Genomic DNA, 144,179 nt, shown 5'->3' on the forward strand with positions numbered 1-144,179 from the left:
CCTGTCATAAGATATACTGCTGGCACCATAAATTAGACACAGGCGGAACTGGGCAATTTGGACAGAAAAACAAGAAAACTCATGACCATTCATCATTCCCTGCACCCTCGCAGTGATGTTGACCGGCTACATCTGCCTAGAAGATCAGGGGGCAGAGGACTCTTACAAGTAAAACAAGCAGTCCAAGAAGAAGAACATGTCCTGGCAGAATATGTAAAGCAAAGTGAAGAACCTGCTCTGATTGAAGTAAAAAATCAGAAACTCCTCAAAGCACAGCAGACAAAAAACCAGTACAAGAAAACCACACTACAAACTAGAGCTGACAGCTGGCACAACAAAACATTGCATGGAAATGTGTTGTCGAAGGCTTTCATGGCTGGGATCACAGGGTTGTTGTATGTCTTTCCGGCTGTGTGGCCATGTTCCAGAAGTATTCTCTCCTGACGTTTCGCCCACATCTATGGCAGGCATCCTCAGAGGTTGTGAGGTATGGAACCATTCTACAGCAGTGGTTCCCAATCTTTGGGCCAGGTGTTTTGGACTTCAGCTCCCACAGTTTCTAACAGTTGGTAAGATGGCTGGGATTTCTGGATGTTGAAGTCCAAAACACCTGGAGGCCCAAAGGTTGGGAACCTCTGTTCTACAGTGTAGGTGCACTCTCTGTAGTTGCCCAATAATTACCTTCTCTGCCCTGATCTGGATGCTTCAGACTACAGCTCTTCTCATCCACAGGCAGCCATTGTCTGTGGATGATGGGAATTATAGTCCAACACATTGACATGCCAGATTGAGGAAGATTGATTTGGAATATAGCTATTGGCAAATTAAACCTAAAAGAAGTCACCTTGGCTCAGACGATGGGTGACTTCTTTACGATCTATACTATCTATACTATCAAATTTGTCATGATTTGCAAAGGCACTGTGCCGTGTGTGTTAACTGGAAAATGAAATACATGAAGCCGATTGGCTGAGCCTGCAAAGACCTGGGGATTGATTTGATACTGTTCCTGTTCTGCTGCTGCAAAGCCAGTTTGGACAAGTTTTTCAGTGCTGATGGAATACTGCTGGTGGAGAGAGCAGTGAATACTCAGAGAGGCCTTGCTATTTTGAGGCCTGTTTGCTTCTGAGAAAAGAGGGTGAAGAACCAGGACTGTATTCTTCTCTGAAGCAGATTTGTGGACTGAGAAAGGAGTGTTTATGACTGTGGACTTCTGTAAGTGTAAATACCACTGTTTTTTTTATCTCTTGGAATTAGTCAATTTCCTGTATTTTTGTTCTGCAAAATTGAGTGGCATGTTATTGTTCTGCGGGTGAGTCCAGATCGCGGGCAGTGTAAAAGCTTCCATTTATCATCATCAATCTATAACAAAATTAATGCATTTGACCCAACATTAACTGTTGCAGCCCAATGTTTTGGAATTGTGAGATTTGTAGTTTAGTGAGGCACCAGCACCCTTGAGCAGAGAAAGCTAAACACCTTGTAAAACTACAAATCCCGGGATTGTTTGTAACCCACCACATTTGGCAACAAAGGGTCGTAATGCACCACTTTTGGAAGTTACCAGGCGCAAAGATTGATAATGGATTTGTTCTGGTATGCTGAAACTGGGAGTTTAGAGACATCCATATTTCTGGGTTGTATCTTTTTAAATCCTTCCGCACATATGACTGAGGATGCAAAGGGTTACAAATCAAATCTTGGCTCATCTGATTTACACACTTGTGGTTTGAAGGTGAAGATTTGGAACCAAAGCAAAGGCGATTTTGCAAAAGGCGGTTTCCTTCTTACTCAAGCTGTGCAATCTTATTGTGCTTCCAGAAATCAGGTTTCTCCTGGCCCTTCTCAGCACAAAAATATTCAGACTCCTGATTATTTGCACTTACAGGTGTAGCCTTCAATGCACAACAGCTGCGGCGCATAATCCTCCCTGTACTTGGCATGCCTTTTGCAGGGAGCAAAGCCTTCCCAGGGCTTCCCAAAGCCGTGCGGGGCCTTGGCTCCCGGCCATGCTCTTAATCCTCTCTCCTTTTGCAGATTATATTTCCCCATCTGCATTAACTTGCCCCTTTCCAAGAGGACTTAACATTTGACTGGCTCTTTAATCTTTAATCGAGTTGCTACAATGGCAAGCGAATGCGGGAGATCCATGCGCAGCTGCTGCCTTGTCAACCTGCCGTGACCTATGGCAGTCTAGCGGTGCATCTACACTATAAGATGCCATAGCATTAAGCCTTGGAGTTCAAGTGCTGGCAAACTGCATTAATTCTACAGTGTAGATGCATCCCCCAGTCCCCGGCGGTGAGCTCATAGTTCCATTGGAAGGCCAGGCATCTAACTTTAGATCCTTCTGCAACATTCCAGCAGGTCCGGTTTCCTGATTTAATTTTGGCTCATTGTGGATGGGATGAGTTTGTCTTCCACGACAGCGCATGGAATTAATTCGCTGTCACTGATGCGTCATGGAGCATACAATTTCGTCCCTCTCTTTCAAAGCCAAGGTCTAGATGGCTCCATTTCTTCCAGGATGATGACCCATAGTGGGAGTCATGTGAAAGGTCTGGAAAAAGGGAGCAATTGTAGGGCCGACAGTATCATCCGCGGAGAAGTGGTTAAGTTGGGACATTAGTTCAGAAGTGCATCTACACTTTGGAATCAATGTAGAGTGACATCACTTTAATTGCCATGGCTTCAATAAATAATAATAATAATAATAATAATAATAATAACAACAACAACAACAACAACAACAACAACAACAACAATAATAAAAATGCTTGGGAAGTGTTCGACTTGTGATTTTGTGATACAAAATCCAGCATATCTATCTTGTTTGCTGTGTCATAAAATAATAATAATAATAATAATTGCAAAAGTATTGGAAAATGAGCACGCAAAGATACTGTGGGACTTCCGAATCCAGACTGACAAAGTTCTGGAACACAACACACCAGACATCACAGTTGTGGAAAAGAAAAAGGTTTGGATCATTGATGTCACCATCCCAGGTGACAGTCGCATTGACGAAAAACAACAGGAAAAACTCAGCCGCTATCAGGACCTCAAGATTGAACTGCAAAGACTCTGGCAGAAACCAGTGCAGGTGGTCCCGGTGGTGATGGGCACACTGGGTGCCGTGCCAAAAGATCTCAGCCGGCATTTGGAAACAATAGACATTGACAAAATCACGATCTGCCAACTGCAAAAGGCCACCCTACTGGGATCTGCATGCATCATCCAAAAATACATCACACAGTCCTAGACACTTGGGAAGTGTCCGACTTGTGATTTTGTGATATGAAATCCAGCATGTCTATCTTGTATGCTGTGTCATACAATAAAATAATAATAATAATAATAATAATAATAATAATAATAATAATAATAATAATAATAATAACTTTATTTTTATACCCTGCCTCCATCTCACCAAAGGGACTCGGGGCGGCTTACATGGGGCCAAGCCCAATTAGTCACAAACATTGCAAAAGACATGACAATATAAAAGCAAATCTATAAAACATATTAAAATCGCAATGCTATAGGAACCTGGGAGTTGTATGAAGGTTGAATGAAAAGTAATACCTCCACCTTCATTACTTGCATTTGGATGGGAATATTTTAATAAATCAAACGCAGAAATAATCCTTCGAATGTGCTCTTTAACTACCACTATTCACTTTTCACATAATCACCAGACAATTGGATACATTTCTCCCAACGATGGAAGCCGTCACAGAAAAAGTCGACACTCTATTTCCGCAACTGGCATCTCGCAGTCCCCGTCGTACACAGATCTTCCGATAGCCAAGCAAAGCCATAATGTGACCCACACGTTCTTGTGAAATGCTGATGATGCTTGAAATTTCTCTCTGAGTGATACAACGATCGTCATGAATCAATCTGTTAAACTGCTTGTGAAACTCGGCGGTTGCTGTCACAGAACGTCCAACTCTTTGTTTGTCATGCAAGTCAGATGTTCCCACCTCAACATCTTTAAACTTACTCGCCCAATGATGCACAGTATTCACATCAACGCAATCCCCATAAACAGCTTGCATTCTTTGAGGAATCTCTTTTGGGGTGACACCTTCTGCTCTCAAGAATTCAATGGCTGCACGTTGCTTAAGTCGCATTGACCTACCGTCTGCGCAGGGTTCCATACTTCACACTTTAACAACACAACCGTTCAATGCTAAGGCTTCCCACCAAATGGAACTGTAGAGGAGAGTCTACTGAACAAGCCAGGACCTGCCGCAGACCAGGACTGCCATCTGTTGAGGAGTTACAGAGGTGGAGGCATTACTTTTCATTCAACCCTCGTAGTTTCCCAAGGTGTTTCGCCTTCCTGTCAAAGATTGCTCGAACCTCACCAAACTAAAACTTTCAGAAATCTCAGAGCCTGGAATCAACTTCAGGACCATTCCTGAGACGTCATCTCTTGTGATGTCACAAACCATTGAAGTTGGCCACATCAAGGAGATTTTTGGGTATAATTAAAAGACCCAAAATGCTTCTTTCTTGTGAAACTACCACCCTACATTGTTACAGTGCTATGCTCCATATCCCTTGGGATTCCAGGTCTTGTAGTTTGGTGAAACATTAGGGTTGTCTGTCTGAGGATTTTAAACTGCAAATCCTAAATGTCATAGGATGTTGCCATGGCAGTTAAGGTGAGACAAAGTCAGCCCTTGATGTCTGCTAAGGTTTGGTTCCAGAACTGTCTGTAGATACCAAAATCCATGGATGCTCAAGTCCCATTCCATACAATGGCAGAGTAAAATAGTGTCCCTTATATAAAATGGCAAAATCAAGGTTTGCTTTTTGGTGTGTGTATGTATGTGTGTATGTGTGTGTGTGTGTGTGTTTGTGTATGTGTGTGTGTGTGTGTGTGTGTGTGTGTGTGTGTGTATATGTATGTATGTATATATATATATATAGGCAAAGGTTTTCCCCTGACATTAAGTCCAGTCGAGTCTGACTCTGGGGGTTGGTGCTCATCTCCATTTGTAAGCCAAAGATCCAGCATTGTCCATAGACGTCTCCAAGGTCATGTGACCAGCATGACTGCATGGAGCACCGTTACCTTCCCACCAGAGCAGTACCTATTCATCTACTCACATTTGCATGTTTTGCACTGCTAGGTTGGAAGAAGCTGGGGCTAAGAGAGGAAGCTCACCCCGTTCCCCAGATTCGAACCGCTGATCTTTTGGTCAGCAAGTTCAGCAGCTCAGCAGTTTAACCCACTGCACCACCAGGGGCTCTCTCTCTCTATATATATATATATATGTGTGTGTGTGTGTGTAAAATTAGGTGCCTCGGCTTATATTCGGGTCGGCTTATACTCGAGTATATACGGTAGTTGTTCTATTCCAGAAACTTTGGTTGCCACAAACTAGATTGAATGGGTTGAGACTATGATGAGAGATTGCCTCTCCTGCAGAAACAAGGTTTTTTGCAGTTTAATAAACTTTCCCCATTTTTTTAAATGATAGAACCAATTAGGAAATGACAATTATATAACCCAGGGACATAAATCGTGTTACATAATCTTTAGCATTATAACAATATAGTGCAGACATAGGCAAACTTGGGCCCTCCAGGTGTTTTGGACTTGAACTCCCACCATTCCTAACAGCCTCAGGCCCTTTCCTTTTCACCCTCAGCCGCATAAGCGGCTGAGGGTGAAAAGGAAGGGGCCTGAGGCTGTTAGGAATGGTGGGAGTTCAAGTCCAAAACACCTGGAGGGCACAAGTTTGCCCATGCATAGTATGGATCCTTGTGAGCCAAGGCAGTCACTTTGACTTAGCATTGGGTGAGTTTCGCCTCAGGCAGCACAATGTCTTGGGTCTTAATCATGGCCATATAACTTTGATCACAGGTGCATTCAAGTCTTGTAGAAAATATCTTTTTATTTGAACTGCAAAAGGATTTTTATTGCACAGGTGAGGTGGTCTGCGGCTACGAGATTGCTCTACGGCTGGCAGTTTTCCTTTACTCGGCCTTTTCCTTGGCTTCTCTTTCTTCCTCTCGGATGGCCAGGATCCGTTCCCTCTCCTTGATCAGCTGCACACCGCAGTACGTGATGAACCAGATGGAGAGGGTGCTCAGAGGGAAACCTGAGATGGAAAAGGAAAATGCAATGAAATTGTTTCAGAAAAAGGCATTTCGTCACCGAACCCGGTTAGACAATAGGTGCATCTACACTGTAGAATTCGTGCAGTTTGAGCCACTTAACTTCCATTGCTCAAAGCTTTGAAATCCTGGGAGTTGTAATTCGGTGAGGCCCCAGCACTCTTTGACACAAAAGGCTGAAGACCTTGTGAAACAACGTCTTCCAACACAAATGGCTCACTTATATACAAAATAGAAAATAAATAAGTACAACGAATAATTTGACTGTTAAACTTATTATACTGTTAAAATTCACAGTAATCACAAACAATATTGTATGAGTTTTGCACCATCACTCCAAAATAATATTGACGCCGTGTGTTCTTATGCCGAGTTGAATATGAATCAGCCGACCACGACCGGTTTCGGCCTTACTCCAGGCCTTCTTCTGATGGTCTGAAATTATTATATTCATCAATATTTGCTACAGATATATCCATTGAACATCATATAGTAAAACACTTTTTAAGGTACTTACAATAGTTATAAACTTTACACTTGTTCTCCTTAGAGATGTAAATATATTTTACAGAATAAATGTGTACTCATGGGATACTCTGCTGTATGTTTGGTTCTAATGCCTATCTGTATTTTATAAGTGTTTTTATGAATGTCTGATGTAATTTAATAACTTTTTAATTGATTCACAATGTATTGTACAATTTTATATATGTGTTTTATTGTAAGCTGCTGTGATGACTCATGGGCCATGTAGTCCCGTGCCTAGCGCTGTGGTGACAGATGAAGAGGAAAACTTGGGTTTTCCACCGTTTCAGCCAGAATTAGAAGTTTCCCAGCCAGAATTGGAGCCCTTGCACCTGCAGGAGGTTTGTCTTCCAGAAATCGGCCAAACAAGCCCTGAGTCAAAATCTCCCCCATTTTCTCGCCGTAATTATTATCAACAACAAAAGGGAGTTCAGCAAGCTAATCGCAGAAGCCTGAGAATTGCAGCCCGGCATTCAGATGATTAAGCCTGCTTCCATGGGAAACTTTAGGGAGTCATGCATCTGGACACAGAGATTGACTTTCGGTTCTGGTTCCCCAGAGAAGTGTTCTTTGATGGGAAAACGAGACCCTATTTAGGTTCCTTGCCCTTTAGGAATCTTGCGGAGTCAATTCGTCAGCTACCGGAGTGGGTTGTGTGTGGACAGCGCTACTCCCGCTTCCAAGCCTTCGTTCACGTTTCCAGCCTTGTTTACCTCCACGGACCTTGCCTTGCTTCCTAGGACTCAGCCTTGCCTTCCAGGACCTTGCCAAGTATTTACCACGGATTTTGTCCCTGTTCCTCGTTCCTTGCTGCCTTGTATCAAGCCTTGTGTTCCAAGAATCAAGTTTACTTCCTAGCCTTGCCTCAAGTTCCTTGGACTAAGAACCTTGTCATCTCCCCTCACTTTGCTTGGCAAAGTGAGTGTTTCGGTTATTGGATTACAACTTTGGACCTTAATATTTCATATTGGACATTGTTTCTTTGGACTAATTTTGACCTTTCCTGAAAGGTCTACTCCTGAACTATTTCCTACACTTGCTTTTATTGACTTTATATATTTCCTCAATAAAGATATTAGATAGATTCTGGCCTCTGCGTATGGTTATTGGTGCTCTGCAGCCTGGGTCGTGACAGCTGCCCTGAGTCCCCTATTGGGTGAGAAGGGCGGGATATAAATATTGTAATAAAATAAATAAATAAATAAATTGCAAGTATGTTCAACTTGGCATAAGAACACACGTACAAAACTCATACAATATTGTTTGTGATTAACAGTATAATAAGTTTGACAGTCAAATTATTTGCTGTACTTATTTATTTTATATTTTGTATATAAGTGGGCCATTTGTGTTGAGCTTACTAACTCAGGTACCCATTCATAGTATACTTTTCAAAACAACATCTTCCATCATTCCATGGTTGAGTGGCATCAAACTGCATGAATTCTACAATGTAGGTGAAGCCAAATGCCTGTTCCTGGAAGAACTATAAGACTATCAACAACAGGACTTATTTCAGCCATAGAATGAAAACATTTTACAAAAGGGCAGTCCCTCCACATTTGCTGAGTTTGGGGGTGTAGGACCCCTGCAAAATGCCAATTAAAATGCTACTTTTTAACCTGCGAAAACACCTTCCTAAGAAACTTTAGGCCCACTATCATGACTCTCCCATCTGAATCTGACCATTGTGTCATGCTGGGGGACTTAGAGATTCCAACAGAGAAATCACAAGTCTGTGAATAATCAAATTTGTAAAAGTTACATCTTCAAATCTCAATCTAGATGATCTTGGGTTAATTGGTTTGTGAGCAAAACCATCCAACCACAGAATTTCCTTGGAAGAGACCCAGTGTGGCACAGTAAGGTCTGCGTGCTGGACTTCCACCCTGGAGACCAGGGTCCAAATCTCCACTTGACTATGCAAACCTTTGGGTCAATCACACTCTCTCAGCCTCAGAAAACCCAGTGATAGCTTTGCCTTAGGTCCATAATATGTTGGAAACGATTGAAAGGCACACAAGTAACAGCTGCTGGAATTGCCTCTTCTACGTGACTGTTAAAGGTAAAAGAAACAGTTTCTGCTTTTAATGCAGAAAGTTCTTTGTTAATCACTGAAAGTGTGCATTTTGCACAGAACAAATGCTCAATTATGGCCATTTTTGCTTTGTAATCACAATTTTCTGCACCGAAAATAGTATTTCTGTGCAGAAATACAATTTACTGTGCAGAAATTGCTGCTTTCAGCTGAAAAGCACAATAGGAGAAGTCTCGAACTGTGAAAATACTCTTCGGTCCAGGAATCTTCTCATCAGGATTTCCCAAAGCTCAATAGATGCATTTGCTTTTATTAGAATAAAATATTCCACAATATTCTCTATTTATTTACCTAATTGGAGGATTCTCCTGGAGACGAGAAGAGCAAAGTCTAGGCTGTTGAGGGCGAGGATGTTATAGAGGACGATGGCCCAGAAATTGGCCGCCCCAAAGAAGGCCCGGATCCGTCGGGACATTGCCTCGGACATCCCTCCCTGACAAGGAGAGGAAACACAAAGCATGAGCAAGGAAGAGAAATTAAGTAAGATCCAAAGCTCCCCAACATAAGTAGAGTAGCCTGTAGAGGTTCTGGAGTTAGACAAGTATTGTGGACCATCCACAATGACCCATCCTTGGATCAGAGGGCCTTACAAGGCTGATGATACATCAAAGTGAAGTGCCTTCATAGCATTATAGAGTTGGGTGAGACCCCAAGAGACATTCAGTTCACCCCCCCCCCCTTTTTGCCAGACAGGAAAATACAATCAAAGCACTCTCAACAGATGGTCATTCAGCCTCTGTTTAAAAACCTCCAGAGAAGAAGTTTCCACTGAATTCCCAGGCAGATTACTGAATTCCCAGGCACTCTTACCCTCAGGAGGTTCTTCCTAACGTTTAGAAGATATCTCTTTTCCTGCAACTTAAATCAATTGTTCCATTTCCTGGTCTCGAGTGCAGAGCTTTCCAAACTGTGTGTCACAACATGTTAGTGTGTCATCTGCAGTGTTTAGGTGTGCCGTGCAAATGTAACGAGAAACCTCTGGGTCTATGTGAAATAAGCAATTAAATCAGATATTTTCAAAAACATAAATGAAGGGTTTTCACAAGATGTGCTACATCCCCATACATTTCGTTATTACAATCTATGTATGTGTCTGAATCTCTTACAAGGGGTTGGTTTTGTCAGGGAACCAGCGCCCCTGACTGATTGATGAGCCAGGTCTCATCTCTGCTCACCCGTCAGACCACTTAGCAAACGGCGAAAGTGGCACTGACCAAGAACGACAACTTTGTTGATTTTATCTGCTGAATCCCAGTGGCACTGAAAGCTTTATTTACATTAATATTTACAGTGCTAATTACCAAAGCTATCTGGACACATCTTGCGGAGCTTCTCCGTCTCTCTCAGAGGCCGTTATCAGTACACTGTAGCACCTCCCTTGCATTGCACAGCCTGTAACATATCTTCCTGTCACATAGCACAAATGGAAGTCTTTGTCCTTTACCCTTCTAGCAATCAATCAGGGCTCGCTGTAATTAACCTCTTGACTGCTGGAATGCTTGCCGGAACGAAATACACACACTTCCACAGCAACAATAGAATAAACATTTCACCACATATTACAAAACACTAACAGGTTTAACATCTGGTTAGCTGATAAAACTGAATCACTATGTTGTGAAATGATGCATGTCTAAAAAAACTGGATCACCAACATGAAATATTTGGAAAGCTCTGCTCTAGAGCTCCTCAGTATCACCTCTTTTCAAATATTAACGCATGAATTTCATGTCCCCTCTCAGCCTTCTCTTCTTCAAGCTAAACATACCCAGTTCCTTAAGCCATTCCTCATTGGGATTCAAGACATTTATCCATTTTGGTTGCCCTTCTCTGGACACCTTCCAACTGATCCATGTCCTTCTTTAATTCTTTTGCCCAGAACTATACAATCTTATTCCAGGTAAGGTTGGACCAAAACAAATTAAAGTGAGACTATGACTTCCCTCAATTTCGGCACGGGACTAATATTGATGCAAATTAGATTTGCACTGGCTTTTTTTGCTGCCATCACACTGTTGCGTGGTCTACTAAGATACCTAGATGCTCACCTCCATGCTGGCAAATGGCTTCAGCTGAAAGAACTGCTGCACCCACAGCTCAAAATTGAGGCCAAAGCAATTGCAGATGGACCAGATGTAAACGATCTCGCAAGGGCCCAGCCAGAGGGTGGTGACCAGAAATGTAGATATGGTGGCCACCAGCTCCTTCAAGATGTTGTCATGGTTCCCTCCAAGGTAATCATAGACGTATCTGGGGAGCCACAAAAGAAATATGTTTACCATAATAGTATGGGATATCACAGACCCAAGGAATTGTGTAGAGTCAATGAATTGTTGCTATTTCCCCCTCATAGGTTCCCAATAATTTCCTTCAAGACATGGAAACCTCCTGGAGATCCTAAGACAAGAGAGATAAGGAAACTTACTTGCATAGCCAGTCATTAATTCCTCTGTCAAAGTGCCTGGGAAACAAAAACAAAGATTTTTAAGAATTAGATGCTTCCAATTAACTAGATTTTCCTAGATTTCTGCCCTTATTGTGCATTTCCAGAACATCGGTGGACATGTTTATAGTACCTAGGCCCATATGCATCCATGTGCATGTGTGTGTGTGTTAACTTGCTTATAAGGCCCCATCTAGACTTAGTCTATGAGTTTTCATTGACCAATGTAGATTGATATGATGCAGATTGAACTGCATTGAACGGGATTACAGGTCTACACTGACATATAACCCAGTTCAATCTGCATTATAATAGCAGTGTAGATGGGGCCTAAGCTTGCATTTAATTATTTTCTAACTCTCTTGCTCTTAAGAAGCCTTAAGTCTAAAAGCCAAGAGAGTGATGTCATGTCTATTTATTTATTTACAATATTTATATTCCGCCCTTATTTCTCATCCCGAAGGGGACTCAGGGTGGATCACATTGTATACATATAAGGCAAACATTCAATGCCATATAACATAGAACAGAGACAGAGACAGACGCAGAGGCAATTTAAACCACTTCCAGCTTCCAGCTTCCTGAGGGTATGTTTGATTTCGGCCACAGGGGGCGCAGCTGCTTCATCATCCACTGCAACTGCACTTCCTCATTCCAACGGTGGCTGCCCACATATAAGTGGTACCTAAATTTCCTACTTGATAGATGCAACTATCTTTCAGGTTGCATAGGTCAGCAACGAGCAGGGGCTATATATTTTTTTTAATTGTCAGATGCTCACCCTGACACAGGCTGGCCTCGAACTCATGACCTCTTGGTCAGAGTGATTTATTGCAGCTAGCTGCTAACCAGCCTGCGCCACAGCCCAGCCCCTTCTAGCAATGGAGACCCAAGTGCCATCTGATTCAGGTTGAGAACTTCTTATATAGAGTTTGAGCTTATGGGCTTTATTTCAATTTTCAAATGTAACCCAGTGCTATTCCAGCCCTTTCCCCTGAAGTAGTTGGCGGGATAAATGGAAGACAGTGTCTCTGGTGTAGCTGTCTCAGGGGTCACTCACGTTTCTGCAAAGACGTAAAGCATGGTGATGCACTTGGGGGGCTGAGGAGGGTCCAGGTGGTCCAGCCGGGCAATGGTGTTGATGACCCCAAACATCACGGCGGCTTTTACCCAGTCATACACCAAGTTGGAGTAAGCCAAGCCCGCTATGGAAGAGAAAAGGAAGAGAGAGGAGCTACACGTTGGAGTACAGAAAGCCAACAACAGAGAGCTATGGGTAGCACCCATCAGGGTTGTGTTTCTAAGAGCAATTGAGAGATTTATTTATTTATTTGCAGTATTTATATTCTGCCCTTCTTTCTCACCCCGAAGGGGACTCAGGGCGGATCACATTATATTCATATAGGGCAAACATTCAATGCCCATATACACATAGAACCGAGACAGAGACAGACGCAGAGGCAATTTAACCTTCTCCTGAGAGGATGTTCGATTCTGGATGTTCGATTTGAAACCTAATTTCAAAGAATTTAGACAGCAGAAAGATTGGGAAGCATAGTCTAAGAGGGATGGAAGCAGACAGAACTAGGGAATTGCTTGGTTGACTTCAAAGAAACAAAACGGGTTGGGATACTTGGTTTTCTTGAGCTTCTGAAGACACTTTGAGACCTGAGTCAAAAAGCAAAAGGGCACCTTTCCATTTCACTCCAAGTACAGATGCTGCTCAGGATTGATGTTTGAGTCTTCAAAACAGTTGATGTGCAGAGCTTGGAAATTGAGCACCCATTGTAGGTCTCATTCAGATAAGGATCCCAGCATTCACACCACCACGTTGCAACTACCACTCCTTTCCAACAATTTGCACATCTACATGGCCAAAACTGCCCTGATCTCCATTTAGTATCAGGCACCAGAATGTGACTTATTCTGTAGTGGAGTTGCTACAACAGCAGAGAAACTCTAGTGATGCCTAATAGCAAGGACTAGAGATTTGAAGAGTAGAAGTCAAGTGACGTTCTCAGATGAATCCTGTTTCATATCTCTGTAAAGTAAGCAATTTGGTATGTGCCAACGTGGGTTGTTTCTCTCCCCTTCCCCTACCAGATATCTCTTGTGAGCGCAACTTATGAGAATATGTTATGTTCCTAAGCATTTTAGGAAAATGAATCCAATGCAGCCACTCACCCAAGGCCCAGTCTGAGAGCCGGCTTACAAACTTCATGTCTGAAGGGAGGGTCAGAATGTAGAAGTAGTGGAAAAACATATCCACAGCCACAATGGCCAGAAGGTGGATGATGGCATTGAGTCGGATGTGCCACATCTCATAATCTTTACGCCGCAGCTCACTGACATGGACCTGTTGGGAGAGATCATGATTATGAATATGGGACTTGATTGCCTGTGAGGGCACTTCCAGGCAGCACCAAATCGCGAGTTTTAATGAGGGGCAAAAAATCCCAGGACTTCAGAAGAGGTCCACATACAGACCTGTTGGTCCCAGAATTTCTGCCTCCATCATCGACATTTGATGCTTCCTTGCGAGATTTAGAGGCTGTCAAGATAGCCACTGCAGGACATCCGCCGGAAACTTTGGCGGTTTTTAAGAAACAATTCAAAATGTGGATATGTGAATTGCTGCAAAAGTTCCATTCTTTGTCCTGGCCAGAGAAACTTTGCCCTTGACCTGTTTAATAAAGTTTCTGGCACACAAATAAAGTTTGTGGGGTTTATTTATTTATTTCGTGTCAAAAGCATTGGTACAGCAAATACATTTCAAATAATGGAAATAAAATAAAAAAGAAAAGAAATCACAAGCAACTAAATAGTTTTGGACCAAAAGCGGGCAACAGCAACCGCATTGTCTGTAGCTTTAGTTTGTGGGGTAGAACTGCCCAAGTCAGCACTACACAATGAAACAGGAACAGGCACTTTCAAGCCAGGAACAAACTTTGTCATTATTGACAATTTTTAGAGCCTGCCTGCCTGGATATCTGTCAAGACAGATTTGGTTGTGTACTTGTGGCATGGAACACAAGTACACAAGATTGCTGTTCCTAGCTTGAAAGTGTCTGTTCCTGTTTCATTGTGTATTACTTATTGTGAAAGTACTTGTTCCACCCCAGAAACTTGGTTTTTCTGCCACAAAATTCATTAAACAGGTGAAGAATAAAGTTCCTCTTGCTAGAACAAAGTTTTTGCTTCCTACTCTACTGTCACCTTCTTTTTAGGAACCAACCAATCAGGAACAAAGATCTAAAACCTGGGAACAAACTCAGATAAAAAGTCCTATGTTTTGTGATTGCAAGAACATACAAACATTCAAAGATGTGGATTTTCGTCTCAGATCCGGGATATTCTTGCACCTCAAAATCTTGGGTTTTTTGCCATTTTTAGCGCTTCCTTCTGCATTTTGAGGGAATGGCATCTGGCCACCCTTCATTTTGCTGCGGAAGCTCCTGAGATAAATCTACTGCTTGGACGGGCCCTGACTTACTATCATACAGAAAACAATGCAGGTGTTTATCTCCACAGATATATATTTTTTCCTTTCCTTGCCTAGTTTATCCATGCCTCACAGCCTCTGAGGATGCCTGCCATAGATGTGGGCGAAACGTCAGGAGATAATACTTCTGGAACATGGCCACACAGCCCGAAAGACATACAACAACCCTGTGATCCCGGCCATGAAAACCTTCGACAACACAATGTAGGTGGAATTTTCTGGTTATCTGGAAATGTGGACAGAACCTTTCCTGCTGGTTGTGTTCTAGATATCTTGGTGTCAGATTATGGAAGATACAAAATACATCACACAACACAGACAGTTCACCTAGATGGCAAAATACACTCTTTGACAGCCCTAGTTTTGTTCCTGCTCACAATTCATGTTGGTGATCCACAAGGCCTTTTTCTTCATCTGGAAGTATTTTGGGGGAGTTCTGGGACTTTTCATTCCTACTTCCAGGGTCACAATATTTTCAAGAGGGTTCCATAGCCTTAAGCCATGGCAGTTAAGATGGTGTCTGAATTCATTCTGCAGTGTGGATTTACCCCTGAATTGAGCCCATACTAGAGTAAACCCAATGAACCATTTACTCATTAGTAAGTCAACACTTACGTCAACTCCACTGTTTCAATGGTTCTATTGAATCAGCCCAATGGATCCAATAGATTGATGACTGGTCTACTGCTTCCAGCCTTCACATATGATAGCTTTTGCTCTATAATTCTCAAAATATAGATCTCTTTCTTTATAGATCCCAAAACATCATCTCAAATTTTAATTGGACATATTTGGAAGCTTTCTTGGATCATGTTACATTTTTCATTATATTTTTTGCATACTTTTAAAGCATTAAGAGTGATATAGACATGGAGATCAATTTTAGAGAAAACACGCTAAGGAGCAACAAGGCACCTATGGTAGAGTATCCCACCTGCTCATAGAATCGGTCGAAGGTCATGATGGGCCCAAAGAAGAAGAAAGGGAGGTAGAAATTGTATTTCAGCAAGGCAAAGATGGAGTAGTTGCCGTCTTTCCTCTCGCAGTTTTCCAGGGCGAAACTCATGCAGCGCATGATGCTGAAGCCACTCCCGCCATAGAAGAGAACATCTTGAAGATCAAAAGTTCCTGTTACAAACTCACTCTGTACAAAAGAGAACAGTTACCTCATATACTGAGGAAAATGGCTCATTGCAGAATCTGGTCAATTGCAGAAGAACCTCTGGGCATGGGCACTATTTCCTTCAGCCAGTTTGAATGTCATTTTAAGGGCAGAACACTACAAAACCCCTTCATATTGCAAATGTGAAGGACTGCCATAAGTTCTCATCCTGGCATTTTTTTCATAGAGGGCACCTGCATTATGTCAACATTATGTCAACCTGTCAACAAAAGGCAACCTCATAGATTTTGCTTAAGCAAGGAAAACTCAGTTCCTCCCTCTCAAATATAGTCTACAGCACCTCATATTCATTGGCAGTCTCCCATCCAAACACTAACCAGGTCTGATCCTTCTTAGCTTCCAAGATCAGATGGGATCTGGTGCCTTTACGATATTTAGGTAGGTTAGAGAGCACTGTGACCTGTCAAATTACTGCTTTAATATTTCCAGCCCTGTTTCCAATTGCTAGTTCCAACTTGAGTAGACCCAATGAATTAACAGGCTTTACCTACATGTTGACTTTCCATTCCACAACTGATTTAATGTGTCTCCTTAAACTGGGGAAGTCAATAGGATTTAGATCATAAACTGCAACTAAATTGCACATTTCTCCCATTTTGATGGGAAACATGCTCCATTCTGCTCATGCCAGTGAGGCTGGGCACAGCTGGGTTGATAGAGAAAGGGTAATTTTTTCCTTTAATTTAATTTAATTAAAATAATGAAATAATGAGAATATTAGCATTTTGAGATTTATTTTGTACAAAATTCGCTCATGGTTGTTTTGGTCCGCCCACCCAACAACATTTTTAATCGAGGAAATAGCATTTTCTGTGCAGAAAATAATGTCCAGTAGGTAAAGGTAATGTACCTTTACACAACCCATTGCTGGACTGTGTCCCACATCGCAATCTTTTAGGAAAGCTTAGCTTGTGTCTTTCTGCAAGGCAGAATTGGGTCTCTTCGAACTCTCTGATGCTATGGAAACATCTATACTGTAGAATTAATACAATTTGACACTACTTTAATTCAGTGCTATGGACTCCTGGGATCTGTAGTTTTACAAGTTCTTTAGCCTTCTTTTCCCAAGGGTGCCAGTGCCTCACCAAACTACAACTCCTAAGATTTCAAGTCATTACTTCTAGACCTGTGATTCTGAGAACTTCACGGAAATGAAATCTGGACTGCAGGCTCATAGACCATTCTAGCTTGAAGCATTCAGCAGAGCATACTGTAATGATGTATGAGTTTTGTATTCATGTTTGTTGTGTTTAACTATGTGCTTGTGGTTTGGTTGGGTAGGTGTGAGACGGCGGCAGCTATTTAGTGGCCCTCCTCTGAGGCAGTTGCCATGGAGATGTGGGCAGAATCATCTGCCAAGGGGAGGAGAAGTGAAGAGGTTTTTTAAAGTGAAGCCTCAGTCTGTGCTCTGATGAGGCACAGGAAAGATTGATTCCAGGTTGATGGGATCAAGGAGACTCAATTGTTCATTTTGAGTCGGTTTCAAACAAATTTGGTGATTTATTTAATGTAGTCTGTGTCCTGGAAAGGCACAGAGAATCTGTGATAGTATGTCACAGGGGTGACTGTGGTTTGAAGTCACTGGCTAGTCCAAGTTTCAGACTTTGGGAACCAATCCCAGCTGGACTCATAGAGATCCATTGAAGTAACAGTTTAAAAGGAGCAGAGGAAGAAGTTTTAACTACTCTAAGTAAAAGAAGTGATACTTTAGAGAGTTTGATTCATCTCATTCTAGTATTGTAACTGTTAATAAGAATACCTCTAAGTGAAACATCTTTTGTAACCACCAAGCTTGTGCCTGAATAAACTTGATATTGTTTTTTTTACATCAAAGCCTCTGTCATCTATAGACTCCCTCAGCACAATTGCGCTACCATTTTAACACCGAATAAAGTAAAAGGCTTCCTCTGAGCTATTGGGTGGTTGAGCACTTTTATAATCTAAAGGTGTCTCTCCACACAGTGGTGGTTGCATTTCCACTAATCAGTGGCAGTTATCTTATATTATTTGGGACATCTATTCGTTATTAATTGGGTCTTCTACACTACCCTCTTTTACACATACCTTCAGAAGAGCCAGGAAGGAGCAGCTGGACTTACCTGCCAGGTGCTAAAGGGCTCCACCTTGAACGAGGCCAGGCTGCAGAGGCCGGCGACAAAGCAAAGCCACTTCTGCTTAGTTATCGCAATGGTGTAGAGCACCAGGCAATGCGCGAGGATAATCGTTAAGTAGGTGGTGCCCATGGTGCCCAGCACAGTCAGCATCCCATAGACCATGTAGACCACAGACCTGTGCTGTGAGTAAATAGAGGAAGGAATGTTATAGGAACAGCATCCTAGTCCTAGTTTTCTCTGTGGCCCCCAAGGTCAATTTGTCCTCCATGTCATAGTTGTACCATCATGCCCACTTTTCAGAAGTGATCTCAGGTGGAAGCTTGGAAGAGTTTTTTGCCATATCATAGAATCATAGAATAGTAGAGTTGGAAGAGACCTCATGGGCCATCCAGTCCAACCCCCTGCCAAGAAGCAGGAAATCGCATTCAAAGCACCCCCCGACAGATGGCCATCCAGCCTCTGCTTAAAAGCCTCCAAAGAAGGAGCCTCCACCATGGCCCGGGGGAGAGAGTTCCACTGTCGAACAGCCCTCACAATGAGGAAGTTCTTCCTGATGTTCAGGTGGAATCTCCTTTCCTGTAGTTTGAAGCCATTGTTCCGTGTCCTAGTCTGCAGGGCAGCAGAAAACAAGCTCCCTCCCTCCTCCCTATGACTTCCCTTCACGTATTTGTACATGGCTATCATGTCTCCTCTCCGCCTTCTCTTCTGCAGGCTAAACATGCCCAGCTCTTTAAGCTGCTCCTCATAGGGCTTGTTCTCCAGACCCTTAATCATTTTAGTCGCCCTCCTCTGGACGCTTTCCAGCTTGTCAACAGCTCCCTTCAACTGTGGTGCCCAGAATTGGACACAGTATTCCAGGTGTGGTCTGACCAAGGCAGAATAGAAAGAGGGGGAGCAGGACTTCCCTGGATCTAGACACTATACCCCTATTGATGCAGGCCAGAATCCCGTTGGCTTTCTTAGCAGCCGCATCACATTGCTGGCTCATGTTTAACTTGTTGTCCACAAGGACTCCAAGGTCTTTTTCACATGTACTGCTGTCTAGCCAGGCGTCCCCCATTCTGTATCTTTGCATTCAATTTTTTCTGCATTATCTTTTCTGCAATTATCTTGCATTTGTCCCTGTTGAACTTCATTTTGTTAGTTTCGGCCCATCTCTCTAGTCTGTCAAGATCGTTTTGAATATTTCCCCAACAACAGAGTTCCATTAGGGGGAAGAAAAGCCCATCTGGGAATCTCATCATAATTTTATTCCAAAACAAGCATAGAAATGTGGGCACAATGGAGAATACAGGTTGAGTCTCCCTTCCCTGGAAATCCAAAATACACTTTTTGCCAATAGCAGCCCATTTTTGCCTTTGGGGAAAGGGGGTGAGGCACACATCCAGTACTTGCTGGGTTTTCCCCAAAGGAGCCCTGATAAGAAAACAGGGATGACATGGAGGACTTTTCTTATAAAAGGCCACTATAAATAGCAAAAGTGCCACACTTTTCCATGGTCATCTTTCACCTGATCCATGCTAGTGTGTGATGGGATGGGCATCTTGGAAACCCATTTACTATCACACTGTATCCAACCAGGAGGGAATGAAAGTCTCAAAGGAGTGGAGACAATCTTCCCCTCTTTTCCTGAGAGCTAAGAAAGAATCTGGGACGTTTACTTTCTCAAGGAACCTAAAGGGATTCTGTTTTGCCTGTCCTTGAGGGAAACCCAGCACACATTGGATGTGTGACTTGCCCCCTTTCCTCCCATACCTCATTAACTATGTATGTGCAAATACAGGTATTCCAAAATTGGAAAAAAAAACTTCAGATAAAGTGAATTCATCCTGTACTTTAATCCTATGCATCCTTTGCAGTATATAAAACTAGATGGTCTTCTTCACACTACACAGTAATTGCACTTTGATTCCATTTCAGTTGCAATAGTTAGCCACCTTGAGTCTCTATATCAGGAAAAAGGCAGGATAAAAGTAAACAAATAAAAAAGTAAATAATTGTTTCTATGTTTTAGAATCCGGGGATTTGTGAGCTCGTCAACCTATTAATCCCAGGATTCCTTAGTCAAAACGATCAAAAGTAGTATCGAAGTGAAATATTTGCATAATGTGAAAGAGACTTAAAACAGTTTTCAACTTGCAAATATATTTTTGCTACTAAATATTCTTTTACTGGAGAGCTCTGATGTGTTCCATGTACTGTTTATTACAAGTGTGATTAATCAGGTATATTTTTATCAGTATGGACTACTTATTTCATCTGAACAGACAATATTGCTTTGACATTAGCTGCCAAAGAACCCTTCTTTCGCATTGCTCTCCTGCCTTTTTACTGCAGCCTTTTCATCCCCCATTCTCCTCACCAATGTATGCTTCATATTTTTAAGCATAAATGAATGCAGATATTTGCAAATGAATGCAAACCTTTGGCTAGACACCCTGTTCCCAGTACTTTTCAGCCCTATTCCAAAGGGATCAAAGGACGTACAGCTTTGCCTGACTGATGCCTCATACATTTTCTGCATTATCCGTGACGTAATGATGCCAGCTTTATTTCGGAGAAGGAAAGTGATTAAGCCACCTCTTGCTTAGGAAACTCCTATGAATTTCATGAGATTGCCATGGGTCTACAGTCAATTTGAGGGCACATAATACACACTTTGCATAATGTTGTGCAATTCAAAAACCTGTCGATAGATGGTGGTGTTGCCCTTGTGTGCATGTGCCTCCAAGTTGACTCCAAATTACAGCAACCCCATAAATTTCTCAATGTTATTTTATGGAAGGAATATCCAAGGTGGGTTTCTCAGCTCCTTGCTATGAAATTTGGCCCACAGCACCTGGAATTCATTGCTGGTCTCCCATCCAGGTGCTAACCAGGGATGAGCCTGCTTAACTCTAGGGTAACTTTAGGGCAATGATGGGCAACCTTTTGCGCTTGGTGTGTCAAAATTCACCAAAAAACCTAGCATGACTTGGGTGGTGTGTCTCTTTGAGAAAAACAGCATAATTTCACAATGTGTATAGTTTAAATAACAAAAATGTATAATTATAATATATCAAAAACTATTTATTACCACTATTTCCATGTACAAAAACCTATGCTATCTCTTGCAGTTTCCACGCTGATTTCTTTCTATTCTAGTTTCAATGTAGTCATGAATAATGAATAATATAATAATAATATAATAGTAATAATATGATAATATACTACAATAGTAGAATAATATTATGGTTCTCATCCCCTTGATCAGGTCATGTAAGTGTTATTCATTTCTATAATTGTATGTTTACTTTGCTTAATAATGTGTTATTATGTTTGTTATGTAATGTTTGTGTTGTTTTTATGATTGGAAACTGCCCTGAGTCCCATCTGGGAAATAGGGCGGCATATAAATAAAGTATTATTATTATTATTGTTATTATTATTATTATTATTATTATTATTATTATTATTATTATTATTATTATTATTATAGAATGAGATTATATATAATTATATATAATGTGCATAATTCCCATGGAGTAAACAACAAAACCACTGGACCAAATCACACCAAATTTGGCCACAAAAGACATAGTCATCTAATCAATCTGCATGCAGCAGCGTGTCAGCAAAAATGGTTAGGCGTGTCAGTGCTGACACGCGTGTCATAGGTTGGCCATCACTGCTTTAGGGCATTGGTAGCATTTTCTTGAAGGTTTCATAGAGCTCCCTTACCTGGGGGACTGTCATGGAGCAGATCTTGGCAAAGAGGACATGCCCTGAAAGGGCAAAGATGATGAAGTTTCTGAACGAGGAGAACCACATGGCCCACTCAAAGTCAGCAGTGTCCTGGGAGAACAAAACCATGCCAGAGAAAGTGCAGAATATCAGAATATGTGCTGCTCACTGCATTATCTCGCGCAATATATTGTCAGGAGAACAGAAAGCAATTAAAGATCTATCCCTGTGTCTCCGGAGAGACATCAAAATGTGCAACGAAAATTATGGCTAGAGCTTCAAAAGCCGTTTTGTAATGCAAATGCATTCAGAATCTTACAAAAAATGTTTCATTTGTTTGTATAACATTTTGGTCAAGATCCTGCATGATCAGGCATAGTCACAAGAAAGCAATCAAAGGGATTGCTGGATGGACCCTTCAAATGGGATAAGGATGGCATGTTTCCTCTGAGGTCATGGCTGGATAAGGAAAAACAAATTGAAATTGAAACCAGACAAGACAGAGGTGCTTTCCATCAAGGGACCTCATCTGGAGATGGAGGTGTGTTAACCAGTCCTGGACAGACAGTGCATTTACAATATGGAATGAATGCCCTTGCACCCCACTTGCACCATGGCTCCATGTGACTGAGTCCTCTTGGGAGTCATAGTTTTCTAAGGTCCATACCCTTCTCTTGGTGCATTTACAATATGGAATGAATGCCCTTGCACCCCACTTCAAATGCCATGGCTCCATGCGATTGAGTCCTCTTGGGAGTCATAGTTTTCCAAGGTCCATATCCTACTCTGGGTGCATTTACACTGTGGAATGAATGCTCTTGGACCCCGCTTTAAATACCATAGCTCCATACTATGTGTTCCTAGGAGTTATAGCTTCCCAAGGTTTCAACACAGAGTCTAAATGAGATTTACTCTTCCACACACTTCCCTGCTTCGATGTAATGTAGTTTTCAGTGGTTCATTAGGCATCCCATGCCTTCTCTTTGGAGCAGCAAAAAAGCTTTAATGGTTGGATTAAAATCCAACCCCAGTTGCAGCAGCTGCTAGACTGTGATCCAAATGTTATAGGTCCTTTCCTAATGCAGAACTATTTAGGGGTGGCACTAGTGCTTTTAACGTTTAGACTGAAACTTAGAACCAACGTGAAATACATATCTTTGCTCTGGCTGCTGCTCTGTTGGTTTCTAGCAAAAATGGGTCAAAAGGCTGCCCAGTCTATTGAACCACTTACCATTTTCCTGCCGAAATAATGCCATCCTGGTTTTATATTATCTCGAAACGTCTTTCGGTTTATGCTCTCTGGAGAAAAACAAAGAAAAGAATATTCACGATGTTGATATGCTCCCTGGCAACACTGTAGGGAGCGCATTTGCAATGTATCAGCAGAAAAAGATAGACATCTATGATTCATTTCAGATAACGATTGCATTTTTGAGTATGGTTTTTTATGGCTAGTACATTGAGAGGTAAAGAGGCAATTGGTGCCAAACTATTTTTTTTGTTGCTAAAGCTCTTGGAACAGTTACTTTTAAAAAAACCTCTGAACCCGGCAGAAACATTCATTAACATTTGAAAAAAAAGGCCACGTTTGTTGAGGAATCCTGGAGTCCAAATGCCAAATATTTCCAAACTACTTATGACTGATTTAACCAATTCTACACAACCTTAAATGGGGGAACAAAGTTAAGGGTGTAATTGTTGTAAATCAGCAAGAGGCTGATAGCTTAACTGGGGATTTAGAGAGGATTATGGGCTTTCCTATGGCACAAAGAGATGGACTCTCAAGTCTGGGAACTTCAGGTCTAGGAAATTATGTTTCTCTCTGTGAGAAAACTGGTTTGGAAAGTACTTCAGGGCCTCATGGCCAGTTCGAGGAATCAATAGTAGATAAGGATTCGAGTGAAGAGCTGAGTGATAAGGAGGGTTTCCAGGAGAACCCACTTGTAGTTACGGAGATTAAGAAAAGTCACTATTTACAAATCGGAGCCAAAAATATATTGTGTCGTTCAGAAAGATTACGTGGGAAAGTTGGGGAGAAATTTCACGGGAAACGTAATGCTTTCATGGATGGCTATTAAAGAACAAGTTGTTTACTTTAAGGGCAGTTCAGGCAACACTGTGTAAGAGTGAAAAGCTAGCCTGAGTTCTTTTGTTCACGGTTCAAGTCAATCCTTGATTTTGGATTTAACATATCCTGGAAGTTTTCTGTGTTTCTGTTCATGTACTCCTACTCAAGTCTTATTAATTATATTTTCCTGCTTGTAGATTTATGCTGTATCTCATTCCTGGCTGTTCCTGGACTTTGTCATCTTTGGAACATTATGAGACATTTGGATTAGTATTTGGTTCTAACCTTTTGCTAAACCTTTTAGGATTATATATCTTCCTTCCTTATTCCTGATTTTTATATGCTTTTTATCTGTTTTTACAATGAACTGTTTGTTTATATTTCTGGACTCTTATGTCGGGTGCAGTCATAGGTGTTTCCAGACCTGGACTGCAACAGAAATCCTATTTGAGTTTTCCTTATTTGAAATATTTGGATTTCCATTTTTTCCAGATTTTGGAATATCTGTATTTGCACATACATAGTGAGTGAAGGAAAGGGGGCTAGTCAAACATCCAGCACTTGATGAATTTTTCATTAAAGGGCTCTGATGGAGAAAACAGAAGAATGGTAAGAAGGGAGCACTCTGTTTGCACAAGGCCCTTGAAAAACGCAGATGTCCCAAAATGCAACAGGGATGCAGTGATTGCATCCAGTTGGTGACATATAAGTACCTTCCAACTTTCCCAATTTGGAAGGGACAGTCTTGATTCATCTTTTTTGCCCCTCCTACTTTTTTCAGGTACAGGAGAGTCTCACTTACCCAAGGTTCTGGATTATCCAAGGCATTTTTGTAGTCAATGTTTTCAATACATTGTGATATTTTGGTGCTAAATTCGTAAATACAGTAATTACAACATAACATTACTGCGTATTGAACTACTTTTTCTGTCAAATTTGTTGTATAACATGATGTTTTGGTGCTTAATTTGTAAAATCATAACCTAATTTGATGTTTAATAGGCTTTTCCTTAATCTCTCCTTATTATCCAAGATATTCGCTTAACCAAGGTTCTGCCGGCCCGTTTAGCTTGGATAAGTGAGACTCTATTGTATGTCTTATGGTGCATCTACACTATAGAATGAATGCAGTTTGGCACTACTTTAATGGCCATGGTTCAATGCTTTGGAACCATGGGATGTCGTTCTACAAGCTCTTTAGCTTTCTCTGCAAAAAGAGTGCTGTTACCTCACAAAACTACAATTCCCATGACTTCATGGCATTTTTTTTCGTGTCAGGAGCGACTTGAGAAAGTTGATTCTGGCGTGAGAGAATTGGCCATCTGCAAGGACGTTGCCCAGGGGATGCCTGGACAGCCTGTGGGAGGCTTCTCTCATGTCCCTGCATGGGAAGCTGGAGCTGACAGATGGGAGCTCACCCTGCTCCCTGGATTTGAACTGCCAACCTTTTGATCAGCAGTCCTCCAACACAAGGGTTTAACCCATTGTGCCCCCCAGGGACTCCACTTCATATAATTGAGCAATGGCAAATTGGTGTCAAACTGCATTAATTGTACCGTGTGGATGCACCTCCAGTTTTTCTCTCCTCCTATTTCCCCCCTTTGTTCTCTGCTTGCTTAAATTGCTGCAAACAGAGTTCAATGTACTGAAGGAATTTGAACAAAGAGGGAAAGGAGAGAAATGGGTGAAACCTTGCCCTTCCCTGGATGTTCAGGCAAAAGCAAACTGCTGCAGCCTCTCTTAGTTTATCTCTTCTTCCCCAGTCAAAACCCTTTTACCTCTTGGCCACACTCTGATGTTGCAATTATCCCTGTTTTCTGAAATACTGAAGAGCATGTCATGCACAGGATAATTAATTCTCTTGCGTCATCCTCTTTCCCTGCACTTTCGTAAGGCTTGGTTTGAAAACGTGACACGTTACTAGCAAGAGTAATGACACTCACCAAGACCAAGCTCATCCGCCAAGCCTGTGGAGGGAAGCCAGAACCCACCATGAGCCAGGAATTCTTAATCCCAGTCCAGGAACTATTCCTCCATAAATAGAAACCCATTATGGATTCCATTCGGGTAGGTTGCGACTATAACATCTTGATTCAAATAGGATCTTCAAGATCAGGGCATAGGCAAACTTGGGCCCTCCAAGTGTTTTGGACTTCAACTCCCACAATTCCTAACAGCCTTCCGGCTGTTAGGAATTGTGGGAGTTGAAGTCCAAAACACCTGGAGGGCCCAAGTTTGCCCATGCCAAAACTAGATCCACAAAAGTGAAGTCTGCAATTCTGGAGGGCTGACTTTCTCAGGATCTTTATGAGAGTGGAAAAATTGTCACTATCTCTAGCACCTGGCCTCAAGCTTAACTCTTAACATTATTGATTGTAATTAACACATGCCAAAATAAACATATTTTGGCATGTGTTAGACCTCCATATTCACGGATCTTGCATCCACAAGTTCAATCATCCACAGCTTGAAAACATTCCAAAAAAGCAAACCTTGATTTTACCTCTCTATATAAGGGGTACTGTTTTATTACACCATTGTATGTAAGTGGACTTGAGCATCCATGGATGTTGACATCCTAGAACAGTAGTTCTCAACCTGGGGTCCCCAGATGTTTTTGGACTTAATCTCCCAGAAATCCTAACAGCTGTTAAAATGGCTGGGATTTCTCAGAGTTGTAGGCCAAAAACATCTGGGGACCCCAGGTTGAGAACCACTGTCCTAGAACCGAACCTCAGCAAACACTAAGGCCCACTGTACATATACTTCATGCATTTATCGCTAACTAAGCTTTACCTTTCCTAGTCTATGCAGGCTACCTGTGATTTTCTGCAGTAGTTGCAAAACTCCCCCAAAGATTTGCATTTAATTACACTATGTAACACATTTTTTCCTACGATATAAATGTCATTTCTTAATTTCTTAATTGGTTTGATCATAAAAACATGGGAAAAGTTTCTTAAACTGCAAAAAATTGGAATGTCTGGGCTGTGGCGCAGGCTGGTTAGTAGCCAGCTGCAATAAATCACTATGACCAAGAGGTTATGAGTAGGAAGCCAGCCTGGAATGAGCACCCGACTATTAAAATAAAAAATAGCCGTGCTTGTGTTGACCTAAGCAACCCGAAAGATAGTTGCATCTATCAAGTAGGAAAATTTAGGGACAGCTTATACGGGAAGGCTAACTTAACTGATTTACAACACTATAAATACATCCAGCAGCGTGCGTGCTGGATGAGGAAGTACTCCATCAAAAGGACCTGTCATCACAGTGGAAGATTAAGCAACTGCTCCTCCTGTGGCCGGAATCGAGCATACCCTCACAAAGCCAGAAGCTGGGAAGTTAAATAGCCTCTGTGTGTGTCTGTGTGTTGTTTGTCTAATGGCATTGAATGTTCGCCATATAGATGTGATCCACCCTGATCCGCCCTGAGTCCTCTTCGGGGTGAGCAGGGTGGAATATAAATACTGTAAATAAATAAAATAAAATATTTTTTGTGGGAGGGGCATCCTGTAGCACATTTTGCTTTAGTTTTTCAACGAATATCTGATAGAGTCTCAAACAATTCAACACACTTTGTGACAGCCACAAAAATGAAGTTTCTGGAGTCTAATAACTACTTTCAAAGTAAAGACTGAACAATTAAACAGGAAATAATAAATCAGGAACAGAAAATATTTCAAATTTTGTTACATAGTGACAAACCTGCGAATAATGTAATCAGCGGAAGTTAAACCCATGAAAGTGGAAGCTCTTTCCTTAAAAAGAACCCATTTCCAATAGTCTATATTGGAATGAAAATGTCTTTGCTAGTTGATAGAAGGATAGCAAAGATGGAACTGTTTCTTAGGGGTGAAGTTTCGAATTGTAGTGGCAACCACCAAGAAGTCCATATCTGATGTACTGCCAACCACAATTGTGAAAGTGGCGGGACTCAAAGAAGAACTTCTCCTGAGGAACTCAGGATCTAGGCAGACTCAAAAGGAGAGAGATGGTCCATCAGGCCAACGTAAGTCTTCTGGAAGAAGCAAAGACCACCAGCATTGAAGAGATGATCCTCCACCATCCACTTTACTGGTCTGGCCATGTTGTCCAAATGCCTGATCACCATCTCCCAAAAACAGTTGCTTTACTCTCAACTCAACGGAATGTTGGTGGACAGGAAAAGAGATGTAAAGATGGGCTTAACGCCAACCTTCAAATCTGTGGCATAGACACAGAGAGAGAGCTGGGAGGAGGTTAGCTGTTACCAACAGTGCTGTGGAATTTGAAGAGGCACGAATGGAGGGCAAAAGAAAGAAATGTGCTGAGAGGAAAAAGACATCTCAAGCAAACCCTTGTTGGGACCACCTTCCACCTGGAAATGTATGTCTTCGCTATGAAAGACTATGCAGATACAGAATAGATCTCTACAGTCACTTATGGACCCACCAACAAGACAATTAGACTTGGCCACCAGGGATTGCCTATACTAGTATAGGTCCATCAGATATCTCCAGAACTATCTTCATTTCACCTCTAGCCACTAGACCTACTCAAAGTACAGTTGTCCTCTACCTCAATGGAACTGGAGAAGTTACCTTGGGAGCTTTCGAAGATCTCCATCCCACTGTAAGCGATGGCACACGTCACGACCAAAAAGTAGAGCCCCAGCTCATAAGTAGGCAATGCCGTCTTAATGCCCATGTTGGAGGTTCAGTTCAAAGGTAATCCAGAACCGTGGAGAGACTTTAGAGAGAAAAACAAGAAATAAGAATTGTGTTAGTATTTTTATCACTGAAATTGTATTGGTCACATATGAATTTGAGTCATAATTCAAATTGTACACTCCATACAACCATGCCTCATTGTTGTCACACACACTTATGCACAAATAATATTGTTACAAGATTTTGGAGGCTTTCTCTGAACAGAACAATAAAACAAAACGGCAACTTTATTGGTCCAAATTAATAAAATGAATTTCAACAGGGAGAAATGTCAAGCACGATACTAAGGAAAAAATGAAATTCATGCATATGGGTGACAACTGGCTTGAAAAGGGTCCACATGAAAGGGATCTAAGAGTCTTAGTGGACCTCAAGCTGAACATACATGCAGTGTGATGTGGCAGCTAAAAAACTCTTGGCTGCATTAATATGAGTAATTCTAGGATGTGTTAATATGAGTATAGCTGCATCATGGAAGTTGTGGTTTTACTACATTGAAGCCATTTTTGTCAAAACACGTTGGCACCTCATTAAACTACATCACCCATAATTCCATAGCATTGAACCATGGATGTTTAAATGGTGTCAAACTGCATTAATTCTAGCGTCCAGATGCACCCCAAGAGAGCCTCCATTGGTTCTGCCACCTGGGAACTGCCACTGAGAAGGCTCTATCTCCCAGGTCTTCACCAACTGCTCCTATGATGATGGTAGGACAGAGAGAAAGCCCTCCCTTTAAGATCCTAAAACTCAACTTGGCTCATATAGGGATGATATATATTTCAAACAGACTAGACCCAAGTTTTGTGGGACCCTAAAGCTATAAGCAGGACTTTAGATTCTGCGAAGGACTCGAGTCACAACATTAAAAATTATCTGAAACATGTCCAGAACTACACCTTAATATTGCCCTTCTTCTCTATACTATTCTCTATTTGCCATCTAGTACATAATATCAGCTTCTATGTCTTTCACAGAAGACTAAAATGCAAAGACAACTAAAATGTTGACCATCTTAATATTGACAATAGGGAGCATTCTACCCACAATACAATAGAAACTCCAAGTATGGTGCATTGTTGGCTCACAGAGTCATAGAACTGTAGAGCTGAATGTTATCCCAAGGGTAATCTGATCTAACTGTTTCCTTATCTGTAGCATCCCAGAGAGACAAGCATCCAACGTATGCCTACAAATGCCCAATGAAGGAGGTCCTACCTACCACCTTCCAAGGTATTGCATTGTCCTACCAAACAGCTCTCGTTATCAAGAAGTTCTTGTTGTGTCCTCTGAACCTCTTTCCTTCTAATTTGAATCCATTTGTTCAGCTCCTATCATCCAGAGCAGCACCAAATAAGTTCAGTCTATATTGTACATGGTGATACTTCAGATATTTTCCAAATGATTGTTCTATCACCTCTTAGGGTGCATCTACACTTTAGAATTAATACAGTTAAACACCACTTCGACTGCTATGTCTCATTGCTATGGAATCCTGGGAGTTGTAGCATTACAAAGTCTTTAACCTTATCTGCCAAAGAGTCCTGGTGCCTCACCAAACTACAACTCCAATGGTTCCATAGCATTGAGACATGACAGCTAAAGCGGTGTCATCTGTGAAATGTTGGAAGATATGCAAAGAATTCGGCCAAGCCTTGATCCAAAAGACACCAGCTCACCTGTTCTGTCATTTCCACCAACTCTGTACAAAATGCCTTGTTCATCAGCTTGCAGAAACTATGGGGACAGTTATACAGAGGCAGTTTTTGTGATCTTTGCCTCTAACCAAAAGGAGAATATATTTTGCCTACAATAACATGTATCGCTCTTATCAGCCACGGACTCTTGACTATCAGCTGCCTGCAGAGGAACACATTTCCACAATGCTAACACAGTCTGGAGCCCAAACACCACATAGACACTGATAGCAACTGAAGACACAACTAAATGGATGCTACATATTTAAATTTCTGCTTAAAAAACCTCTAAATATCCTAAATATCCTGTCTTATCATGGAAACTATAGTAGGATCAGGTCTGGTTAATACTTGGAAAGAATACAGGCACCTTCTGCTTTTCAATGACTCATTTTTGGACCTTCTACTGTTTTGACAGATCTAAGTTATAGCTATGCAATTTCATCCTCTTAATTTTTTTTACCATTGCTGGGGTTTATTTTGGCACACTATTTGTCTTTTCTGTCCATTGACTCGGAACCATCAAGCTAGAATAACCTGGATTCTGCTTTTCAGCCACTTTCACTTTCTGACAGTGGTCCAATCTGGAGCAATTGGAGGCAGGGCACTGATTGATAAAGCCTTTATTTGATAACGTTAGGTTAAGGTAAATGTTTCCCCTTGACATTAAGTCTACTTGTGTTCATCATTTCTATGCCAAAGAGCCGGCGTTGTCCGTAGACACCTCCAAGGTCATGTGGCCACGGGCATGACTGCATGGAGAACCGTTACCTTGCTGCTGGAGCGGTACCTATTCATCTACTCACATTTGCATGTTTTCGAACTGCTAGACTGGCAGAAGCTGGGGCTAACAGCAGGAGCCCACCCCGTACCCCGAATTCGAACCACCAACCTTTCAGTCAGCAAGTTCAACAGCTCAGTGGTTTAACCCGCTGCACCATCGGAGGTTCCTTGGTAGTGTTAAGTGACTTCTAACCCATTTAAATGCCCTAATAGCACCAGATACTATCTGAACATGGAAGTTTAATCACTTCTTCGAAGCTAAACCACAAGTTCTGGACACTAAAGGTTGCAAAATACCTTCTGTGGGGCCTGGGTACAAAAACAAAATGTCCCCTGGGGCCAAAATATAGCCTGCAAATTACAATTTGCCTGTCCATTCTGTAGTATTTCTACCTGCCTGGTATGATAGCCTCAAATCATATTGATTACAACAAAATGTAGACAAGCCTTTTTCCCACTGAAATTAAAGCGTCATGGTTTAATCTTTGGCTGAATTGTACAATCAACCCTTTGTATCCACAGATTCTTAATCCAGGGACTCAACCATCCAAGGCTTGAAAATATTCCAGGAAGCAAACCTTGATTTGGCTCTTATACATAAAGGATGCCATTTCCTACACTATTGTCTATAGTGGGACTTGAGCATCCATTGAGGTCTTGGAATTAAGCCCTAGTGCAGTGATTCCCAAAGTGGTGCTACCGCCCCCTGGTGGGCGCTGCAGCAATCCAGGGGGGCGGTGATGGTCACAGGTGAATTTTGGGGCGGGGCCAGGGGAGGGGCGGGGCCTCTTCCCAAGTGCCAGAAACAGGGCTGAGCTCCTGAGGCGCCTGTTAGGCGCGAGGGCGGAGTTAGAGAAGTGGGCGTGGCTTCTTCCCAAGAGCCCAAGATAGGGCTGAGAATCTATATCTCTCCTGAGGCACTTGTTGGGACACAGAGGGTGGAGCTAGGGAAAGGGGCGGGGCCTCCTTCCAAGAGCCCGAGACAGGGCTGAGCCTCTATATCTCTCCTGAGAGGCCTTTTAGTACTCTTCCCAAGAGCGCGAGACAGGGCTGAGCTCCTATATCTCTCCTGAGAGGCCTTTTAGTACTCTTCCCAAGAGCACGAGACAGGGCTGAGCTCCTATCTCTCTCCTGAGAGGCCTTTTAGTACTCTTCCCAAGAGCGCGAGACAGGGCTGAGCCTCTGTAGACCCTCCTCTGAGGCGCTTGTTAGAACACGGGGGCGGGGTAAAGAGGTGCAGCCCCATCAGGCACTTCGGAAGAGGCCCCGCCCTCTCCTCTAGCCCCGCCCCCTGTGTCCTGGCAGGCGCTGCAGGACAGGGATAGAAGCTCAGCCCTGCTTCAGTGCTCATAACTGCACCCATCCCAATCCTGGCCGCCCATTTGTGGCCCAGCCCACCTCCCCTCGGAGCCCTGCATCTTGGACTAGGAGAGAGGCTCAGCCCCGCCCTCTTGAGCAGGAGCCACACCCACCCATCTAAGCCACACACCCCTTTTCCAGGGGGAGCTAAGTAATATTTTTTCTGGAAAGGCGGCGGCAGGCCAAATAAGTTTGGGAATCACTGCCCTAGTGGATACCGAGGGACACCATACTGCACTGTTATAGCACATATTCTGTATCCACAAGTTCAACTTTCCATAGCTGGAAAATACATATATATTAAAAACAAATTTTGATTTTGTCATTTTATATAAGGGACTTGAGTATCCACAGAATAACCATCAATCGGGGTCTGGAATCACTCCCAATGGATACCAAGGACGCGCTGTATCCCAGTTCTTTATAACTAAGCCAACCTTTTTTTTGTAGGTCAGCCTTTGTAGCCAAAATGTTGTGGAACACAAGACTGAAAGTAGTTGGTCATCAGGAATAATTACCTTTTGAGTTAATTCCTGCCTGGCTGCCAAGAACCCTTTTGGCCCCAGACAAGTGGTGCTTTTGACAGCTGTCAGGCAAACTCCTCCTCTGCTCTATGTTTACGGTTCTGAGCATTTTGAACGGATAGATGCTTCATTATCGATTTGTGGTGAGGGAGAGCGAGAGTTAATGGTCCAGGAGAGGACTGAAATAGCAGGAAGGCAGGCCTTGCTGAAGAGAGGCAGGAGCAGAGCGAGGGAGGGAGGAAAGTCTCGGGTCCCTTCCAATTTTAGCTTTGCAACTGTTCCCTCCGCAGCCTGCAATGTGATAGCGCAGGAGGGAGATCCTTTTTCCTGGGACAGAGCTGCTCACATCCAAGATGCCCTGAACAGGCTGAGAGCCGCAGTGGAAGTTCTTACGTGACCCTTTCAAGCAAGCTTCTTTCCCTGATCTCTGGGGATTTTTTTGGGGGGGGTGCAACGCACCTGCGCATGATGTACCGGAGTTGCGCTACTTCTGAACTGAGGACGAAATGCTGTATACACAGGGAGGCAGAGAAGCCTCACAGAGAAAAGCAAGGCATGCATTCATTTATGTCCCTTGTAGACTCAAAAGCAAAAAAGTTTTTAACCCTTCGTGTCCCCATAAAGCTGCCTCTTCCCAGCAAAAGCAATGACACCAGAGGCACTTCAATCATGCACTGGGACAATTTTGGCCCTGGTTGCTCTCGTGCCACACATCCCATCCTGATACCATGCTTTCCCTTTCACTGACCTTGAGATATAGTTTGCAGATTGTCGGAACCACAGTCACAGCCCCAAGCAATGAGGGGTAGGAAGTCCAAATCACCTCAAGGCGATCTCGCCCAGTAGAATCCAAAGTTCATAAAGGCATGAAGAAAAAGGTAACTTCTCCTCCGGTGAAGGCACCTGCTCCAGTGGTGGTTATATATCTATATATCTATCTATATCTATATCTATATCTGTATAGCAATGCTTGGCTTGTGGATTTCCCTGTCCTCGGTAGGTCCCCGGTGTGAGTTTAGCCCAGAATGGATGGGGGACGACTGCAGATATTTTTTTAAAATTTTGGAGCAGCACTGCAGAGAGAGGGCTGGCCCAGGAGCTGCCTGTCAAAAGGATTGCTGAGGACGGGCCAAAGGAACAGTTGCAGGAACAGCAGCCAAAGTTAATTCAGGGCAATGAGAGAGAAAGAGACGGGTGGAAGGACTGGGGAATTAGCTGCTCCGGGGCGCTTGGCCGGCGACACACAACCCAGAGATCAGTTCACCATTCCATTAGTGCTTTGGGGTCAGCAATATTGAATTGCTCCCCAGGAGCTGTTTTCTAAAGAGCTGCCACTGCTGCTCAAAAGTGGGAGAGTTCCTCTAAAGTAGGCATGGGCAAACTTGGGCCGGTAGGCTGTTAGGAATTGTGGGAGTTGCAGTCCAAAACACCTGGAGGGCCCAAGTTTGCCCACAACTTCTCTAGAATAATAAATCAGAGTCAATGGGCATTGAGGACATTATCACACGAGACTCTAGAATAGATCTGGCATTGCAAACGCGCCTAGCGTTTGAATTGCCGCACGATACAATAGCCTTCCTTCTTATCGCAGTCATCCATTCCCAAAGTGGTTGAAGAAACTTGCAAGCACTCTTAGCTGATACAACTCTGGGACTTTCTCCTCCCAAGTCCCACATTGCCCACTCGCCCGTGCCACCCCTTTGTAATTCCTGAAAGAATTGCACAACTCTGAAAGGCCTTGCAATTAAATACTTAAGCAAAATCACTTTCCCTTTAATTAATAACAAAGGAAAGATGTGTTTTGCAATCACTAGCTTTTCCCTTTTTGTGTGTTATGCAAAGGACAGGGCTGCTTCTCATTGCCAAACCTGCCCTGGCTGGTGGTTGCCAAAACCTGGCCGGTTTACAAAATTGATAATGTTGATTAATTTTTTTAAAAACGAATTTTGCATTTGCAATTACTAGTCTTTCCCTGGTTTGTGTATTCTGGAAGGGAAATTTTTACTTCTAATTGCCAAACCAGTTCATTCTGGAGTTTTCAGCAATTCGCTAGTGAGAGGAGAAGTGGAAGTGAGAGAAGATCTTTACTAGAGCTTTTAATATATGTTAATTTTATCAATATTTGTATTTATGTATTTTTATCCTTTACAATTTTATCTTGTAAATCGCCTAGAGCATCTTGGATGGAGGGCGATTAATAAGTAATTAAATGATGATGATGATGATGATGATGAAGTAGAGTGTGGTCCTTTCAGTAGGTTCAGGCAAAAGCAAGCTCCAGCAGTGACTTCTATCTTTCACTGTTCTGTGTCCATCCTCAACAATACCTTTTGCTATCCATGCCTGGCCATATGTGCTTCAATATTAGAATATGCAGAATGACCAGTCTTAACACCAGAGGAAAGGAATGTCAAGTTCAGGGTTGTTGTATATTTTCCGGGCTGTATGGCCATGTTCCAGAAGTATTCTCTCCTGACAGTTTGCCCACATCTATGGTAGGCATCCCCAGAGGTTGTGACAAACAAACCATACCTAACAACCTCTGAGGATGCCTGCCATAGATGTGGGCGAAACGTCAGGAGAGAATGCGTCTGGAACATGGCCATACAGCCAGGAAAACAGAAAATAACCCTGTGATTTCAGCCATGAAAGCCTCCGACAACACAATGTTAAGATCTCTAAGTCCAAGGTTTTCATGTCTGGGATCATAGGGTTGTTATATGTTTTCCGGGCTGTATGGCCATGTTCCAGAAGTATTCTCTCCTAATACTTCTGGAACATGGCCATACAGCCTGGAAAACATACAACAACCCTCCAATTGGACTGTCAGAGCTTCTCCTGTTCTGATCTCCAGTCAAGGATATGACACCTTCAATCTGAGATGGTTGGGTTGGACCAATCCATTGCACCATCACTGTGGAATGGCCTTCCTCAACTTGATGCTTCCCTTCATGTCTTGGACTAAAGGTTCAATCCTTCCTACTACCAAGGCCACTGCTTGGACTTATGGGGGTTTTAGTCCAGGTTGGATGGAGGCTACCATGTTGAGTAGTCACTATGGTTTGCTGAATTCATAAGCACTTACCCTGAGTTATCTGCTCCTCTCAACCTGTCTTGGTAATTTGAGAATCTTCTCTTGGACAGAGACCATGATGAAGCCCTAAACTCCATCTTATCCACCAGGTTACCTTCTGTCTCTCATCTCCTGGGAACTATCTGGTCTATGGTTCTGCCGCACAACCAGAACAAAGCTTGGGGGATAGAATAGGAACCTGCACAAAGACTCATTTCTTGGGAGAGAAGAATTTCTGGCTCAACTGCCTGTGTCTCCTGCCAACCCGAGGCTGACGAAGATGCTAATCCGGTGGTGCTTGAACAAAACCTACAAAATTAAAATAGCCTCATTTAAAGGGAATGCATCTGATGACTTTGATTTGCTTAAAAAGTAAATATTTTTCCTCCCCTGTAAAGCGACAACATACAAGAAGGCCACAAATTTTAAGGCAATAAAATAGGTATTTCTCAACTCTTGCTAGTTCTCTGCTGGTTCTCAGTGTAATGTTTCTTCTGGTGATTCTGTGTCAACAACTTCATTTGTTTGAGCTTCCGGTGCCTCCGGAAATTCAGATTCCAGTTTTGCCAGTTTCGTCCATTTGTCGCATAGTTTGTCAAGAACCAGAAAAGTTGTGTGAAGGTCCAGCAGTCTTGACAATGGCTCCAGGACAATTGCAACATGACTCTGTAAAGTGTTGTATTAGGGACATTTAAATCTAGATTGAACGGATAAGCATTTCAATGCAAAGGCAGGTTGCTTACCTGCAACTGTGCTTCTTCAAGGGGTCTTCTTTGAATTCACACCAATAGGATTACAGTTCCACATAGCATAAAAGGAGGCAGGTACGACCATTGCCTCAGTTCCAGAGAACTTGGCTAAGCTGTTTGAATAAATGAATTCATGTACTTGTCACTGTAAAAATAGTCAATTACAGACTGTAAATGAAAGTACACAATAGAGCAAGTGACTGCCTGTGAAAAAAGTCAATAATACAGAAAGGTTTTTGTCTTTATTGTCTTACAACCATAAGAACCAATGGTTCAACAGTGCCAGGAAGTGTTCATTACTTGACCAACAGCTTGAAGAAGCACAAAGGCTTTCCTGGGTGTTTATAATGCCAGGTGATTGCTGCAATGTAGCATTTTAAGGAGGAAAGTGAAAGGTCTGTCTCAGGTGAGCTAGGAAATCAAGGGCTTCCAAAGTCAGTGCCAACAGATGCAGTAATCTCATGGTGTGATTCAGAAAGACCACGAAGAAGAAAAATCTGGGATGGTATGTTGTCAGAACCTTTTGCATGCAAGTTTGGTAGATCCATATACTTTATGAGTTACAGTCAATATATTACTGCATTTCTTCACAGTATTACTATAGAATACAAAGTCATAGCCATAATAGTCTGGAGTTAGTCTGGAGATCTTGTAGCACCCTAGAGACTAACTGGGAGAACAAAGTTGGCAGCATAAGATTTTGTCAGCCAAGGCCACGTCTACTCCTACCTAGCAAATTCACAATAAAGGGTTGCAGAACTAATTCAGTGTTGTTCAGTGGCATACCCTTTGGCAATCTACACAGCTGATCAAGGTAAAAGCACATTGAGGATGCCAATGCTGTATTGCCACAAGGAGCCAGCTCCCTTTCACTTCACATTTCTAGCAGAAATTGACCATAAAGTCATGTCGGAGGATGTAGAGATTCTTTGAGAGAATACTTTTCGAACCATCTCTAAGTCCTCCAGCATGATTCCTTGCTCAGCTTCAGACAAAGGTCTCTAAAAAATAATTTCATGCAGTACTGTGTCCCCAAACCCCAGTTAATATGGATGTCCCTGTTCCCCGTGGTTTTATTCTTATCCTTTTCTCACCCCAAGTTTTAACTAAGTGTCTCATGCGGCCCGCCCTGTTATATTGTTTTTTTTATTTTGTGTTGCACTGTACATGATTATTTATTGTATTGTTTAATAGGGTTGTCCAAATATTCGTTATGTTTCTCGAATGTTTCTCGAATCATGCACTGTACATGATTATTTATTGTATTGTTTAATAGGGTTGTCCAAATATTCGTTATGTTTCTCGTTTCGTAATTATTTTGGATTGTTCTCGTTTTTTGAAATGTTTTCCCTGGGCGCAACTGGCAATGTAATTCAAACCATCGTTGGCCCATTCTCTAATTGTTTCTTAAAATTTTCGTTAAAAAATTTTCCTTCCAAAAATTTTTTTAAATATTTTTTAAAAAAATTTTTTTAATTTTTTTTTGTTTCTGCAACCTAACATGAATGGGAGCCTAGCACAGCCTAAAAGGCTACCGCTCCCTGGCCAATCAGAGACTTCCATGATGGCTGAAAAAGGTGGGGGCTAGCATCCTCCGCGTCCACGTGGAGGATCTCTATATAAATCCCCTCCCCAACTGAGCCAAGCCATTCTGGGTTGGGATACCGAGGAGAGAGGGTGTTTTGCGCGTGCTGGGAAGCTGCTTGCTTGCTTGGGGGAGAGAGGGCTAAGTGACTGGGGGTAGAGTGTTTCTGTCGTTGCTGGTTCGATATTGTGTTTTTTGGGGGGGAAATTGGCTGTGGCTGTGGCTGGCTTTAGGAAACCTTTTTTTTTTCCAAAGGACATCTGCGTCCCTGCTAGTGCTGAGCTTGGGGTGCTTTCCATCTACTCCTGAGGGAGACCTTTTGCCTTTCTGTTTTCTTTTTTTGGAATTTAGCAATCACCACATCAGCCCTTCTTTGCAATCCTGAAAGGGGGGGGGACTTGAAAATAATAGTTTACAAAGGACGTCTGCGTTCCTGCAAGTGCATTGCTTCCCTCCTGCTCCATTTGTAATCCCAAGCCCCCGGGCTGAGTGTTATTGCAGCAATCACAAAGACACACGTTGTTTTCAAACCTAAAGGGTACATTGGAAGAAATAGTTTCCAAAGGACGTGGGGCATCCGCCAAGGCATTGCTTCCCTCACGCTCCATTTCTATTCCCAAGCCTTGGGCTGAGTTTTATTTCTGCAATCACAAAGTCAGACATTGATTTGATTCAATAGAGGGTCCACAGCAATTTATAGTTTCCAAAGGACGTGGGCACTCCTGCCAAGGCGTTGTTTGGCGTGTGCTGCATTTCTAATCCAAAGTCCTCAGCCAAAGTTTCATTTTTGCAATCACAAGATCAGCCAGTGGCACCGTTGATCAAAAGATTCAAAGGTAATTTATAGTTTCCAAAGGACAGTGGCACTCCTGCCAAGGCATTGCTTGGCGTGTGCTGCATTTCTAATCCAAAGTCTACATAAGTAGAAGAGGGACTTTTACAGTGATAAGAACCCAATTGAACAGGAAATAAGACTTTCAAACCAGGAACAGGTTTCTTCAAATATTGAAAAATAGTGTATTATAAAAAGTTATGAAAATTCACCAAAAATCATAGGAGACAGGAAACCTTCTGCAATTTGTTGAGCAAAGAGTGTGGATTGTGTTCTCCCACTGTACCAAATTTGATGAGAATAGCTCAAGAAATGAGGATGGGAGACCCCCAGAAAAGTCCCCCCCGGTTTCCTGTTTTTTGGCAATTGCGCATGCGCGTCCGCCATTTTAGAAACATTTTAGAAACATTACAAATTTTTGGAAATATCTGAAAATGTTGGGTGAAAAATTAAGAAATAATTTCTATATCGAAGTACCCCCTACTTTAGAAACGAGAATTGAAACATTTTTTCCATCGATCGGACAAGCCTATTGTTTAATTGTATTATGATATGTTGTTTTTATATTTTGCTATATTGTACTGTTCTGGGCATGGCATGTGTGTTCACCAGTTCTTGTACATTGTGCTATGGTGGTATGAAGCATAAGATGGCAAATCACTAACAGCAAAATTCAATTGGCAGGTATTGATGCTACACTGTGACAAGTCCCCTAGAGTTCCATTTTGCGAAAATTGTGGAATGAAAATTAAATAAATTGTATAAATTGTATTAATGATACTCATAGAACCAATCCCTTACTGGAATATGCAACCATGTTCGAATATGCAATCATGCTCTGGGCTATTCTTTAATATTTACCCTCATTTTCCAGCCTAGGATGGAAATGTTGTAATGGGATGCAGATAGGGACATTACTTCCAGTAAATACTCTTTCCCCTGAAATGAAAAGTTTACATATATTCCATAATGTCTGGAACTAGAGTAACTTCAGTTGAGCAAGAGGGAATCAAAGGTAGCAAAGGAATGGGAATACAGCAAATAAAAATGTGAATTATTATTGTGTTGTCGAAGGCTTTCATGGCCGGGATCACAGGGTTGTTGTATGTCTTTCGGGCTGTGTGGCCCGAAAGAATATTTCTGGGACATGGCCACACAGCCCGAAAGACATACAACAACCCTGAATTATTATTTTCAAATATCTCACTTCATGCATTGATGGAAACATTTCATGCGGGGGGGGGGGGGGGGGGTCTAATTTGAATGGTCATCTCACCTTCCCACCACACTCTTGGATTGGACCTCTTAAAATGTCCAAATTCTATTCCCAAAAAAACCAAAACCAAAACAGCAAGTGTTAAATGAGAATAAATTAGGCCAATTTCTTTATAAGTGATCTAATAAACATTACGCACTCCCAGAGCACTATCTCCCCCCCCCCCCCTTTCAAATTGAACTGATCTCAATCACATTTTAGCATTCATAAGGCTGAAGACTAAATGCTGGCAGGGAAACAGAATGAAAAAATAAACCCCAAATGCCTGCATAATGGATGCTCTGTTCCGCTCTTGTCAGTATCATCCTGCTGAGTCAGGGCACAATCGCTTGTGCACTTAAAGGAGAAGTAATTAAGATCTCCCTTTCAGTGCTCAAGAGATGCACTTAACTCTCTCACGCATCCCTTGTACACAAGAACTTTAGGGAAGGATACAAGCCATGGGATCGTGGGAGTTATAGTTCGACAAGACCTTCTCTGGAAAAGAGTAGACAAACTGGAAACCCCAAGATTCCTTAGCATTGAGCCATGTATTTATAACAGTCCTTCAGCTCGACATTTTCCATAGAATTGTGCCAGAGGACCTACAAATGCCTTGAGAAGCCTTCTCTCCAGAAACATCTGGGTCCTCAACCATGACTCTATTGTCAACTTCCTATAGAAACATACTAACCAAAGGCATAGATAATCAAATCCACAAAAAGTTAATCTGGAGGACTGATTGTATATCCTACTATATCTCTGCTTTAGTGGGAGATTTCTAGACATTCCCTCCACAATTTGGTAAGTGAAACATGGGCCACCAGAGTTTGATAAACTTCTTAGTTTTAGAGCCAGCCAAAAATTGAGGAAGGGGATCACTTCATTGACTCAAAATATATAGCTGAGTATATTTTGTCACAGTACAATCAGCACATGTGGACCTCTAGATGCTGACAAACTGCAGCTCCCATCAGCCCTAGCCCACATTGTCAATGATGGGTGATGGGAGTTGCATTTTGTCAACATATTCCCCATCCCTGGCCAAGTAGGTCACCAACCATGAACATCAAGGTTCTCCAAACTCCCAAACTTACCTTGAATCTCCAAGACAGGTCCTTTTTCTTGGAGTGATTCATTCCATCTTCCTCCTCCAATCTTCTATGGCTCTGTCACAGCTAAAGCCTTCCAAAGCTATCTGCCTGATCTATGGCTGAGTTCAGGTGAATTTCCAGTGTTGACTCTGTTTTCAATCCAACTCGTAGCTTCAAGTTCTTCCATCACCCATTTGGGAGAAGATCACTCAGCTGGAAGTTTTCCTAGATATCCAGGGCAGAGCAGGTTAATACATTCTTTCTACCACCAGAAATTTGGGATCAGGTTGTCTTTGCAGGTATGTTACATAGCAGGCCGCTCTTGGAACAAAAGCTGCACTCAGGCAAGCCATGAGAAAGCTGGTGGGAAACAGGAAGAACAGTACTGTAATCCAACCAATGTGAGGTTTCTGCAGCCAAGAACTACAATGAAGGGCATTGTGGAGAGACATCTGGAAGATAATACAAATGCAAAGGAGAGTCAAGAATGAGAATGATCCTCCATCAAATTGGGCCTTTGTCTCAATAGAAAAAACTCTTATTGTGGTTTCAAAAGCAGCGGGGGATCACTATCCAATTGAAATCCTGGCTTTGGAAGGATCAAAGCTATCAAAGAAACCAATTCCAAGACTGAAACTCAGACCCAGAACATGATGAATGATGTGGGAGACAAGTCCAGATTTGGCTTTTGGCAGAAGGTACCATCATCCCAACTTGATGCACACTTTTGCGACGCTAACCACCTCCCCAAACCTAGCCTGCTGTTCTATCAGATGAGAAGACACTGTTCCTATCAAACAAGCTTCATTGGTTAGTTTAGTCGGCCTCTGTATGTGGAATAAGAAGCCAGGGATCATGGTTTCTCACCTCCAGAGACCTTGCAATCCTATCTAATCCCATCTAATCTACTTGTTTATTTACCTGAGGACTAAGTCATAAGAGCTAACTATAAGAGATGTGTAGAGCATCTTAGCATTTGGCATAGAACTTGGAAATGCTTTTCCCCTTCTTTTCCAAGCTTTGAGGTTTTTTATATTGCAACTTTAAGAAAGGGAGTACAATCAAGACTGTGGTAGGTGAGGAGGGGTTTTGGACCATTTCCCTAATCATACCTGGTTTGCCATAACTCACTCCTCTTCTCTGGACTCATAACAGCTTCATGGAAAGTGTGACATTCATTGTGGTGGCTGAATTGAAGGGTTGGTCTCATATTCAACTGTCATGGCTCAATGGTACGGGATTCTGGGAGCTGTAGTTTTACAAGGACTTGAGTCTTATCTGCCAAAGAATGCTGTTGTCGCACCAGTCTACAACACCAGCCATTCCATAACGTTGAACCATGGCAGTTAAAGTGGTGTCAACCTGCATGTAGATGCACCCTACAAAGGACCTAGATCACATTCTCATGTGCAAAGATACACCATGAAATACCAACGTCAGAATCAGCCATGGGTATGGTTGTAACAGTTGGACAGATGAAAAGAGCTGGCAAGAAAAGAGTCAACTCATTTGAAATGTGGCGATGAAGGAGAGTTCTACCATGGACCACCATAAAGAAAAACAAATAGGTCCGAGAGCGAATCAAGCTTAGAAGCCATGATGACCAAATATAATGACTTGCTGTGACTCAATTGAAAAGATGACAAGGTATGGTAAACTGGAAGATCTGAGCAGGTCAATGGATGCCAAGGTCTCTCATTTAGTGTTGCCATTTGTCAAAGTCAGCTTGAGAGCAGATTACAGTCAACTTAAGCAACGAAATGAGACCTAAATAACGATATAATAAAGAGGGCATTTTATTTCTGCCTATGCCATCCTTGTTAAAATAGTTATAAATAGGTGCTCAGGGAGCACACCCACTGGGCACAGGGTTGCAGTTGCGGCTGATTTTAGCCCTCCTTTGCAAGGGCAGCATTCTTTCCTTCCGAGAGCATAAACTGGACTGGAGTCTCATTTCAAAGGCTTCAAGCGCTGGGCAGTCGCAGGCACGTGTTTCTAGTAGCGGGCAAAGAAATTGGCCTTCTGTGCCCCTCCTGCCACCCCACTTGTGCCATGACGCCTTCAGGCATTTTAAAGATGAAAATAGATACAGGATTCACGATGGGTATGTCGCCCTTGCTGGGTCCAATATTTCACATGCCCTCCCATTCTAATTATGCTCCACTTGCATTTTCCACAGCCTTCACCTGAATATTGTGCTTTTTAACGTCCACTTATGTCCTGCTTCAGCCTCAAAATAGAAACCATGCAATGTACTTAAACAGACACCCACACCATTAATGATCATTTACGACAATAATGAAAAGGTCCTCCTCTTTGGATATTGTATTCCATTCTTAGGCACAGAAGCTGTTTTATTCTGTGGCAGACCATTGGCTCATTACGTACTGGGCTCCATTGGGTTTCCATAGCCAAGCGTTCAAGCTCCTGTTTCCAAAGCCAAGTTATTCAAAATCCAAGGATCGCAGGGACAGGAAGTGAGGTGAAATCTTCTGAACAGGCAGCAAAACAAACACCACAGGGCTGTTGTTCACCCTTCTCTATGCTATTCATATATCTAACTATCTGGTGTTACACTTAAATGTACCTGTTCTAACTTAAAACAAATTCAACTTAAGAAAAAGCTTACAGAATCTACCTGGTTCGTAACTTGAGGACCTTCTGTAATTTCAATCCTTTGGTTCATCTTTTAGCCTCTGGGCAGCAGAAAACAAGCTTGCTATACCTTCAGCATGTTTAGATATGGCTGGGTATTTAGCTCCCTATTGTATCCATCTGAAGAACGAAAAATATATTGAAGGTGGGTAACTGCCTTGCCCCTTAGTCTAACATTGCCAGCTCTGACTTGCAAAGCTTGTAATTTGAACCCATTGGTCTGTATCCTTGTCTCTGGAGCAACAAAGAACAAGCTTGCTCACCATTCCAAGTGATATCTCAAGATGGTTCACCTGTTGTTTCTACTTCTCTTTCACCAGCCCATATCCTTGGGAGAAGTGTGATGTCCATGTGCTATCATCATCCCTCTGTAGCCATAGATTCTGTATTTCCAGATTCAACCTCCCACAGCCTGGAAATATTTTGGTTTTTAAAAAAAATCCAAAAAAAGCAGACCTTGATTTTAACTATTTTATATAAGGGATGCAATTTCACTACATCATTCTGTATATATAATGGGACTTGAGCATCCAGGACTTTGGTACCCTGGGACCAAACCCCAGCAGACACCAATGATCAACTGTACAATAAGATCAATGGGGTCCCTTAGGAGTGGAAAGGCTGCCACAGCAAAAGTGAGAAAAGGATGAGAGAAACCCGATCTCCTTCTTGGCCCTGTCATGGCCTAATTTAGAGCCTTCCCTGCCACAGCTGATGAGCTTTTCCATCTGGCTCTCCTTCTCAAGGAGCTGCTCTCATAGAGGCTTAAGGGACAAAAAAATGCCCCTGGGATTCTGATATCACACCCTATAGACATTTGCAGCTACATACAGCCAGGATGCAGAGAGTAGTTGATAATTTCCTACTCTTGGCTGACAAAAGTCCTTTCCAAATGCCAGGATTCTTTACTAAGAAATTTTAGATGGTACAAATAATTAAATTGTTCAATTTTTCTGTGCATTTGTGGACCACACTTTCTGCTAAACCCACATAAGATTTGCCCATGTATAGTGGTTGAAGAGAAGCCCTCGATGGTGCAGTAGATTAAACTACTGAGCTACTGAACTTGCTGATCGAAAGGTCAGTGGTTCAAATCCGGGGAGTGGGGTGAGCTCCTGCTGTTAGCCGCAGCTTCTGCCAACCTAGCAGTTCAAAAACATGCAAATGTGAGTAGATCAATGTACCGCTTCAGTGGGAAGGTAACAGCACCCATGTAGTCATGCCGGCCACATAACCTTGGAGGCGTCAATGGACAACGCCGGCTTTTTCGCTTAAAAATGGAGATGAGCACCAACCCCCAGAGTCAAACATGACTAGACTTAATGTCAGGGGAAAACCTTTTCCTAGTAGTTGAGGTGTTCAACTATGACTCTAAGAACCAGGATTCAAATAAAAGGGCCTGGCACATAACCCCCTTACTCTGAATTTGGGAAAACAACTGTAGCTCAACACTTCAGAGGGGAAAATGCTATATAACTGCATATGTAGCCTTCTCACACCCTAATCACTTTCTAATAGTAGTGAAAGGCTATTTGCATACACTTCTAGTGATCTGCCCCATTGATGCACACACAACTCTATATCTGTGAGGTGACAATCCTAATTTAAAAGCCTCTCAGATTCAAAATATCTCAGCATGAAAGGGTAATGGCAAATCTCTCCTGAACAAATTTTGCTAAGAAAACCTTGTGATAGGTTCACTTTATCTTTTCTACTTTCCCCAAGAGAATGAGCTGGAATAATAAGGAGCACTTTTCATGCATCACTGTAAGACACACTGCTGGAGTTCTTAAAAACATGCAGTATGGATGTGCATGTAGTTTTTTGGCAATGGCAAATTCAAAGAAGTGGATAGAAGAAACACATAAGGTCATTGGGAGGCAACTGCACACAAAAGATGTCCTAGCGAATGCAGCTCAGGTAGCACATCTGGCTGAGTTTCAGAGAACATCTATCTTTCTTTGCTTTGACTCGATCTTAGGGGCAAGAAACTGAACAGAAATAGGGGAATGCCACTAAGTTTGAGAAAATAAGATGTTCTTTATTTTGCCATGGCTGTGTAAGAAAGACAAAAATGGTATCTATATTTACCATTTAGAAATGGCAGCTGTTCTGACACAAGCAAATCCTAGATTTGCATCCAGTGTGAGAATTTCAGAGTTCCAGCGAAAACAGTAATATGTACAATATAAATGGCAAGAGCTGACCTCTTGGTTTCTGCTGGTGGCAAGAGTTTGCAACTACATCAACACCTTCAAGTGGTTCACGATCAGCTCTATTTTCCCCTCCCTTCTGAAAGTGTTTAGATAAATATCCTTTGTGGGAAGTTTAAGGCTTAGCAATGAGACCCTCAGCAAATGGGACATCCCCTTCTCTCTTTGCAAGCCAAAATGGCAGGGCCAGGCTTAGTTCCTGTCCTGCTTTTGCTGCTTCAGAGCTTGCAGGAAGATCTCCTTCACCTGGCCCAGAGTATCCTGGTACACTCGGAAGTCATCCTCTTTGTTCTTCATGGTGGCCTGCAAAGCTCTCTTCAGGCCTTCATTCTCATCCATTTGGATCGCAAGCCTAGGTAGATATAAACAGATTCATTAGTCTGATGCATTGATCATGGAATAAGAAACACCCTCCCCTCCTCTAGGCTTTTTAGAGGAATGTGGCCTACTTGCTTTGATCAACGTGGGCTATTGGATGGATTGGTCCTACTCAATAGACAAACTGCCTTGGGCTTTCTCTCATCAATAAATGAATGGCATACATGTTGCCATTAGGGCTGTGCAAGGCTTCAGAGGTCTGTTTCGTAATTCGGAAATTGATAGGATTCATGAATACAAAGCTTAGAATTACTAATTGGAATGGGACCCTCTCCAAAGTATTACAAAACGAAATGGATGCCTCCAAAATGTTTCTGAGAGATTAGTAAATATGTGTTGTTTTGGAGCATTTCAAGGTGTGGTTTTTTAAGTAGTGTTGTTTCTGTTTAATTATGTTTTAATAGTTGCATATTTGTATATTTTAAATTGTACACCAATGCTTGTATGTCAAGTTGTTTTGAGTTCCCTTTTGGGAGATAATGCGAAACACAAGGAAATATGATAATAATAATAATAATAATAATAATAATAATAATAATAATAATAATGAATAGTTCAATTGAAAAAACTTTTAAACTTTCTAAAAAATCAGTAAATAAATGAACCTTTCTAAAACTCTGCAGGACTGATGTCCTACTTATGTTGTCTCATTGTTCAGAATTTCAAGGGGATACCTCTTTTAGTTTGTTTTTTATTTATTTGTAAAAATAATCCTAAAAACCAGCAGATGACCAAAATGTTCTGAAACTTGGCAGGCTTAAAGTCATAAATGTTGCCTACAAGTGTGCCAGGTTTCATCCTGATAGCCATAAATGTGAGAGAAAAACAAGCCTAAACATTTTCCCCATTGCCACTATCGGAGCAAATCTTAACGAAACAATTAGGATGCTGTGGAGATTCGGATAACAAAACGGGACCCCCTCTGAAACTTTACGAAATGAGGCGGAGGTGATGATAGGGTTGTATCCTGGTCAGGGTCAAGATATCTGAAAGGCTATCTTCTTCATAAAACCTCCTTGAAATGAAAACCCACAGCTCAGATGTTGTGTGCCTCACCACACACAGGGCCAGGCCGATGCTTCCATGTGGCAGGGCTTTCCTTGTAGTGCCACCCCAAGCATGGAGCTCCATCACTTCTGAGTTCCTGGCAGGCAGTTAAGGCTAGGTTACGTTGCTTGGCCCTCTGCCCTTAAAACTGAGATGGCTGTATGAACAGTTTGCACCTTGAAAACTATTCTTAAAGAAGGTGTTTTTTTAAAATCTGTGTTCAAGTGTTTGCATTCATGCCTTCAATGCTTTAAATGGTTTTATTCTAGAACTACTGTAGTGTAGTGATTTGAGAACTGGGGCACAACTCTGGAGACCAGGGGTGGAATCCCAGCTCAGCCAGATCTTAGCAAGAAATCCCTGTGACGAGTTTGCCTTTGGGTCACTGGAGGTGAGAAATGACTTCAAGGCACATAATAATAATAACAACAACAACAACAACAACAACAACCACCACCACCACCACCTCCTGGGGGTAGAGAACTGAGCAACTTATTGTTCTCCAGATGTTGCTGGACTGCAGTCACTGTAATTCAGGCATGGGCAAACTTGTGGGAGCTGAAGTCCAAAACACCTGGAAAGCCCAAGTTTGCACATACTTGCTCTAACTCCTCACCACTTCCATTGCTGACCAGGGCCAATGAGAGTTCTTGTCCAGGAACACCAGGAAGACTGCACATTGCAACCTGACCCCTTTCTGAAAGCTTCCTACTGAGAATCCATCTCCTGAAACCTGGTAAAGATGAATTAAAAGAACTAGATCCTACCTAGTGGAAAGTTCTTCTATTTGAGATTCCAGGGGCACTTCTGAGAGCTGTGTAGAAGGAGTTTCCTTGCTATCGCCCATATTCCAGCTTTGTTGGGTACTGCTGGGCAGCTGAGTTGCAGATACAGCAGGGCCTGTCACTAAAAAAAAACCCATAAAATTTAACTCGTATTTCAAACCTAACTAGGTTCCTTTATTCTTTATCATCAACTGCATGGAGGGGTGGGGGTTGCAACTGGCATCTATTAGCCGCCCATTGCCTTGAAGACAGCTGTAGTCCGCTCATCTCTGATCTTGACGAGTTTATGGGTTTCAGGAGGAGGAAATGTCCTGTAGGCCAGTGCAGCATTGTGCCCACAGAATGGAAAGGATTCCATAGCGCACGTTGCTCTCTCTGATCCAGGTTTAACAATTTTGGGATAAACAGACAAGAACATAGGAGGTCAAACATTTCATGTTTCTTCTCTGTTTTCCCAGAAGTAGTATTGGGTCTATTGGTTTCAATTACAGAAGTCATTTTGAATGAATATTAGAAGGAACGTCTTGGCAGTTAAGAGCAGTTCAGCAATGGAACATATGGATAGATGGTTGAGAGTTTGCTTTTCTGGAGTTTTCAAAAAGAGGACAGGGATGCGTTCACTGGAGATCCTGCACTAAGCAGGAGATTGAACCTGATGCTCCTTGAGTCCCTTTTCAATTCTGATTGGATGAAATGAAACTCCCGTGACTTTCCTTATTGTTGTTGGAAGCTGATGCAGACTGCAACATGTCCCGGGATCCCAAAGTTAAGCCTTGTATATGCAAGAGATCAATCTTTGATGTTGGGCTTAAAGCAGGCATGGGCAAACTTGGGCCCTCCAAGTGTTTTGGACTTCAACTCCCACAATTCCTAACAGCCAGTAGGTTGTTAGGAATTGTGGGAGTTGAAGTCCAAAACACCTGGAGGGCCCAAGTTTGTCCCTGCCTGGCTTAAACTCTCAGACTGCTCAAAGAAATTTGGAAAGAAATAGTCCACATTACCCGCTTTGCTCTTTGAGTGGGTTTTTCCAGAGCCAGTACTCTTTCCTAACTCCGTTTTCAGTTTTTCAACCTGCTGCTCCAGAGCACTGCACTTCCGTTGCTGTTCTTGGAACTTCTTTTCAGCTTCCCAAACCTTAGTAGTGCTGTCATCCACCCTGGCATTCAAAACAGAAGAGTTTGGCATTTAATTCTTATGCTTCTGGCACAAATCTTCATGATATTTTCATTTATGCACAAGCAAGGATGGATCCATGTTTCCTCCATGGAGTGTTTTGGGGAAAGTGGGCAAACATCACATTCAGGAGCTTATCTTACACATTCAGGAGCTTATCACCTTTTTTGTAGGACGCTGACCATTTCGATCAACCTGTCGCGCTCCATTTCAGCCGCCTGGCAAAGAGTCTTGTATTCGGCGACCTGGATTTTTAGGGGTTTCATATCTGGATCATCGGGATTGGCAACACTAAAGAAGTGGAAAGGATTGGGTTAAGTCTACTTAGAGGTGAAAGATGTTTGTAATACGAGGGTAGGCCAAAAAGTTTTGCCTCCTGTGTCATAAAAACTTTATGAAGGAACATATAACAGCAGAAGTTCTACAGATCATAGCCTGAATGATCCTCTACACAAAACTATTGTTCAACATAATTACCATCAATTTGAACACAACCATCTAGGTTGTCTTTTTTGGACCTCTGAAAGACAACGTACGTGGTTTCAGATCCAATGAGTGGAATGACATTAAAACAGCTTTAAAATCATGGGTCATGAAGCAAAACCCTGAATTTTTCCGAAATAGTTTTGATGCATGGGTTAAGATGTGTTCAGATTGATGGTGATTATGTTGAACAGTAGTTTTGCATAGAAAAATAGTTCAGGCTATGATTTGTAGAACTTCTGTTGTTATATTTTCATCTATAATGTTTTTATGACACAGGAGGCAAAACTTTTTGATCCAGCCTCGTATTTAAAGGCAAACAGGTTTTATCTAGAATAAGCTTTCATGGATATCACCCCACTTCATCGGATCTGTGGGCTGCAGTCCAAAATTGTTTACACCAAATTAAATTGGCAATTTAAAGACTTTTTTATTGGTTCTTCTGTGACAAACCAATATTGCCATAAAAAGTTGTCCCTAAATAGGACTTGTCCCTAAATAGGACTTGTCTAAAACTATTTCAAGAAGACTATCTCGAGGAACAAGATAGGCAAACTGTGGCCCTCCAGGTGTTTTGGACTCCAACTCCCACAATTCCTAACAGCCTACCGGCTGTTAGGAATTGTGGGAGTTGAAGTCCAAAACCCCTAGAGGGCCAAAGTTTGCCCCTGCCTGCCTCACTGATTGAAACCATAGCACTGCCTTAGATGCAAAAATCACCCTGTGGAGTCCATTGACCCAGTTTTGTTCACTTGCTAGTTCAGTCTTGCAAACTGATCCTGAGCCAAAGCCTCCCTCTGAGCAAAGAAAGGAGCTTAGTGATCATGTTGCAGGAGTAGAGTGCTTGGGCAACACTGCCACAATGTGGCCACTGATGCTCATTATATAGGAGTTACTTATAATTGTGTCCCATTCAATCTCAGGGGACCAAAGGAGCCTACAGCTATTTCAGTAGCTGTTGATCTAGATTTTACAAGGATCAGGGATAGGGAAGGGATAAGACAAAAATCCCATGCTAAGCTAAACATGTGTTGTCGAAGGCTTTCATGGCTGGAATCACTGGGTTGCTGTGGGTTTTCCGAGCTGTATAGCCATGTTCCAGTAGCATTCTCTCCTGACGTTTCACCCACATCTACAGCAGGCATCCTCAGAGGTTGTGAGGTCTGCTGGAAACTAGGCAAGTGGGGTTTATATACCGGTGGAATGATGTTCAGTGTGGGAGAAAGAACTCTTGTCTGTTTGAGGCAAGTGTGAATGTTGCAAATGGCCAGCTTGATTAGCATTGAATGGCCTTGCAGATTCAAAGCCATGTCTCCTGAGTGAATTTGTTATGATTGAGCCTCATGGCTCTGTTACTGACAGACGTGGGCGTAAGACTCCTCGAGAGTCAGATACTCTCGAGGAGCGAGAGAGAAAAAGACTGCGAGACATATTTGCAGCACCATCTGACGAGGAGTCTTTCGAAGGGTTTACGGAGAGAATGGAGGAGGGGCTGGTTAGCTCAGAGGAGGATGAGATGGATTGGACTCGGGTAAGGGAGGAAGTGGGTGCCACTGGCCATGATGGGACAGAAGATGAATGGGGACCTTCAGGATTAGACCCATGGTTTAGCTGGAGGGATGGGACGGGATCCACAGCTGGAGAAGCTGTTGGGCGTAGTCAGAGGTGTTCCAGCTCTGACGAGGAAAGTGATGAGGAAACGCCCGGGTTAAGGAGGACAGCTGACAGTGATGAAGATTTGTAACTGGCATAAAATGGGGCTTGAGAGCAATTGCAAATTGCGTTGGGCAAGGTAATCTGGGCAAACGCTTGGGATCCGTGTGTGTGTGGGACGCTTCCCTGAAGACTTGTGTGCTTTCCTGTGCTGTGACGTAAGTTGATTGGAATCCAGGGTCAGACGGCGGGAGGGATTGTGTGGGCATTTGTTTGTGCAAACCTGTGCTTACTCTTATTAGCTTGACCTTCCGTCGTCTTCTTGACGGACGCCATCTCCTGCTTTGAGAACTCGGACTGAACTGACCACGGCTTGTCTTCCCCCCTTCTTGGACTTGGAAAAACTACAAACGTCTGCTTCTGGCTTTGATCTACGGAACGGAACTGGTCTACTCAACTGCTACAATCCTTGGCTGATTTACTCGTGTTGGAGATCCTGTCTGCTGTGTGTGTGGGGGAGCGACGCAAGTTACTCTAAGCACAGTGTTGGCAGCAGAGAGGAATCTGCTGCCAATTAGTTGCATTCTTTGTATCTTTTGTTCCTTGGCTTTCGTTTCGTTTATACCCAGGCTGAAGCAAGCAGTTTGTTTTTACCCGGATTAAACTCCGGTTTAATCCGGTTTATCTTTTGAACATTTACTTTTGCCCCTTTTTGCTCCTAAAGGCAAAAACTGCCTGGCCCTTGTGTTTTACGGGCATTTTTGAGTTCTGTAATCTAATAAACTCTGTTACTTTGAATCTTGTGGCGTTCTGTCCTTGACAGATTGCCCAACGCCCATAAAAAGTTTATTGCAGCAATAAACCCGTCAGGAAGACGATGGATGAGTTAAGGGCCAAAGTAGACCAATTGCAAACGGCTTTTACCGTTATCCAAACAGCTCAGGCTGTGAAAGGACATGTTTTGACTCCTGAACGCTTTGACGGAACCAGGTGCAAGTTGCCAACCTTTTTGGCACAAGTGGAGCTTTATTTTTCTCAGCTCAGTGCTCATGCTTTTCCTACAGACACTAGCAAGGTGGCCTTTATTTTGAGTTTGTTGACCGGTCCCGCAGGACAATGGGCCACTAATTTAATTTTGGGAAATGACCCAGTCAAGGACAATTTGAATAATTTCAAAAAGTTGTTAACTGATACTTTTGGGGATCCTCTCCGCACGGAGAACGCTGGGTGGGCTCTGTATCGGTTGAAACAGGGAAAGGGGACTGTTTTGGATTACTTAAATAAGTTTAACCTGTATCGCCACCAGCTGGATTGGGGGGAAAATGCATTCATGCTTTTATTTACTGCCGGGTTAAGTGATATGCTCCAGGATGAATTAGCACGCTTGGAGCCGGCTGAAAGCTGGGACGCCTTAGTAGCTAAGGTGCTGCGTTTAGACGCAAGGTTCGAGGCTCGTAAACACTCAAAAGCAATGTGTGCGCCACCCATGCATGTAACCAGGGCACCTGTGGTGATGGGGGAAGAGCCCATGGAGCTTGGGGTCTTTAAAAAGCTGTCTACAGAGGAAAAGAGCCGTAGGAGGCAGCTGGGCTTGTGTTTGTACTGTGGGAATGCTGGGCATTTTGCCAAAAATTGTAATGTGAAACCTTCCCAGCTTTCGGGAAAAGGCCAGCCCTAGTGCGACGTGAGTCCAACGCACTAGGGCTCCTCAAGCAGTCAACTGAGGGGAGGAAGCATGTTTTCGTACCCATTACATTATCTGTTGGGGGAAGGGAACTTGTTTCTACTTTGGCACTGCTGGACTCAGGGGCTACGGTCTCCTATGTAGATATTGAGTTTGCTAAGAAGCATGGCATTCCTAGAGTGCGCAAGGCATGCGACGTGTGGGTGGAAGGAGCAGATGGGAGACTGCTGGAGACTGGGGTGGTTAACCATGAAACCTCAGCAGTAACGTGGGAGGTGCAGGGAGTAACGGGAACGTTTGTGTGGGATATTACGAGCTTGCCTAGATATGATGTGATCCTGGGGATGGATTGGCTAGCTGTAGTAAACCCACAAGTAGATTGGGCAACACGTAAAGTGATCTTAAAGAGGCAGGATTGTTGCACTCTAAATGTTACTCATTCTGATATGGAGGGAGTGCCTGCTGAGTATGGGGAGTTCTCTGATGTATTTTGTAAAAGAGAAGCGGACAAATTACCACCGCACAGGCCATATGATTGCGCCATCAAGTTGGCAGAAGGTGCGAAACTGCCAGCAGGGAGGCTGTATGCCTTGACTGTACCGGAAAGGCAAGCTTTGCGGGAGTTTCTAGATGAAAATTTAGCCAAGGGGTTTATTCGCCCATCTAGTTCTCCAACTGCGGCACCGGTATTCTTTGTAGCCAAAAAGACTGGGGAACTTAGGTTGGTCTGCGATTATCGGATCCTAAACAAATACACCATTCGGGATAGGTACCCGCTGCCTTTAATCTCGGAACTGTTATCAAGGGTGCAAGGGGCTAAGGTCTTTACCAAGCTTGACCTGCGGGGGGCCTATAACTTAATCCGTATACGGGAAGGGGATGAATGGAAGACGGCATTTAACACGTGTTTCGGATGCCACGAGTTCCGAGTCATGCCTTTTGGGCTTTGTAATGCTCCTGCGGTATTCCAGAGGTTCATGAACGATGTGTTCAGGGACCTAATTGACCAATTTTTAGTGATTTATTTGGATGATATCTTGATTTTTTCTAAGGACGAGAAAGAACATCGTCAACATGTCAAGCAGGTTCTGCACCGACTGCGGGCTAATGGGCTTTTCGCCAAGGCTTCCAAGTGCGTCTTTCATGTGCCTGAAGTGGAGTTCCTAGGTCATGTAGTGTCAGGTAGGGAACTTAAAATGGACCCACATAAGGTTGACGCCGTCAACTCATGGCAGGAGCTGAAGACTAAGAAGGATGTACAAAGGTTCTTGGGTTTCGCTAATTACTACCGGGAGTTTATTCCGAATTTTGCAAAGCTCACGGTACCTTTGACGCAGCTTCTGCGCAAGAAACAGCCATTTGTGTGGGGGCGGGAAGCTCACGAGGCGTTTCTACAACTAAAGTCTAGTTTTCAATCGGACAACATACTAACCCATCCTGATGTTGACAGACCGTTCGTGGTAGAAGCGGACGCTTCTAGCTACGCGTTGGGGGCTGTATTGTCTCAGAAGGATTCCTCAGGGACCTTGCGTCCCTGTGGATTTTACTCGCGGCAACTAACACCCTTCGAGCAGAACTATACCATATGGGAGAAGGAGTTGTTGGCGATTAAGGTGGCGTTTGAGGTGTGGCGGCACTGGCTTGAAGGGGCACGGCACCAGATCGTGGTCAGATCTGATCACAAGAACTTAGAGCACTTGCAAACAGCAAAGAAGTTAAACCAGCGTCAAATCCGCTGGGCTTTGTTTTTCTCCAGGTTTAACTTCAAGGTGCAGTTCGTGGAGGGGAAGGCAAACTTGCGGGCCGATGCTTTATCCCGCAAGCCGGAATTTAAGACCAATGAGCAGGTAGTATGTCAGACCATCTTGCCTACTGCCTCTCTGTGTGTTGTAGATAATGAGCTTGGGTTACATGACCAGATCCTTGAGGCTCAGAAGGATGATGTGTGGACTCAGGAGCAACTGATGCTGCTCTCTGCAGGTAACCGTACCATACTGCCGCATCTCCAGGATCAAGACGGGGTATTGGTGCGTAGGGGGCAGGTTTACGTACCAGTAGGGACCCTCAGGTTGGAGGTGATTAGAGCCCACCATGACGAACCCATGGCTGGGCACTTTGGCAGGTTCAAGACCGTACAGCTTATCACCAGGAGCTACTGGTGGCCAAAGATGCGGCAAGACATTCTGCGCTTTTGTGACAGCTGCGCCGTTTGTCAGCAGAGTAAGACGCCTGTTGGGCGCCCTAGAGGGTTGTTATCGTCTTTACCTGTTCCGGAGAGGCCATGGCAAATCATTTCCATGGATTTTATTTCAGATTTGCCTAAGTCTGGGGGTTATACTTGTATTTGGGTGGTGGTGGATTTATTTAGTAAACTGGCTCATTTTATTCCTTGTTCAACCATTCCGGCGGCCCCTACGTTGGCCTTACTATTTACAAAGCACATCTATCGTTTGCACGGAGCACCCGAGGTGATTATTTCAGATAGGGCTCCGCAATTTGTGTCACGCTTTTGGAAACACTTCCATGAGTGTTTGGGGACTAAGTTAAACGTGTCTTCAGCTTTCCATCCGCAAACGGATGGACAGTCGGAACGGGTTAATGGGCTCTTAGAGCAGTATCTGCGTTGTTTTTGTTTAGATCAACCCACGGCTTGGGTAAAGTGGTTACCGGTGGCGGAATTTGCTTACAACAATGCGGTGCACACGTCTAGTCAGCATACGCCATTTGAGCTAACTTATGGTTTTCACCCACGGGGAGGTGTGGCGCCGTCGACCAATGTGGTCTCTTCGGACCCTGTGTACCGCTCTTCGGAAATGGCTGCATTGCATGATGTTGCCCGTCGCTTACTGTTGGAAGCTAAGGCAACGCAGAAGACTCAGGCTGACCGCCACAGGCAGGCAGGGGAGGAGTTGGAAGAAGGGGATTTGGTGTGGTTATCTTCCAAACATATTAAACAGGCTGGGGGAAAGTTTGCGCCTCGGTATTTGGGTCCCTTTCCTATCGTTAAAAAGATTTCTTCTGTTGCGTTTCGTTTGCGTTTACCGTCTAGTTTAAAGGTCCATCCAGTCTTTCATCGTTCGCTGTTGAAACTTGATACCTCTAGTCGTCGTGGTGCTATAGCGGAGGGTATCACTGCCACTTCTCCGCCATCGGGGGAGGAGGCCTTTGTGAGAGGGGATAGTGTTATGATTGAGCCTCATGGCTCTGTTACTGACAGACGTGGGCGTAAGACTCCTCGAGAGTCAGATACTCTCGAGGAGCGAGAGAGAAAAAGACTGCGAGACATATTTGCAGCACCATCTGACGAGGAGTCTTTCGAAGGGTTTACGGAGAGAATGGAGGAGGGGCTGGTTAGCTCAGAGGAGGATGAGATGGATTGGACTCGGGTAAGGGAGGAAGTGGGTGCCACTGGCCATGATGGGACAGAAGATGAATGGGGACCTTCAGGATTAGACCCATGGTTTAGCTGGAGGGATGGGACGGGATCCACAGCTGGAGAAGCTGTTGGGCGTAGTCAGAGGTGTTCCAGCTCTGACGAGGAAAGTGATGAGGAAACGCCCGGGTTAAGGAGGACAGCTGACAGTGATGAAGATTTGTAACTGGCATAAAATGGGGCTTGAGAGCAATTGCAAATTGCGTTGGGCAAGGTAATCTGGGCAAACGCTTGGGATCCGTGTGTGTGTGGGACGCTTCCCTGAAGACTTGTGTGCTTTCCTGTGCTGTGACGTAAGTTGATTGGAATCCAGGGTCAGACGGCGGGAGGGATTGTGTGGGCATTTGTTTGTGCAAACCTGTGCTTACTCTTATTAGCTTGACCTTCCGTCGTCTTCTTGACGGACGCCATCTCCTGCTTTGAGAACTCGGACTGAACTGACCACGGCTTGTCTTCCCCCCTTCTTGGACTTGGAAAAACTACAAACGTCTGCTTCTGGCTTTGATCTACGGAACGGAACTGGTCTACTCAACTGCTACAATCCTTGGCTGATTTACTCGTGTTGGAGATCCTGTCTGCTGTGTGTGTGGGGGAGCGACGCAAGTTACTCTAAGCACAGTGTTGGCAGCAGAGAGGAATCTGCTGCCAATTAGTTGCATTCTTTGTATCTTTTGTTCCTTGGCTTTCGTTTCGTTTATACCCAGGCTGAAGCAAGCAGTTTGTTTTTACCCGGATTAAACTCCGGTTTAATCCGGTTTATCTTTTGAACATTTACTTTTGCCCCTTTTTGCTCCTAAAGGCAAAAACTGCCTGGCCCTTGTGTTTTACGGGCATTTTTGAGTTCTGTAATCTAATAAACTCTGTTACTTTGAATCTTGTGGCGTTCTGTCCTTGACAGAATTATAACAATATCATAATATATAATGCTCATATTATGATATACTAATAATATAATATATTGTATATACATATAATATTGTTAATAATGTCATGATGTAATACAATAATAATAATAATAATAATAATAATAATAATAATAATACACTATTATAATTGTATATTTATATTACATGTAATATTACTAATAATATTACAATATATTGTTATAGTGCAATATATTGTATGTAAATATAACTTGTAAGCCGCCCTGAGTCCACTTCTGGGTGAGAAGGGTGGGATATAAATGTTGCTAATAAATAAATAAATGTGAATTTTCAAATCCTGGCCCATGACAGGCAGATTGTACAGACCTTTCAGGAGAAGCAGTGGATGGGAAGGAAGTAGCTGCTGAGTCCACAAGGGTGTGCCCCATCGTAGACACCTTCTTCCTAGGAAAAATAAAAACTTCCTCAATATTTTTACAGCACTCTGTAAAATGTATATCCTGCTCCTCATGCACTTCTAGTGTGAGCTGCCACTTATCTGAAGAGGTTGGAAAACTCTTTGCTCTGTAGCTGCTAGCATTCCTCTACTTGGTCTTTCCATACTGGCTGGGAATTCTGGGAACTGTAGTTCTCACAGGTCAAACAGACAAAAGGTGCATCTACAGCAGGCATAGGCAAACCTGGGCCCACCTCTAAGTGTTTTGGACTTCAACTCCCACAATTCCCAACAGCCTACCGGCTGCCAGGAATTGTGGGAGTTGAACTCCAAAACACCTGGAGGAGAGCCAAAGTTTGCCCATGCCTGGTCTACAGAGTAGGACAAATCCATCTGATAGGAAATAAACTATATTTTATAATGTTTTATTTTTCTTACCGTGCAGAACCATTCCTTCCAATGAAGCCATCCTTCTTGGATGCTGAAATGCAATCCCCTTCTTCTAAAGATTCTGCAGACATTTCGGAAACAGGACTGGTATTTTCATCTGTACGATGAACATGATGCTGGCATAAAAATATCAACCAAATCAGATATTATACATTTTTGTTGTCTCAGTCGAGCTTATTTTCTGGCCTCCCTTTAGCTTTCACCCTTGTTAAGATGGACTAAGAGAGGGTGCTTTTTATTACGTGTCTTACACACTGCAATGTTTTTGCATCTTACACGTAGCAACTGTGGTCCATTAACTGTGTTGTTAACATGGGTATGTTTACTCTTTCTTTGGCAACAGTAAGTTACAACAGCTAGAAAAAGTGGCAGCTTTCTTCCCAAGGCAAGAAGCAGCTAGGAAGTTTTTTTTTTCATGTCAGGAGCAACTTGAGAAACTGCAACTCACTTCTGGAGTGAGGGAATTGGCTGATGTTTTGGTGTTTTATCATCCTTGTGGGAGGCTTCTACCATGGGGAGTTGGAGCTGACAGAGGGAGCTCACCCGCTCTCCCCAGATTTGAACCGCCGACCCATTGGTCAGCAGTCCTGCTGGTACAAGGGTTTAACAATAGATTGGCTGTTGTTGATAAAGGATTGGCCGTTGCTAGGTGAAGTGGCCCTCTGTGATGTCACTGGGAAAGGAAGGTGAAAGAAAAGGGGAAATGAGGAACGAAGGAAAGAGCCATAAAGAGACATTGTGGGGCTCTCTCTGGAGCTGGGCAAGGGAGAAAGGGGAGGGGAAGAAAGGAAGGAAGAGAAAGAAAAGGGGAAAAGGGATGAGGGGAGAGAAAGAAGGGATGAAAGCAGGGGGGCAGAGGGTTCTCTGATACCCAGGCAATGCCAGGTAGATATGCTAGTTTCTTCAACACTATAAAATACAAAATTGTATTTGATGATCCATATGTCATGTTTTTGCAATCCCCTGAGATCGAATCTGCTTAAATGATGCCTCTGAAAATATTGATTCCCGTCCCACATTCCGCAAAGCAAATGTTTTGTCTGACTAACCTATAAGTGATGTTTAGACAGATTCTAAACACGTAAGGCTTGCTTTTTCCTGTTGGAATGTTCTTCTAAGGGCCTGTTTATTTAATTCTAGGATACAAATTAAAATGTACCAACAGGAGGAGGGGCTGGTCCAGTCATTCTTGATGAGTAATTTACACACGAGTGACTTTCCAGGCGATTTTGCCTGATCTGGTTTTACCTGCATACTTAGCATCTGCCTGACTTCCTTCTCCAGTTCTTTGACTCTGGCTTCTCGCTCGGCGACTATCTGCTTGAGCTGATCGATGAGGCAGTTTTGCTTCTGAAGCTCCACATTAACCTGCATCCCCAGGCTTTGGCGGCAGTCTTTGTTCCGTTCGTCCTGCTGACTCAAGTTCTTCAAGATGATTTGCATTTCCTTCTGCTGGTTCTGGCAAAGCAATGAAAAATAAGCATGTGGGACACTTGGTTTTATATACACGTGATTCATTCAGGAGGAATGAATACAGCAAATTCAGCCTAAAGCAAGGGACATGCACAGTTTTGGAAGAATAGATACATGCAGTACCAGATTCAATGTTGCAAAGGAAATGCATTAACCAGAACGTTTATCTGGGACAAGCTCTTTCATGTGAAATGTGCAACTCAGCAATAAAGCAAGCATACATTGGAGGTACCTAGCCTGCAATACAGGATCTTCAGCATTTATCCATCACAGCATTTTAAAATGGTTATATATAATAATAATAATACATGTCATAAGATAATATAATAATATGTAAATATAAATAATTTATTTGCCTATCTATCAAAAAGTGCAACAATAAAAATGTATATATACACATGTATATAGGCAATATTTCTTAGCCGCTGTACAGTGTTTGTGCCTGAATTATGCCATTTCCTCAAAAGGGATAAATGGTCAGGTATGGGTCAGGTATGGGTCAACTTGGCTTGGTCAGGTATGGGTCAGGCTTGGTCAGGTATGGGTCAACTTGGGCCCTCCATGTGTTTTGGACTTCAACTCCCACCATTCCTAGCAGCCTCGGGCTTAAGCGGCTGAGGGGGAAAAGGAAGGGGCCCGAGGCTGCTAGGAATGGTGGGAGTTGAAGTCCAAAACACCTGGAGGGCCCAAGTTGGCCCATGCCTGGTCTAGAGTGAAGCCCCAGTCTGAGCGTACCAGTAAAGCATCAATGAGTTCGTCGTCATGCTTCCCTTTGTCTAACAGGGTTGCGATTTGCTCCTTCAGGGTTTTGACCTCATTGGCCAGGACTTTGTTCCTAGATTTGACTCCATCCAGCTTCTTTTTCACCTCTTCATGGTCCTTCTGGAGGGTATTGTGTTCAGTGGTCATTTTCTACAGTTCCGTGAAGAGAGAAAGTGAAAAACAACATTTAAAATTAAGACCCACATCTACACTGCCATATAAAATCCAGCTTATCTTCTTTGAACTGCATATGGCAGTGTAGACTCATATTATCCAGTTCACAACGTATCTGCTCCAATTTGTGGGGGCAAAACCTACATGACTTTGAATTTTCTTCATATTCAAATGGAAGTAATATGGAATTCAAATGGAAATTCTTTTCTTCACAATTTTTCTAAATACAAAGCAATCTGCACTCGCATGGAAGAAACGTGTGTGCACAGCAACACTTTACATCTCATTTAAAAAAGAAAGACGGATATAAATATTTATTATTATTATTATTATTATTATTATTATTATTATTATTATTGTTGTTGTTGTTGCAATAAAACAACTTTAATCCTCTTCCCCCTTTCAACCCAGTGCTTCTTCACCCATGTAGGCAAAGATAAAGGGCCTCTCCACTTTCCATGATCTTGGAAAATATTGTAGTTTTTATTTTTAATACCATTAATATTTAATTCTATTTTAATGTTTGCATGCTTTTCGGGTTTTAAATAGTGCTGTATTGGTTTTACTGTAAGCTGCTTTGAGTATCTTTTTGGGGGGATATAGAGAGATATAAATCATCATCTTGGAGAGCTAAATGACAACGGAAAGAGAAGGTATGAAGCTTCCTTTTCATACATATCTTTCTTATACTCGGATAGTGGCCAGAACTGAGGCTGGGGCATCCATACGTGTTCCGCTTTTTGACAGGTTGTGATTCCATCCAAGAACACAGAGCTTTGGTGTCTTTAGAGACTGACTTCTCGGTCAAGAGGCCAAGCTCCTTGATCCAAAGAGGACTCTTTGTTCCCTCGCCTCACTTCCTTACCTCTAGAGCTTCTTTTTTCTCTCTTTCCAAGCTCCGGATCCGCTGCAGATTCTTCTCTTGGGCAGATTCCTTCCTTGAGTCTGTAAGGTTTAATGCTTCGTCCCCACAGCCGTTTTCAGACAGCCTGCTTTTGCTGAGGCCCAACTGGCTCTCTAGCTCCCGGACCTGGAAGAGAATGGGAAGGATATTCAGAAGGCTTGGATGAGTATTGACTGCTACTCTTGAATGAGAAGGCAGTATTTGATCCTAGAAAAAAGGATTCCCTTGGGTGAGCATGTGAGGCCCCAAGAGATTCAAAGGACAATGCTTCTGCAGAAGTATAATGATTTGACATCACTTTAACTGCCTTGGCAATATCCTTTAATTGTGGATTGTTGTGACATAGGAGCTCTCTCATGGAGAGAGGTAAAGATCTCACAAAACTTCAAATCTCATAATTCCATAGCATTGTACCATGGCAGTTAATGTGGTGTCAAACTGCTATCAGTGTGGATACAGTCTTATTTTCAGCTACTTTCCTGCATGTCTTTGGTCTTTAAATAGGAACTTAAATAACTGATTATAGATACTCAGTTCAGGGGCCAGGAGGGTATTCATTACTTGTACAAGAATCAAGAGGACAATACTTTATTTCCACACTGGGGTCCTCTATTTTTTCTAATATTTTGTCTTCTTCATCAAACTATGAGCTCATTATCTGTACAAAGCTGGTTCTGTTTACAATCTCTTCCATGCCCATTTGGAAGATTGGCGATTCATTCCTTCTGTCTAAAGCAGCAACAATTGCTTTTTAGTCCTAGATCTCACAACAAGTCTCCTTGTGAAGACAGAAAGTATAAATAAACATAAACATAAACATAAACATAATAATAATAATAATAATAATAATAATAATAATACAAAATCCAACATATCTCTCTCGTTTGCTGTGTCATACTGTCTTTGTGTAAATAATAATAATGACGACAATGACGATGACAACAACAACAACAACAACAACAACAACAACAACAACAACAAATGGAAAACATCTTTATAGATGACTGGCAAAACAAAGATGAGGACTCACAAGAATTGAAGTCTGGCATAACCAGTGGTGTAGAATGCTGAGAATTGTGGTTCAACAACCACAATGAATTCTGAACATTTCCCATACCCAGAGTAACTTGTGCCTAATTAACTCTAATGGGCAAATTAAAGCTGCACATGGCAGGAAAACAAAACCTTATAGCTCTTTAGTCAATTGCTTGCTAATCTGATCTTGCTGAAAGTTTCCACAGTCCATCAAGGAGCCAAAACGAGTGAAATGAATACATAAAAAAGAGGACAAATGAAGACGGCAACTCACTCACTTTGCCTTGCAAGATCAGGATCCGCTGGGCCCGTCCGCGCCAGGTGCCCGGTGTGGTCAACAGGTTCTGAACGTCAACATCTTCTCCAACTTCATTTGCTAAAAGCTGAAGAGGAATGTAATGTAATTTGGCAATGCAACCTGGCATTGGAGATTTTGTTGTTTTGATTTAGGTGTTGTAGCAATAAGCACCAGCATCTTCCTTAACAAACTGTTTATAAGGCCATTAAAAAAGTCCAATTTAGCTTACAATCCCATTTTTAACATTAATTTCTACTCCATTTTCCCCTTAAAATTAGTTTGAATGTTTTTGAATGACTTCATAAAGGTTGTCAGCATTTCATCCAAGATGAGCAGTAAACTATAGCATTTTGGGCCATATGTACTGGTATAACCATATTTGCCCAAGACTCTAGACCTGAGGGTTCTTAATATCTTTGCCATACATTGTAGATTTTAGATCCCGAAAGCAGCACTGCTAATGACAGGCATGGGCAAATATCTGCCCTTGGCTGTTATGAATTGTGGGAGTTGAAGTCCAAAACACCTGGAAGGCCAATGTTTGACAATATGTAGCCAATGGAGGTTTTATGGTCAAGAAGAGCACTGATCTCTATCTGCACTGAGGTCCCTCCAAACCAAATAAACTGCAACAGAAACATCTGATACAACACATAGAGCTCTGACTCCAACCCATCACTTTACTTTTCTTTCTCCAGTATGATTTTTAACATCTTTATCTCAGCTGACAGCAATATATGGACACAATAACTAGATTATCATGCCACAGATCACAGAGATTCCTACCTTCTGTGTCATCTTCAGGTCCTGCTTGGTGGTCTGGAGCTGGTTGCGATATTCGGAGACTTTGAGGTTGGCTGCTGTTAACTTTTCTAGCAAGGCTTTTGCCTCGGGGCTCTTGGGGTTGAAGGGAATTAAGAGGCATGTAGTTATTTGAGGAATAGCAGCGAAGAAGAATGAAGATTTTTGATTAATTGATAGTGTTTATATCATCATCATCATCTCTAGATATACTAGATTCCCTAAGGCAATCTTCAATGGATTTTAAAGAAGTTAGAATATTAAATATGTAAGTGCATTAAGAAAAAACAAAACTAAAACCTTTCTGCAAAATAATAGAAGGCAATATCTGAAAGAGGAACTCTCAGCAACTTCATAAAGGGCCCATCTTTCTTTGATTGGCTGGTTTTCCTACTCCATAACAGAACCCGAGTGTTGTGTTCCAGAGCAGGAACACCTCCGTACTTAAAACATCACACCAGTCCAATAAATCAGCAAGCAGCTTATTGAAGAATATATAAAAGGCAAAGCAATAAAAATGGAAAAAAATGTGTGGTCCAAAGATGTGAAATAGTCCATTAATTCCAAGATACAAAAATAGCATTCAAAATCCAAGAATACAAACTATCCAGGTAAATAAAGCAGCATAATCCAATACACAGAACCCCAGAATAATCCTTTAATCTTGAAAAACAAGAACTTGGCTAACTGAAAACATGAAACTAGAAATTCTCTTGACAAAGGCTCAATGCAAGATACTCTTTCAACTCCAACATTGCCCAGACTGATCTAAAATCTTTTCCCCGACTCATATAAAGCTTTTCCTGTCTCATAGTCTGCCATGAAATCATTTACCTTTACAACTAGATAAGGGTTTCTTAGCTAACAAGCGCAATGAACTTCGGCACGCTTGAGACCTTGCCCAAAGTTTATAAAAGTTCTGTTTCCTATCTCCTAGCTCATTAATCTCTTCACCTAGCAATTCACCTTCAGAACTCGCTTCCCTAGAGACAGGCTGCTCTGGCGCCTTCGGGAATGTGGCCTTCAGAAACCACAGGAGAAACACAATGCTCATTTTCAGGACTTAAAATCTCAAGCCCAGCAAGATCATCATCTCCAGTGACATCAGAAACAATCATAGGATGAATTACAACACCGGGGGAAATTGTGTGGCCTTCTGGGAAAGAATATGGCACCCATTTTATCTGTGGTCCACAAATGATGCTCTCAATGAGTTCAGAGTCATGCTTACCATAGATGTATCTGTTGTTTTACGAGCTGGTTGACTGTCTTTGTCTCCATGTGGCTGCACCTTGACAAGTGTCATTTGCAACTAGAAAAAAACACCATATTATTTATAAGGATTACACTATGTAACACGATTTTTGTTCCTGCGTTACAAATGTCATTTTCTAATTGGTTCTATCTTAAAAACATAGGAAACGTTTATTAAACTGCAAAAACTTTGTTTTTTCAGGAGGAACATCCTAGAACAGATTTTGCTATAGTTTTTCAATGAGTCTCAACCAATTCAACATGGTTTGTGTCACAAAAACGGAGTTTCTGGAGTATAGAAACTACTTTCAAAGTAAGGACCGCACAATTAAACAGGAAATAATACTTTCAAACCAGGAGCAGAAAATGTTTCAACTTTTGTTACATAGTGTTATTAACTGAATTACAGAACAATTGTAACGATTGTAACAATAATCGTGTGAGAGAATTTTACTTGCAAACTTACAAAACAGATGTGAATAAACATGATAGACAAATACAACACAGCCTTGAGTCTGGCAATCACAATATAACATTAGGAGGAAAGAACAAGGAAGCACGTGAACAGCAATAAGAAATAACATAAAATCCGCTGCTAAGCTTTCCTCTCCCTGCTGAGTTCAGGGATGCAATGCAGATGCGATGTGGATCTTATCTAGCAATCTGTGCAATTGTTCTGTCTTGATCTGTTATGATCAATCTGAATTTATGCAAAACCTTATCACACAGAGGGAAGTCTCACTTCTTTTTCCAGCTCTTTGATTCTGTTATTCAGCCGTTTCACTTTGACTTTTTCTCTTTCAACCTCTGCAGTCAAATGCCGGTTCTGTTTTGCCAACTCCACAATTTTAGTTGCTGCAACGTCTCCTGATAAGGCAGATGTTCCTACAAAAGAAGAAAGAGAATAGACGTATTAACTGTTAACTGTTATAATAATCTTGTTTCATATCGTATTACTGTTTTATCTTTTGTATTGTATTATGTTGTTGTTTATTTTGTCCTTATGTCGTTTGGGCCTCTGCCCCATGTAAGCTGCCCCGAGTCCCCGCAGGGAGATGGTGGTGGGGTATAAATAAAGTTTTATTTATGTATTTATTTATTACTGCTATTTATTATTATATCGGGGGTTGGTTTTGGTTTTTATGATCCAAGCCATGTCATACTCTTAAGTATGCAGAACATTAACTGAAGTGACATATTTTTTTTCCTGAAAAGTTCTTATGGTGAAAAAATTTGATATTTTCCCTTTTTTCCTTAAGAACTTTTAAAAAGCACGTTTCACCAGACAGATATTGGTGGTGGTTTCAGGAATGTCAAGAAATTAACATGGGCACTTATTTTGGCTTCATCCATTAAAAATCGAACTGCTCCATATTTTTTCAATTGCCAATAGTTTCTTTCTCGTTGTCGCATCAGTCTCTCTTCTGACATCTCATTCTCTTAAATGTTTTTGATCAAAAGGAGGCCCCATCTACACTGCCATATAATCTAGTTTCTTAATCCAAATTATCATCTTTGAAGTGGAATATGTGGCAGTGTAGACTCATAATCCAGTTCAAAGCCTATAACCTGGCTTCCAAAAGTTGATTATATTGCAGTGTAGACCCAGCCTAAATTGCAAAAATAAATGCTTTTGCCAAATTTCTTGCTTACGAGAGGTTGTGTTGCCCAGTGCAGGTTTAACACCTTTTAAATACATACAATCTTATTTTGTATTGGATTCTGCAATGCTTGTAAATTATATATATGATATCCATTTAACACTTTTTGTTTAGTGGATCTGCATCCCACATAATCTGGCAGAGCATAATATAATAATAATAACAATAATAACACCACTTTATTTATATTCCACCCTTCTCCCCAAGGGAGCTCAGAGTGGATTGCAGCATATAAACAGGCACAGGCAAACATTCAATGGCTTGTTACAATGACATACAATGAGACACAAATGCACAAAGGCAAAAGCTTCTCCTTTCATTTCCGGCTCTGGAGGCAGTGCTAATCTCTGGCTCTAGGGAAGGCGCTCTTCTCCATTTCCCAGCCAAGGAGCCTGCATTGTCCATAGACACCTCCTGATTGTGTGGCCGGTAAGATAGTTTCAAGTGTCTTTTTGCCTTTTCCCGCCGAAGCAGTACGTATTTATCTACTTACATTTGCATGTTTCCGAACTGCTATGTTGTCAGGAGCTAGGGCTAACAGCAGGATCTCACCCCATCCTGTGGATTCGAGCTGCCAACCTTCAAGTCAGCAGTTCAGCAGCACAAGGGTTTAAGCAATTGTGCCACCATGGTCCCAAGAGCATACAGAAAAATAAGAAGAGGAACAGTGACTTATAAAGCATTTCTGTTTAGTTTACCCATCAGAGCCATTCTTTCCTCCTGTATTTTCATTTGGAGTTGCTTGATTTCAAACTCTCGTTCCTTCAGCAGTTTATGAAGCCTGCCGTTTTCATCAACGGTTTCACGGAGTTGGTTCTGGAGCTGCTCATTTTCATTTTGTAGTAACCTAAAGAAGAAAATATGCATTTTAAATATAAAACTGGATATAAATGGTTGGTGTTGTTCTGACCCAGGAAAATGCCAGTAAGAGAGAGAGTGAAGGGGGGCTGGGGCTGTAGACCATTGAAAGAATAATTGCGTTCATGACATGCATTAATTCGTGAAATCCTGTCTCCAAAATTCTGTGATGGCCAAAATTGTGGAGGGAAAATCCTCTTCTCTGGTTATTATTATTATTATTATTATTATTATTATTATTATTATTATTATTATTATTATTATTATGTGTTTTTGTCTCACCCAAAGAAAGCTCAAAGCAGTTAATATTAAAAATCATAACAATGTGTAAGTCATACCTGAAGCATATAAACATTAAAACAGAATGTTCCTCCCTGAGCTCACATTAAATCTGGAATTCTGCATCTGATTACAGTGTTGCAGTTAGTCATCTGAACACTATGTAACATGAGTTTTGTTTTGTTTAAGTTAAAGGTGTCATTTCCTAATTGGTTCTATCATAATAACATGGGGAAAGTTTATTAAACTGCAAACACTTTATCTTTGCAGAAGGGACATCCTGTAGCACATTTTGCTCATGTTTTTCAATGAATATCTCACTAAGTTTCAGCCAATTCAAAGTAGTTTGTGGCAGCCACAAAAACTAAGTTTCTGGAGTATAACAATGATTTTCAAAGTAGGGAATGCACAATTAAACAGGAAATAACACTTTCAAACCAGGAATGGAACATTTTTTCTAATCTTGTTATATAGTGTAATCTTTTTGGAAAGACATGAGTTTTTAGAGATCATAATCTTTTGGAAAACCATGAATCGCCATAGCGATTGGCATTCACATTATTTGGAATAATCATAACCATTTTGTAAAGTATGATCTTCCTGAGAAGAGTTAAAAATTTGCTTGAGTCAATCTTCTCCTTGGTGGTAAATAAATATCTACTAGTATTCATGCAAGGCAATTTAGGTTTCTCAGCTGTTAGACTGATATCCCTGGTTTTCTCTTCAAACTGTTAGGAACAAAGATTTGCCAATGCACAAAATATATAGCAGATCTTCAGAAGTGTTATTTCAATTACCCAAAAGAACATCTACTCTCCCATAAAATATATTGCTTTCAAATCATGCTCTCAAGAGACTAAAAATAAGCAGACATCGTTAAAAGTTAACATAGTTGTTTTACTTACAAAACTTCATGTGTTCAGCATACAGGTACAGGCTTATTGGCTCATAGTTTAGACAGTCTGTTCTTCAAGATTCTGTTTCAGTCTCTTCTCTGTTGCATACATACTAACACTGTCTTCTGATGCATAGTGTATTCAACTAACTTCTAATATGTACTGACGGACTTCTGCAACATACTTAACTCAACTAACTTCTAATGCATAGGTAAAGATAAAGTTTTCCCCCTGGCATTAAGTCTTGTTGTGTCCGACTGGGGGTTGGTGCTCATCTCCATTTTTAAGCCGAAGAGCCGGTGTTGTCCGTAGACACCTTCAAGGTCATGTGGCCGGCAGGAGCAGTACCTATTGATGTACTCACATTAGTATGTTTTCAAACTGCTAGATTGGCAGAGGCTGGGGCTAACAGTGGGAGCTCACCCTGCTCCCTGGATTCAAACTGCTATCCTTTTGGTCTATTGCATACTGCCTGCTAAAATGGGGTGTCGATCCGAATAGTCCCAGATGTGGTCACATGGTCTGCAGTCCCTCCCACAACCTCAAACAACATAGAGTTAAGGGAAAACTGCATACCAATATATACATACAATATAGCAAGCAATCTCAATTATATATATAACAAAAAACTGGTATAGGAAGCCTGTAGAAGGTTGCCATTTCCAACAAATCTCATTTGTAGCCATGCTCTTTTTGGGATTCTGGAACATGAAATCCAATATGTTTGAATAGCCATACTTGGTTTTAAGGGCACTGAGAATCAAACAATAAATCTAAATAAGGTGCATTGACAGCATAGAACAGGCATGGGTAAACTTGGGCCCTCCAGGTGTTTTGGACTTCAACTCCCACAATTCCTAACAGCCGGTAGGCTGTTAGGAATTGTGGGAGTTGAAGTCCAAAACACCTGGAGGGCCCAAGTTTGCCCATGCCTGGCATAGAATTAATGCAGTTTCACACCACTTTAACTGCCATGGTTCTATGCTGTGGAATCATAGAAGTTTTAGTTTTACAAGGCCAATGGCCTTCTCTGCTTTAGCTGCCTTTGCTTTCACGGATGGCCAAACCTTCTCTTGATTCATTTTACCTTTTACTGGCATCCTCCTTTGGCACTTCATTCTCCAGCATGGATAAGTTGAGGTCGTCTTGGACTCCAAATGTCTCCTGGCTGCTTTCTTTCAGGCTTTGCTGCTTTTCCTTCTTTTTCCCCATCAAGGCCTGCATTCGCTTTTGCTGTTGCTCCTGAAGGGTCTTGAACTGCATTTTTAAATTTTCTATCACTTCTTCGTTGACGTCCATGATTCACTTCTGGAAAGAGGTTTATGAAAAACAATGAAAGCAGAATGCATACATCTCAAGAACACCTTAAGGCAGGCATGGGCCAACTTGGGCTCACTAAGTGTTTTGGACTTCAACTCCCACAATTTGTAACAGCCTAACAAAATCAACCTCTGTACATGGAATTCATTGACATTCAACACAGTGAACCACAGTGTTGTTTAGACCATCCTCCAAAAAATCAGATGCCCTGACAAATGGCAACCGTCTTGGACAGCAACGGCTCCCAAAGTGGCACATTTAAGATGGAATCAGGTGTCAAACGGGGACGGTGGTGTTATTGCCGCAAGCTTATTTTCCATCTTCATCACGATGATGTTTCATCTTGTTGATGGGAAGCTTCCCACCGGAGTGGAAATTATCTATTGGACAGATGGTAATCTACTTAACCTCAACAGACTGAAAGACAAAACCAAGGTCACAACAATATCTGTTATAGAACCCCAATATGCTGATGATAATGCAGGGTGTGCTCATTCAGAAAAATACCTACTCTAAGCCACTCTAAACACCTTTGCAGAAGGATACGAGAAGCTCGGCCTCTCATTGAACATTGAGAAAACCAAAGTGCTCTTCCAGCAGTCGTCAGTTTAAGCAGCTGAAGGGGAAAAGGAAGTGGCCTGAGGTTGTTAGGAATTGTGGGAGTTGAAGTCCAAAACACCTGGAGGACCCAACTTCGCCCATGCCTGGCTTAAAGCTAACCTTGAAAACTGTGGCATAATAGATTTTGTATACGTAGAAGGTACGGGGAAAAAATCTGTAAAAGAAACAATGGAATTTTGGAAATAAATATTGTAATTGGCTTTTCTGGGGTGAAGGGATAGCACTAGGCGAGGAGTAACAAAGGTAAATAATATAATAATAATAATAATAATAATAATAATAATAATAATAATAATAATAATAATAATTTTATTCTTGTATCCCGCCCCATCTCCCCGTAGGGACTCGGGGCGGCTCACATGGGGCCTTGCCCAATATCACAATATAAAAACAAATCAAAACACATAAATTTACAACAATAAATCAACAATATCAGTAAAACCATCATAAAAACAATATTGCAGGAAAAATAATATGAGTATGTAATATAGTTAGAGAGTGAAAATATTATAGGAGCTATGATATACATAACTCTGTACTGCAAATTTGTTAAAGAATGTATAAGTTATAAGTACTGAATATGTAAAATTCAATTTTTTTAATAATTTAAATTTAAAAAACTGGAAAAAAAAAGATAACTGTGGAATAGACACCGAGAACTGGGAAGCCCTGGCCCTTGAGCGCACTAACTGGAGGTCAGCTGTGACCAGCAGTGCTGTGGAATTCAAAGAGGCACAAATGGAGGGAGAAAGGGAGAAACGTGCCAAGAGAAAGGTGTGTCAAACCAACCCTGACAGGGACTGCCTTCCACCTGGAAACCGATGTCCTCGCTGTGGAAGAACATGCAGATCAAGAATAGGGCTCTACAGTTACGTATGGACACTACACTTGGAAAGCCATTCTACTCAGACAACAAGGGATCACCTAAGGAAGGAAGGAAGCAAGAGGCATTTACAGAATTTTTCAAAAACATCAAAGTATTTACCTGGTGATGCTCCCAAGCAACACTTGCTGAAACTTCCTCATGAAATGTTGTTTTTTCCAGCCTGGAAACTTTATTTAGTTGTGCGACCGGGAGAAGTGCGGCCTACAAAGGCTCCCAAGAGCGGCACAGGCCTCTCCTTGCATCAGCAGCATCCCCATGGCGACTGTTGCCAAGGGAACCATCCAGACGCCTTCCCTTGGCTTCAACTTGACACCAAGTCCGCCGGTTGGGGAAGCCTTAGTGCAAAAGGGAAAACGTGTAGCTTTCCCCCCTTTTAAGCTTATTTTTTTCTCTGTGTATATGTGTGTATCAGCAGTTCTTATTTAAAGGAAAATAAAAGATAACAAAACAGCATTATTATTATTATTATTATTATCATCCTGTTTTTATCTCTTTATTGAGATGCAACTTGGAGATATTAAAATTAAACGAAGCTGTCAATTAAAAATCCCATCGAAACACTTAAAGACTGTCAGAATAATCAAGCTGCACCCTTACAAATGAATGCTATCATTGCTAATAGTCAACATGGATTTATTATTATATGACACAGCAAACAAGACAGACATGTTGGATTTCATATCACAAAATCACAAGTCGAACACTTCCCAAGTGTCTAGGACTGTGTCATGTATTTTCAGATGATGCGTGCAGATCCCAGTCGGGTGGCCTTTTGCAGTTGGCAGATCGTAACTTTGTCAATGTGTATTGTTTCCAAATGCCGGCTGAGATCTTTTGGCACGGCACCCAATGTGCCCATCACCACCGGGACCACCTGCACTGGTTTCTGCCAGAGTCTTTGAAGTTCAGTCTTGAGGTCCTGATAGCGGCTGAGTTTTTCCTGTTGTTTTTCGTCAATGCGACTGTCACCTGGGATGGCGACATCAATGATCCAAACCTTTTTCTTTTCCACAACTGTGATGTCTGGTGTGTTGTGTTCCAGAACTTTGTCAGTCTGGATTCGGAAGTCCCAGAGTATCTTTGCGTGCTCATTTTCCAATACTTTTGCAGGTTTGTGATCCCACCAGTTCTTTACTGCGGGGAGGTGGTACTTGAGGCATAAGTTCCAATGAATCATAATAATAATATCCTGTTTTTATCTCTTTATTGAGATGCAACTTGGAGATATTAAAATTAAACGAAGCTGTCAATTAAAAATCCCATCAAAACACTTAAAGACTGTCAGAATAATCAAGCTGCACGCTTACAAACGAATGCTGTCATTGCTAATAGTCAACATGGATTTATTATTATTATTATTATTATTATTATTATTATTATTTTATTGTATGACACAGCAAACAAGATAGACATGCTGGATTTCATTATTATTATTATTATTATTATTATTATTATTATTATTATTATTATTATTTGCTCTATTTCTACCCCGCCTTTCTCTACCCCGAAGGATACTCAAGGCAGCTTACATGGAGGCAGTGATTCAATTCCTTAAAACATATAATGCAGATGTTGAAATTAAATTACATTAAAAACTGACATCATTAAACATTTTAAAACATTACAATTAAAATCATGCCATCCGTAGTCATAATCCAGGCCTTTCCATAGTCAATTCCATATTTTTCAGATCTGTTATTGCACTGTTTTGATTTATCAAAAACAAGTCATGCCAGACTTTCTTTCGGGCTGTGCAGGTCAACAACAAGCTAGACTATTAAATGGTCAGGAGCTCACTCCCACCCGGGCTGGCTTCGAACTCTTGACCTTTCCGTCAGTAGTGATTTGTTGCAGCTGGCTACTAACCAGTTGCGCCACAGCCCAATGAACTGGTAATAGATTAGAGAACTGGGCCAAAACTAACAAAAGAAAACTTCAAAAGGGAGGTTTTTAAGTAGAGGCTGGATGGCCATCTGTCAGGAAGGCTTTAATTGTACTTTCCTGCCTTGCAGAATGGGGTTGGACTGGATGGCCCTTCCAACCCAATGGTTTTATGAATCTATCAAAGGATAAGGGAGAAGTAGTAGTAAGCAGAGAGAGACAACATATAGTAAAGAATATAGATGCATGGATATATACAATGTTTACACCTTTTAATAACTAATCTGCACTGATTCTTCCACCTCTGAACACTTAACTAGTGGGCATTCCTTGGTGTAACTGTCAGGACCCAGGCTACAGAACACCAATAACCATGCACAGAGGCCGGATTCTATCTAATATCTTTATTATAGGAATATATAAAGTCAATAAAATCAAGTGAAGAATATAGTTCAGAAGTAGACCTTTCAGGAAAGGTCAAATATAGTCCAGGAAAATAATGTCCAATATGTGATATTAAAGTCCAAAGTTATAATCCAATAACCGAAACACACACTTTGCCAAGCAATAGTGTGGGGAGATGACAAGGTCTTTTAGTCCATTGAAGCTTGACAACAAGGCTGGAAAACAAACTAGATTCTTGGCTAAACAAGACTTGATATGAGGCAACAAGAAGCAAGAACAAGGTCCGTGGCGAGGTCCGGGGAACAAGGCAGGCTTGGAACTTGGTCCTGGAAACAAGGAACTGGAGTTGCGTAGTCCACACACGATCTCACCCCTCAAGCTGACGAGTTGACTCCGCAAGGTTTCCTTCGCGGCAAAACACCTAAATAGGGTCTCGTTTCCCGCCAGAAGAACACTTTCCCTGGAGAACTAGAAGTGAAACCCAACTCTGTCCAGATGCATGACTCCTTAGAATTTCCCAAGGGAAGCAGACCTAATCAGCTAATTGTTTGGCTGCGATTCTGAGGCTCCGGCGATTCGCCTCCCTAGCTCCTCTATCTCTATTATAATTGTCCTTTCGAGAAAACGGGGGAGAATTCTGTCCAAGGCTTGTTTGGCTGACTTCTTGAGGGCAAACATCCTCCAGGTGCAAGGGCTCTGATTCTGGCTGAACCGGTGGAAATCCCATGTTTTCCTCCTCGTCTGCCACAATAGTACTAGGAACAGGACTACAAGGCCCATGAGACATCACAGTAACCCACATTGCATGCTGAAAATTTCTTTCTTCTAAACAACTATTGAAGGCAGAGTTGCTGAGATATCAATTGGGCAGAATGAATATTATTGTATGCATCCACACCTCACTTTCAGTTGCTTGTGCAACTGGAGGTCAGTGCTCTCTGATTGTAAAATGGGATTTTGTAAATGCTTTAAACACCTACACCTCCCATCGCACCTGAATCGTTGAGGCAGGTTGCAATAATCTATGCAACATCTCGATTGATAAAAGTATTGGGAAAGAGATGTAGAGATAATAACTGATGATAAACCTATGGAAATCAGTAAAGAATGCGTGGGCAAACTTGGGCCCTCTGGGTGTTTTGGACTTCAACTCCCACAATTCCTAACAGCCGGTAGGCTGTTAGGAATTGTGGGAGTTGAAGTCCAAAACACCTGGAGGGCCCAAGTTTGCCCATGCCTGCAGTAGAGCAACATTCCCATACGGCCTGAATTGGCTTTGCTGGACGATCTCAATGAAAATTATTGACATTTGAAATGTCTGCATCATTTCACACAGCTCTTTGAAGATTTATGTCATGTGTCACAATACGTATCTCTCAGTGCCCTATTTATGTTCTCATTATCTCATTACTAGAACTGTTTAACTAAGCCTAACAAGATTTGAATATCTCCACAACAGTGCATTGGATGTGATGAATTGATAACCATGAAAGTTTATGCTAAAATACTAAATCTATATCATATAATTTATGCAATTCAATACCACCTGCTATGGATTCACGGGAGGCACAACATGGCAGAGCAGGCTAAAGATCTTGTATAATTAACTACAATTTTCATGACTTCGTAGCATTGGGCCATGGCAGTTAAAGTGGTGTCAAACTGCATTAATTCTACAGTGAAGATGTGCTCTCAGAGCAAAACTCAAACCACTACATCACATTGGCTCTCAAGTATTTTTATTAATGATACCAGGGACACAAGATATTCTTAATTTCCTCCCAAACAAAAAGCCTCTTTGTCTCTGAAGGCAGAGATATAAGTAAACCTAAACAAATATGCTTCCCTCTTCATTTCCACTGGAAAAGAAAGGAAGCTGCATGTGCCAAATAGAAAAAAGCATTCTGAGTTTAAGAAAGTTTTATTTAATGTAATCAAGATTCAATTGGGTTTCCAGGTATCATATTCTTCTCAAGCTGTGGTTTTGAAACTTAGAGAAACAATTATATTCCAATGACACCTTGGTGATGACAACCAGGTAGGGATACATAGCAAAAATATCTGATGCCTGTTAAGTAAAATCATCCCGCACCTGAAATTCCGAATTCTCCAAAATCCAACACTGTCCATGTCGGTGGCAGAGTGAGTGACACCTTTGCTTTCTTATGGTTCAGTTTACACCAACGTTTTCTCATGCACACAATTGTTTAAAACTCCATGTATAAGATTACCTTCAGGCTATATGTATGAAATGTATGTGAAATGTAAATGAATGGCATGTTGAAGCTTGAGTCCTATCTCCAAGACATCTCATTACATAGTTATTCCAGAATCTGAAATCCTATTTCTGATAAGTAAATGGATAAGGATGCTGATAAGGATGCTCAACCCGCACCCAGCGGTCTTCTCTTGTTCGTAACCTACTTCTTTGTTTTGAGCCAAAGTTCAACAAGGCCAGCATGGATGACTTAACAATGGAGGAGGTGCTGTGGGACTCAGATCTTAAAAATGCAAGAAGCAGAGCCGCATCTGACAGTTCAGATAGAATGAGGAAACTTGGCCAGCCTTGTTTTACAAATACAACTGAGCGTGGAGTTCACTTTCTTATGACAGCCACCTTTGTTCCTGCACAACTGTAGTCATGCTCTTTTGGGAAATCGCTCTCTGTTCTTTCTTAGCCTCACTCTTCACCACTGTTTTTGTTGGACTGTACACAGTTGGGACTTTCCGCAAGAGGAGAGCCAAGGAACCTCCTTTGGACAAGGGCTGCATACCTTGGCTTGGCTATTACATTTCGTGATGGACCCTCACGCTTACAGTCGCATCATAAAGGAGCTGAAGGACAAGTTGGATTTTAACACGTTTGCTTCCATCATTGTGTTCAACGCCTTTGATTTTTATGTATCAGAAGCACATCAAAAGATTGTGCAAACCATCAGCAGGAAGTATCTCAGCAGGAAGAACCTAGATGCCCTGAACCAGGTGATGATGGAGAAGCTTCAAACTGTCATGCTCCATGGATGGGATTCAAGTGAGAGGAGAAGCACTTGGCAGCAGGACGGTGTCCTTGAATTTAGCTAAAAAACCATCTTCCAAGCAGCTTTCCTGACTTTGTTTGGCACCCAACCCAACCACTGTGGCAAGGCTGGAGAGGAAAACCTCACGCCATGTGGAAAGCTGTTTGACGCGTTTAAGAAATATGACTATTTCTTTCCCCAAATAGCCCTCCGTCTCTTGGATCCTGTGGGCCAGAAAGAGATGCAGAGGTTGAAACGCATCTTCTGAAATGTGCTCTCCATCGAGAAGGTCTACCAAAAGCACAACATCAGCAGCTGGGTGTTGGAGCAGGATCAGCAGATGGCCGAAATTGGAATGATGGAGACGGTGAGGAGTCGGTTCCTCTTTCTTCTTCTCTGGGCATCTCAAGCAAACACTGGACCAGCGACCTTCTGGATCTTGGTTCACCTCCTAAAATATCCAGAAGCAATGAGAGCAGTGCAGGAAGAACTAGGTAGTGCCCTAAAAGAGATAGGTCAAGAGGTAAAGCCAGGCAGCCCCATGATCCATATGACTTTGAATATGATCAAGACTCCTCTTCTGGACAGCGCCATACAGGAGACGTTCTGCTTGAAAGCGGGTCCCTTTCTGTTCAGAAGCGTGATGCAGGATACAGAAATTGAGACAGCGGATGGAAGAGAATACGTCCTCCAGAAAGGAGACAATCTCCTTCTTTTCCCCTACATTTCTCTTCACATGGACCCTGAAATCTACTCCGATCCTCAAAGGTTCAAACACGACCGGTTCTTGAACTCCGACGGCACCAAAAAAGAGTTTTATAAGAACAGGAAAAGGCTGAGGCACCACATTATGCCTTTTGGGGCTGGTCCCTCCATGTGCCCCGGGCGATTCTTTGCGTTGAGTGAAATGAAGATGTTTGCGATCCTCATGCTCACCCACTTTGACGTGGAACTACTTCATCCAGAAGAGGAAATACCTCCAATAGACAGAAGCAGTTGTGGGTTTGGAACCACGCATCCTTCACGGGAGATTCAGTTTAGATATCGGCTGCGAGTGTAAAATTAAACCTGGCTTTCATAGTTTTACAGCACATTGTTGTCTGGAGATGGGTGTTAATAATAATATTAATTAATAATATTAATTAATATTAATATTAATTAAGGCAAGGCAGGCAGGGCAGATGGGAAGCCTCCAGTTCTTCCCGTGGCAGCGTTAGGCTCCCATGAAGTCCAATGGCCCCGGCAAAGATGGAGGAGTAGGAGAAAGCGCTTTCTCAGAGCCACGACCCATATTTTAGCTTTCAAGGCCGACCCGCTGGGAAAAGAAGGGATGGAAATGCTTTTAAAGGGGATTGTATTTATAAAAAGAAAAAAATCACTAAAAATTGGGGGAAGACCCAAACGTTTTAAAATTTGGTGGGCTGAAAGGGGTCAATATGCCCTCTGCGTGTGGCGAATTACACCCCTCTAGCCCTAAAACTGAGCAGGGGGCGAGCCACGGAAGCCCTCCCATTGCTGCCAATAATCTGAACATTTTCATTTTTTCATAAGCGAAATGAAAATTCTATTCATATAGGCACCCCATTTTCGGAAATGAGGACAAATACAAAAATGAGACAAAATGAATGAAACTAAACAAAAGGAACAACGATTCCATATAAATGCACACCACTACACAGTCCCAAAGTGCATTTATGGCACAGAATTAATAATAACAATAATATTAATAGTAATGGTGATTATGTTGATGATGATGATGGCTCAATACTGTGGAATCATGGGAGTTGCAGTCTGAAGAGGCCCCAACTCTCTCTGGCAAAGAAATCTATGGATCTTTGAAAGCTCCTTCTCCCATAAATCCATAGCACTGAGCCATGGCAATTAAAGTGATGTTAAACTACATCCATTCTACAATGTAGATAGTTACACCCAAAGTACACTTGGGTAACCCAAAGTCTGGAAGGATATTCCCAATGTTATGAATGCAAATGTGTAGGCCAGATAACCTTCATGCAAACACTGTGTTAATTTCCATAACAGTACGGATACCCAGAAAAACTGGTTTGCTCTGCTTCATCAAAATAAATAAATAAATAAATAAATAAATAAATAAATAAAGCCCAGGTGAAATGCAAAGGGCAGCAAAGCCAGTGCATGCTCTGTATTAATGGCATCATTCAGCATTATTAAAAGGTGAATCTTTGAATAGTCAGCCAGAACAGGAACTACTTTATTTGAATTATGCTTTCATAGGTTGCAGGCCACTTCCATAGACTGCATCCCCATTGTCACAAACAAAAATTGTGCACACAAGAAATAGAAAACACATTGGCAGCGTGTGCCTATTATTGTAATCATCACAAGCCATTTCCCATAATAGAAACAAGATTAGAAGATCAGCTTGGTGGATCCCAGCAAACATAAGTGAATCCTAACTTTTGAAAAGATTGGCCTTTTGAGGGCAGCATCTAGCAATTGCCAGTATGTTATTATTATTATTATTCATTCGGAGCTTGCTTTGCATTATAATAGTATCTGCAACCTGTTTTCCAACTATGTATTTAATAATAAAACTGCCATGACTCCATGATTATGGTCATTCTTTCAAGTAATGTTTGCAACCACAACAGAATGAGGAAGGGAGACAATTCGATCAACTGGCACTGAAGTAGGAATTAGCCTAAAATACTAGACAAATCACTGGAAGATCTTAAAGTATTTGGTCAAGATTTGGGCCCCATCTACACTATCATATAATACAGTTCAATGCAGTTAAAAACATAATTATGAGTCTACACTGACCACTGAACTGCATTATATGAGTCTACACTGACCACACAATGCAGTTTTAACTACATTATAGCACAGTTTAGGTGGGGCCCTGAGCATGTCATTAATACTTCAGGCAACATTTATCTTGTTAAGTCACATGCCAACTTCTAGAATGATATACAGCTGACATATAGTTCACATTTCCAGGTTTAATTTTTGCAGATTTGATTATTCGTTGATTTGAATGTTTTCTCTGGGAATCTCCAGGTCTTCTATTGGCAATTTCTGTCATTTCCCCCCTATTTTCTTAAGATTTTCCTTCCCCAACCCCTGTGAAAGTGAAAATCCTATTGTATTCACTTCTGAAATTGTGTTACTTCCCATCCCTTTGTTAATTCGAATTATTTAAATTGCAAGATTTCGAAACAAGAACAGCAAGGCATGCTTTCGACACAGATCTGTGTTGTTATTCATAATGCTTGGGACTGAAGTGCTTTGGATTTTGGGATCCTTGTATTTGCATATACATATGTAATGAGGTATCTCGGAGATGGGACCCATGTCTAAACATGAAATCTATTGAATTTTCACCTTATACACACAGCCATAAGGCAATTTTATGCACGATATTATTTGTGTCATTTCAGGCAGCATTTTGATCATGAAAAGAAGAAAAGTATGTGTGTGTGTGTGTGTGTGTGTGTGTGTGTATATATATATATATATATATATATATATATATATATATATATATATATAGTAGCTGTGCCCGGCCACGCGTTGCTGTGGCGAAGTATGGTGGTATGGGAAATAAAGTATTGAGGAATTGGTGGTAGTTAAGGTCAAGGGTAAAGGTGCCGGCCTGTTTATGTTGGATAAGTGAGACTCTACTGTATATTTATAATCTTATATTATCTGCTTAGAACTGGATTATATGAGGCCCCTTCTTCACAGCTGGATAAAATGCACACTGAAGTGGATTATATGGCAGTGTGGAGTCAAGATAATCCAGTTCAAAGCAGATAATATAAGATTCTAAATGGGTTATATAGCTGAGTCTACATTGCCGTATAATCCAGTGCAAATTAGATAATCTGTGGAAGAGGCCTAAGTGAAGCCTAACTCTGCCTGTCCCCTGGGCTAGGTCAATTGCTAAGAGACCAAGTGGGTGGAGCTTAGCCTTCTAACTGGCAGCAACTGGATAAAAACAATTATTCCTCTCCCTCTAATTAGGACTTTATTTTTCTTTTCTTTTTGTTGTATCAACCTAGAGCCGTGGATGATGGGTTGTGATGTCAAATTTTGAGGTTGGGGGGCCTGTAGTTTTGTTGTTTTGTCAGCTGCCCTGATGCCATCACTCTTTTATATATATAGATATATATATATATAGAGAGAGAGAGAGAGACTATATAAGTATATATAAGTATACATCGTAGTATACGATCTGACTCACAGGATTGATAATCAACAAACCAACGGAGTCAGGAAATGGATAAGTAAAACTAATAGAGGGAAGGATGAAATTATTTGAAATTATATATTATATATGCATATGGCTGGCATCCTGTTAGTAGGTTGTTGTTATGTGCCTTCAAGCTGCTGCAAACCTTGCTTCAGGATTCTTTTCCAATTTCATCATATTTTTCTAACATTGGAATCTGTTATTAAAAGTTGCAAAATTCACACTGCAGCAACAAGTCCATATAAAAAGCCTACATATATATATATATATATATATACCGCCCCCTCTCCAAGCAAGAACTGAGGAGACTTACAAGAAGTAAAAACACAGTGCAAAACACAAATTACAAAATTTCAACATGATATATAAACAATAATATCAAAAACCTAAAAAAAACCACAATACAAAAAAGCAAAAATAAAACAATACTTAATGGAAACATTAAAAAAAAACCTGACAGACTGATATAACAATAACACAATAAAAATAACATTAATTTAAATTTTTGCTGGGTATAAACATGTTGTCCACCAGAGGCAGAACCCATTCAAGCTGGTTGGCATGGGTGCAGCTAAAGAGCAACTTCACAGTAGAATTATAATCAACCATTTTTGAACACCTGCTGTTATGTCCCAGTTTTTAATTCTTTCCTAAAGGAAGCTAGGGAGGGAGCCTGTCTAATTTCTTTGGAGAGGGCATTCCAGAACCAGGGCACCACCACCGAGAAGGCCCTTTCCCACGTTCCCACCTACCACACTTGAGAGAGTGGTGGGACCATGAGAACAGTCTCCCCGGAGGATCTTAAGGCCCGAACAGGTTCATAGGGGGAGACACAGTCACGCAAATAGGCTGGACCTGAACCGTAAAGGGCTTTATAGGTAATGACCTGTGCTTTGAATTGGGCCCAGAAACTCACAGGCAGCCAGTGGAGCTGCTTTAACAGAGGAGTGGTGTGCTCCCTGTAGTCAGCTCCTGTTAGAAACCTGGATGCTGCTCTCTGCACTAATTGCAGTTTCCGAACCGTCTTCATAGGCAGCCCCATGTAGAGTGCATTGCAATGATCCATACGAGATGTAACTAAGGCATGGACCACCATGGCCAAATCAGACTTTTCAAGGTATGGGCACAGCTGGCGCACAAGTTTTAATTGTGCGAAGGCCCTCCCAGCCACTACTGACACCTGAGCTTCAAGCGTCAGCGCTGAGTCCAGGAGGACCCCCAAACTGCAGACCTGTGTCTTCAGGGTGAGTGCGACCCCAATCAATCCCACAACTAACCAAGAGGACCTCTGTCTTGTCTGGATTGAGTTTCAGGTTGTTAGCCCTCATCCAACCCATCATAGGATAAATACTGTATATATTCGAGTATAAGCCTAGTTTTTCAGCCCCTTTTAGGGCTGAAAAAGCTCCCCTCAGCTTATACTCGAGTGAGGGTCCTGGCCGGCTTCTATTCAGGTCGGCTTATACTTGAGTATATAGGCATTCAGAGTTGGACAGTCTTATCTTATTAAAGTCTTATTATTATCTTAAATTACAGTTTTATATAAATATTCAAAAACATTTAACCTATTGATGCCTCAAATAATGCAATTTTATTAATATCTATTTTTATTTTTGAAATTGACCTGTAGCTGCTGCATTTCCCACCCTCGTCTTATACTCGAGTCAATAAGTTTTCCCAGTTTTTGTGGTAAAATTAGGTGCCTCAGCTTATATTCGGGTCGGATTATACTCGAATATATACGGTACATAACATGAAGATAGCACTGTTCAATACTACATGTATTTACATATAAATCTTAGTACTGGTACTGGTAGCGGAATAATAACACCATGTAACAAAATTTGGAAAAAAAATTATGTTCCTGGTTTGAAAGTGCTATTTCCTGTTTAATTGTGGAGTCCGTACTTTGAAAGTAGTTGTTATACTCCAGAAACTTTGTTTTTGTGGCCACAAATAATGTTGAATGAGTCACTGAAAATCTATAACAAAATACGTTGTAAGATGTCCCAAAGTTTTTGTAGTTTAATAAACTTTTCCCATGTTTTATGATAGAACATGACATTTATAACCCAGAACCATAGTGTAATAATTGTTGCAAGCCAATTGGTGTAAGAAACACCCTTTGACTGGGAGCTATAGCTGTTGGGCTGCAGCCGTGGCCATTGCCCTCAGGTGACCTTTCCTTCCTCTGGGTTACTCTGGGTCAAACCTGGGTTATTAAGCTCAAGCACATTTAAAGAGCATGCGGTGTAGGATTGCCAGGCCTTGGCCTGTTGGGTAGGAGCAGGAATTTCAGGTTGCATTGTATCCTGTTTGTGTGTGACATTAAAAGAAGTGTGCAATCTGGCAACCCTATTGTTTATAGCTCTAAATGAAGTACATGGCCATAAACACACCAGTCCCAGGGCCCTTCCATACAACCATATACCTCAGAATATCAAGGCAGAATAACCCAAAATATCTGCTTTGAACTGGGTTATCTTGAATTCACAGTGCCATATATTCCAGTTCAAAGCAGTTAATGCGGGATTTTATTCAGCTGTGTGGAACGAGCCTTAGAGTCTCAGCCTGAGAATAGTCCTTAAAGATAGCTATGAATCTTCTCTACATCTTCGCTTGTTGTGGTAACTGTGGTCCCTTCTACACTGCTATTTTGGAATTTGCATCTTGGTCAAGAGGTAAAGGCGGGATACACTACTACTACTACATCTTCTACTATTACTATTACTAGTACTACTACTACTACTACTAATAATAATAATAGCAGTAAAGAACTGGTGGGATCACAAACCTGAAAAAGTATTGGAAAATGAGCACGCAAAGATACTGTGGGACTTCCGAATCCAGACTGACAAAGTTCTGGAACACAACACACCAGACATCACAGTTGTGGAAAAGAAAAAGGTTTGGATCATTGATGTTGCCATCCCAGGTGACAGTCGCATTGACGAAAAACAACAGGAAAAACTCAGCCGCTATCAGGACCTCAAGATTGAACTTCAAAGACTCTGGCAGAAACCAGTGCAGGTGGTTCCGGTGGTGATCGGCACATTGGGTGCCATGCCAAAAGATCTCAGCCAGCATTTGGAAACAATAGACATTGACAAAATCACCATCTGCCAACTGCAAAAGGCCACCCTACTGGGATCTGCATGCATCATCCGAAAATACATCACACAGTCCTAGACACTTGGGAAGTGTTCGTCTTGTGATTTTGTGATATGAAATCCAGCATGTCTATCTTGTTTGCTGTGTCATACAATAAAATAATAATTCCCTCCAGGTTTTGAATCTGATTCTGTACATGATGAGCTATCTTGGGAATGGGACCCAAGTCTCAACAAGGCATTCCTTTATGACAGTTAATTTTATAAACAGTATTTTAAAATAATTTTGCACATGAAACCAAATTTGCATATACTGAACCATATATATGGTAGCCCTTTCAGTCACCCAAATGGACAACTTTGGATTTTTGGAGTACAGCTTCCTGCAAGGTTCTTCCTTCTCTTCTAGATCTTCTTCTTCCAATCTGTCCGGGCAAGTGTGGAGGCTTTCATAACATTTTACGAGATGTGGGGTGAATTTCTTTCAGGTTCCCTGATGATTTATTGAACGCTTTAAATGGGTCACCTCTAACCAACCGCACCCTGCTTTATGGGCTTATTTCAAGACTCAGAATTATGCTTGTAAATTGATATGACCGTGCTTTGAAAATTGTTTTGCCTGTGCTAGAAAAGAGTGAAATCAAATACGGAACAAGATTCTTTCAGCAGTGTTACAATTGTGCTGCCAAAGGCCCCTTCTACACAACTGTATAAAATCCACATTGAACTAGATCATATGGCAGTGTGGGCTCAGATATTCCAGTTCAAAGCAGATATTGTGGATTATCTGCCTTGATATTCTGGATTATATGGCAGTGTAAAAGGGCCCTAAAGCAGTGCTTCTTAGACCCCTTCTACACTGTCATATAAAAACCAAATTATCTACTTTGAACTGGAAAATATGGCAGTGTAGACTCAGGCCCCTTCTACACTGCCCTATATCCAAGGATTTGATCCCAGATTACCTGTTTATCCCAGATTATCTCGCAGTGGAGACTCATATAATTAAGTTCAAAGCCGATAACTTGAGATCAGATCCTAGAATATAACAACAGTGTGGAAAGGGCCTAAAATAATCCAGTTTAAATCAGATAATGTTGATTATTTGCTTTGACAATCTGGATTATCTGGCAGTGTCGAAAGGGCCTCAGATAACCCAGTTCAAAGCAGATAATGTGGATTATCTTCTTTGAGCTTCTGCCAACCTAGCAGTTCAAGAACATGCAAATGTAAATAGATCAATAGATACTGCTTCAGTGGGAAGGTAATGGCGTTGCATGCAGTCATGCCAGCCACATAACCTTGGAGGTGTCTATGGACAGCGCCGGCTCTTCGGCTTAGAAATGAAGATGAGCATCAACCCCCAGAGTCGGACTGGACTTAATGTCAGGGAAAACCTTTACCTATCTTCTTTGATAATCTGGATTGTATGGCAGGGTAGAAGGAGTCTTAAAGAACCTGATGTGATGGGTCATTCCCAGTGTGCCAGGGATGGGTCCCATTATTTATAACCATGGGTGCATCTACACAGTAGAATGGATGCAGTTTGACACCACTTTAACTGCCATGGCTCCATGCTATCGAATCCTGGGAGCTGTAATTTTACAAGGTATTTTGTATTCTCTATCAAAGGCCCTTCTACATTGCCATAGATTCCAGAATATCAATGCAGATAATCCAAATTATCTGAACTGGGTTATCTTCGGTCCCTTCCACACAGCTGTATAAAATCCGTATTGAATTGGATTATATGGCAGTGTGTACTCAGATAACCCAGTTCAAAGAAGATTTTGTGGACTATCTGCCGTGATATTCTGAGTTCTATGGCAGTGTGGAAGGGCTCTGAGTCTACACTAACAGATAATCCAGGTAAACAGATAATCTGGATTTTATATGGCAGTGTAGAAGGGGTCTACCATGTTTCCCCGAAAATAAGACAGTGTCTTATATTAATTTTTGCTCCCAAAGATGCGCTAGGTCTTATTTTCAAGGGATGTCTTATTTTTCCATGAAGAAGAATTCACGTTTATTGTTGAACAAAAAAATGAACATTTATTATATACTGTACAGTAGTTGTCATCACAGACCAGCAGAACCAGACAAACTGTGAATCCTATCAAGAATTTCTTATTACTACCACTATTTCCATGTACAACAACCTATGGTACGTACATTTACCGATCCTGCATGCTCTGGTGTTCTGTTCGATGGGCATGCTTCCAAACAAAAACTTTGCTAGGTCTTACTTTCAGGGGAGGTCTTATATTTAGCAATTCAGCAAAACCTCTACTAGGTCTTATTTTCTGGGGATGTCTTCTTATTTTAGGGGAAACAGGGTATGTGTGTGTCCCATTTGTTGTGATGAAGGCTGCAGTCTCAAGATGGATCTACATTGCCATATAATCTAGTTCAAAGCAGATTATCTTGATTTGCTCTCAAATACTATTAAATACTATCAACTCGTGGGAATGGGGAGAAGAGAGATGAGCCATCTCTATGGTGCAGTGTTTTTAACAGCACGGGGCATGTAGCCGTTGCAACCCTGTTACGTTTTCCCCAGTGTAATTGTTGATTTAGTCTAGCCCTACCGTATTCATCAGGATTAATTTCAATCTCTGAGTATTCCAAGAACAGATTGCTTTAATTGGGTAGTCATCTGAGCATGTGTTTCTGCAACATATTGAAGATGTCAATCTTATCCTTCCAAACATACCTGAAATGATGACGGTGATTTTCATTACCATCATGAAGCACATTAAAGCTGTAATATATTCAGAACATGAATGCTCTGGCTTAAAAGTGAGGTTCTTAAAAACAGGATGCTTTACCTAGAGGAGGAACTGAATGGTTCCAGTTCTTAACACAGATTAACCTAATTCACACGTATAATGTGCAAACCAGAAAGCAATCATTCTCCATTTTCCCATTTATTTTTTATGGATTTATCCAATAACAATATGTTTTTTTCTATTATTTAAAGCAAATGGGGTTTACAGGATTAAAGGTGGAACATAGCGCTCACACAAGAGCTTTGTGGAACGGAGTCACTATAACTCTTTGGTCATAGGTTCAAATCCTACTGAGACAGGAAGAAAATCTTGGGTTTTCTAGCATTAGAGCTCTGGTTTCTGAATATCCAGTGGGAATATGTAGGGCCACATCATCTAGGACCCCATCAGATGCAGGGTATGCCCCATAGAGATGTGTGTCAGCTGCGTACAGATGACACTGAACTCCAAAACTCTGGATGACCTCACCCAGCAGTTTCATGTAGATATTAAAAAGCATGAGGGATAAGATAGAACATTGTGGGTCCCTGCAAGCCAATGGCCAGGGATCCAAGCAGCCATCCCCCAGCACCACCATCTGGGTCTGGTCTTCCAGGAATGAGAAGAGCCACTGCAATGCAATGCCCCCAAGTCCCATCCCAGAGAGCCGGCCAAAAAGGATATCATGGTTGATGGTATTGAAAGCCACTGAGAGATCCAGGAAAACCAGCAGGGACACACTCCCCCTGTCTAGTTCTCTGTGGAGAACATCCACCAAGACGACCAAAGCTGTCTCCATTCCATAATCATGCCTAAAACCAGACTGCTAATCTTGGATAATCGGTTTTATCGAAGATCCCTGTAGCTGGGTGGCCACCACCTACTCTAGAACCTTTCCCAGGAAGGGAAAGGTTGGAAATAGCCAATAGTTGTCAAGGATCATAGGGTCCAGGGAAGGTTTCTTTAAGATTGGCCTTACAACAGCCTTTTTCAGGCAAGATAGTACCTTACCCTGGCCAAACAAAGTATTAAAAATGTTAGAGATCCAATCGGCCAATCCCCCTCCGGCTTGCTTGATGAGCCAGGAAGGGCAAGGATCCAGAGCGCACGTGGTAGCCCTCACAGCTCCAAGGATCTTGTCCATGTCATCAGGCTGAACAAACTGAAACAAATAATAGCAATGGCTACACAGGTTCATACAATGGGAAGTCCGTGTTCAGCTGTATGATAGACCTCTCAATATGTGAAGAGAGAGAGAGAAAAAACAAATGGTGCCTTCTTGCAAATATGTTACTTTTTATTACAGTAGAGTCTCACTTATCCAACACTCGCTTATCCAACGTTCTGGATTATCCAACGCATTTTTGTGGTCAATGTTTTCAATACATCGTGATATTTTGGTGCTAAATTTGTAAATACAGTAATTACTACATAGCATTACTGTGTATTGAACTACTTTTTCTGTCAAATTTGTTGTCTAACATGATGTTTTGGTGCTTAATTTGTAAAATCATAACCTAATTTGATATTTAATAGGCTTTTCCTTAGTGCCTCCTTATTATCCAACATATTCGCTTATCCAACATTCTGCCGGCCCGTTTATGTTGGATAAGTGAGACTCTACTGTATAATGTTTTACAGCAAAAAATAAATTTCTTAAAAGCCCCCTATCTTCTATTCTGAAACAAACTGATTTTCTTTCCTCTTAACTGACAAAGGACTTTATCACAAAATAACTGGACGATTGGACTGCGTTTGATCTTTCCTTATCACTCAATGTTGTGATGCTTCCAATTCTGTATTTGCATTGTTAATGGATCACATTTGCATTTCCATGGTTAATGGATCACATACTTTCACTTATGGGAAAAACCCATCAATGGCTCCACTATACTGCTGCTTAAATATAGTTTCCGGTGCAATACCTTCATTTTGCTGCAGTTTGGACATTTTGGCAGCCGTGTGCTATGAAGGAATGTGGTCATACTCTTCTATTCCTTTCTATCCCTGAGTAGGTCAACATCACATTGCTTTACTTTGTTCCCCTGGTTTTGTTTTAGTTTTAAAACTAGTTTTGTTGTAATTGAGAAATTGCACTGCCATGGGGGAGAGCCACCAGAAGGCTGAAATTATGCAATTATGGAAGCATCCCCTAATTTAAGAGAAGTATTGGAACTGTGTAATTGCACAACTGCAGCCTAAAAATAAAAAATACAAAGTGTGCATGCACATGCATCACCAAAGTGACACAACAGTACTATTGGAGATAAGATGTGAACATTATTGCTTCCATACCCGTACATTTCTATTTGTTTAAATAATTTGAATGCTGCTAGACAACAGACTGGTGTGGTGTGGAAATTCAACTGATTCAAGGACTGTACTCTAGTGCACACCAGCAATAGGATTTAGGACCATGTGTCATTCTACCCAAGTACTGCACTACATGTACTCCAGATATCATGGGGTAGTGCTTGGAGCATTGGACTATGGACTCTGAAGGCCAAGATTCAATCCCTACTCAGGCATGAAAACTCAGCTGAGAACTGTGCTTATTTTCTGCTCCTCCAGAGCCTAGGAAATGGAGCAATTTATTCAAATTATAGAAGAAGAGATTCCACCTAAATATTAGGAGGAACTTCCTTGCCGTAAGAGCTCTTGAACCGTGGAATATGCTGCTGCCGGGGAGTGCGGTGAAGTGTTGTGGTTCAGGCAGATGAAGATGAGGGGACTGGTATTTCAGAGCCTGGGAGAGTGGTGGATGGTACTTTCAATGAGAGAAATGAGGGGATTTTAGAGCAAGATTCTGTCTGTGAGAACAGGCTTGAAAGTGAAACTGCTTCGGAGTCCAGCAGACAGGGAGATGCATTGCCTGGTGGAGACCCTTCACCTACTGGTAGCATAACAACCCAAGATAAAGAAATGGATGGGCGAGAAAGCTCACCTGAGAGAACACCCATGCTCAACAGGCGTATCAGGCTTGATCTTAGGGAGGAATTAAGCAAACTTTAAAAGTCACAAAGACTCTGTAAGAGCGTAAAAAGTCTCACAGGCAAGGAAGTCAAGGTCACAGAAATGACTTCATGTTTTGCAGTCCTTAAATCAGAGAAGTGTCTCTTTGGGAATCCAGATCAGGCAACACTGCTATGCAGTGAGGATCTTGAATCTAGTTTCCAGTTCATGTTCTGAGTTTGAATTTTGGGAGTTTGTATTAATGTTTTAAGAAGTTTTTTGGTTTTGTTCTTGGATTCATGTTTATGGTTTGATTCTTGTTTCCTGGATTATGCTCCTGTTTTGATTCTGGTTTTTCCTGTACCTTGTTTTATGGAACAGATTTGACCTGTTTGGATTATTGCCTTTGGAGTATTTCTCCCTATTGCCAGTTTGGATTGGCTAATTATTTGTTGACTATTTTTCCTATTACCTCTTGGAATTAAATTTCTTATTTTTCCCTTTTATATGTACCTTTCTTAATAAAATGTTTTATTACCACTTTTGGGATTCCTAGTTGGTGTTGAGTGCAAGGTGAATCCTGGCTGGGGTGCAATGTAAAGTTTCCTTTTCTCCCAGAGTTTGGATGGGCATCTGTTGCAATGACTTTGATTGTGTCTTCTTGCATGGCAAAATGGGATTGGACTGGATGCTCTTTGGGATATCTTCCAAATCTATGATTCTATTAACTTGGGCAAGTCACACTCACACAGCCTCAGTGGAAAAGCAAGGCAAACACCCTCTGAATAAATGCTGCCAAGAAAATCCTGGGATGGGTTCAGTTTAGGATTGCTTGACAACAACCTGAAGGCACAGAAAAGCAACTGCATATTACATATGAGTCAGAAATAAACAGGTAGAAAAGTTCTCATAAATTTTTGAAGCAGTGCACAAACATTCAATGCAAACAGTGTACCATGTAATGTGAACACCCTTTAATAAATGTGAAGAACAACGGACAGGAGAGTTTTATTAATTATTCTTAATGATTTTAACATTATGACTGATGAACTGTGGTCTAGGGATAAATGACAAGTTCTCGGTATTTATGTTTCAATTGAATAACATTAAAACATTAATTTGGATGCTAATTATGTAACTTCCTGCAAAACAAGAAAGCCTGCAATTAGGTTCTGGCTTTTTTAAACCTTAATTTCCAAAGCTCCTGGGACTCCTGGGAGAATGAGCCTAGGTATCATATTTTTATTTTGCACAGTGAATTCCATGAAAGGCCATGGTGTCTCATATGAACTTACCTGTGTTTTGAGATCTTCTGGGGATGCCCTCCTCTTGGTCCTTTTATCTTCGTGATTTGTTCAAGGTCACCCATTGGGTTAGAGCCGCTGTGGCACAATGGGTTAAACCCTTGTGTCAGCTGAACTGCTGACCTGAACGTTGAGTTGCTGACCTGAGGGTTAATGGTTCAAATCCGTGAGATGGGGTGAGCTCCCGTCTGTCAGCTCTAGCTTACAGGGACATGAAAGAAGCCTTCCGGCAGGATGGTAACACAGCTGAGCGTCCCCTGGGCAATATCACTGTAGATGGCCAATTCTCTCACACCAGAAGCAACTTGCAGTATGTTCTCAAGTCACTTCAGACATGATTTAAAAAAACCCATTGGGTTCCCACAGCTGAACAAGGATTTGAACCCTAGTTTCTGGAGTCATGGCTCAATGCTTAAACCACTACAACACACTTGTATAGATTGTGATTTGCTGTTTTTAACTGGTTTGGGGTTTTTTAAAGAGTTGAATTACTTTTTAACTTGAAAACATTGTAAATTTGTCAAATATATTAGTTTTAAATATGGGAATCCAGCTTGAGTCTGGAAATGGGAAGAAGGCAGAACAGAAATAAATACCATTGTCATCATGCTACATTATGAGAGCTAAATGAATTATTGTGGTGCCGAGAAGGAAATGCAGTTGAGGCCATGAGAAACAATTTAGTTGACCTTGTGATTCATAACATCTTGGAAAGAAGAACCAGCAGACCCTGTGAGAAATCACTCATAGATCAGTGATGAAGTTGCTAACACTTTTGGCAAGGAAATAAAATAAAGAGACACACAAGTAATTGGTATACAATATGTTTCATTTCTAAAATTGAAAAAAGAAGAGGAGAAAACCAAAATTGCAGAGATTCCTGATTTACAAACCACGAGCACGCATATTTAAACATGTTTCTGAGAAGACAGTTCTGGGAAGTTGCTTATCAGATGCCAGAAAATGACTAGTCCACTCCTAGTCACTGAATCCCAGATACCTTTCAAGTCACTTCTATTTCAAACATGTTTCAGGAGTGTAATGCAGAAAGAACCTTAGCAGAAGCTAAATGCCTCAGAATTTAAAAGGGAATTTTTAATTGCCAACCAGAAAAGCTGCCTCCAACATGCAACATACAATTTCAAGTCAAAATCTGACACTCCAAATGGGTGGTTTCTTAGAAACCAAAGGGAACGTGCCATAACTCATTGGGACCTTGTGGTAGAGATGGTTGAAGTCCCGAAGCAAACTCGCATTTGGTTACAGGAAGCTCTTTGGCATTAAATACCTGGGCGGTGCCAAGGACACGTAAGCTGTTATAAACAATTCACTTATTTGTGTTGTATGCCAATCTATCAAAAATGGTCTACAAGCTTTAATGTTGGAGCCACGATGTCATAAGCTGTTTTACTTTGTGGATGATGTTCCATTTGTGGAACAGAATTAATATGTATCTGCATAGTTAATTCTAGGATCTTGAGGCACATAACCCCATGAGACATACTGCCAAAGGTTTGCTTGTGCAATGTGGTGCCCTTTAATTGTAAATGATTATTAAGTGCTCTCCTGGCATAGCATGAGCCTGTGACAGAGCAGTTTTTGGCTTGGAGAAGCAGGTGCCTCAGGAATATCCACATTTATGAGGTGTTTGGGTTCTTAAAGAAGTGAACAATACATTGCATTCACTCACAAACTCCATCTTATGGGAGTCTTTGCCAATTCTAGCACAATATTGTTTCATGCACAGTACATCTAGAACAGGCATGGGCCAACTTGGGTCCTCCAGGTGTTTTGGACTTCAACTCCCACCATTCCTAACAGCCTCAGGCCCTTTCCTTTTCATGTGGTCCCATTATGGATGGGAAAACATGACAGCTGGGCCCTTGTCATTATAGCCATCTGGTAGAGCTGAAGAAGCCAGCTTGGCCGAAGTAAAATGGCTAAAACGGATCTATGCACAAGCCTAGTCTCAATTACCACTCTGTTATGCAGCATTCAAGACTGCATGGTATTTACTAGAAAAAATGACATTGTTCTGAGAATGAAAAGGTTTCTGTCCAGTTTCATGTTCCAAATAATAAACATCAATTCTGTAGTAACAATAGCTAATAATAACCTGTAGTTATGGTATTAGATTAGCCATTCTGAAAGTCTTTCAATGAATGGAATAGGGATTGCTGTAATCCTAAACAACATATAATAATTAGCATTGGCAACAATTATAGCATTAAAATTAGAGATGGCATCATCCTAGAGAGGATTTCAAGACATGGTGCATAAAGTTTTAAAAATGAGCCACAATGGCTTAAAATCTAACAAAAAACACACCAGCCTCTCCACGTTTGTAGGTTTAACTTTTTTGGTGAAGCAATAATTTGCAATCACACTACAGCTAAAAGAGTAGGCAAAGAATATGTATTCTAACTGAAATTCTGTGGCTTCCTTCTGTAGAATTTTGGCACTAGTTCAGGCATGGGCAAACTTCGTCCCTCCAGGTGTTCTGGACTTCAATTCCCACAATTCCTAACAGCCTACCAGCAATGGGGCTGCAGTGCCGCAGTGGGCTAAACCACTAAGCTGCTGACCAGAAGGTCAGCAATTAGAATCTGTGGGATGGGGTGAGCCCCCATTGTTAGCCCCAGCTTCTGCCAACTTAGCAGTTCAAAAACATGCCAATGTGAATAGATCAATAGGCGCCACTTTGGTGGGAAGGTAACAGCGTTCCATGCAGTCATGCTGGCCACATTGTGACAAAAATATGATATATTGTTTGAATGGAATTGTATGAAAGATGAATGAATAAAACCTAATAATTTTGAAGACACCAACCTGTAGACTAAGGCCTGTAATGACTAACTACCTGCTTGCTGAATCGTAATTAAAACCTGCTAATAAGACCTGAAATAGTTGACCTGCCTAACTGTGACTGATAAGAGAAATGTTTCCATCAAGTTAAGAAAATGTTTGCAACTGTTAAGAAGGAAGTCAAGTCAAGGCCAACACCAATCAAGAAGAGTCAACATCTGGTCCAGGAAACTGAAATGGAGCCAGGATGGAAGACGTCTGTCGTTCATTTACAACTCTGGGACAACGTCAGCAAAATATTGCTAGATAAGTGACCTTATGATGATCCAGAAAGTGTAACAGACAGAGATGCTGTTCACCCACTATGCTCTGCTCCATGGGAAGGAGAGAGATTGTATACCTTTGGGCCTCCTTTTCTCATAGGAAGAGGAAGGAGTGCATTTTGGAGTCATGATATGTGTTGCAGGGAGTCAGTTCTGCTGTATGGGAAACAGGGGTCTGATCCTTGCATTGTTCTTAGGGGAAAAGGATGCATTTTGGAGTTTTGAAGTTTTGGCGTTTTGGAACGATGTGTTGGCAGGCTGCAGTGGAAGCTGGATCTGGCCTAAGCAGGTGCTTCTACAAGGAGGGAGAAAGGATATGGTAATCTTTGTATGCATGAAGATGGATGCATGTACATGTGTGTGAATGGTGAGTGAAAATGTAACCCCCTTTGTCTGTTAGCCAATGTAGTAGGTTGTTGTCAATCCAATAAAGTTGAATAGAATCTGTATGTCTGTATGTCTAATGTCATTCTTTGTTGTTCTGTAAAAGTTCTGATATACCTCTCACACTGAAATTGCAATAGAAAGAACCTATGCTTTTAAAGTTATTGAAAAGTTATTCATAACAACATGACCTATGAGGCATCTATGGACAACGCCGACTCTTCAGCTTAGAAATGGAGATGAGCACCACCCCCCCAGAGTCAGATACGACTAGACTTAATGTCAAGGGGAAACCTTTACCTTTATTAGTTTCCTCATCCAGTCTATTACATGTTACACAGACACTGAGTAAGGACCAAGGCTTGGATTGAGATCGACAGGAGAAGTAGGATTGGGTGTCATCTAAAACTCCAGATGATCTCTCCCAGTGGTTTCATATATAAGTTAAACAGTGTATGGAACAAAACAGAATGCTATGGAAGAACATAGGTCCATGGCCAAACAGAAATCTTCCAGCACCACCTGCTAGGTTTGCATCTCCTGGAAGGAAAGAAGGGGTAAACAATACTTTCACGTCCCACCTTATGAGGAATCCCTGAAGCTACCATTGTCAATGGTATCAAAAGCTGCTGAGAAGTCCAGCAGAACCAACAGGAACACGCTCTCCATATCCAGTTCCCAGCATAGGCCATCACAGTAAGTGACTATAGATGTCTCTTCCATAATCAGACTTGAAACTAGATTGAAATGGGTCAGATAATCCATTCATTCAGGAACTCCTGGAGCTGGGAGGCCACCACATGCCACAACAGCTTGCACAAGAATGCTATGAGATATTTGTTTACAGCAAACAAACTAATGAAGGCAAGTGGAAAAAGGATGGGGAGAAAACATCCACCTATGCATGCATTTGTTCTACCCAAGACATGCAATACATTACATACACAAACTCAGATACATTTGAGAGAAAAATACACACTGCAAAACACATACGACTGCTACCACACAAGCTATCACAAAGTAATCAGGCAAAAATGATATGGAGAAAGAAAGAGAGACCATGAAAACAGTCTATATGAAAAAAAAAAAACCTAAGCTGCTGCCTCAACAACATGATGCATCAGCTTAAAAGAAGCCAAGACAATTCTAGGCTGTATCAATAGGAGTCTAGTGTCTAGATCAGTGATTCTCAACCTTCCTATTGTTGTGACCCCTTAACACAGTTCCTAATGTTGTGGTGACCCCCAACCATTAAATTATTTTTGTTACTACTTCATAACTCTAATTTTGCTACTGTTATGAATCATAATGTAAATATCTGATATGCAGGATGTATTTTCATTAACGGGACCAAATTTGGCACAAATACCTGATATGTCCAAATGGGAACACTGATGGAGTTTGGGGCGGGGGGGGGGGGGGAGAGATCTTGACATTTAAGGAGTTGCAGTTGCTGGGATTTATAGTTCACCTACAATCAAGAGCGCCTTGAATCTCACCAATGAGAGAATTGGGCCAAACTTTCCACATAGAACCCCCATGACCAACAAAAAATACTGGAGGGATTTGGGAGGAATTAACAGTGATTTAGGGGAGATGTAGTTCACCTGCCTCCAGTGCTGGAAGTCCCACTCTATTCCACCTTTATCATATGGAATATCATACTTGTCCAGAGCACCACAATTTAATATGGACAAGCAGGAACATATCCAGAGAAGGGACCCCACAATGGTCAAAGGCTGGGAAACCATTAACCCCTGTGAGGAGCATCTTAGAGAACTGGGTGTGTTTAGTTTGAAGAGAAGAGAAGGTGAAGAAGTGACATGATAATCATGTTTAGATATGGGAAAAGATGTCATAATGTGGATGGAGCCAGAAACTAGAACATGGAACAATGGATTCAAACCACAGGATAAAAGATTCCACCTAAACATTAGGAAGAAGTCTTGGCCAAGAGTGCTTTGATGGCATATTACTGCATGGCAGAATGGGACGGGACTGGATAGTCCTGGGAGATCTCTTCCAATTAAGGATCCTATTATTCCATGACTATAACCATGACCATGTGCAAAGATAAAGCACTATTACAAAATTCACATCATCTTATCAACCCTTCTCCCTGAGATATAATATCCTATCCAGGGTATCTTTTCTTTCCTCCTGGATGCAGGAAAGGGTGGTGGCACCAGTATCCAATCTGGACAGCAAATTCTGCTGATTTGAACCCAATCCTGCTGAACAGACCACCCCGAGGCTACAGGATACTTTGGAGTTTCCAGCAAACTCCAGAACATTCCTAGACTTTGTCCAAAGGAGTGGAAAGTAAGTTTAAACAACAACAACAACAACCAACCACAACAACAACAACCAACAACAACAACAACCAACAACAACCAACAACCAGCAACAACAACAGCCCTGCAGTATTCTCCAGAAGCCACTGTGCATCATGTGGACAGCTCAGCTAGCAGAGATGAGCCTGGGTTTGGGATGAGCCTGAGTTTGGGGGCTTGTATCGACAAGCTCCAAATCAGGCTAAATGGGAACTTCAGCATTCCAAATCCTAGAACGATATTCTGTTTTAACTCCCTCCGGGATACATTCAGTCAATGGGATTTGCCTACATCTTGACTCATCATTCAGCAATGGACTAAATAGGTCTGTTCTAGTAGGATGCCAAGGCCTAGGTATATCAAAAAAAGTATGCAGTAGAAAATTAGTCAGCAATATTTGTGGTTGTTGTGTGTCCTCAAGTTGTTTCCGACTTATGGAGATGCTAAGGTGACCCTATCACTGAGTTTTCTTTTAACTTAAAAGAATTCTGTCCCCTGTAATGATTTTTTCCTTAAGTCTCAAATTTCTAGCATTCTGTTCATCACAGCATTTCAAAATACATCTAGAAATACAGCATTAAAAACAAATGCTCACAAATCCACAATACAGTAAAATTAGCATCAAACAGCCAACAGAATTAACAGAACAAGTAGACTTATACCAGAGCCATATATCAGTGGGAACCTCTTCAGGTAGCCTGCTATTAACCTGAAGCATAACCCTGCCAGGACACAAGTGTGTGCTTTCCATCTATGTAATTGTGAAGCCAACAGGAAACTGTTACCTGGAAAGGCCAAGAGCTTGACCACTGTTCCCACCCTAAATATCTTGGCATCACTTTAGATAGAATGCTAACATTTAGGAACACACTGTATGAACACCAAGCACAAAGTAGCTTCACACAATAGCATCCTGCAGAAACTTACTGACAGCACATGGGGCGCAGACCCAAAATTAATAAGAACATCAGTCCTGGCCTTGTCTTATTCAACTGCTGAGTATACCTGCCCCGTTTGGCATAAATCTGTCCACATGAAACAGGTGAATATAGCACTGAATGAGACATGTAGAATAATAACAGGATGTCATAAACCTATACCTGTTGATAGACCCCCCACCCCCAATATGCAATGGGATGTTGCTGCCAATCGTGAGAGAAATATGGTTGAATACTGTGAAAGCCACTAACTGTATGGCTATCAGCCTCTTCCCGGTAGACTTAAATCAAGGAAAAGTTTCATGCAAACCAGTAATTCTCTAAATGTTCATCCAGAAACAGTAAAATTATCCCTGTGGGCAGCAGAATCAGGCAATTCCAACTGGATGGCCCTCAATGAGTATCTTCCTCCAGGGATAAACCAAGAATAGGCAACTTGCAAGTCCCTGAACAGACTCAGAAGTGCAGTTGGCAGATCAAGAGACAACCTGGCTAAATGGCACTACCTAGAAGATGCCCCTACCTTGTGCGACGGTGGAGCAGAACAAATAACTCCACATTTGTATGCTTGCCCGTCATGCCCTGCCTCATGCACAGAGGAAGAACTCTTTAAAGCTACAGACAATGCAGTCGTTGTTGCCCATTTCTGGTCTACAATTATTTAGCTCTTCTGATCTCTTTATTCTATCAGTGTTAAACTTATTATGCAATGCTTTTGACACGAAATAAATACATTAGCCAGTCTAAAGATAGAATTTTATGTCAGTCTAAAGATGAAATCAAACTTGAAATTGCAAAACAACACAACCAAACCTCTCACTCACATTTTGTAAAGATTTTTTCAATGATATTTTTCCCTTCTGAGATTCAATCAGAATAAAGAGATGCAAGGCAAAATATTACCAAGTTTAAATTTCTTTAATCTGAGCATCTCAGACGATACCTGAACTGGATATCGTGGGAAGGACTGGCAGCCCCAAAGCCACACCGTGCTTCGTCTGTTGGCGGCATGTCCTCTTCGGCATTCACCAGCTCCACGTCAAAGTAGACAAGCATCAAGATCACAAACATCTTCATTTCACTGACAGCAAAATAGCGCCCGGGGCACATGGTAGATCCACCCCCGAATGGCATAATGTAATGTTTCAGCAGTTTCCCATTCTTATAGAATTCCTTTTTGGTGCCATCCGGGTTGATGAATCTGTCGTATTTGAAAGTCTGAGGATCAGGGTAAATTTCCGGATCCATGTGCAATCCAATGTAGGGGAAAAGAAACAGAGTGTCCCCTTTCCGCAATATATATTCCCTGCCATCTCCCATCTTAATATCTATGTCTTCCATGACACCTCTGATAATAAAAACACTTCCTTTCAAGCGCAACGTTTCCTGTATTGCGCTGTCCAGAAGAGGGGTCTTTATTTTATCCAAAGCCAAACTGAGGAAGGGGCTTCCTGGCTTCACCTCCTGGCCCGTCTCCTTGAGGACTCTGCCCAGTTCTTCCCTCACTGCCTTCATTGCTTCTGGATGTTTCAAAAGGTACAAAATAATCCAGAACGTGGCTGGACCAGTGTTAGCTTGAGATGCCCAGAGAAGCAGAAGCAAGAACTGAGTCCTCATCTTTTCCGTCATTCCAATGTTAACCATCTCCCGATCATTTTCAACCACCCAGCTGTTGATGTCGTCCCTCTGATACAGTTTATCTACGGACAGAATGCCCCACAAGATGCTCTGTAATTTCTGTGTCTCCGCCTGTCCTATGGGATCCAGCAGTTTGACAGCAAGTTGTGGGAAATAATGGTCAAATTTATGAAATATTTCAAATATCTTTTCACATTGTGCTAGATTGGTCTCTACTGAACTGTCTTTGCTTCCGCTTTCTTTGTCTGACTTGGTGCCGAATAAAGACAGAAAAGCTGCTTGGAAAATAGTTTTGTAGCTGAAATGGAAGAGTCCAGCTTGATGCCAAGTTCTTTGCCCATTGCCTGGGCCATGGCCTTTAAGCATTGAAATTTGCAATTTCTCCATCATCACTTGGTTCAGTTCACTGAGATGCTTCCCATTCAGAAACTTCTTGCTAATTGTTTGCACAGCATGATGATGAACTTGAGTGGGCTGGAAACCAAATGCATTATGAACAACCGTTGATGAAAACTTTTCAAAATCCAGTTTTTCTTTGGGTTCCTTCATTAAGGGTTCGTGCGTATGTGGATCTGCCACAAAATTTATATAATTGCCACCAACCAAGACGGTGAAGATATCTCCATGTTTCTTTCGCATTCTTTCCAAAAACTCTGCAGGACTCTTCCTGAATTGTATCGCATATCCGAGCCAAGGAATGAAGCCTTTGTCCAACGGAGGTTCTTTGGGTCTCCTCTTGCGAAAGGCCCCGATTGTATAAAGGCCACCAAGAATGATGGCCAAAAGGGAGGCGAGGAAAGCAGAAAGCACCGTCTCCCAGAAATTCATGACTGCTTGGTTGAAGGAGCACTGCAAATAATGAATAGGTCTCCTGGACTAGTTATACAGCATCCAATGAAGATGCACATCTAGATAGGACTTCCTCATTCCACCTGTGAGCTGGCAAAAGCAGTTGTGGTTTTCCTGTGCCCTCAGTTGTTAATAACATTCCGTACTCATCTGTCCCTCCTAAATTATTATGCTTTATGCTATGACTCTTCATGTCTTCCCTATGAAGCTGTCATTGCTTAGAACTTATACATATTTATTGGAAACTTAAAATTCCTGAAAGAAATCACTGCATTAAAAGAAGAGAAAGAAGAGGAGAGGAAGAGAGAATGGCAAGTGATTTCTGCTTCTGCTTCCATTCTTCAGGAAAAGACACTTAACTAGCACGTCCAAAATCCTGTTTAGGCAGAAGCTCTGCCAACATATTTTGCAGGGCTTCTCTTCACTAGTGAAGAACCCTGGGATCGCCTGGAATGAAAGGTTGGCTGCCTTTTTTATAATAATGTTAATGAAATTTTTTCTATAGTGAATAAAATATGTAAATACTATAGGGAAAGAGCAGTGGGGAGTTAAATGATGGGAAAGAGGGGGTATGAAGATGGGTAAAAACAGGGAAGAAAAATTCAAAAGAAGGGGAAAAAGAGAAAAAAGAAAACAGGGGGGAGGGGGAAGTTTTGGATTCCACTCTTTGTCTTTGTGTTGCTTTATTTTTCATCTTCCTTTAGTCAGTCCTGTCCCCTTTTCTTCTCTTCAGTTCTAGGACCAATTGTTTGTTCAGTGCTTAAATCTATTTGGATACATTATCTCTTTCTTTTCTTCTTTCCATATATTCCTTGAAGAGTCATCAGTCGGTGGATATTATTGGTTTCCCCAAATGTCTTTTCATTAAGAATGTTAAAGTGTCCATATCCATAATGTCCATAACTTTGTCTAACCACTGCTCTATTGTGGGTTTTTTTTTCCATTTTCCAGTCTCGCGTAGACCATTCTTGCTGCCTTTTTCAGATATACAAACAGTTTGTCTTTGGTTTTGACCAAGTGAAAGTTTGGGTGTCTTGGGACCTCATCAAATGGACTTCTTGCTCCGTTTTCATTTGTTTTGGAAATGGAGCCCCACAGGAGCCCCATGAAGGCCATCCCATGATGAAAGGGAACTTCTGGTGGGACTCTGTGGGGCTCCATTTCTACAGCACATGGAAACAGAGCCAGAGGTTTGTCATCAGAAGTTGATGGTTACCCAACTCCAAACCTGAGAAAGTGGGGGAAAGCAGATTTTGTGTGTGTGTGTGTGTCAGGAGTGACTTGAGAAACTACAAGTCACTTCTAGTGTAAGAGAATTGGCCGTCTGCAAGGACGTTGCCCAGGGAATGCCAGGATGTTTGGATTTTTTTACCATCCTTGTGGGAGGCTTCTCTCATGTCCCCGCATAGAGCTGGAGCTGATAGAGGGAGCTCATCCGCGCGCTCTCCGGGTTGGATTTGAACCGGCAACCTCAAGTCAGCCACCCAACCTTCAAGTCAGCAGTCCTGCTAGCAAAAGGGTTTAACCCATTGTGCCACCGGGGGATAAAAGACGGGGAAAGGACATGGGATGGCTAGTCATTCCAAAAGATAGGAAAAGACAGTAGGGAACGGGATAAGACTATTCCCTCCACTTTCCCTTGCTTTTCCCCACCCGTCTGATGAAGTCCCTAATGAAGCACAGTTACATCCCATGAATTTCCAATTTTTTTTTTTAAAAAAACCCAGCTTTTCCCCACTTTGGACAAAGTAGAGGGGTACTTCAGAATTTCCTGTTGACTCCAGGGCATTTTGTGGCTTTGGATCAGGCTGGGCAGCTAAATCAAATCCCATTTGGACACCATAGGATACATCAGTGCAGGGAAATGGGATCGCCCATGGCCATGTCACCATTGCTCCTTGATGACCACAGTTCTATGTGAGCTCCTGGCCATCTTGGATATCTCTACAGACATCAGGATGGTGCATTTGCATGATGAGCTTGAAGAAAGTGGGCAATATCCTTCCATCTTCCTGGTCTTGTGGGCTCCCTTTTCTGATGTCAGCAGAGATGCTCATGATGGCCAGGACCTTACACAGAGTTCCATGATAATCTAGTAGTGGAGGTGGCGATGGCGACATAGATGAGTAAGATATATACCACTCCAGCAGATCAGCTGTATTCCCCAGCCATGGGAACAATAGTTCTGGATTTGGCATGAATATGCTTGATCTGGGGCTGCTTTATACTGAGTTAAACTGCCCACGCAAAGACCAAAAGGAAGGAAGTAAATTTTTATAGGATTGAGAGAAGCTTCTATGAAGTGAGGGATGCTGAACGAGTCTCCGGTTGTTGAAATCTGGAAACATATTGTGTGGCCTTGGAATAAGAACCATCTTCAGATGCACAAAACACTTCTTCCTTATGAGCTCACCTTCTGAATCAGAATGCAGTCTTTTGAATGGATAGGATTTATTATTGCAGAATTTTGAACATGCTTTGCAGTAGAAAAAGCATGATTCTTCAGTGATTAATGGATATTTACGACACATGTGACTCAGGTTGTGCTCTTGTTAGCTCAACCACACTTTCCAAACAGGCTGCGCACTTCAAAAGAGATTTAGTCCACTTTTATTGAAATCCAGTCTTCAATCTCACAAAACATTCTTAGCCCAAACTTGGGTGTTTTCAATGGGTTTCTCCACATTATTATAGTCCACACCCTGTTTTTGTACAAGCTATTTATGTGGGTTGTCTTACCTGACCAGAAACCTGGACTTATTAATAACAAAGTTATGTGTTTCTGTGATAAATTATTTTCTACAGTTCTTATGAAATAAATTAAGATATTCTTCCATGTCAGGGATCCAGCTTTTTAAAGCAAATGGTATCAACCTAGAAATAGACATTTTAAAGGCTTTCTAGTTGTAATGAGGAAAGGTAACTTCCATCAAAAATATTTCTATGAGTTAATAAGAGTCTCTGAGGGATCCCACCCAAAACTCAGCTGAGGTGGGGCAAACAAAAATGTCCTTGGAGCTGTGTTAGGAGTTAAGAAACACCTGGGGGGGGGGGGGGTCAATTCTCTATACAGTTTCCCAAGAGTTGCTCTGGTTATGACTCAGGTGAGTTATTTGGGGAACTTAGATGCCTCTCCCAAGTCAGCTGAGTAATGGGTCTCAGGTGGCCACTGCCTCGGCTTACACAACGTCAAAGCCAAACCCCCACTCTTAGCTGGTTGCAGTTCATGAAGAAAGTTTAAATAGGTAATAATTTCAATAAAAGTTGCCCATAGTTATACCAGCTCAGTTGTCTTGTCTCATTATTGTGTCGTGGGTGGGCAAAGCTTAAGTGTGAAAGAAAGGTAAGAAAGCTAAATAGAAAGAGACCTTAAAATGAACATTATGGAGAGTAAGAGCCCCCAGTGGTGTAGCGTATTAAACTGTCACAGGTCTGCTGGTCCTTCTGGGCCCATAACCACTGTCACATTTTGTAAGGAATGCAACAGATGGTCCCATTCAGCAGTTAAGCTCGACATCATAATATAAGCCTGTTGCTCTTTGGCAATCTGAACACCTCTGTTTTGGCATTCAATAAACAAATCTTTCATCTTCTTAACATGTTGCCTCACATCTGCCCCTTCTTCAAATGTTGTTCTATAAAGTCTTTTAGTGCAAATCATTTTACCAAGAGTACTCTGTCTCTGATGAACTTGCTTCAACACATTCCTTACCTCTTGTGCAGTTTGCAAATTCTGCACATGAACTAACTGACTTGGCATTAAACTCAAAACCAATGTTGCCAGTCCTCTCTCATTTTTAACTGCGTCTTGTTCCGTTCCTAGAATAGTATTTTGTAGCCCTTCTCTGACTAACAGATGCTTCACATAAATGCTCCACTCCTTATGATTTTCATCACTTAACTTATCAAACACAGACAAAGGATTTGAACTTGCCATCCTTGCCTTCCTGGTAGGACCCTTGATTCCCCGAGATAAAGCCTTTAGCAGCTGACGAAACAAACACTCAGCACAGCCTGGCAGTCCTCACCTTCACAGGAATGTACGGCACTTTTATGGCTTTTCCTTTGAACCTTCGCCTCGTAAATCACTTCAAAGCCCAGCATGCCCCGTTGCGAAGCACTGCTTTTCTGCTACGGGCAAAGCTTGCTTCCACCGAAGACAAACTCTCCCTCTCCAGCAGGTTAAGCATGGCTCACCAGAACGGCTTCCTTCTCACAGCTCACAGCTCAGCTCACCACTCAGCTCCCAGACCTGTGGCTCCACACAGACTGGACAGTATACTGGGTACACTGGAAACTGGTCTGGTTCTGGCACAGTCGCAGGTTCTGAAGTAGGCTCTGGTGCTGATCCAGCTGGTTCTTCTGGTCCCCTTCTGGATTCTTCTGAACACTGTCGCAGGTCTGCTGCATAACCTGGGCCCATAACCACTGTCACAGGTCTGCTGGTCCTTCTGGGTCCATAACCACTGTCAGAGCACGCGGTTTGGATAAACACACATGCAGCGGAAGATCAACGAAGAATCACTGGCACCAATAAAGAGGCTTAAGCCTGTTTGGCTTTCTACAAAAGGTTTACTGACAAACGGAAAACTCTCAAGACGACATATACATACAGAGTGCAAATAGGCAGAGAGCAGAGGGCAGAGGGGAGACAGATAACACAGGGAGCTATTTATAATCACCCCTGCTGTCTGATGCAATACACAGTTAACTCTTTACACACTCGCATAGTGGACAGCAGACAGTATGATGCAATCTCCAGCTCACATTGCAATACTATAACTCAATTACATTTAAACAACACTATATACAATCATTCCCACTTCAACATAAACCACTGAGCTGCTGAACTTGCTGACCAAGAGGTCAGCAGTTTGAATCTGGGGAGTAGAGTTAGCTCCCGCTGTTAGCCTCAGCTTCTGCCAACCTAGCAGTTTGGAAACATACAAATGTGAGTAGATCAATAGGTACCGCTTCAGCAGGAAGGTAACGGTGCTCCATGCAGTCATGCCAGCCACATGACCTTGGAGGTGTCTACGGACAATGGCGGCGCTTTGGCTTAGAAATGGAGAGGAGCAGTAACCCCCAGAGTCGGACACGACTGGACTTACCTTTACCTAAGAGTAAAAACCTTTACCTTTACCTAAGAGTGAATATTCAACTGCCTGAAGTAAAAAAAAATGGTTGTTTATTGGAGCTGGAAAGTAAGGACATAGCCTGCGTTATGAAAGGCAGAAGTGTCTCCCCGGGTGGGATTCGAACCTGGCAGCTTTCAGGTCAGCAAGCCAACCTTCAAGTCAGGAGGCTTTTATCCCCTAGGCCATCAGAGGCTCCTAAAGAAGAAGAGGCTCCTAAAGAAGAAGAGTGAAGTTTGGCATCTGGTGGAGAAAATAGGTCATTACAACTAATTAAAACACTGGTGGGATGGGTTTATTCTGCTAAAGCTATTATGAAGATAATGTCTTCAGGACTAAGATCAGAAGGGAACGCTACAGAAGCATGACGAGGATCAATAGTTATGGTGACATCATTGGATATAAAATAAAAAGCTGCTGGAAGAAATGTAAGCACTGCAGACAGAAATGGCTCAACTAGGACCTAATTTAAAGAAATAAATGTCAGATAAAGTTATAAGAGATTTCAAAATGGAGCTAAAACAACTGAAACAATCTATGGCCCAGATGATAGCAGAAATTCATGATTGGATAGACTACAACAAGGAAGCGATGCTCGCCCTCTATTCTGCCTTGGTCAGACCATACCTGCAATACTGTGTCGAATTCTGGACACCGCAATTGAAGGAAGATGTTGACAAGCTGAAAGTGTCCAGAAGAAGGCGACTGAAAGGATCAAGGGCCTGGAAAACACTGTGTAGATGCACCCAAAGAAAGTAACCATTCACACAAGTTAGAACACATGCACAAACACTCCCCGAAAACATACAGGCAACAACAAACCCAAGCCAAATGCACATCACGTTATAAAAACAAAACAAAGATGCCAACATCCAAAACTTATTAACAAAAAAGCAGGCAAGAGAAGTAGAAATCATACATACACAACATAAGCCAGTGGCTGTTGCAACCGCACTGAAACCACCCAGGGTGGTCACCAAACCTTAACATAGCTATCCGACACACCAAATCTCCCAAATAGGTTCTGTGCCCTGTAAACACTGGATGTTGAACTCATGAGCGGATTCAGTAGTCGCCTGCTGCCATGTACGTATAACTTTACCAAAACACTCCCTAATGAAACCCCATGGCCACTTCTGGATGCTTTCAGAGTTCCTTTTACTTATCCTTTTCCCCTAGGTGGCTGGGAGCACATCAGAATAAACAATCTGAGCTCTAAGTCATCGATATTTTATTTTCTGAGAATGCCTTTGGAGCTTCCATGAACCCCAGTGCTTTCCTAGGGGGGGGGGGGAGCTGGTATGAGCAGGACAGCATTTTGCTTTGCGACATGAGGCCCCCTAGCATAATCTTTAAATAAGGGAGACCCCATATTAAGAAATCCAAAATTGTGTAAAAGTAGAGGGAGAAAGACCTGATGTTGGATTTTGGTAGCATTTTTCAGTGCTGGTTGGTTGCCACTCTGGAAATCAGATGTGAGAGGAATGGATTTTGGCAGCCTGATCAGAGTATGTTATTCCACCTCTGTACAATCTATAAAATATGACAAAATTCTAGCCATGCTATTAATCCAGTTCCCTCCCTCCAAATGAAATAGAACAACACATGAAGCAATGCGTTTTGATTTCTAGTGGATCACCCAAGTTCCAGATCAATACTCTAATTGCTGCATTGCACAGACCTCTTTTAACAAGCTAATTCTGGTATGCTACAAAAAAGTATGGCAAGCAGTATGCATGTAACAATATGGTACTACAATGTACTCATGATGTACCAGCTTTCCATTTGCATTGATGGTACATACTGGAACAGTAGCTTTGGTCAAGATTGCGAGATGAGCAATGCGGGAATGATGTAAAGCAGTCGAGCAGTGATGTGACAATGTTCTGCATTGACACCAGATACTTGAGACGCAAGCACAGCACATTTGTCCTAGTTCAACATTAGTACTGAATGGTGCGTTTGATGGCTGGGTGTAATATTAGGATTATTGTGGGAAATCAGGCCTGAAACCAAGTGCTAGCCTCAACTACAAGAGACCCATCGAATCAATTATTGAAAAGGAAGCCAGTTGGGCTACTCTCACTAGGACAAGCCTTTGGATTTAGATCTTAGGAAGTTAGCTCTTCTCTACTGGCATTGCTCATGTTCACTGTTGTCAGATATGCTCAACAACCACATAATTTGAGGGTTGGTATCAAGGGAGTTTTTCTGAAGTTTGCCTTCAATCTGGAGATGAATCTTTTTATAGCCAGAGGATGGCTGACATTGCATCTCAAACAATCACTGCAAAGCACAACTAGTGTCCCAATCCCCAAAAGAGTAAAATAATTACTGTACTCTTTGGAGATATAGTGGAGCCCCCGGTGGCGCAGCGGGTTAAAGCACTGAGCTGCTGGACTTGCTGATCAAAAGGTTGACGGATTGAATCCAGGGAGCGGAGTAAGCTCCTGCTATTAGTCCTGGCTTCGGCCAAACTAGCAGTTCAAAAACATGCAAATGTGAGTAGATTAATAGGTACTGCTTCTGCATGAAGGTAATGGCACTCCATGAAATCATGCTGGCCACATGACCTTGGAGGTGTCCATGGACAACACCGGCTCTTCGGCTTAGAAATGAAGATGAGCAGCAACCCCCAGAGTTGGATACGGCTCATCTCAGGAGAACCTTTACATTTACATTTACCTTGAGATATAACTCACAACTGAGTTAGTGCACAGACCTGCACTCATTCCATAAACTTTACTCCCAGAACAATTACTGGGGTTAAGAAGCTTGCCTCAATAACAATAAGCCTTGATCTGGATACGCAAATCGGTGAAAGCTTAAAACACAGTGTGGACAATACTGTCCGCTACATTGGAAAGAATAAAGATGGCCATGCTTTACACCTGAGTGTTACTGTTAGAGTTATATTAAATTAGTTAATGGAAGAATTATTCATATTAGCATACAACCACTGCTCGCGTTACAGAAAACAAAAACAAAACAAAACAAAACAACAACAAATATTTATTTATATCCTGCTTTTCTCCCTCACAGGACCCAAAGTGGCTTGCAACATATTAGAATCACATAAACAACAATCAGAGTACATCAATAATGTAAGCATAATAGGATAAACAGATTAAGAAAAACAACAATAATATGATGTCCAAGTGAATAAACAAGTATGCTAAACATTATTAAAACAGCATAAACAGCCAGTGAAATTAAAGTTGTAATGATTTTAGTGGCCAGAGATGGTGTCAATTCTAGAGATCATCAACATCTCCAAGCCCTTGGCTCTAATGTCAATGCAATGGTGCACAAGAATCTTTATGTTCTGTTAACTGCAAAACAGTACGAGCACTCTACTGGAATTTGGCTCTCCTCACTCCATGCATCCCCACTGAGAAATTCCATCCTTACACATGAACTAGTTTTAGTCCTTTTCTTCCCAGAGTTTGCCCATCAATCAAAATAGTACATGCCTTGGAAAGCTTACTTATGTTTCTTTCATCTCAATGTCTCAGGCGATACCTGAACTGGATATCGCGGGAAGGACTGGCAGCCCCAAAGCCACACCGTGCTTCGTCTGTTGGCGGCATGTCCTCTTCGGCATTCACCAGCTCCATGTCAAAGTAGACAAGCATCAAGATCACAAACATCTTCATTTCACTGACAGCAAAATAGCGCCCGGGGCACATGGTAGATCCACCCCCGAATGGCATAATGTAATGTTTCAGCAGTTTGCCATTCTTATAGAATTCCTTTTTGGTGCCGTCCAGGTTGATGAATCTATCGTATTTGAACGTCTGAGGCTCAGGATAGATTTCCGGATCCATGTGCAAGCCAATGTAGGGGAAAAGAAACAGAGAATCCCCTTTCCGCAATGTATATTCCCTGCCATCTCCCATCTTAATATCCATGTCTTCCATGACACCTCTGACTATGAAAACACTTCCTTTCAAGCGCAGCATTTCCTGTATTGCGCTGTCCAGAAGAGGGGTCTTTATTTTATCCAAAGCCAAACTGAGGAAGGGGCTTCCTGGCTTCACCTCCTGGCCCGTCTCCTTGAGGACTCTGCCTAATTCTTCCCTAACTGCTTTAATTGCTTCTGGATGTTTCAAAAGGTACAAAATAATCCAGAATGTGGCTGGACCAGTGTTAGCTTGAGATGCCCAGAGAAGCAGAAGCTGGAACTGAGTCCTCATTTTTTCTGTCATTCCATTGTTAACCATCTCCTGATCATTTTCAACCACCCAGCTGTTGATGTCGTCCCTCTGATACAGCTTATCTATGGACAGAATGTCCCACAAGGTGCTCTGTAATTTCTGTGTCTCTGCTTGTTCTGCAGGATTCAGCAGTTTGACAACTAGTTGTGGGAAATAATGGTCAAATTTCTGAAAGAGTTCAAATGTCTCTGCACATTGTGCTAGATTCGTCTGGACAAGCTTTTCTTTGCTTCCTTCATCTTTGCCCGGCTTAGTGCCAAATAAAGAAAGAAAGCCTGCTTGGAAAATTGTTTTGTAGCTGAAATGGAAGAGTCCAGTTTGCTGCCAAGATTTTTGCCCATCGCCTGAACTCCGGCCATTAAGCATCACAACTTGCAATTTCTCCATCATCACTTGGTTCAGTTCACTGAGATGCTTTCCATTGAGGTATTTCTTGCTAATTGTTTCCACAATATGATGATGAACTTGTGTGGGCTGAAAACCAAATACGTTATGAACCACCATTGATGAAAACTTTTCAAAATCCAGTTTTTCTTTGGGTTCCTTCATTAAGGGTTCATACGTATGTGGATCTGACACAAAATTTATATAATTGCCACCAACCAAGACGGTGAAAATGTCTCCATGCTTCTTTCGCATCCTTTCTAAGAATTCTGCAGGAGTCTTCTTGAATTGTATTGCGTATCCGAGCCAGGGAATGAAGCCTTTGTCCAGTGGAGGTTCTTTGGGTCTCCTCTTGCGAAAGGCCCCGATTGTATAAAGGCCACCAAGAATGATGGCCAAAAGGGAGGCGAGGAAAGCAGAAAGCACCGTCTCCCAGAAATTCATGGCTGTTGGGATGAAGGAGTCCTGCAAATGATAAATAGGTCTCCTGGACTAGTTATAAAGCACCCAGCCAGATAGCAATCAGGGCGGAACTACTTCTTGCCATTCCCGAACTGGCAAAAGTAATTGAGGTTTTCCTCTCCCTGTCAATGTTAGTCACAGTTCAGTAGTTACCTTTCTTTTCTATACCATTATATCCATGTTATGTTCTTTTCCTGGGTGGGATTAAGGGCATGTTTATGGTTTTTATAAGTGACACATTTGAACTATAAATATTGCTAGGAACTGGAAGGACACGTTGACCCAATCGGTATTTCTGTTCATTGAATAATATAGTTGCTGCTAATACTGTGATTACACTGATACCTAATCCATACTGTGACAATTTCCTGTTCCCCAAACCTGGGATCAAGAACATCTCATACCCTGAAATTTCAGGAACCAAAACAGTGAAAATTAGGGGCAGGTCCTTTAGATGCCACAGAAGTGATGTATGCTGACGGTTTGGCTAGGGTCACAGACAACAATCTGAGACAATTAATTAACCAACTAAGAACAAGAGGACTTCAATGAAAATAGTGGGTGGGGGCAACCAATCAGTTAATATAGCAGCCAAGAGCCAATGCTGAAGCCATTATCTCATTTCAAGCCAAAAGGATGAGCGACGACAAAATGTACCAAACTAACTGCTGCTGCTTCCATTGTTTCTTCTTGTTCTTCCATTCCATTCCATATGGCATGTTTGACATTTTTACAGATCCCAGCCTACTGATGGTATTTCTGGGAAACTAAACAATAAGGACTCCTCTCCCACCTGATGTCACACTTCCACTCCCAGGTCTTCTGCAAGAAGAACATTAATGAATTCCTACGTCATTGCTTGAAACAGAATGGTGAATCCAGAGACATGCATACAGCAGTGTTTTTTTTTTATTCACTGATGTGTATGCCAACACAATGTACCTATCATATTTTCATCTGGGCCAATGAACAAACTTTGACCTCAAGCACAAATGCTGGAAGATGGATGCCCAGGCTTTGAAACCATCACACACAAAGATCCAATTTTACTATCTGCTCATCCTGAGATTTGTATCCTGCAACAGTTTTCTCAGTTCTTGCAACAGTAGTAGGATTTGCTTTGCATATCATAAGGACTTTTGAGGAACTGTGAAGTCCTTATGCACTCCTGCTCTGGAGCTAATAGGTTTGTGCAATCTGGGTAAACTGTGATCTGTTTCAGCATCCTAGGTTTCGTTGGGGCCTTGATCCATTTTTTTGGGAACCTCATGAATTCTGTTTTTGCTCTGGGGAGCCAAAAGATTCATTTTCTATCTGGATGCTATGCACTTTAAGGAGGTAAGCATTTTAAGGAGGTAAGGAAGAATGATGACCTCCTGGAGCTATCCTCCCTGGGCTACCTTTAAAAAAAATCCTCTTTTTCTTGGCATGCTTGTCTTCTTAATGCTTTGGTTTTGATGCATCCTTAGAGCTGTTTCTACCTTCCAGTAGAGGAGAGGTAACTGGCAGTAGTTTACAGGGAATGACGGTTTTCTTTTTGTTTTCTGGGATTAATAAAAAAGATTAAACTGTGATGCCGAATAGGGGAATCGGAGCCAAGATTGGCTCCCGCTTACTTTCATTGTAGGTGGCTTCCGTACTGGGAGGGCCTTTACCGTTGCATGCTACTGAAGGTACAGAAGGAAAACAAATCCGCGCACAACTATAGAAGCTCATATTATATACACTGATGGTTGTGGATGGTGACTGAAGCTCTAGAAGATGGAGGCACCAGATAAAGAGCAGGGCAGATATGACATTTGTGCATGAGTAAATGTTGTGTTGAGATAGTGCAGCTTTGGAACAGATAAAGAAAGGTAACCAAAGCCAAGCTGTTGATCAACATGGCCATGTCATCTTGGAACTCCTTGATCACCTCAATGAGTATGATGCCCTATATTTATTAGTTATGCTGCTGGCTCTTCCATTAAACAAATGGAAACAACTACCTTTGGCAGAGGTGACAGAAGGACCAATAATAAGGTCTGCTCTCTCATTCTGTTAAGGATTCCAATGTCCTAACGGCAGCCACCAAAGCCTTGTAGGGTTTTAAACTAATGTTTGCAGCCAGCTGCACCATAGTGCTGCTATTGCCTGCACTTATTCTTCCTCCTTTTGCACAGAATTAGGAAGTTGAAAGCCATCTAGTTCTTGAGTGTTGAAAGGGAGGGGAGGTGTGGGTGGGAGCCACAAGTATGGCTGAGGGAGAGGGAGGCAGATCATTTGCATTGGGCCAGTATCTGCTTTGAAATAAATAAATTCACAACACAAAAGAAGGCTTTCCAAATCTTGGTACTCATGTTAGGGAAAAGAAGAAAAATATGTTTATTGTCTAAACTTTTAGCAGTTTTATATCACCTTAATTGCATGGCTCTTTATGATAGAATTGTGTAGTTTGGTAGGCTTAGAATTCTCCCATTAAATTGCAGTATTAGAACTCTCTAGAAGAGAAGACTGGGAGTATTATTGCATGCAAGCTGCTGTCTCACAGCATTTCTGCAATGTGGAATAACAGCTACTGCCTACCATTATTGTATAAGGAATTGATGTTAAGCAATTATGATGCCTCAGCAGTACAAAGCCATGCTTCTGGGTGGTAACTTAACTCCAAACTCCCACTGTGCTGCTTCCCCCTTTAAAAAAAAAGAAATTACAGGCAGTAATGTCCTGTAATTGCAAAGTACCATGTTAATTTTTTTTCCGGTGAGAGGAGGGCAGAGGATTCCACCACAGAAGTGCCTGGCCTCACCATAGAAGATAGATCCTGGGACGGTGATGCAATCAGGGGCTATTACGAGGCTTTGTGCAGAGGTGGCAGAATGGCAACTGGTATCGCAAAATGTTGTGCAATAGTGTGCAAATATCTACCCCCATGCAATAAAGTCCAACTAATACCATCTTCTTAAACAGCCCAGAGCAGTGGTTCCCAACCTTTGGGCCTCCAGGTGTTTTGGACTTCATCTCCCAGAAATCCCAGCTAGCTTTCCAGCTGTTAGGAACTGTGGGATCTGAAGTCCAAAACATCTGAAGGTTGGGAACCACTGACCTAGAAGAAAATAGAAATTTTAAAGTCTTAACAGAGTGCATCTCTAATGGTTTACATTCAGTGGGATGGAATGCCAGGGAATGAGAGAAAGAAAGAATTTTTCTACGACCCCAAACTAGAATACCCTATCTTCCAAATTTGTGTTGTAATTTCTCTATGTGGCTTTCAAATGGCAATCCACCCTATTCGTTGTTAGATAAAACATTTGGAGTCTTTGTGGTCTTCTGCAATCTGGGTGTATCTTGCTCAAGTGTTGTCAAGAATTCAACTTTGGCCCTTCCTTCTGTTCACCTCACCCATTCTTGCTTTTCTTTGGCCCCATCCATACTGGCTTCAAGCTATCTCCAAAATGTGTTGACTAGACTATGCATGCCTCAAAAGCACACTGTAGCACACTTTAAGCCAAGTATTCCAACACAAGCAAAGTCGGGAAAGCCCAAAATGAACCCTTAATGTTTATTAGCACTAGGCTTGTGCACAGATCCGTTTTAGCTGTTTTCCTTTGGGCAATCCAGCTTCTTTGACTTGGTCGGATGTCCAATCATGGCTCCTCTTCTCCTATTTGATGTCTTAAACAACCTGTGTCTGCTTCCTTAACCCCATTACTGAAACCCAGGCTCCCTTGAATGGAAAAAAGGAAAGGGTCCCAGGAATGGAAAGGGGAGCCTCCTGTGTTCCCTATTGCCAACAGCAAGCCAGACCTAGCCGTATTTTTTGGCTACAGACTGAAAATGGCTATCTGACTACCCGCCCATATTCGGAAGGTGTGCGAAAACGGATATGGGGGTCTACTGATATCCAGCCAGCAGACAAAATGGATCAAGGTTCAGCTGAAATGAACAAGCCTAATTAGCACACAAAGGCATAAAATACATCACACAATGAAATAAACTCCACAGGATGCAAATGGCTATGCAGACATTGATAGTGCTTCATTGATGCACACATCTGGAGCGGGTCTTAGAAAAAAAAAAACTCCATTCTCCGTATCTGTCAAGCTGTGGATCCTGCAGATCTTGAGACCAGTTTGAGGTCAGCCTCTGTGTAATCACCACCCAGGCCTTGAAGTAGTTCCAGGGTTTACAATCTAATCATCTTCACAGTGAAACTGCATTCTTAAATACCGGTTTCAAGCTAACCTAAGTGGTCAGTGTAGATGTGCCCTTTGTTTCAGCCTTTGTTTCCGTTCATGTGCTTGGCACCTCACAGGGCATAAGGAAGTCTATCTCAGAAACATCAGACTCTGAGACAGTTAAAAGGAATGCTTTTCTCAGAACTGGCACAGGCTGGCTATAAATTAATATCCAGGCCCAGTTGACAATACAGGTCACTGGCTGATTTTTTTTAAGTATTGCTTAAGTTGAGAATACAATTATAATTAAATGTCATTCGGGATCAGATTCTTAGAAACAACTGGAGGAGAAAAATAATTTGACATGACTGGTGACCACCTACAATCTGGTGTTCGAAACAGCAGTGTAGCAACATAGGTTTTCAGAAATGTTTCAGTCTTGGTTGATCCGGGGTTACTTTCTCCTCATCAAATGGCTGATTCTAATCAATTGAGGGCATGCATGTGTCGAGCTGCACATGGCACAGATTTATCTCCACAGATTGCTTGATTTGATATCTTTCAATCTCTGCAGATAAATCTGTGAAGTACTTTGGATGTCTGCACAGCCATTTGCATCCTGTGGAGTCAATTTTGCTGTGTGGTTTGTTTTATACCACAGTGTGCTAACAAACATTATTGTTGTTGTTGTTTCTGTTGTTGTTGTTGTTGTTATTATTATTATTTTATTATGACACAGCAAACAAGATAGATATGCTGGATTTCGTATCACAAAATCACAAGTCGAACACTTCCCAAGTGTCTAGGACTGTGTGATGTATTTTCGGATGATGCGCGTAGATCCCAGTCGGGTGGCCTTTTGCAGTTGGCAGATCGTAATTTTGTCAATGTCTATTGTTTCCAAATGCCGGCTGAAATCTTTTGGCACGGCAACCAGTGTGCCCATCACCACCGGGACCACCTGCACTGGTTTCTGTCAGAATCTTTGAAGTTCAGTCTTGAGGTCCTGATAGAGGCTGAGTTTTTCCTGTTGTTTTTCGTCAATGCGACTGTCACCTGGGATGGTGACATCAATGATCCAAACCTTTTTCTTTTCCACAACTGTGATGTCTGGTGTGTTGTGTTCCAGAACTTTGTCAGTCTGGATTCGGAAGTCCCAGAGTATCTTTGTGTGGTCATTTTCCAATACTTTTGCAGGTTTGTGATCCCAGCAGTTCTTTACTGCTGGGAGGTGACACTTGAGGCATAAGTTCCAATGAATCGTTTGGGCCACATAGTTGTGCCTCTGTTTGTAGTCTGTCTGTGCAATTTTCTTACAGCAGCTGAGGATATGATCAATGATTTCGTCAGCTTCCTTGCACAGTCTGCATTTTGGGTTATCAGCTAATTTTTCGATCTTGGCCTTAATTTGTTCTGATGGCTTGCTCCTGGACTGCAAGGATCAGGCCTTCTGTCTCCTTCTTCAGGGTCCCATTCGTGAGCCATAGCCAGGTCTTCTCCTTGTCAGCTTTTCCTTCAATTTTGTCAAGGAACTTTCCATGCAATGTTTTGTTGTGCCAGCTGTCAGCTCTAGTTTGTAGTGCGGTTTTCTTGTACTGGTTTTTTTCTGCTGTGCTTTGAGGAGTTTCTGATTTTTGACTTCAATCAAAGCAGGTTCTTCACTTTGCTTTACATATTCTGCCAGGGCATGTTCTTCTTCTTTGACTGCTTGTTTTACTTGTAAGAGTCCTCTGCCACCAGATCTTCTAGGCAGATAGAGCCGGTCAACATCACTGCAAGGGTGCAGTGAATGATGAATGGTCATGAGTTTTCTTGTTTTTCTGTCCAAATTGTCCAGTTCCACCTATGTCCAGTTTATGATGGCAGCAGTATATCTTATGACAGATATGGCCCAGGTGTTTATGGCCTTTATGGTGTTGTCTCCATTGAGCTTGCTTTTGAGAATTTTTCTGACCCTTTGTGTGTATTCTTTGCTGAACACAGTTTTCACATGTTCATGCTTGATGTTGTCCAGCTGTAATATGCCCAGATATTTATAGGCCTCTGGCTGGTGATACTTTATTGTTTGGCCATTAAGCATATTTATGCCCTCACTTTCAATGATTTTTCCCTTCTTCAATGCCACTGTCGAACATTTGTCCAAACCAAACTCCATGCTGATACCAGTGCTAAAAATTCGGACAGTGTTAGTCAGAGACTGGATTTCAGTTTCCGTTTTCCCATACAGCTTCAGGTCATCCATGTACATCAGATGCGAAATTTTGTGAGATTTCTTAGATGTTTGATAGCCGAGGTATGTTTTTTGCAAGATTGTTGACAGAGGGATCATGGCAATAATGAAAAGCAGAGGGGACAATGAGTCTCCCTGAGCAGGAGACACCAATAGCCCTCCCTCCACTGACATGCAGGTTATAGAGAGCGCAGTGTAATCCAAACCCTGCCTGTGACCTCCACAAACACCATCCTGCCCCCTACCCAAGTGAAGGCTTTCATGTGGGGACAATTTCATCCTAGACCTATTTTTCCTTCAAAATGGACATCCTAGGGTTCCTTAATTTGGATGACCCCACCCACTGCCTCTCCCGTAACCCTTTCCTATCCTTTCCTATGGCACACAGTAAACAGAGAAATTGATCAACAACTGAACAAGATGTTTGGGGAGAATTCACAATGATTTACAAGAGTTGTACTTGATCTACATCCAAAGAGCACTGTTAACCCAACCAACTATGGATCTGGACCAAACTTGCCGCGGATGATTGTAGTACCTTCACTGATACTGTGACCCCCACCAACAATGGACTGGGATCAAACTTGGCACAGAGAAGCCCCATGACCAACTGAACATACTGCAGGGATTGGTGGGAATGCACCTTGATTTTGGGAGTAATAGTTCACCTGCATCCAGAAAGCACGGAACCAAGTTTGATCCAAATGTCAGATCGAGACCAAACATGGCATACAGACTCAACATTGCCAGATGTGCATACAGGCCTGGTTTGGAGGTGATTGACCTTGGATCTGGGAGTTATAGTTCACCCTTATCCAGAGAGACCAGAACACAGCCGACGATGGATCTGGACTAATCTTGGCACACATACCCAACATGGTCAACTGCTATACTGGCAGGGTTTGGGGGTGATTGCCCTGGGAATCTGAGAGTTGTAGTTCACCCTTATCCAGACAGCACTGAACCCAGCCAACGATGGATCTGGACCAAACTTCAGTGATATTACCTAACATCCCAAAACAAACAAGGCCTTCTTCTAATAACACAGGCACCGCCGGGTCCCCAAGCTAGTAGTAATAATAATAACGAATTTATTACCTGCCTCTCCCTGCAACTCTAAGCAGGATATAATGTCATGGGATCCTGATTATAACTCCCTTAGTGAAGGGACAGAGATTTCCCAATACTTGTGAGGTGGTGTTCGGCACTTTGGTAAGTATTCGTCTGTGCAAAAATACTATTTTTTCTGAGCAGAAATAACCTTTTCTCCAGAAATGTGTTTTTGCATATGAAACAGTGCATTGCTCATTGCACAACTAACACGTTTTCCACAGAGAAAGCCCATATATGCTTCCACATGGAGAAATACTGACAAAATGCTCATAGCATTCAAGAACTGCACAAAAAATCATGGGCTTTCTTGCCGTATGTGAGGACGAAGAACACAAACTTATACACATCTGTTCCTTCGAATTGTTTTTATTGCTCACATTTCGCACCTTTTGAAAATCTGAAATGATGTCATATTGGGAAGCTATCCATCTAGCTTTCTGCATGTGTTGTGAATTTCAGCATTGCGGAAGGGTTGGACTGGATGACCCATGATTCTCTCATTTTGTTGTTGTTGCTGCTGCTATTAGCTGCTCTAAAGTCAACTTTGATTTATGACAACCCCATTTATTTGTTTATTTCTTTACTGCATTTCTATATTTCTCTCTCACTCCAAGGGGGACTCAAAGGGGTGTACAACATAGCAAAATTCATGAATGAGAACCCTCCAAGTCACCACCAAAAGTCATGCTCAGGTCTTGCAGACTCAGGGCAGCTGTGGCTCCCATGATGGAGTCCATCTATCTTGGATGCAGTCTTCCTCTTTTTCTACCGCTGTCCAAGCATTGTCTTTTCTACTGATACAGCTGGATAAATCACAAATAGGTGCAAGCAAAATGGATTATAGAATATTTTCTTTAAGAGTGTCATTGTTGTTAACTGACATCAAGTTGGCTTTGACTTATGGCCACCCCATGAATGAGAGACCTTTGAGCCATCTTACCCTCAACAGCCCTGCTTGTGCCTTCTAGTCTCAGGGTAGCGGTGGCTTCCTAGATTGCATTTATCCATCTGGAACATGGTCTTCCTGTTTTCCTAGTGCCCTTCACATTTCTGAGAATAAGTCTTTTCTGGTACGGCCTGTGTCCCGGCTTTCTTCCCTCTCACATTCTTGGCATCCCACGGCATCTGCTAGGGTGCAGCGAGGGCGGAGAGATGTGAAGGAGGAGGATCATGTCCTGAGCCATGAAAAAGGAATGCCTTTCTGAGAACTGGCAAAGAGCTGTCACAGTCAGGAACTATGCTGGTCTGATAATAGCAATCACGGGGTAGATGGCAATCAAATCAGAGGGCATGCATGCAAGATCCAGCACATGGTAGGAATTAGTTTTTATGGGCTACTACAGGTCGAGAGAGGCAAGGCTTCAAAAGTGACAAACACATTTGTAAAAAAAAGGATCTGACAACTTTGGCATGTTTCTTGTTGATGTTGAATGCCTTCAAGTTGTTCCTGATTTATGGAGACCTTAGGCTGGACCAATTACAGGGTTCCTTTGGCAAAGATTGTTCAGAAGAGATCTGCTCTTGTTTTCCTCTGAGGCTTGCTCAGGATAAACCACTGGGTTACATGGCCGGGCAAGGATTTGAATCCTGATCTCCAGTCATGCTCCAATGTGCAAAACACTTGCACCATACTATCATCTGGGCCTGAGGCTTTGTTTATTTATTTATTTGAATATTTATGTCCTGCCCTTTTTCAAAGATCTCAGCAAGACTTGCAATGAAATCAGTGTAGACTCAGATAATCCAGTTCAAAGCAGACATTGTGGGTTATATGGCTGTGTGGAAGACCCCAAGATGACAAAGAGCTTGCTTACTTTTAAGGAGGGAAGGATATTAGAGGCAAAGATGAAGTACTTTGACCCCATAATGAGAAGACAGGAAAGCTTGGAGAAGATAATGATGATGGGGGAAAAGGAAGGAAAAAGGAAGAGGGGCCGATCAAGGGCAAGATGGATGGATGGTATCCTTGAAGGGACTGGCTTGACCTTGAAGGAACTGGGGATGACCATGACCAACAAAAAGCTCTGGCGTGGGCTGATCCATGAGATCACAAAGATTCAGAAGCAACGGAATAAACAAACAACAACTTTTGAGTATAGTTATTTGAGTGTGACCTTATATAACCCGCCACCTCCCTTCTCTCTCCCACTGGACACAGGAGGAAGAAAGTGGACCAGAGTTCCTGGCAAAACTACATTTGTGTACGGTGGCCACTCAAAGAACTACAATTGCAAGGAAAACTCCAAAGAAGTTACCAATATCTCTCTCTCTCTCAGTTGCATAGTCATTTCCGACTCTTTGTGACCTCATGGACCAGTCCACGCCAAAGCTCCTTGTCGGCCATTGCCGCCCCCAGTTCCTTCAAGGTCAGGCCTGTCACTTCAAGGATACCGTCCATCCATCTTGCCCTTGGTCGGCCTCTCTTCCTTTTTCCTTCCATTTTCCCCAGCATCATGATCTTTTCCAAGCTTTCCTGTCTTCTCATGATGTGGCCAAAATACTTTGCCTCTAATATACTTCCCTCCAGTGAGCAGCCGGGCATTATTTCCTGGAGGATGGACTGGTTGGATCTTCTTGCCAAGGTCCAAGGCACTCTCAGGATTTTCCTCCAGCACCAGAGTTCAAAAGCGTCTCTCTTCCTTCGCTCAGCCTTCCTTATGGTCCAGCTCTCGCATCCATAGATTACTATAGGGAATAACATTGCTTTGACTATGCGGACCTTCGTTGACAGTGTGATTCTCTGCTCTTCACTATTTTATCAAGGTTGGCCATTGTTCTCCTCCCAAGAAGTAAACGTCTTCTGATTTCCTGGCTGAAGTGCATCTGCAGTGATCTTCACGCCTAGAAATATAAAGTCTGTCACTGCCTCCACGCTTTCTCCCTCTATTTGCCAGTTATCAATAGGTGTAGTTGCCATGATCTTGGTTTTCTTGATGTTTAACTGCAACCCAGCTTTTGCACTTTCTTCTTTCACTTTGGTGATAAGGCTCCTCAGCTCTTCCTCACTTACGGCCATCAGAGTGGTATCATCTGCATACCTAAGGTTGTTAATTTTTCTTCCAGCAATTTTAACTCTGGCCTTGGAATCGTCAAGCCCCAATATCATTAACAGACTATTTAGCAGCATCAAACAGGTCCAAGTTGAAGGGCACAGCGGAATTAGGCACAGCATTGTGTAAAAGTAGAATTACTAAAGTTGCATTCCTATGCTGAAGAGATGACACCCCCAAAGGCTATGGCAGGGATGGAAACTTCCACACACTCACAGTTCACAAAATCTCTAGGTCCTCCAGTAGAATTCTATGGAAATTGATTTATGGAAGTTGACCTATGGGAGTTGGCCTAGATTTGTAGAGAGGCGAACTAGATTCCCAGAGAGGTGAATTTTTTTTTCTCAAGTAAAAAAATAATGAGTATTTTTCCACAGGTCTTCCACTTTCACAGGGATCCTGTATCCCTAACTCCAGTGAATGTTGAGGGCTCACTGTAAATCTCTGTGGTTTCTACTATCATGTTGAAGTCAAATGTAGAACTCATCTGTGATTATTATAGCTTTCTCAAAGGAATCTATTTGTTTGTTTTTTTCTTGCCATGTTTTTGTCATTCAGCAGTCAAATGGTAACTGCTGTTCTTCTTCAGTTTGTCAGCCTGCTGTGTGTTTTCTTGGTGCTGTCCTGATGAGAGCTTCTCAGAAGGCTCAGAGTCTATCTTCCATGCTGAAACATTCCAAGTATATCTTCCTGGCTCAGTCAAAAGACTTCTTCTTCTTCCTTAGACCTGTGGAATTCTCACATGGACTTCATGAACTAGCTTTAACCTTATCTATCATGGTTCAGTCTTAGCAGTATCACAACTTGTTTACGCAAGGTTATACCATTAGTCTAGTTACATATTTAAAGTCAACACCTATAATAATAAATGCATTACACAAACATGTATTCAGAAATTGAATAATGGGATACGAGGAATGGCCATTCACTGGTGCAAACATACCTACTTCAGATACACACAACTGATATCCCGGCTCATATGATTTCCTGAATAGTTTTCACTATTCACAACAAAAATACATCTGGAATCGAGAAAGCTTTAGGAAGAAAACATGGAATGTGCTTCTTCCCATTCATAACATTACATACACATACGTATTACTTCCACATCTACGGAGGTTACGTTCCTGGACTTTGCATGAATCCATGAATCTGTGGATAATAACGAACCTTATTATTTTCAATGTGATAAATAATGGAGGTAGCTCGAAGAGGAGATCACTTGTACAGGAGGTGATAAATGAATAAGTGATGCTGTGGACAAGTAAAACTACAGGGCATAGGGGACATACTGTAATTTCATCCAGTTTATAACAAATGGTGTGATCCAGGAGGTAGAGCAATGATGATAAAAAGAGGTCACAACAGGCCATGTTATATCCCAACTGATAATCAAGCAGGTTAAGCTGAAGACTGAAGTAGTGGTTTTGTACTTTTAATGATATGAATTTTCTCTCCCCTGCTAATTTCAAGTTATTATTTGTTGACAAATCCATGGCATGCAAGATGCAGGTACATGCACAGGACATACAGAACCATCCATAATACCTGCTGACACTAGAAGAAGGAATGGGGAAAGGATGATATGACTTTAGGTGCAACTCCATTATTCCTAATGACTGGCCATTGTTTCCTCAATGGGAGCTAATGGGAGATAGCTATCTAGCGATCTGTACCAGGCATTGTTGGCTCTGTTTCAGAAGAGCAAACATGCAAAACCACCTCCGGTGGGTTAAACCCTGGTGCTGGCAGGACTGCTGACTGACAAGTTGGCAGTTTGAATCCAGGCAGAGCACGGATGAGCTTCCTCTGTCAGTTCCCGCTCTCCAAGCGGGGGCATGAGAGAAGCCCCCACAGGATGGTAAAACATCAAACACTTGGGTGTCCCCTGGGCTATGTCCTTGCAGATAGCCAATTCTCTCACACCAGAAGCAACATGCAATTTTTGAAGTCACTCCTGACACACACACACACACACAAAACCCCCTCTGAGTCTTTCTAAGAAAACCCTGTGATATTCATGGGATTGCCATAAGTCAATGGGCAACTTGAAGACATAAACACACATGGGGTATTGATCATCAGTTCTTGAAAGAGAGATGGATGAAGTTGGGATTGCTGGCTCTCTCTTCCACAACATCTATTTAAGACATTCTAGAGAGAGAAAGAGCAGCAAAGATCATCATTTTGGACATCATTTTGGAAGCCAGTTACTTCTCTCTTGAAATCTGTGTGATGTAGGAAGACTTATGCCTCTTCCCTGCACCTAAACTCTTCTAGTATATTTGTCAATAAACCAAATAGTACAAAGACACCAAAACTGTCATCTTTCACAGGAAGTAAATCCCAAGTAGTAGGATCTCAAGATTGCTATTCCCAGTGAAAACTGAGGGCCTAACTATTAGGCTTGTGCATAGATTCGGTTTGGTTGGTTCCCTTTGGCCAATCCAGCTTGTTTGGCTAGACGTAATAGTAAGGGCTCAACTGCCTTGTTTTTTTCCCCAGCCAAAACGGGCCATGCGGCAGCTGGTCAAGGCTCCTCCTCTCATATTTCGCATCAAGCGGTGCGCAAAGAGGCTGCCGCGTGCTTGCACTGTTGGAACTGTTGTGAGCCCTGCCTGTTGGGACAATCAGAATAGAAGAAGACCATGACCCAGGCTCCCTTGAAAGGAATTTATTTTTTATTTGTTTATTTATTATATTTCTACCCCACTCTTCTCATCCCAAAGGAACTCAGAGCAGCTTCCACGTTGGCAATATTCAATGCCATACAAGCAGCAAACAAATACAATACTGTATACACAAATATTAAAATCATAAAAAGTTTAAAAAATCATAGCAAGGTTACTTACAGGTGCTGGACCCAGAGAGTGGTCAACCCATCTGCTAAGCACCTGCACTGGCTGCCAATTTGTTTCCAAGCCCAATTCAAGGTGTTGGTTTTGACCTTTAAAGCCCTAAACGGTTCAGATCCAACTTACTTATCTGACCGTATCTCCTCATACTAACCGGCCTGCTCCTTAAGATCTTCAGGGGAAGCCCTACTCTCACTTCAACCATCGTCGCAAATGCAACTGACATCAACAAGGGAGAGGGCATTCTTGGCAGCTGCACCTACCCTATGGAACAGGCTCCCAAAAGAAATTAAAACAGCTCCCTCCCCTGTCTCTTTCAAGAACCAACTAAAAACTTTCCTGTTTAAACAGGCATTTAGCAAAGAAAATTAACCAGGAATTACAGGAATATCATATCAGTTATGGACTGGAATAGAGTGCAATATATGTCTCGACATGATGCCTCATGAACTTGAATACTGTAGTTGTTTTTCTTAATCTGTTTATCTTATTATGCTTATATTATTGATGTACTCTGATTGTTGTTTATGTGATTTTAATATGTTGTAAGCCGCTTTGGGTCCTGTGAGGGAGAAAAGCGGGATATAAATAAAGATTTTTTATAATTATTGTTATTATTATTATATTAATACATTACATTAATACACTAAAACCAGCTATTAAAACCACACAAATCTGAAGTCATAGTCCAGGAGCCATTCCAACTGTATTACACTTACTTCACTGCCATTTTTTGCACTGATTGTTCTCCAAAGGAAGAAAGGAAGGGAGCTCAGGCAGGGTGCTTCCTTAACCCTATTGTTCAAACCAAGATTCCCTTGAAAGGAAGAAAGGAAAAAATCCCAGGAATGGAAAGGGGAGCCTTGTAAGTTCTCCATTGCTATCAATTGCCTGGATCTTCCCGGATCTTTTGGCTGCCTAGCCAAAAACCATTTTTTTTTCCTATTAGCCAATTTTCAGGAGGCTCCCTGATCTGGGGGACCCAACGAAATTCGGATACCAAAATCGAATCACCCTCCAGCCAAATTGCACAAGCCTATCTACTATAATGTGAAGTGCTGAGATTCTTTTTTCAGACTAGTGTGCAAGGTATAAGAGTGGTCTCTCACCCTCTCGCTCCCTATTTTTTTAATGTGGCAGCTGAGAGAGAAAAGACAGAAGTGTCTTCCAAAGGATGGCATCTAAAGCATGAAACATCCTATGTGGGAAGCTTTATCTAAGCCTATCATTATGCCAGCATGCATTTATTTATTTATATAACACCCCTTTCGCAACAAGTTAGCACTTGCTTAATTTATTGTCTGTTGGGTAGCTTTGTGATTTTATTTATAATTCGTGAGACACCTTGGACATATTTGTTGTATATTGCAGAATATCCAACATGGCATTAAACACCAAAGTGTTGCCTCCTATTGAATGGCACTTTCCTTGAATTACACTTTACTATTTGCTATGGAATTTACTGGTGAGCAAGCACGGACAGGATTATCCCACACTTGGATGGTTTGACATTCCGGTTCACACCGATGTTCTTAAATTACATCTATGCTGAATGAGTTGTTGGCAACCTGCCAATGATTGAACCACACCCTTATAAAAGCTGGCATGGAATTGTTGGTTAAAGTGGAATGCAATTTGACACCACTTAAACTCCCAAGGCTCAAGGTTATGGAGAAATGGGAGGTGTAGTTTTACAAAGCCTTTGCCCTTTCTCCCAAAGCATGCTGGGCTTCACTAAGTACAGTTCCCAATATTCCACAGCATCCAGCCATGGCAGTCAAAGTGATGTCAAACTACATTCATTGTATAGTATAGAATAGGCCCACCCCTTGTTTCATATATTTTGGACATTACAGTTTTTATATTTTCAGTATGTCTGCCTATGATTGAACCACACCACACCCTTATAAAAGCTGGCATGGCTTTTATGTGTTTCGTAAACGTATGACCTGGCTATTGCTTTTGGCAGTTTCATTCTAGGAAATGATCGTGACTTTATTTAATTTTGTTGTACAATACAATTACTTCTATTTGCTCTTGAACTGTTGGTCCAGAACTGGGGGAAAATTGGGAATAGATTCTCCAGGACCTTACAGTGACCAAAAGATTTAAAACTGTGACATCGGGAAGACAAATGCACCATGTTTATGAAAGAAGACCCCCTAATTTTTTCAGCATTTGAATGTACAGTGTATAGATGTTAATTTTGCATGGATATACAGGTAGATATCTGAACCCCTCTCCTGGAGTTTTATGAATAAATGAGGTTCAAAAAGGTCAGAAGCAGCACTGTGGTGGGGATAGTATCGAGGAGATCAGTGTTTGTAGTTTGATGAGACTCCAAACAAATCTTGGGCAGAGGAGGATAAAGACCTTGTAAAACTACAATGCCCATGATTCGCTAGCATTGAGCCCGGGAGGTTAAAGGGTAACCCAAAGTGACCCATGTAAGGTGGAATCAAGTGTTAAACAGGGATGTGTTATTGTCCCAACCTTATTTTCTATCTTCATTACTATGATACTTCATTTTGTTGATGGGAAACTTTCCATCAGAGTGGCAATTATGTATTGGACAGATGGCAAGCTATTTAACCTTAGCAGACTGAAAGCCAAAACCAAGGTCATGACAACATCTGTTACAGAACTCCAATACGCCGATGATAACGTAGTCTGAGCATTCAGAAGACCACTGACAAGCCACTCTAAAAACCTTTGCAGAAGCATACGAGAAGATCGGCCTCTCATTGAACTTTGAGAAAACTAAAGTGCTCATGAAGCAGTCACCATCCAGTCCCTCTGCAATGCCAGGAATACAGCTTAATGGTGTAATGTTAGAAAAGGTTGACTGTTTCAGCTTCCTTGGCAGCCACCTCTCCACAAAAGTCAACATTGACACTGAAATACAACACCGCCTGAGCTCTGCAAGTGCAGCATTTTTCTGAATTAAGCAGAGAGTGTTTGAGGATCGGGGACATTCGTAAGGATACCAAGATGCTTGCTTTGAAAGTGATTGCCCTTCCAACCCTGTTATACGCCTGTGAAATGTGGACCATCTACAGGTGTCACACTCAACTCCTGGAATGATTCCATCAGCAATGTCTCTGAAAAATCCTGCAAATCTCTTGGGAAGACAAGCAGACAAATGTCAGTGTGCTGGAAGAAGCAAAGACCACCAGCATTCTAGCGATGCTCCTATGCCATCAACTCTGCTGGACTGGCCATGTTGTCTGAATGCCCAATCACCTTCTCCCAAAGCAGTTATTATACTTCCGACTCAAGGATGGAAAACGTAATGTTGGTGGACGGGAAAAGAGATTGAAAGATAGGGTTAAAGCTAACCTTAAAAACTGTTGCATAAACACCGAGAACTGGGAAGCCCTGGTCCTTGAGCGCTCTAACTGGAGGTCAGCTGTGACCAGCAGTGTTGGGGAATTTGAAGAGGCACAAATGGAGGGTGAAACAGAGAAACGTGCCAAGAGGAGGGCACGTCTAGCCAACCCTGATTGGGACTGCCTTCCATCTGGAAACCGATGTCCTCACTGTGGAAGAACATTCGGATCAAGAATAGGGCTCTACAGTCATTGTGTATCCATAGCCAGGACACTTCACCTGGAAGACAATCATACATGGACAATGAGAGATTGCCTAACAACAAACAAAGGGATGTCAAACTGAATACAGTGTAGATGCATCCCCATTCAGCCACTGCTACCCATCTGGTGGCCTTGGACAAAGTCACTCTTTCTCAATGGAGGCCAAGGTGAACTCCATTTGAACAAATTTGCCAAAGAAATCGGTGACAGGGTTGCTCTGAGTGAGAAATGACTTGAAGGCTCCTTCCAACATCAACAATCCAAGTTGTTCCATCAGAGGGTAACAGCATCACCTGGCTGCAGAATCGCCGCATCTTTTCCATTACCAAAAAAACACACAAATCATTGTTCCATCCAGACATTTGGTCTTGACTCTGGCTCATCTAATTTTTCATAACCCTGACTCCCAGCCATTTTATCACACTTGTTCTTGGAAGGAGAATGTAACTGGAAGTGAAAGAGCACATATTACTACCTCCCTCAAATGATACATAAAAGTTGACTTCACACCTTCCAACTTCAAGATTCAAATAATTAGAATTAGAGTAGGGTCTCACTTAGGTAAAGGTTTCCCCTGACATTAAGTCCAGTCATGTCTGACTCTGGGGGTTGGTGCTCATCTCCATTTCTAAGCCGAAGAGCCGGCGTTGTCCGTAGACACCTCCAAGGTCATGTGGCTGGCATGACTGCATGGAGTGTCTCACTTATCCAACATAAACTGGTCGGCAGAACACTGGATAAGCGAAAATGTTTGATAATAAGGAGGGATTAAGGAAAAGCCTCTTAAACATCAAATTACATTATGATTTTACAAATTAAGCACCAAAAACATCATGTTTTATAACAAATCGACAGAAAAAGCAGTTCAATATACGGTAACATTATGTAGTAATTACAGTAGAATCTCACTTATCCAACAGAAACAGGCCGGCAGAACATTGGATAAGCGAAAATGTTGGATATTAAGGAGGGATTAAGGAAAAGCCTCTTAAACGTCAAATTACGTTATGATTTTACAAATTAAGCACCAAAAACATCATGTTTTATAACAAATTCACAGAAAAAGCAATTCAATATACGGTAATGTTATATAGTAATTACAGCAGAGTCTCACTTATCCAACAGAAACAGGCTGGTAGGATGCTGGATAAGCGAAAATGTTGGCTAATAAGGAGGGATTAAGGAAAAGTCTATTGAACATCAAATTACGTTATGATTTTACAAATTAAGCACCAACTCATCATGTTTTACAACAAATCAACAGAAAAAGCAGTTCAATACATGGTAACATTATGTAGTAATTACTGTATTTATGAATTTAGCACCAAAATATCATGATGTATTGAAAACGTTGACTACAAAAATGCGTTGAATAATCCAGAACTTTGGATAAGCGAATGTTGGATAAGTGAGATTCTACTGTACATGGTAACATTATGTAGTAATTACTGTATCTACGAATTTAGCACCAAAACATCACAATGTAAGACAGAGCTATGTACGCAAGCTTTTAACGAATAAGTATTATGATCCGACATGGTCCGAACTAAGGTTTATGTATGATGTATTTGGATGAATGGACTGAATTATTTGTGTGTTTTAAACTTGTATAATGTTTTTATTAAGTATTTAATTGATGTAATTGTGCTGTTTGATTTTATTGAATTCTGTTTTTTGTGCATTGAATTTTGCCAACCCCTGTAAGCCGCCTTGAGTCTCTTATGGGTGAGAAAGGCAGAGTAAAATTGTTATAAATAAATAAATAAATAAATATTGAAAACATTAACTACAAAAACATTGGCTACTAACAAATTGACTACAAATAACGATAGACAAGAGTTCTTCTCTCACCCTGGACTTTCCACAGAGATATATATATATATATATATATATACTGTATAAACCTTCCTTGCTAAGTTTCTCCATGCCTCACAACCTTTGAGGATGCCTGCCATAGATGTAGGTGAAACGTCAGGAGAGAATGCTTCTGGAACATAGCCATACAGCCCGGAAAACATACAACAACCCAATAAAGATAGAATTGCATAAAATGAACTTACAGTAACAACATTGTCAGAAGTTAAATTCGTAAAAAGTTCAGTCCTTGCTTCATAGAGAAACAGCTGTGGATCCCGGCGGGAGGCAGACTGCGTTGGATAATCCAGAGCGTTGGATAAGCGAAGGTTGGATAAACGAGACTCTACTGGATTAAGCTTCCCCTTAATATTAAGCTAAACCACTTGTCGCTGACTAAAACAAAGAAAACATTTCCATACATCTCAGTCTTCCAGTTCAGTGAACGTAATCTTTCTTCTTTATTTAGATCAAAAGTTGCTCCCAGTCCTGGGAGTTTTAAAAATTTAAAAGTTGGAAATGGCTTGCAGGAGATGTTTGTACTTGAAGTTAAATGAATATATGTTCCCCCACTACTTCGTGGTTTGCTTTTAGCAGATTTGCTATTTTGTGGGTTTTTCCATACAGCTCTCCTTCCCTCACAGGAACAACAGGACCCAGGCTGAGGCTTGCGGCCTAGCCCGGCCTAGCCCAGCCAGTAGGCCTCACCTGCGCCTCTTCACCTCAGCGAACAAGAAGGAAGACAGTGTGGCCCAGCCCGGCCTAGCCCAGCCAGTAGGCCTCACCTGCGCCTCATTACCTCAGCGAACAAGAAGGAAGACAGTGCGGCCTAGCCCGGCCTAGCCCAGCCAGTAGGCCTCACCTGCGCCTCTTCACCTCAGCCAACAAGAAAGAAGACAGTGCGGCCTAGCCCGGCCTAGCCCAGCCAGTAGGCCTCACCTGCGCCTCATCACCTCAGCCAACAAGAAGGAAGACAGTGCGGCCTAGCCCGGCCTAGCCCAGCCAGTAGGCCTCACCTGCGTCTCATCACCTCAGCGAACAAGAAGGAAGACAGTGCGGCCTAGCCCGGCCTAGCCCAGCCAGTAGGCCTCACCTGCGCCTCATCACCTCAGCCAACAAGAAGGAAGACAGTGCGGCCTAGCCCGGCCTAGCCCAGCCAGTAGGCCTCACCTGCGCCTCATCACCTCAGCGAACAAGAAGGAAGACAGTGCGGCCTAGCCCGGCCTAGCCCAGCCAGTAGGCCTCACCTGCGCCTCATCACCTCAGCCAACAAGAAGGAAGACAGTGCGGCCTAGCCCAGCCTAGCCCGGCCTAGCCCAGCCAGTAGGCCTCACCTGCGCCTCATCACCTCAGCGAACAAGAAGGAAGTCAGTGCGGCCTAGCCCGGCCTAGCCTGGCTTAGCCCAGCCAGTAGGCCTCACCTGCGCCTCATCACCTCAGCGAACAAGAAGGAAGACAGTGCGGCCTAGCCCGGCCTAGCCCAGCCAGTAGGCCTCACCTGCGCCTCATCACCTCAGCGAACAAGAAGGAAGACAGTGCGGCCTAGCCCGGCCTAGCCCAGCCAGTAGGCCTCACCTGCGCCTCTTCACCTCAGCCAACAAGAAGGAAGACAGTGCGGCCTAGCCCGGCCTAGCCCAGCAAGTAGGCCTCACCTGCGCCTCATCACCTCAGTGAACAAGAAGGAAGACAGTGCGGCCTAGCCCGGCCTAGCCCAGCCAGTAGGCCTCACCTGCGCCTCTTCACCTCAGCCAACAAGAAGGAAGACAGTGCGGCCTAGCCCGGCCTAGCCCAGCCAGTAGGCCTCACCTGCGCCTCATCACCTCGGCGAACAAGAAGAAAGACAGTGCGGCCTAGCCCGGCCTAGCCCAGCCAGAAGGCCTCACCTGCGCCTCATCACCTCAGCGAACAAGAAGAAAGACAGTGCGGCCTAGCCCGGCCTAGCCTGGCTTAGCCCAGCCAGTAGGCCTCACCTGCGTCTCATCACCTCCGCGAACAAGAAGAAAGACAGTGCGGCCTAGCCCGGCCTAGCCTAGCCAGTAGGCCTCACCTGCGCCTCATCACCTCAGCGAACAAGAAGAAAGACAGTGCGGCCTAGCCCGGCCTAGCCCAGCCAGTAGGCCTCACCTGCGCCTCATCACCTCAGCGAACAAGAAGAAAGACAGTGCGGCCTAGCCCGGCCTAGCCTGGCTTAGCCCAGCCAGTAGGCCTCACCTGCGCCTCATCACCTCAGCGAACAAGAAGAAAGACAGTGCGGCCTAGCCCGGCCTAGCCTGGCTTAGCCCAGCCAGTAGGCCTCACCTGCGCCTCATCACCTCAGCGAACAAGAAGAAAGACAGTGCGGCCTAGCCTGGCCTAGCCCAGCCAGTAGGCCTCACCTGCGCCTCATCACCTCAGCCAACAAGAAGGAAGACAGTGCGGCCTAGCCCGGCCTAGCCCAGCGAGTAGGTCTCACCTGCGCCTCTTCACCTCAGCCAACAAGAAGGAAGACAGTGCGGCCTAGCCCGGCCTAGCCCAGCCAGTAGGCCTCACCTGCGCCTCATCACCTCAGCCAACAAGAAGGAAGACAGTGCGGCCTAGCCCGGCCTAGCCCAGCCAGTAGGCCTCACCTGCGTCTCATCACCTCAGCGAACAAGAAGGAAGACAGTGCGGCCTAGCCCGGCCTAGCCCAGCCAGTAGGCCTCACCTGCGCCTCATCACCTCAGCCAACAAGAAGGAAGACAGTGCGGCCTAGCCCGGCCTAGCCCAGCCAGTAGGCCTCACCTGCGCCTCTTCACCTCAGCCAACAAGAAGGAAGACAGTGCGGCCTAGCCCGGCCTAGCCCAGCCAGTAGGCCTCACCTGCGCCTCATCACCTCAGCGAACAAGAAGGAAGACAGTGCGGCCTAGCCCGGCCTAGCCCAGCCAGTAGGCCTCACCTGCGCCTCATCACCTCAGCCAACAAGAAGGAAGACAGTGCGGCCTAGCCCGGCCTAGCCCAGCCAGTAGGCCTCACCTGCGTCTCATCACCTCCGCGAACAAGAAGAAAGACAGTGCGGCCTAGCCCGGCCTAGCCCAGCCAGTAGGCCTCACCTGCGTCTCATCACCTCAGCGAACAAGAAGGAAGACAGTGCGGCCTAGCCCGGCCTAGCCCAGCCAGTAGGCCTCACCTGCGCCTCATCACCTCAGCCAACAAGAAGGAAGACAGTGCGGCCTAGCCCGGCCTAGCCCAGCCAGTAGGCCTCACCTGCGCCTCATCACCTCAGCCAACAAGAAGGAAGACAGTGCGGCCTAGCCCGGCCTAGCCCAGCCAGTAGGCCTCACCTGCGTCTCATCACCTCAGCGAACAAGAAGGAAGACAGTGCGGCCTAGCCCGGCCTAGCCCAGCCAGTAGGCCTCACCTGTGCCTCATCACCTCAGCCAACAAGAAGGAAGACAGTGCGGCCTAGCCCGGCCTAGCCCAGCCAGTAGGCCTCACCTGTGCCTCATCACCTCAGCGAACAAGAAGGAAGACAGTGCGGCCTAGCCCGGCCTAGCCCAGCCAGTAGGCCTCACCTGCGCCTCATCACCTCAGCCAACAAGAAGGAAGACAGTGCGGCCTAGCCCAGCCTAGCCCGGCCTAGCCCAGCCAGTAGGCCTCACCTGCGCCTCATCACCTCAACGAACAAGAAGGAAGACAGTGCGGCCTAGCCCGGCCTAGCCTGGCTTAGCCCAGCCAGTAGGCCTCACCTGCGTCTCATCACCTCAGCGAACAAGAAGAAAGACAGTGCGGCCTAGCCCGGCCTAGCCCAGCCAGTAGGCCTCACCTGCGCCTCATCACCTCAGCGAACAAGAAGGAAGACAGTGCGGCCTAGCCCGGCCTAGCCCAGCCAGTAGGCCTCACCTGCGCCTCATCACCTCAGCGAACAAGAAGGAAGACAGTGCGGCCTAGCCCGGCCTAGCCCAGCCAGTAGGCCTCACCTGCGCCTCTTCACCTCAGCCAACAAGAAGGAAGACATTGCGGCCTAGCCCGGCCTAGCCCAGCCAGTAGGCCTCACCTGCGCCTCATCACCTCAGCAAACAAGAAGAAAGACAGTGCGGCCTAGCCCGGCCTAGCCTGGCTTAGCCCAGCCAGTAGGCCTCACCTGCGTCTCATCACCTCCGCGAACAAGAAGAAAGACAGTGCGGCCTAGCCCGGCCTAGCCTAGCCAGTAGGCCTCACCTGCGCCTCATCACCTCAGCGAACAAGAAGAAAGACAGTGCGGCCTAGCCTGGCCTAGCCCAGCCAGTAGGCCTCACCTGCGCCTCATCACCTCAGCGAACAAGAAGAAAGACAGTGCGGCCTAGCCTGGCCTAGCCCAGCCAGTAGGCCTCACCTGCGCCTCATCACCTCAGCCAACAAGAAGGAAGACAGTGCGGCCTAGCCTGGCCTAGCCCAGCCAGTAGGCCTCACCTGCGCCTCATCACCTCAGCCAACAAGAAGGAAGACAGTGCGGCCTAGCCCGGCCTAGCCCAGCCAGTAGGCCTCACCTGCGCCTCATCACCTCAGCCAACAAGAAGGAAGACAGTGCGGCCTAGCCCGGCCTAGCCCAGCCAGTAGGCCTCACCTGCGCCTCATCACCTCAGCGAACAAGAAGGAAGACAGTGCGGCCTAGCCCGGCCTAGCCCAGCCAGTAGGCCTCACCTGCGCCTCTTCACCTCAGCGAACAAGAAGGAAGACAGTGCGGCCTAGCCCGGCCTAGCCCAGCCAGTAGGCCTCACCTGCGCCTCATCACCTCAGCGAACAAGAAGGAAGACAGTGCGGCCTAGCCCGGCCTAGCCCAGCCAGTAGGCCTCACCTGCGCCTCATCACCTCAGCCAACAAGAAGGAAGACAGTGCGGCCTAGCCCGGCCTAGCCCAGCCAGTAGGCCTCACCTGCGCCTCATTACCGCAGCGAACAAGAAGGAAGACAGTGCGGCCTAGCCCGGCCTAGCCCAGCCAGTAGGCCTCACCTGCGCCTCATCACCTCAGCGAACAAGAAGGAAGACAGTGCGGCCTAGCCCGGCCTAGCCTGGCTCAGCCCAGGCAGTAGGCCTCACCTGCGTCTCATCACCTCAGCGAACAAGAAGAAAGACAGTGCGGCCTAGCCCGGCCTAGCCTAGCCAGTAGGCCTCACCTGCGCCTCATCACCTCAGCGAACAAGAAGAAAGACAGTGCGGCCTAGCCCGGCCTAGCCCAGCCAGTAGGCCTCACCTGCGCCTCATCACCTCAGCCAACAAGAAGGAAGACAGTGCGGCCTAGCCCGGCCTAGCCCAGCCAGTAGGCCTCACCTGCGCCTCATCACCTCAGCGAACAAGAAGGAAGACAGTGCGGCCTAGCCCGGCCTAGCCCAGCCAGTAGGCCTCACCTGCGCCTCATCACCTCAGCCAACAAGAAGGAAGACAGTGCGGCCTAGCCCGGCCTAGCCCAGCCAGTAGGCCTCACCTGCGCCTCATCACCTCAGCGAACAAGAAGAAAGACAGTGCGGCCTAGCCCGGCCTAGCCCAGCCAGTAGGCCTCACCTGCGCCTCATCACCTCAGCGAACAAGAAGGAAGACAGTGCGGCCTAGCCCGGCCTAGCCTGGCTTAGCCCAGCCAGTAGGCCTCACCTGCGTCTCATCACCTCAGCGAACAAGAAGAAAGACAGTGCGGCCTAGCCCGGCCTAGCCCAGCCAGTAGGCCTCACCTGCGCCTCATCACCTCAGCCAACAAGAAGGAAGACAGTGCGGCCTAGCCCGTCCTAGCCCAGCCAGTAGGCCTCACCTGCGCCTCATCACCTCAGCGAACAAGAAGGAAGACAGTGCGGCCTAGCCCGGCCTAGCCCAGCCAGTAGGCCTCACCTGCGCCTCTTCACCTCAGCGAACAAGAAGAAAGACAGTGCGGCCTAGCCCGGCCTAGCCCAGCCAGTAGGCCTCACCTGCGCCTCATCACCTCAGCGAACAAGAAGGAAGACAGTACAGTACATTAAAAGATAGTACATTCCAAAATGGATTCCCTGTTGGAAGAGATGATCCTTTCTGAATCTCACTGGATTTCCCTGAAGAGGAGAAAGGAAGTGTTGAATTGAAGCAGACAGGGCTGTAGCCAAAGGGGGGAGCAATAGCAAGTACAGTAGAGTCTCACTTATCCAACCTTCGCTTATCCAACATTCTGGATGATCCAACGCTGTCTGCCTCCCGCTCGGATCCACAGCTGTTTCTCTAAGCAGCAAGGACTGAACATTTTACGGATTTAACTTCCAACAATGTCGTTACGGTGAGTTTATTTTATGCAATTCTAACTTTATTTGTAGTCAATTTATTAGTAGCCAATGTTTTCAATACATTGCGATGTTTTGGTGCTAAATTCGTAAATACAGTAATTACTCCATAACATTACCGTGTGTTGAGCTGCTTTTTCTGTCAATTTGTTGTAAAACATGTTTTGGTGCTTAATTTGTAAAATCATAATGTAATTTGACATTTAATAGGCTTTTCCTGAATCCCTCCTGATTATCCAACATTTTAGCTTATCCAACGTTCTACCAGCCTGTTTATGTTGGATAAGTGAGACTCTACTGGACTAAATGGCCCAAGGATTCTCTTCCAACCCTCTTTATTATTATTATTATTATTTTTATTATTATTATTATTATCAACACAACGACGTTGTTTGGCACAGCAAACAAGATAGATATGCTGGATTTCGTTTCGCAAAACCACAAGTCGAACACTTCCCAAGTGTCTAGGACTGTGTGATGTATTTTCTGATGATGTGTGCAGATCCCAGTAGGGTGGCCTTTTGCAGTTGGCAGATGGTGATTTTGTCAATGTCTATTGTTTCCAAATGCCGGCTGAGATCTTTTGTCACAGCACCCAGTGTGCCCATCACCACTGGGACCACCTGCACTGGTTTCTGCCAGAGTCTTTGAAGTTCAATCTTGAGGTCCTGATAGCGGCTGAGTTTTTCCTGTTGTTTTTCATCTATGCGACTGTCACCTGGGATGGCAACATCAATGATCCAAACCTTGTTCTTTTCCACAACTGTGATGTCTGGTGTGTTGTGTTCCAGAACTTTGTCAGTCTGGATTCGGAAGTCCCACAGTATCTTTGCATGTTCATTTTCCAATACTTTTGCAGGTTTGTGATCCCACCAGTTCTTTGCTGCTGGGAGGTGGTACTTGAGGCATAAGTTCCAATGAATCATTTGGGCCACATAGTTGTGCCTCTGTTTGTAGTCTGTCTGTGCAATTTTCGTACAGCAGCTGAGGATATGATCAATGGTTTCGTCGGTTTCCTTGCACAGTCTGCATTTTGGGTCATCAGCTGATTTTTCAATCTTGGCCTTAATTGCATTTGTTCTGATGGCTTGCTCCTGGGCTGCAAGGATCAGGCCTTCTGTCTCCTTCTTCAGGTCCCATTCGTGAGCCAGAGCCAGGTCTTCTCCTTATCAGCTTTTCCTTCAATTTTGTCAAGGAACTTTCCATGCAGTGTTTTGTTGTGCCAGCTGTCAGCTCTAGTTTGTAGTGCGGTTTTCTTGTACTGGTTTTTTGTCTGCTGTGCTTTGAGGAGTTTCTGATTTTTGACTTCAATCAAAGCAGGTTCTTCACTTTGCTTTACATATTCTGCCAGGGCATGTTCTTCTTCTTTGACTGCTTGCTTTACTTGTAAGAGTCCTCTGCCCCCTGATCTTCTAGGCAGATATAGCCGGTCAACATCACTGCGAGGGTGCAGTGAATGATGAATGGTCATGAGTTTTCTTGTTTTTCTGTCCAAATTGTCCAGTTCCACCTGTGTCCAATTTATAATGCCAGCAGTATATCTTATGACAGGTATGGCCCAGGTGTTTATGGCCTTGATGGTGTTGCCTCCATTGAGCTTGCTTTTGAGAATTTTTCTGACCCTTTGTGTGTATTCTTTGCTGACCACAGTTTTCACATGTTCATGCTTGATGTTGTCCAGCTGTAGTATGCCCAGATATTTATAGGCCTCTGGCTGGTGAGACTTTATTGTTTGGCCATTGGGCATATTGATGCCCTCACTTTCAATGATTTTTCCCTTCTTCAATGCCACTGTCGAACATTTGTCCAAACCAAACTCCATGTTGATATCAGTGCTAAAAATTCGGACAGTGTTGGTCAGAGACTGGATTTCAGTTTCCGTTTTCCCATATAGCTTCAGGTCATCCATGTACATCAAATGTGAAATTTTGTGAGAATTCTTAGATATTTGATAGCCGAGATTTGTTTTTTGTAAGATTGTTGACAGAGGGATCATGGCAATAATGAAAAGCAGATGGGACAATGAATCTCCCTGGAAAATTCCTCTCCTGATGTTGACAAGTCCATAGCTTTCATTTCCAACAAACAGTTCAGTTTTCCAGTGCTCCATCATGTTTTCAATGAAGGTGCCAACTGTTTTACAAATCCCGATGGCGTCCAGGCACTTGATGATCCAGCTGTGTGGGAGTGAGTCAAAGGCCTTTTTGTAGTCAATCCACGTCATGTGAAGATTAGCTTTTCGGCTCTTACACTTCTCCAGAATCATTTTGTCAATCAATAACTGGTCTTTTGTGCCCCTGCTTTTCCGTTTGTTGCCTTTCTGTTCATCTGGCAAGATGTTTTTTTCTTCAAGATAGTCTTGAATTCTGTCAGCTATGATGCCAGTCAGTAGTTTAAACATAGTGGGCAGACACGTTATTGGCCTGTAGTTTCCTGGTGCTGCTCCTTTTGCTGGATCCTTTTGTATCAGGTATGTTCTTCCAGTTGTTAGCCATTCACTGATACTTCCTTTCTGCAGCATCTCATTGAATTGTTGGGCCATTTTTCCATGTAAACTAATCAGATGTTTGAGCCAAAATCCATGAAGTTGATCACTACCAGGCGATGTCCAGTTCTTGACTTTTTGCACTCGTTTGCTGATCATTTCAGTTGTTATTTCCATCAGTTCCATTTTGTTCTGTGAGAATTTTCCTTCAAACTCCTTTATCCACCCAGCGTTTTTGTTGTAGTTTTTATTATTTTCCCAAAGTTCTTTCCAGAACTTTGTTGTTGCAGTTTTCTCTGGCTTTATGGTTACTGTGTCTGTTGTTTGGTTCAGACTCTGGTAGAACCGTCTTTGGTCTGATTGAAACAGTTGATTTTGTCTGTACTGGATGATTCTGGCTTCATACCTTTCAATTTTTCTGGCTGTTGCTGTAATTTGTTCTTTCACGATTTCCAAAGCTTCTTCAATTTTTCTGGTGTTCAGCCAGTACTTTCGGATCAGGTATTGCTTGATTTTGTCATTCTTCAGTTTCCTCTCTTTCATATTTTTCAGGTTACTTGCATCTGATCTAAGTTTCTTGATTTTCAACTCTAGCCTGACCTTCCACTTTGGTTTTCCAGTCGATTTTCTTTGGGGCTGCCTTGGTTGTAGGAGCCCAAGTTCTTCTGTTACTATCACTGCTGCACTGTAGGCAAACTGGTTTGTTTGTTCAATTGATGTTATTTGGACAGTGGAGAGTGCTGCATTCACATCTTTCATGAGAGGCGCCAGGTGTCTCTTGGGCACTGTTTTTAGAGTTGGGAGCCGCTGTCTTATTGCATTTGCTGCAGCATGAGCCATGATCTTATCCTTGAGCTCTTGTTGTCTTGCTGTCAAGGTTCCTGGTGGTTCAACAGATGTTTCAAGTGCTGGTTCCTCAAATTCTTGCAAAAGCACCACACTTTCTTCTGGTTCAATCTGTTCCACCATTCCAAGTGTTGCTGGAGTCTCTGCTGCTGTCTGTGCTCTGGTCTGATAGTAATCTACTTTGCAAATTTTCTGGATTTCTTCGAGTTCAACTTCACTGAACACTTTCTGATTATGAATCTTCGTTGGTCAGCCAGTCGGGGTTCTGTTATCTGTGAGTCAGGGTACTCTTGTTTCCATAGCTGATGCATCCTTTTTTGGTAGCCACGCCTTTGAGGTTCAGATTTGTAGTAGCATTTCATAATTGTGCGGTTTTCTGGCATTGTATATTTTTGCCGCTTCTGTGACTGTTCATTTGGGTTTTGATGATTCCGTAGCCCACTTGTCGATGGATGTCCAGAATCAGCAGCATCCACCGCGGTCCATCCTGGGCGACGACCGAGCCAGTATAGACTTTGGGTTTGGGTTTGATTCTCCATAATGCTAATGGGTTAGGTGCTCTTGGTTGTGCTCCTCAGCTGAGGCCTCTCTGGCTTGGTTGGACCTGCCGGTAGTTACACTACCGCCAGCACAGCCCTCAGTCATCATTGGAGCAGCTAAGCCCCCCCACCACGTCAAGGTGGCACCTGCGGGGGGGATTATTATTATTATTATTATTATAGCTTGGTGGCCATTTTTCAGGGGTGATTTGATTGTGCTTTGTGTGCGCTGCATTGATGGACAGTGCTGTCTGAAAGTCTCTGTGTGGGCAAAGTTATTGTTGATATACAGTAGAGTCTCACTCATCCAATGTTCTGGATTATCCAAAGCATTTTTGTAGTCAATGTTTTCAATGCATTGTGATATTTTGGTGCTAAATTCGTAAATACAGTAATTACTACATAGCATTAATGTGAAATGAACTATTTTTTCTGTCAAATTTGTTGTACAACATGATGTTTTGGTGCTTAATTTGTAAAATCATAACCTATTTTGATGTTTAATAGGCTTTTTCTTAATCTCTCTTTATTATCCAACATATTCGCTTATCCAACGTTCTGCCAACCCGTTTATGTTGGATAAGTGAAACTCTACTGTATTGTTTTTGTAGTGCTGTGTATATATATATATATATATATAGGCCCCTGGTGGTGAACTTGCAGACCGAAAGGTCCCAGGTTCAAATCCCGGGAGCGGAATGAGCACCCGCTGTTAGCCCCAGCTCCTGCTAACCTAGCAGTTGGAAAACATGAAAATGTGAGTAGATAAATAGGTACCGCTCCGGCGGGAAGGTAACGGCGCTCCATGCAGTCATGCCAGCCACATGACCTTGGAGGTGTCTACGGACAACGCCGGCTCTTCGGCTTAGAAATAGAGATGAGCACCAACCCCCAGAGTCAGACACGACTGGATTTAACATCAGGGGAAAACCTTTACCATGTGTGTATATATATATATATATATATATATATATATATATATATATATATGAATTTGTTCATAGTTTTTGTTTTTTTAAAACTATAGTCTGGCCCTCCAATGGTCTGAGGGACAGTGAACTGACCCCCTGATGTATTCTGCATACAATTTGAATAGGTAGGATGAGAGTAGACAGCCCTGCCGTACTCCTTTCCCTATCTTGAACCAGTCCATTGTTCCTTGGTCTGTTCTTTCTGTTGCTACTTGGTCTTTATACAGATTCCTCACAGACAGATAAGAATTTGCCACAGTTTATTATGATCCACACAGTCAAAGGCTTTAGAATAGTGAATAAAACAGAAATACAGTAGAGTCTCACTTATCCAACACTCGCTTATCCAACATTCTGGATTATCCAAGCCATTTTTGTAGTCAATGTTTTCAATATATCGTGATATTTTGGTGCGAAATTCGTAATACAGTAATCACTACGTAGCATTACTGCGTATTGAACTACTTTTTCTGCCAGATTTGTTTTATAACATGATGTTTTGGTGCTTAATTTGTAAAATCATAACTTAATTTGATGTTTAATAGGCTTCTCCTTAATCTCCTTATTATCCAACATATTCACTTATCCAACGTTCTGCTGGCCCGTTTATGTTGGATAAGTGAGACTCTACTGTAGATGTTTTTCTGAAGCTCCCTGCCTTCTTCCATTATCCAGCGGATATTGGCAATTTGGTCTCTCGTTCCTCTGCCTTTTCTAAACCAAGCTTGTACATCTGGTGAGCCCGTCCTGTATTCGGCCAAGTGATTTCAGTGAAGCAGACACACACACAAATGCTGTGAAAACACAGACAGCCTGGCTACAGGCAGGGTGGTCTCCTATGTTTTACCAACCAGTGATTTCAAAACAGCAGGAAGAAGATCTCTGTGGACAGAGATAAATGTTTCAAAATTCCTCATCCTTTCTTGCTGAGATGTGGGTGTAGGGGTCAAATAGTGTAAGTGCAAGGGTGTGCAAATGCAGTCCTCCTTGCCCTCTACCCAGCCAAAACCTGATGGAACCCAGTTGGGGAAAAATATTGCCAGTGTGGTGTAATGGTTTGCGCATTGCACTATAGCTCTGGAGACCAGGGTTCAATTCACCACACAGCCATGGAAACCCACTGGGTGACCCTGGACAAGTCACACACTCTCAGTCCCAGAAACCCCCATGATAGGCTTTAAGGTCACTATAATGGCCTTAAAGCAGATGTGGGCAAACTTTGGCCCTCCAGGTGTTTTGGACTTCAACACCCACCAGCCTAACAGCTGTTAGGAATTGTAGGAGTTGGGGTCCAGAACACCTGGAGGGCCGAGGTTTGTCCATGCCTGCCTTAAAGCCTAGTTAATGTGGCAAGCAAATTTTTACAAGGCATAGACTTTATTTTTCTTCTTTTTCTTCAGTGTTTGTCCCGCTTGATAGCAGGGTTCACTTTACTGGTTTGCTGGCGCCATTTCACCCGGTTCTGAGCCTGGTCAGGGTGTATGCCATCAGTCTTCAGATTGTTGTGCAACATGTACAGCCAGTGTTGCCTTGGTCATACTTTGGTCTCTTGCCAGGCACTTCTAAATCAAGAGCAATCATGCGGATGGACTCGTCTTCACCTCATGCGGGACGTTTCAAAGGCCTTACTGAAATCAAGATATGTTTATTTTGCATCCTGGTATTGATATGAATATCATTGTCTCTTCTCAGTTTGGATTTGTTTTATCTTGATCTGGTAGTTTTACAACCAGCTTCAGAGGAAGGTCACAATTGCCAAAAGCTGCAAGGTCCTTTTTATGAAAGACTTGGTAAAGGAGAGAAGGATACGTGCTTTGGTAAAAAGCAAATGAGGAGATATCCCATGTAAGAGGGGTTGGTTTTATTTATTAACAAATGGGATGAAAGCCCATGAAATATTTGAATTGCTTTACTTTTACGTGCATTGTGTGGTTATTCACCCCTCAGATTAGCAACCTACATTGTAATTTGATAAACTCCTTTTCATTAAATAAAGCCTCTAGACTGAGAGTGCGTGTGCTTTCCCAACTGGAATTTGCCTGTACGTGAAGGCGTGAGGCTGAAATTGCATTTGGGGCAGATGCGCATCTAGGTAAATGGGCGGTATGGAGCAGCTAGTCCCTATGAAAGGCTTGCACAGAGAAAGAATGTATGGCAATTTTTGTGTAAAGTATTTGGGTTATTTTGGGAGTGGGAGTTACAAATGGGTTTAAGAGGTTCATATTATTAGAAAACGTATTTTAGAACACAGTGCTCAGAATCTGTTCATCCAACATACTCAATGGCCATGTTGACGGGGGGATTTGGGGATTTTGAGTAACAAAAGTCCCACGATACAGCAATTTTGTCAATGTGCTTTCTCTCTTCAAAAAGCTCTTGCTCGGAGGAGGAACAATGGAGGCTTAACCCTAGGGTCCTATGGTTTACTTCAAATGATTCCCTGAAGAAAACATTTCTTAAAAATTGCCCCTGATGTAGCAGCGGGTTAAATTGTTGAGCTGCTGAACTTGCTGCCCAAAAGGTGGTCGGTTCGAATCCAGGGAGTGGGGTTAGGTACCACTCCAATGGGAAGCTAACAGTGCTCCATGCAGTCATGCTGGCCACATGGCCTTGGAGGCATCTAAGGACAATGCCGGCTCTTTGGCTTAGAAATGGAAATGAGCACCAACCCCCAGAATCGGACTTGACTAGACTTAATGTCAGGAGAAAACCTTTACCTTTACCTACCTCTTTTCCAAATCCAATTTTACCCAACACTTGCAAACTGTGCTCACTTTTAAAAGAGTCTTGAGTTCTCATTCCATCCTCTTGACCAACACAACTACAAACATTGCCTTCTCCCGCTTGTCCTTTAATTAGATCTTGTGATTAGATAATATGCTTTTGAAGATAATTCAGAAGCTTCAACTGGTCTAGAGATAGGCAGCCAGGTTACCAACTGGCTGTTTTTATAATCTGTTTTTATACCTTGGGTTATTACTTTTTACTATAATGTGTGTATTGGTTGTCTTATGCAGGTATTTAATGTTTGCCTTTTTGTGATTGGAAATAGGGCAGAATACAAATAAATTATTATTATTATTATTATTATTATTATTATTATTATTATTATTATTATTGACACAAAGACAAAATATGACACAGCAAACGAGATCTATATGCTGGATT

At 42.6% G+C, this 144,179-nt stretch overlaps 4 protein-coding genes, 1 long non-coding RNA gene and 1 pseudogene across 9 annotated transcripts; 2 read left to right on the top strand and 4 right to left on the bottom strand.

Annotated features, from left to right (window-relative positions):
• Positions 1 to 5,892: 5,892 nt before the first annotated feature.
• Positions 5,893 to 41,473, bottom strand: hhatl (hedgehog acyltransferase like). 5 transcript variants are annotated; one of them, XM_062957740.1, is made up of 13 exons: positions 41,455 to 41,473; positions 28,372 to 28,519; positions 25,735 to 25,758; positions 22,955 to 23,022; positions 21,721 to 21,834; positions 17,986 to 18,180; positions 15,638 to 15,847; positions 13,386 to 13,557; positions 12,262 to 12,406; positions 11,184 to 11,219; positions 10,807 to 11,008; positions 9,050 to 9,191; positions 5,893 to 6,119 (listed from the first exon to the last, which is right to left on the bottom strand). In XM_062957740.1, exons 2-13 carry the CDS (start codon positions 28,475 to 28,477, stop codon positions 5,995 to 5,997), a joined length of 1,539 nt encoding a protein of 512 aa, XP_062813810.1. In that variant the 5' UTR covers positions 28,478 to 28,519; positions 41,455 to 41,473; the 3' UTR covers positions 5,893 to 5,994. The 5 variants fall into 5 exon arrangements, with proteins under 5 accessions (XP_062813810.1, XP_062813809.1, XP_062813808.1 ...); XM_062957739.1 differs by lacking the exon at positions 41,455 to 41,473 and adding an exon at positions 35,949 to 36,057; XM_062957738.1 differs by lacking the exon at positions 41,455 to 41,473 and adding an exon at positions 33,612 to 33,938.
• Positions 29,597 to 36,389, top strand: LOC134292524 (uncharacterized). The gene is made up of 2 exons (XR_009999766.1): positions 29,597 to 29,733; positions 36,047 to 36,389. It is a non-coding gene; the product is annotated as an uncharacterized LOC134292524 (long non-coding RNA).
• Positions 41,474 to 46,126: 4,653 nt separating the features above from the next.
• On the bottom strand, positions 46,127 to 72,272 carry ccdc13 (coiled-coil domain containing 13). The gene is made up of 16 exons (XM_008112237.3): positions 72,047 to 72,272; positions 70,208 to 70,428; positions 67,786 to 67,934; positions 66,169 to 66,311; positions 65,404 to 65,484; positions 64,158 to 64,268; positions 63,352 to 63,456; positions 62,000 to 62,164; positions 60,934 to 61,110; positions 59,974 to 60,183; positions 58,714 to 58,841; positions 58,206 to 58,283; positions 49,865 to 49,993; positions 49,531 to 49,685; positions 48,512 to 48,650; positions 46,127 to 46,671 (listed from the first exon to the last, which is right to left on the bottom strand). The coding sequence occupies exons 2-16, from the start codon at positions 70,417 to 70,419 to the stop codon at positions 46,512 to 46,514; spliced, it is 2,142 nt and encodes a 713-aa protein (XP_008110444.2). The 5' UTR covers positions 70,420 to 70,428; positions 72,047 to 72,272; the 3' UTR covers positions 46,127 to 46,511.
• A 3,587-nt stretch (positions 72,273 to 75,859) lies between these two features.
• On the top strand, positions 75,860 to 78,385 carry LOC100565313 (5-beta-cholestane-3-alpha,7-alpha-diol 12-alpha-hydroxylase-like; annotated as a pseudogene).
• A 20,755-nt stretch (positions 78,386 to 99,140) lies between these two features.
• On the bottom strand, positions 99,141 to 100,886 carry LOC100551676 (7-alpha-hydroxycholest-4-en-3-one 12-alpha-hydroxylase). The gene has a single exon (XM_003221900.4). The coding sequence runs from the start codon at positions 100,865 to 100,867 to the stop codon at positions 99,320 to 99,322; it is 1,548 nt and encodes a 515-aa protein (XP_003221948.1). The 5' UTR covers positions 100,868 to 100,886; the 3' UTR covers positions 99,141 to 99,319.
• An 8,135-nt stretch (positions 100,887 to 109,021) lies between these two features.
• On the bottom strand, positions 109,022 to 112,230 carry LOC100565509 (7-alpha-hydroxycholest-4-en-3-one 12-alpha-hydroxylase-like). Its single transcript, XM_003221886.4, has one exon. It carries the CDS (start codon positions 111,066 to 111,068, stop codon positions 109,527 to 109,529), a length of 1,542 nt encoding a protein of 513 aa, XP_003221934.1. The 5' UTR covers positions 111,069 to 112,230; the 3' UTR covers positions 109,022 to 109,526.
• Positions 112,231 to 144,179: the final 31,949 nt, after the last annotated feature.

The sequence above is a fragment of the Anolis carolinensis genome, chromosome 6 (genome assembly GCF_035594765.1).
Source record: "Anolis carolinensis isolate JA03-04 chromosome 6, rAnoCar3.1.pri, whole genome shotgun sequence".
In the NCBI taxonomy this organism is placed as follows: Eukaryota; Metazoa; Chordata; class Lepidosauria; order Squamata; family Dactyloidae; genus Anolis; species Anolis carolinensis.

Bases quoted from the DNA above. Each gene is read 5' to 3' on its own strand.
- hhatl (XM_062957740.1), bottom strand. From the start codon at position 28,477: ATGGGCATTAAGACGGCATTGCCTACTTATGAGCTGGGGCTCTACTTT. The intron at 21,835-22,954 runs GTAAGTGGTTCA...TTGTTCTCCCAG, and splicing joins ATTATTTCGGCAGGAAAATG to GACACTGCTGACTTTGAGTG. The intron at 12,407-13,385 runs GTGAGTGGCTGC...TCTCTTCCATAG, and splicing joins GCTCTCAGACTGGGCCTTGG to CGGGCTTGGCTTACTCCAAC.
- ccdc13 (XM_008112237.3), bottom strand. From the start codon at position 70,419: ATGGACGTCAACGAAGAAGTGATAGAAAATTTAAAAATGCAGTTCAAG. The intron at 58,842-59,973 runs GTAAAACCAGAT...TTTTTATGCCAG, and splicing joins GGCAGATGCTAAGTATGCAG to CATCATGTTCATCGTACAGA. The intron at 48,651-49,530 runs GTAATGTGGACT...GTTTTTTTTTAG, and splicing joins CCACTCAAAGAGCAAAGCGG to TGACAGGCCCTGCTGTATCT.
- LOC100551676 (XM_003221900.4), bottom strand. From the start codon at position 100,867: ATGAATTTCTGGGAGACGGTGCTTTCTGCTTTCCTCGCCTCCCTTTTG.
- LOC100565509 (XM_003221886.4), bottom strand. From the start codon at position 111,068: ATGAATTTCTGGGAGACGGTGCTTTCTGCTTTCCTCGCCTCCCTTTTG.